Source organism: Meles meles, chromosome Y (assembly GCF_922984935.1).
Source record: "Meles meles chromosome Y, mMelMel3.1 paternal haplotype, whole genome shotgun sequence".
Classification (NCBI taxonomy): domain Eukaryota; kingdom Metazoa; phylum Chordata; class Mammalia; order Carnivora; family Mustelidae; genus Meles; species Meles meles.
The window spans coordinates 41586579-41730757 of record NC_060088.1 but is presented as its reverse complement, the minus strand read 5'-3'; positions in this window follow the sequence as shown (position 1 = coordinate 41730757).

Here is a 144179-nt window from a genome sequence, read left to right as displayed (position 1 = left end):
ATTTGCAAATGACATATCAGATAAAGGGCTAGTATCCAAAATCTCTAAGGAACTTAGCAAACTCAACACCCAAAGAACAAACAATCCAATCAAGAAATGGGCAGAGGACATGAACAGACATTTCTGCAAAGAAGACATCCAGATGGCCAACAGACACATGAAAAAGTGCTCCACGTCACTCGGCATCAGGGAAATACAAATCAAAACCACAATGAGATATCACCTCACACCAGTCAGAATGGCTAAAATGAACAAGTCAGGAAATGACAGATGCTGGCGAGGATGTGGCGAAAGGGGAACCCTCCTCCACTGTTGGTGGGAATGCAAGCTGGTGCAACCACTCTGGAAAACAGCATGGAGGTTCCTCAAAATGTTGAAAATGGAACTACCCTATGACCCAGCAATTGCACTACTGGGTATTTACCCTAAAGATACAAACATAGTGATCCGAAGGGGCACGTGTACCCGAATGTTTATAGCAGCAATGTCTACAATAGCCAGACTATGGAAAAAACCTAGATGTCCATCAACAGATGAATGGATCAAGAAGATGTGGTATATATACACAATGGAATACTATGCAGCCATCAAAAGAAATGAAATCATGCCATTTGCGATGACGTGGATGGAACTAGAGCGTATCATGCTTAGTGAAATAAGTCAATCGGAGAAAGACAACTATCATATGATCTCCCTGATATCAGGACATGGAGAAGCAACATGGGGGGGTAGGGGGATAGGAGAAGAGTAAATGAAACAAGATGGGATTGGGAGGGCTACAAACCATAAATGACTCTTAATCTCACAAAACAAACTGTTGGTTGCTGGGGGGAGGTGGGATTGGGAGAGGGGGAGCGGGCTATGGACATTGGGGAGGGGAGGCGAACCATAAGAGACTATGTACTCTGAAAAACAACCTGAGGGTTTTGAAGGGTCAGGGGTGGGAGGTTGGGGGAACAGGTGGTGGGTAATGGGGAGGGCACGTTTTGCATGGAGCACTGGGTGTTGTGCAAAAAGAATGAATACTGTTACACTGAAAAAATAAATAAAATGAAAAAAAAAAGATCCTAGCTAATAGGATCCAATAGCATATTAAAAAGGTTGTCCGCCATAACCACGTAGGATTCATCCCTAGGTTTCCAGGATGGTTCATCTTTTGCAAATCAATCACTGTGATAGAACAAATCAAGAAGAGTAGAAAGAAGAACCACATGGGCCTCTAAATTGATAAAGAAAAAGCATTTGACAAAATCCAGGATCTGCTCCTGATTAAAATGCTTCAGAGTACAGAGGGAACGTTCCTCAGCTTCATAAAATTTATCTATGAAACATCCACAGTGAATATCATTCTCAGTGGGGAAAAATTGACAGCCTTCCCATTGAGATCAGGAACACGACAAGAATGCCCACTCTCACCACTTTTGTTCAACATAGTATTAGAAATCCTAGCAAGAGCAATCAGACAACAAAGAGAAATAAAAGTTATCCAGATTGGCAATCAAGAAGTCAAACTCTCTCTCTTCGCAGATGACATGGTACTTTATATGGAAACCACAAAAGACTCCACCCCCAAACTACTAGATCTCATACAGCAATTCAGTAACGTGGCAGGATACAAAGTCAATGTATAGAAATCAGTGGCTTTCTTATACACTAACAATGAAAATACAGAAAGGGAAATTAGAGAATCGATTCCATTTACTATAGCACCAAGGACCAGAAGATACCTGGGAATCAACCTCACCAAAGAGGTAAAGGATCTGTACTTGAGGAACTACAGAACACTCATGAAAGAAATTGAAGAAGACACAAAAAGATAGAAGACCATTCCATACTCATGGATCAGGAAAATAAACATTGTTAAAATATCTATACCACCTAGAGAAATCTATACTTTTAATGCCATTCCAATCAAAATTCCATGAGCATTTTTCAAAGAGCTGGATCAAACAATCCTAAAATTTATATGGAGTCAGAAGAGACCCCGAATTGCTAAGGAAATGTTGAAAAAGAAAAAAAAAACAAAATTGGGGGTGTGACATTGCCTGATTTCAAGCTTTACTACAAAGCTGTGATCACCAAGACAGCATGGTACTGGCATACAAGACACATAGACCAGTAGAACAGAGTAGAGAGCCCAGATATGGACCCTCAACTCTATGTTCAAATAATCTTCAACAAAGCAGGAAAAAATATACAGTGGAAAAAAGACAGTCTCTCAATAAATGGTGTTGGTAAAATGGGACTACTATATATAGAAGAATGAAAAACCACCATTCTATTACACCATTCAGAAAGATAAACTTGAAATGGATAAAAGGCCTCAATGTGAGGCAGGAATCCATCAGAACCCTAGAGGAGAACATAGGCAGTAACCTCTTTGACATCAGGCAAAGCAACTTCTTTCAGGATATGTCTCCAAAGGTAAAGGAAACAAAAGTGAAAATGAATTTTTGGGACTTCATCAAGATCTAAAGCTTCTGCACAGCAAAGGAAATGGTCAACAAAACAAAGAGGTAATCCACGGAATAGGAGAAGATATTCACAAATGACAGTGCAGATGAAAAGCTGATACCCAGGATTTATAAAGAACTCTTCATACTCAAAACACACAAAACAGATAATTGTCAAAAAACAGGCAGAAGAAGACATGAACAGACACTTCTTCAATGAAGGCATAAAAATGGCTATCAGAAACATGAAAAAATGTTCATCATCACTAGCCATCAGAGAGATTCAAATTAAAACCACATTGATATGCCACCTCTAACCAGTTAGAATGGCCAAAATTAACAAGACAGGAAACAACGTCTGTTGGAGAGGATGTGGAGAAAGGGAAACTCTCTTACACTCTTGGTGTGAATGCAAGTTGGTGCAGCCAATTTGGGGAACAGTGTGGAGATTCCTTAAGAAATTAAAAATAGAGCTTCCCTATGACCCTGAGATTGCACTACTGGGTATTTACCCCAAAGATACAGACTTAGTTAAAAGAAGGGCCATCTGTACCCCAATGTTCATGGCAGCGATGGCCATGGTCGCCAAATTGTGGAATCAACCAAGATGCCCTTCAATGGACGAATGGATAGTCTATGTACTATGGAGTACTATAGAGTACTATGCCTTCATCAGAAAGGATGAATACCCAACATTTGTATCAACATGGATGGGACGGGAAGAGATTATGCTGAGTGAAATAAGTCAAGCAGAGAAAGTCAATTGCCATACGGTTTCACTTATTTGTGGAGCATAAGAAATAGCACGGAGGACATGGGGAAATGGAAAGGAGAAGGGAGTTGGGGGAAATTGGTGAAGCAGACGAATCACAAGAAACTGTGGCCTCTGAAAAATAATCTGAGGTTTTGGAGGGGCAGGGTTGGGAGGTTGGGTGAGCCTGGTGGTGGGTATTATGGAGGGCACACATTGCATGGAACATTACAATGAATTCTGGCACACTGCAAAGAAATTTAAAAAATAAAGAAAGTAAAAAAGCTAAGAAAAGAAAAGAAATCTGTACTGTCAATGGTAATGCATACTGGTGCAGCCACTGTGGAAAGCCATATGGTCTTTCCCTTAAATACTAAAAATAGAACCACCCTACAATCTGGTAAACACTCTTCTGGGGGTCAAATACAAAATACAGAAACACTAATTCAAAGAGATACATGAATCCTTGTGTTTATTGCAGCATTATATACAAAAGTCAAATTACAGAAGCTGCCCAGTGTCAATCTATTGATGAATGGAGAAAGAAGATATGGTATACATATATAATTAATTATTATTCAACCATAAAAAAGAATGAACTCTTGCCTTTTGCAATGACATGAAAGGGTCTAGAAAGTATAATATAAGTTAAATAAACCAGTTAGAGAAAGACAAAAATTATATGATTTCAGTCATATGTGGAATTTAAGAAACAAAATCAATGAACAAAGAGTTAAAAAGAGATAGAAAGAGGCAAAAGCAAAGAAAGAAACAGACCCTTTACTATAGATAACACACTGATGGTTAGCAGAAGGGAGGTGGGAGTGGGATGGGTGTAATAGGGGATGAGGAGTAAGGAGGGCACTTGTCCTGATGAACACTGAGTAATGTATAGAATTGTTGAGTCGCTATGTTGTACACCTAACACTAATAAAACACTGTATGTTAACTATACTGGATTTAAATTAAAAAAGAACAACTGAATATAAAATAATAAAATAAAAATAAATTAGGAGTATAATTGATTTTAATGTCTCATAGTGTATGGCTCCTCATTTTGTGGGTAATATAAGAATAATTGTTAAGAACATGTGTATGAAAAGATGTATATGTATATATAGTTAAATTAAATATCCAAATGTCTATATTTAATTATAGGTAATCTTTAAATAATTTCCAAAACATTTTGATAAACTAAATTCTTAAAGTTTTGCTAACTTAGATTAAGTAACGATTTAAGGTCAATTCATAAAATATCTAGATGATGTCCAGATGAGATAAAATAATGAACCATCAATTACTAGACATAATTTTTTCTAATTCTGGCTTGTTACAGTGGAACTAAATATAAATATAAGTTGATTGGCAAAATTTTTGGCCTGCTTATTGAAAGATTACTATAAATAGTAATGTTTCTAGAAATTATGAAATATAATTATATAATTGTCAAAAATGGCGATATAACACACAGTTACCTAGAGCTTGCTACTTAAATTTTGGTAAATTTGGTAAAGAAATATGTAAGTAGGGTGGAGATAGACTTTTTTTGTTGTTGGCAAAAGGACGTTGGAGAAAGATTATTAAAAGGAAACTTTGGGGGTCTCCTAGGTGGCTCAGTTCCTTAAGAATCTGACTCAAAAAATGGGCAGAAGATATGAACAGACACTTCTCCAATGAAGACATACAAATGGCTATCAGACACATGAAAAAATGTTCATCATCATTAGCCATCAGGGAGATTCAAATTAAAACAACATTGAGATACCACCTTACACCAGTTAGAATGGCCAAAATTAGCAAGACAGGAAACAACGTGTGTTGGAGAGGATGTGGAGAAAGGGGAACCCTTTTACACTGTTGGTGGGAATGCAAGTTAGTGCAGCCACTTTGGAGAACAGTGTGGAGATTCGTCAAGAAATTAAGAATAGAGCTACCCTATGACCCTGCAATTGCACTGCTGGGTATTTACCCCAAAGATACAGATGTAGTGAAAAGAAGGGCCATCTGTACCCCAATGTTTATTGCAGCAATGGCCACAGTCACCAAACTGTGGGAAGAACCAAGATGCCCTTCAACGGATGAATGGATAAGGAAGATGTGGTCCATATACACAATGGAGTATTATGCCTCCATCAGAAAGGATGAATACCCAACTTTTGTAGCAACATGGATGGGACTGGAAGAGAATATGCTGAGCGAAATAAGTCAAGCAGAGAGAGTCAAGTATCATATGGTCTCACTTATTTGTGGGGCATAACAAAGAACACGGAGGACATGGGGAGATGGAGAGGAGAGGGAGTTGAGGGAAACTGGAAGGGGAGATGAACCATGAGAGACTATGGACCCTGAAAAACAACCAGAGGGTTTTGAAGGGGTGGGAGTGTGGGTGGTTGAGGAACCAGGTGGTGGGTAATAGGGAGGGCACGTAGTGCATGGAGCACTGGGTGTGGTGCAAAAACAATGAACACTGTTATGCTGAAAATAAACAAATAAAAATAAAAAAAAAAGAATCTGACTTAGGCTCATGTCATGATCCCAGTGTCCTGGAATCAAGCCCAGCATCAAGGTCCTTGCTTACCCAGTAGCCTACTTCTCCCTCTCACTCTGCTGCTCCCCCTGCTTGAGTTCTACTCCATCTCTGTATCAAATAAATAAATATAATCTTTAAAAGGAAAAAGGGAAACTTTGGGAAGGGATTTTGTGCATGGTCAGCACTGACACTGGAATAAATAAGTTATTTTTTCTTTACTTTTTTATTGTGTTAGGTTAGTCACCATAAGATACATCATTAGTTTATGAGAAGGTGTTCCAAGATTCATTGTTTATGTATAACACCCAGTTCTAATACAAAAAGTAAGCTGGTTTTGGTTTAGAGGTTTTTTTTCCCCTATCTCTTGAAAGGACAATCTTTTTGTCCTTTTTCTCTTTCCAAAAAGGATATATATATATATATAGATAGATAGATAGATAGATAGATATAGATATAGATATAGATAGATAGATATAGAGATAGAGATAGAGATAGATATATATTATATAGAGATATACCTATATATTATATAGAGATATGTATATATAGTATAGATATATTATATATATATATATCTTTATTGATATCGATATAGATAGATAGATAGATAGATATAGATAGATATAGAGATCTAGATCCTAGATCCTAGATCTCTATATCTATCTATATCTATCTATCTATCTATCTATCTATCTATCTATCTATCTATCAATCATCTATCTATCTATCTACATACTAACCCAAATTGGGGTTTTCCAGGCTCCCATATGCAGAGCCCTGCTCTGGAATCCCTCATTTTGGGGGACCCCTGAGACAGAAAACAGGACTCCATCTTACCCCCAGAGTGACACCAAATTCTTGGGAGCCGGGAAAATCCCCAGAGAGAGAGAATCTTCCATGGTCCCAAGAGGTCATCCCTACATTCTGTGGCCATCCTAGAAACAAAATCCAGAGACAAAATCCTGAGCTACCGCCTCACACTCTCCCTAATTTCAGATCCCGAGAAGCTGCCCTCAGGGGATACAGATCAGGACTGCCATCCCCGGGCTCTAATCCCAAACCAAATTTGTGTTTTCACACTTCTGTCTCTAGAGCCCTTGCCAACACACCCTCCAGGCCTACTGGGCCACATCTCAGGACTGTTCCTACCTTTTGAAGGAAATTGTGCCCTTTATATTTGCCAAAACCATTCAGATTAGGAGAAAACTACAAGACTCCTGAGGCCGCCCCAATTTCGTAGGCCACTCTTTTTTAAAAAAAAAAAAAGATTTTATTTATTTACTTGACAGATAGAGATCACAAGCAGACAGAGAGGCAGGGAGAGAGAGAAGAGGAAGCAGGCTCCCTGCTGAGCAGAGAGCCCGATGCGGGGCTTGATCCCAGGACCCTGGGATCATGACCTGAGCAGAAGGCATAGGCTTTAACCCACTGAGCCACCCAGGCGTCCCAGTCGTAGGCCGCTCTTGATAAAACTGTGTAGTCTGACACACCCTATGCAGAGACCTCCAGTCAGACACCCAGGTAGATGGCCCCAGAGACAGAAGACTGAATATGACATACCCCTAGGCAGTAATCTGCATCCTTTCTTAGTATTTCAGGTATCTGTGCCCAGAGGACTGGTCTCAAATACCAATATATGGGGGGTCCCAGTGGCTCAAAAAGGAACATCTGTCCCCAGAAGTAAATCTTGCTATTCGGAGCTGTGTCAAAACCTCAGGGTAGGTATGCATGTCCCATGAGCCACTGCTACATACCAAGTTGTCCCTAGACACAAACACTGATTGTGACTCCATGTCAAGTCAGCCCCCTGGGTACCTTGCCCGAGAGGCAGCGATCGAAACTGCTTTGTTCCTAAGCACCAATGGGATCATGAGGTGGGGTTTCCAGACATCTATACATAGAGCCTGCTCTCAAATCTTTCAGTATGGGGGAAACTGGGTCCTGGAAACAGGACACCCCAGTTCCCACAGAAGTAAAGCTTGGTGTTTGAAGCACCTCGCAACCCCATGAGTAGGAAAACCTCCATGGCCTCATGAGGCCACCCCTCCATGCGGCTGCCATCATGGACACAAACTTTAGCCTGAGCCAATGTCTGACACTCGGCCTTACTTCATATGCTGGAGATCTCGATTCAGACTTTGCAGATTTGGCCTGCCATGCCCTTGGCCCTAAAAGTAAACCTAGCTCGTGTTTTCAAAATTCCAACCTCACACTCCTGGCCCACAAGCCTTCCAGATTCGGAATTCTGGAGCCACAATGCAGCACTCTGCCTGCACACCAGAAAGAAGAAGTGTCCTATGGGGCTGCCCCAAAACTCCAAATAAGGATCTACCTGCAGGGTCCTCAGCAGCAACCCAGTTTCATAGGCGGCACTGAGCCCAGACTTCCCATCAGCTACCCATACTCTGGGCGCATATCCAGTAGATCATACCTGCCATGTCCCTTGGCCATCATCTCTACTCTACCTTGGTGTTCAGGCATCTGTCCCCAGACCATATCTCAAATCCCTGCATATAGGGGAACATGATGCACAAAACAGAACTCCTTTCCCCATGACAGGACACCTTGCTGTTGGGATGGGTGTCAAACCCTCAGAATATTGAAAACTTGCAGGTCCCATGAGGCCACGCCCACTCTGTAATGCTGCCATGGGCACAAACATGCACCCCAATTTCATAGGCCTCCCTGTGCACTAATGCTCTGTCTGACACAGCCTGAGTCCAGACCTCCCACTAGCCACCCAATTAGCTGAACGTATATCCAGCAGATGGGACCTGCCATGGCCCTAGGCCATCATCCCTCCCCAACCTGGTTATTCAAGAATCTGTCCTCAGACCTTTGCTCAAATCCCTGTATATGGGGTAACATATGCATATGCATATGTTAAAACATATGCATAAAAGAAACTCCTCCTTCCCCATGGCAGGAAACCTTGCTCTTGGGATGGGTGTCAAGCCCTCAGAGTGGGAGAAACCTGCATGGAGCATGTGGCCACGCCCACACATGAGGGCCGCCCTGGCACAAAGATGCATTTTGACCCCTATTCTGAGCCTGTTTTCAAATAAGCCCCTTCGGTAGCTGGAACAAGAGCCCACATATTGGGCCTCCATGACCCTAGGCCCAAATAATAACACACAGTGTGGTTTTCCAGGCTCCTGTACCCAGAGCCCATCTCTGGAATCCCTGTTTTAGGGGTACCCCAGTGACAGAAAAAAACAGGACTCTTCCCTCCCCCCAGAATGACATCAAGTATTGGGAGCCAGGCAGAAACCCCAGAGAAGGAGAATCCTCCATGGACACATGGGGCCACCCCAGCATTCCTCGGCCATCCTAGGCACACAATCCAGAGACAAAAGCATGAGCTACCGCCTCACATCTACCCTAATTCCAGATCCCGAGGAGCTCCCCTCAGGGTCTGCAGATTGGGCCTGTCATAACCTCGGCCTTAAACCTAACCCTAGTTTGTGTTTTCAGACTTTTGTCCCCAACACTCTGGCCACATGCCCTCAAGGATGGGGCTTCTGAAGCCATTATCCAGGACTGTGGCTGCCTGCTTGAGGGATACTGTGCCCATCACAGTTGCCAAAACCATTTAGATTAGGAGAAATCTGCAAGGCCCCTGAAGCCACGCCAAATTTGTTGGCCACTCTGGGAAAAAAATGCACCATCTGACACATGCTGAGCACCTACCTCCAGTCAGAAACCCAGGTAAATGATCCCTAGAGACAGAATATAGAACTTGATATGGCCTTAGGCCCTAATCTTAACCCCAGCATGGGTTTTCAGGTATCATTCTCCAGACTCCTGTTCTCCAATATCAACGTGGGGGAGGGTTCCCGAGTACTGTTCCCAAACAGTACTTCCCTTGTCCCGCAGAGGGAAACATTGCTGTTTGGGACAACTCACAACCCTTAGCGTGGGAAAACCCCCATGGCTTCATGAGGCCATCCCTCCATTTGGTGGACATCATGGACACAAACTCCAGCCTGAGCAAGCGTCTGACACTCGCCTTGACTTCAGATGTTGGAGACCTCGATTCAGCTGCTGCAAATTGGGCCTGTCGTGCCCTAGGCCCTAAACCAAGCAAGAGCTTGTGTCTTCAGACTTCCGTCCTCACACTCCTGGCCCACAAGCCTGCCAGATTGGGAATTCTGGAGCCACAACGCAGCACTCTCCCTGCACACCTGAAGAAATAAGTGCCCTATGGGGCTGCCCCAAATCCCCAAATGAGGATCCACGTACACAGCCCTCAAGTGCACACCAATATCATAGGCCACTCTGTGCACAATGCTCTGCTTGACACAGTCTGAGTCCAGACTTCTCACCAGCCACCCAATTACGTGAACCTATATCCAGCAGATGAGACCTGCCATGGCACTACGCCATCATCTCTACCCTACCTATCTTTTCAGGCATCTGTATTCCGACCTTATCTCAAATCCATGCATATGGGGAAATCTAAAGCACAAAGCAAGCTTCCCTTCTGGGACAGGAGGTATTCTGTTTTGTGCCTCAGGGACCCCGTTATGTTGGTATTCAGACCAGGTCTCTGGGGACAGATGCCTGATAACCAATTATAGGGTTTATATTAGGTACTAGGGGCATGTTAGTTTCAATCTCCTGTCTCTAGGCCATCTACCTGGGTGTCTGACTAGATGTAGGTGCTCAGGATGTGTCAGAGTGCTCATTATTTCCAGGTCACCTTACGAAATTGGCGTGGCCTCGAAGGCCTTGCAGGTTTCTTCTAATCTGTAGGTTTTTGGCAACTGTAAAGGCACAGTTTCCTTTGGGAGGGGAGGTTCAGTCCTGTGGTGTGGCTCCGGAGGCAAAAGCCTGGAGGATGTGTGGGATGTGCCTCTGGGGACAAAAGCCTGAAAACACAAACTAGTTTAGGGTTAGGGCTGAGGTTATGGCATGCCTGATCTGCAGACCCTGAGGGGGGCTCCTCAGAATCCGAAATTAGGGCAAGTGTGAGCTGGTAGCTCCGGCTTTTGTCTCTGGATTTTGTGTCTAGGATGGCCACAGAAAGTAGGTGTGGCCTCATGGGGCCATGGAAGATTCTCCTTCTTTGGTGTCATGCTTTGGGAAGGGAGAAGTCCTGTTTTTTGTCTCAGGGTTCCCCCAAAAAGAGAGATCCAGAGCAGGGGTCTGGGTATAGGCTCCTGGAAAACCTCCCCTTTGGTTAGGATTTGGCCCTAGGGGCATGGCAAGCCTGAATTGCGGACTCCTAGTCCAGCTACTGTTGGGCCTTACATGAAAACATGGCTAAGCCTGAGGATCTCAATGGGTGTTTGTGCCCAAGGCCACCCTCAAGAAGAGGCGTGGCATCATGGGCCGGTCAGGTTTCTCCGACTCTGAGAGATTTACCCTCACTCCAAAGGCAAGGTTTCCTCTCATGGGGAAGGAGGAGTACTGTTTTGTGCATCAGGCTCCCCCATATTCAGGAATTTGAGATAAGATCTGGGGACAGATGCCTGAAAACCCAGTTTGGGTAGAAATGATGGCCGAGGGCCATGGCATGTCTGATCTGCTGGATATGTTTCTAGCTATCTTAGAGGCTGATAGGAGGTCTGGGCTATGGTCCTAGAAAAATCTGTGGCCCCATGAGACCACCCACACATTCGGCGGATCGAATGGACACAATCTCCAGCCTGAGCAACCTCCTGACTGTCACCTTAACCTCAGATCCCCAGGATTTCACCTCAGTATCTGTAGATTGGGCCTGCCATGACCTAGGCACGAACTCTATCTAACCTTGGCATAGTCTTGGCATAGTCTTCTGTCCCAAAGTTCCTGGCCCACAAGCTCTCCAGATAGAGAACTGAGGAACCACACCTTGGGGCTCTGCCTAACCTACAGAAGGAAACTGTTCTCAATGGAGATTCACAAAACCCCAAATTAGGAGAAACATGCATGGCCAACGAGGCCACACCCATTGATGGAACCCGACCCTGGATACCAGTGCACATTGTGTTTCTCAGCCCTAGCAGTGACCTCCAGTCAGTCACCACATAGCTGGCCCCAGAGTCAGCAGATTGGACCTGCCATGCCCCTAATACCTAATGCTAACCCCAGGATGGGTTTTCTGGCATCCATACACAGAGTCCTGCTCTCAAATCCCTCCATATGGGGACATCTGTGCCATATAACAGGACTCCACATCCTCCCCAGAATGAAATCATACTATTTGGAGCTCCACAAATCCCCCAGAACAGGAGAAAACTCCATAGACCCAGGAGGCCACACACACATTCAGCAGCCCTAGTGGACACAAATTCTAGTCTGGTTTGAGCGAATGCCTGACACTCGCCCTAACTTCATATTCTGGGGAGCTTGCCTCAGAATCTGCACATCGGGGATCCATGCCTTACACCCTAACTGTACACTGAACTTAGGTTTCCAGAATTCTATACTTTCAGTCCTGGAAAGCAATCCCTCCAGATTGAGGTCTCTGGAGCCACTCAACAGGACTTTCCCTATAGAAGAAATCATGCCCTATGGAGCCCAACAAAACCCATAGATCAGGGCAAACGTGTATGCCCCATGATGCCACCCAATTTCATTCTCCACCCTGGACACCAATACGCAGTCTGAAACAACCTGAATCCCGTTCTCCAATCAGCCACTGGGAGAGCTGGCCCCAAAGCCAAAAGATTGGACCTGCCATGCCCCTAGGCTTGAATTCTAACCCTGCTTGGGGTTTCAGACATCCATACCCAGAGTTCTCTCCTTGAATACCTCCACAGAGGAGACCCCTCAGCCACACAACAGAAATATTCCTGGTTGCCAGAAGGAAACGTTGCTTTTGCATCTATGTAAACCTTCAATATTGGAAGAAACCTGTGTTGACCTGAGGCCATGGCCATTCTTGCCAGTCACTCTGAATACAATCACCCAGTATGGCCCTTAGCCTGAGACACATTTTCAACAGAGCTGTATGGCTAACTCATCCCAGATCCAGGATATAAGGCTTGCCATGCCTCTTGTTCCTAACCATAAATGTAGGTTGGATTTTCAGACATCAATTCCCAGAGCCCAGCTCTCAAGTCCCTCCATATGGGTAACCACTGATCCATAAAACAGGACAGCACATATCGCCCAGAATACACCAAACTACTTGTAACTGTGCAAATACCCCAGAGCAGTAGCAACTCCATGGCCGCATGAGGCCACCCACACACTCGGTGGATCGCATGGACAAAAACTCCAACCGGAGTGACCCCTGACACTCACCTTAACTTGAGATTCCCCAGACCTTGCCTAGCATCTGAAGATTAGGCCTGCCATGCCCTAAGCCCTAACCCTAACCCTAGCTTCGGTTTTCAGACTTCTGTTCCAAGAGCCCTGGCCCACAAACACTCCAGAGAGAAAAATCCAGAACCACACCATGGGACTCTGCCTACTCTCCAGAAGGAAACCATGCTCATTGGAGCTGCACAACACCCCCAGATTTGGAGAAACTGGCACAAATACTGAGGTTACACCCATTTACGAACATGACACTGGACCCTAATGCACATTCTTTCCCACAGTGTGAGCCCTGTCTCCAATCAGCCACCTACATAGCTTGCCCCAGAGTCAGCAAATCGTTCTGCCATGCCCCTTGTCCCTAGGTTGGGGTTTTAGGCATCCATACCCAGAGCCCTTCTCTCGATCCCTCCTTATGGGGACACCGAGCCATACAGTAGGACTCCAACTCTCACCGAGAATGAAATCAAGCTATTTGGAGCTCTGGAAAACCCCAAGCAGGAGATACCTCCATGGCCCCAGGAGGACACCCACACATTCTGGAGCTCTAGAGGAAACAAATTCTAGTCTGGTCTGAGCGAATGCCTGACATTCACCCTACCCTTAGAAACCGGAGAGCTCGACTCAGGATCTGCAGATAGATGCCCCATGCCCTACACCCTAACCATAAACTGAACTTGGGTTGTCTGAATTCCATCCCTTCAATCCTGGAATGAAAGCCCTCCAGGTTGGGACTCCAGAGCCAGCCCACAGGAGTCTGCCTGCCCTCCAAAAGTAAACCGTGCCCTATGGAGCTGCCAAAATCAGGGCAAACATGCAAGGCCCCCAATGCCACCCACTTTCGTTCTCCACCCTGGACACTAATACCCAGTCTGACACAACCTGAGTACTGTCCTCCAATCAGCCACCAGGAAGGCTGGCGCCAGAGCCAGCAGACCGGAATTGTTATGCCCCTTGGCCCAAATCCTAACCCTAGATTGGGGTTTCAGGCATCCAAACACATAGCCCTCCACTTGAATCCTTCCACAAGGGGGATGTCTGAACCATACAACAGGACCCCAACTCTCACTGAGAGTGAAATCATACTATTTGGAGCTGTGCAAATCCCCAAGCAGGAGATACATCCATGGCCCCAGGAGGACACCCACACATTCTGCAGCCTTAGTGGACACAAATTCTAGTCTGTTTCGTGTGAATGCTTGACACTCATCTTAACTTCAGAAACTGGAGAGCTCGCCTCAGCATCTGCAAACAGGGTATCCAAGCCCTATACCCTAAACTGAGCTTGGGATTACAGAATGCCATCCCTTGAATCCAGGAATGCAAGGATTCCAGATTGTGGACTCCAGAGCCAGCCCACAGGACTCTCCCTGCCCCCCCAGAAGCATATCGTGCCCTATTGAGCTGCACAAAACCCCTTAATTAGGGCAAACGTTCATGGCCCCCAATGCCACCCCACGTTTGTTCTCCACCCTAGACACTAATACGCAGTCTGACAAAACCTAAGTCCTGTCCTCCAATAAGCCACCAGGATCAGGATAGCTGGCCCCAGAGCCAGCAGATCGGACCTGCCATGGCCTAGAGTCTAATCCTAGTTGGTTGGGGTATCAGGTATCCATACCCAGAGCCCTGCTCTAGAATCCCACCACATGGGGGCCCCTGAGAAACAGAAAAGAAATTCTCCTGGCCCCAAGAAGGAATCCTTGATTTTCAGCTATGTATAACCCTCAGAGGTGGAAGAAAGCTGCTTTGTCCCTGAGGCCATGCACAAATTTACAAGCAGCCCAGGACACAAACACCTATTGTGACCCTTAGCCTGAGCCCCATTTTCAACACAGCCCCATGGGTAGCTCTTTGCAGAACCAGGATATAAGGTTTGCCATGCCACTAGGACCTAATCCTAAACATAGTTTGGGTCTTCAGACATCCATATCCGGAAATCTGCTCTCATATCCCTCTATATGGGGGACCCATGAGCCATAAAACTGGACACCACCTATCCCCCAGAATAGGCCAAACTATTTGGAACTGTATAAAAACCACAGAGCGGGAGCAAACTCCATGGCCCCTTGAGGCCATTCCTACACTTCGTGGAATGCATGGGCACAGACTCCAGCCTGAACAACCTCCTGACACTCGCCTTAACTTCAGGTCTCCAGGAGCTTGTCCAGCATCTGTAGATTGGGCCTGCCACGACCTAGGCCCTAACCCTAACCCTAGCTTCGGTTTTCAGTCTTCCATCCTGAGAGCCCTGGCCTACAAGCACTCCAGGTAGAGAACTCTAGAACCACACCATCGACTCTGCATAAACTACAGAAGGAAACTGTGCTCATTGGAGCTACACAAAACCCACAGATTTGGAGAAACCGGCATGACTAACGAGGGCACACCCATTCACGGAACACAACCCTGGATCCTAATACACATTCTGTCCTCAGCCTGAGCCACGACTCCCAGTCAGCCACCCATGTAGCTGACCCCAGAGGCAGCAGATTGGACCTGCTATGCTCCTAGTCCCTAATGCTAATCCTAGGCTGGGTTTTCAGGCATCCATGCCCAGAGACCTGCTCTCTAATCACTCCAAATGGGGACCTCTGTGCCATTTAACAGGACTCCACATCTCCCCCAGAATGAAGTCATACTTTTTTGGGCTGCACAAATCCCCCAGAGCAGGAGAAAATTCCATGGCCCCAGGAGGCCACACACACATTCACACACACACATTCAGCAGCCCTCTGGTCTGAGTGAATGCCTGACACTCACCCTAACTTCAGAATCTGGAGAGCTTGCCTCAGCTTCCATAGATCAGGGATCCATGCCCTACACCCTAACCATAAAGGAAACTTGGATTTTCAGAATTCCATCCCTTGAGATCTGGAATGCAATCTCTCCAGATTAGGGAATCTGGAGCCACACTGAGGACTCTCCCTGCCTTCCAGAAGGAAACCTTGCCCTATGGAGCTGCACAAAACCCCTAGATCAGGGGAAACCTGCATGGCCCCTGATGTCACCCCACTTTTGTACTCTACCCTGGACACTAATATGCAGTCTGACACAACCTGAGTCCCGTCTTCTAATCAGATACTGGGATAGCTGGCTTAGAGTCAGCAGATCATATCTGCCATGCCCCTAGGCCTTAATCCAAACCCTTGGTTTGGGTTTCAGGCATCCATACCCAGAGCCCTCTACTCGAATCACTCCATACGGGGGATTCATGAGCCACAAAACAGAACTGCTCCTGCCCCCCAGAAGGAAACCTTGCCTTTTTGAGCTATGTAAAACCCCCAGAGTTGGAAGAAACTTGAGTAGACCCTGAGGCCACGCCCACTTTTGCAGGCCGCCCTGGACACAAACACCTATTGTGACCCTTAGCCTGAGCCCCATTTTCAACACAGCACTATGAGTAGCTCACCCCAGAGCCAGGATATAAGGATTGCCATGCCACTAGGACCTAACCCTTATAGTAGTTTGAGTTTTCAAGCATCCATACCTGGAACCCTACTCTCAAATCCCTCCATATGCGGGACCCCTGAGCCATAAAACTGGACACCACCTATCCCTCAGACTAGACCAAAGTTTTTGGAACAGCGCAAAAAGTCCAGAGCTAGGCAAAAATTCCATGGCCCCATGAGGCCAACCACACATTAGGTGGATGGCATGGACACAAACTCCAGCATGAGCGACCTCCTGACACTCGCCTTCACCTCAGATTCCCAGGAGCTCGCATCAGCGTCTGTAGATTGGGCCTGCCATGCCCTATGACCTAACCCTAACCCTAGCTTCTGCTGTCAGACTTCCATCCCAAGAGGCCTGGTCCACAGGTCCTCCAGATAGAGTACTCTGGAGCCACACCTTGGGTCTCTGCCTACCCTCCAGAAGGAAACTGTGCTCACTGGAGCTGCACACAAACCACAGATTAGGAGAAACCTGCATGGCAAATGAGGTCTCTACAACTTTCAGAACTCGACCCAGGACACTAATACACATTCTGTCCCTCAGACCGACCTCCAGTCAGCCACCCACATAGCTGGCCACAGTGTTAGCAGATCAGACCTCCCATACCCCTAGTCCCTAATAATATGGTCAAACGGCACTAGGAGCAGGGCACTGATAGTGTCCAACTGCCCCAGGCCTTAGCCTTCCTCCCTTTCCTCTGCTCCCCCCTTCAGCATCCTCCTTTCTAACACCCTGACCTCCTTTGATTTTCCGGGAAGGCCTTAGCCTTCCTCCCTTTCCTCTGCTCCCCCCTTCAGCATCCTCCTTTCTAACACCCTGACCTCCTATGATTTTCCGGGAAAATCATATTCTGCTTCTGATCCTCTGCACCATGGTACCCTTTGCCGAGCTAAATACAGTGGGATTTGTGCAGGGCTGCCTTCTTCTTTTCCTGCCACAGGAATTCTCAATGTCATCTCAGCATAACCTTGTCAGATACCTCCCCTGGTGGAGTTCAGGACCCATTTTAGTCCCTTACAATTGTCTCATGTAGCAAATGCTCCTTTCATTCACCTTTTCAGTTCATGTTTGTGCATCTGCCCCTCTAAACCCTGAGATCCTAGAGGGAGAAATTGTTTGCCTGATAAGGAGTGGCACTGCCTGAGTGCTCAGGGCCCAGTGGCTGAATGAACAGGAGAGAGGATCCAGCTCACCACCGACCAGCTCTATTGTCCAAGCCCAATTGATTTGGGTCATGTGTAAGTCCTGCTGTTTTCTTTTGTTTCCTGCATCAACTCTGTGTTCCATGTGGGGCTCAAACTCATCACCCTGAGATCAAGAACCTCATGCTCTACAGACTGAGGAAGACAGGTGCTTCTTTGGTCATTTTCTCTAGGTTCTAGGCTGACAACTATGGATATTTGCTTGCTGATTTCAAAATATTCTAGTTATAGTCCCTTATGCTGAATTACCAAGTAACTCCCCTAATTATGGTGGCATTTTGCCATGGATTTCCTCACATGACAGTGTAGAGTGGATCTTCAGATTGGAGACTGAGCTCCTTCATGTGGTGTTTCAGGAGCCCAGAGTCGCTCCACCATGGTACTTCTCACTCCATTTATTGTCAAGCACTTATGACGTCATCACTGCAAGGGGAATGTCCCTGAATTAAAGTGTTCAAGTGGTGAAACTTGTAGGAATCAGACAGAAAGAAACAGATTTATGGCACGGACATACTTATCATTTGAATGATGAGAGACAAATAATTGGAACTGGCTAAGTTGTTCAACGATGGGTCTTTGGGTGCTGTCACTGAGAATGCCCAAGAGGACAACAGCAACAGTGTTTGTCCACTGTGAGGACATCAGGTAGAAGAAGATCCCAGCCTGGAAACTCTCACTACCTTCCCGCCACAGCATAACACACACACACACACACACACACACACACACACACACACACACACACACACTCCAGAGGGAAAACAATTGGAATTGGGACAAAATCCATTACAGGCGATCATTTCTTGGAGAAGGAACTTGTCTTCTTTTTGTCATATTTAAGTCATTATTTTACTACATAAACACCTTCTGGCTTAAAACTGAAGAACTATTTACTCTATTATCTGACTTGTTGGTAATAATTGGGAAGATTTAATATGTGATTTTAATATTTTTTATAAATTGCCCTCTAGAATAATTTAAACATGGCCAATGCAGGATAATGAAAGAATTTAAAGGTGTCTCATGGACCCAGAATTCCCCCCCCATTTCGACCATTCAAGATATCGTTATGAAAGGGAACACTACCCCAGATAATGAGAGTAGCTTATTTTGGGGCTTCCCATGATGATAGTTCTTTCAGGAACATTCGTTTGTAATAAAATGTTACTTTTATAAAACAATAAAAAATTTATGTATCTTTCTTATATTCTGTAGCCAGACAGAGAAGGCCATATTGTAGGACTCATGTCACATGAAAATCACAGATGAGGTATAGTACCAGAGACAGAGTGAAGTGTAGTGGTTGCAGGGACTAGGGATCGATAATGAGCAGTGAGTGATAAGCAGCTCAGGTTTCTCTGTGATGGAAATGTTCTACAAGTAATTAGTTGTGCAACACTCTTAAAGTACTTAAAGGCACCTCAATATACCATGGAAAAGGATCAGAGTAAACTTTTAAGTAAACTCTAATAATACTTTATTTAATGCACAAAATCTTTTAAGTCATTTTACAAGTGTATACAAAACACAAAAATTACAAAGAGGGCAAGGAACCCCATCCTTGGGGTTCCAGCCAGAATGAGCTGCTGCTTGGGGGCTGAGTCTGGTTATTCCACTGAGAAAAGTGCTGACTTGAGCCCCTCAGGAACCAAAAAGGAGCATGGGCAGAACCCTGATGTATCTTTGGGTCAATTAAAGGGGCTGATAGTTCTTCTATCTCAGGAGAGTGAATTAGAGCCCTGACTACCACCTGCACTGTCCCCAACAGGGGAGGTGGTGCCACTGCTCTTGCTGAGGGGTGAGCTCCAGCACCTGGGATAGGGTGGGCCAGCTTTGTTGCCGAAGATACAGCGGGTGCCACAGTGGGAACTGGGGCAAATTCCTGAGGTGGTTCTGCTATTTCTCTGGGCATAGTGCTGTAGCTCCTTGAAAAGAAAGTATCATCAGCATGATTGACTTCCCATGTCCCTTCTAAAAAAAGTAAACTTTTTCTGGCACTCAATGTCTTCTGTGTCCAGGAAGCAATTCCTGGGAGGTCTCCCTGACTAAAAATCATGGGGACAGGAATCTGAGACTACTCACTCCTCTCGGCTCAAGTGTACTCTAGGCTTGGTCAGTGTGGCCCACTCAGCCCCCTCCACAGGACCGCATCAGTCCATCCAGCCCTTCTCACTCCCAGACTCTGTCTCCATGGGCTCAATCTATTGCAGGTGTGAGAGCAGAAGCTGGACAAGGTGCTCCAAATCTTAGCCTGGCATATTGAGCCCCATGTTGAATATGCCAGCAGCATATTCAGGCTGGGAAATTCTGGGGGCTGGACAAAATCCTCGGGCTACTGTTATAGCCATATGTTCAAGATGGAGGAGATGGCCCTGGGAAGAGACTGTTAGTCATAAGTCATAAGACAGGGCACCCTCCCAAACCAATATCCCAGGGAACCCCTGTGGGAACCTGGGTACCTGGGCTTCCAGCTTCTGTCCGAGACCAGTCCTAGTCTTTGTCCACCTGTGATCTGGCAGTCCTGCCTGAGACAGGTCTCATCACAGATGACAGGGTGCAAAAAGGCGCTTTGAGTGTGAGTCCTGATAAATCCTGTGAGCATTTCTGTCCTTCGTAGGGGAACTGGACACACTCCTCAGTCTATCTCCTTGTCCACTTGCCACAGAATTCAACCACATGTTCCTAGGGAGGGGTGGTGTCTGGCCTCTTAGTTACCCTTGCTGCACATGCCACTGTGCTGTGAAGATCCAACCAAGGAGGGAGCTAAGGGACTCTGTCTCCAGCTAGGTTTTTCCAGGACCCTCCCAGTACCTCCCAGTACAGCAGCAATACCCTCTGCTCTTGTCCTGCCTCTTTCTCTAGTTTCCACGAGTTGGTCTCCTTCCACTGACACTATTCTCCCACATTGTGGGGAATGTTTGGTCAGTGTCTGGGTTCCAACAGGCTACTATGTGTGATGTTTCCTACACCTTCTATTCTGGGTCCCTGGATTGGTGTTGAGTCAGGACTAGGGGGGGGAGTGCTGGGTGGGGAATGACTCCCTTAGGGGCTAAAGCTGTCCTCTAGCCCCCTCTGCTCTGCAAAGGTGCCCACATCCACAGTTCCTCTGGGCCCCTTCCTTCCTCCAGAAGGAACTCTCAAACCTTCACCCTTAAGGAGGAATCATAGATGTGTGATTCACAGATGTGTGGGATGAGGGTCCAAGAGACCCTGGGGGTGAGAGAAGGCACTCATGCACCAGCCAAAGCTCACTCACATATTCTGCTGCTCCTGGGCTCTGCTGACTTCATCATAGCTGGAGAAAATGCACCCATATCTAGGGGAAGCCAGAGGTCATCACATAAAATGTCGTGTGGATGCTACCTCTCATCATGTCCAGTGTCACTGTTTGTCCCCTACCTAGTCTGGAGCTCCGGCGTGTGGTCTGCTCTGTGCAGGGTTCATAGTCAGCTCCTACAGGATCGCCTGTGATGAGTGGGACTTCCTGAATGCTTCCTGAATGAAAGGATCCCAACCTAGTCCATTACAGATATCTGAGTGGGCCTGGACCACCTGTTCACCCGCGGGGATGTCTGCTCTGGTTTCACCCAGGCACAGTCCTCATATAGAGTCTCATATCTCCTTTAAAAAAATAAAATTAAATTTAAGTGTTCCAGAATTCATTGCATATGCACCACACCCGTCCTCCATGCAATGTGTACTCTTCATAATACCCACAACCCGTCTCACCCAATGCCCCAGCCGTGCCCCTCCAAATCCCTCAGATTGCTTTTCAGAGTCCACAGTCTCTCATGGTTCACCTCCCCCTCCATTTTCCCCCCAACTCTGTTCTCCTTTCCATCTCCCCATGTCCTCCATGTTATTCCTTATGCTCCACAAATAAGTGAAACCATATGACAATTGACTATCTCTGCTTGACTTATTTCACTTAGCATAATCTCTTCCAGTCCCGTTCATGTTGATACAAAATTTGGCTATTCATCCTTTCTGATGGAGACATAATACTCTGTAGTGTATATGGACCATATCTTCCTTTTCAATTCGTCCATTGAAGGGCATTTTGTCTCTTTCCACAGTTTGGACCATATCTTCCTTTTCAATTCGTCCATTGAAGGGAATTTTGTCTCTTTCCACAGCAGTGGCCATTGCTGCTATGAACATGTGGTCTTTCTTTTCACTACATCTGTATCTTTGGAGTAAATACCCAGTACTGCAATTGCAGGGTCATAAGGAAGCTCTATTTGACATTGTTTTAAATTTGACTCATCCCTGAAAATTTTTTGGAACAGTGTCAAATTGCAAAATTAAAAAATATGTTTATCTATATCTATATCCATCTAGATCTAGATCTAGATACAGATATAGATATATAAATAATTAATTTATTTGGCATAGAGAGATTTCCATAGTGGGAATACGAGCAGGGGTGGGAGAGGGAGAAGCAGGCTTCCCACTGAGCAGGGACCCCGATGTGGGGCTTGATTCCAGGACCCTGGAATCATGACCTGAGCCAAAGACAGACATTTACTGACTGAGCCACTCAGTTGTCCTTAAAAATATTTTAAAGTGATATTATACAGGTATGTTTTATGAAGTGAGTCACCTCCCTATGCTCTGAAAGAGGATATTTAATATTTCATTTTGACTAACATCTGATAACCAATTCGAATCACTCTGGGTTCTCAGTGTCTTATCTCCTAGATGCTCTGTGGTAAAAGGGCAATATAGAAAAAAAGCTACAATGGAAAGTCTTCTCACAAATATTCTACTACTGTACGTGTAAATACACTCCTTTTCTGTTGAATGAAATCTGAAGTAACTTTCAGTAGAGTAGAAATCGAGGAAGTTTATTTTTATAAAGGTGATAAATGAGGTAATTTTTATCAATAGAAGAATGTAGGTCATAGATGTCTTGCTTTAAATCTCATAAAGATATAAAATAGCATCATTATTACATTTTAAATAAAATGTATTTTTCACTCTTCATATTTTATTAAGATTCCTATAAGTTAATAAATGATTGGTTTTTAAATTTAATTTATTTTTTCTGAGTTCCAAGTTTAATTATTTATGCACCACACTCAGTGCTCCATGCAATACATACTGTCCTTAATACCAACCACCAGGCAAACCTATCCCCCATCACTGCCCCTCCAAAACCCTCAGTTTGTTTCATGAGAGCCACAGTCTCTCATGCTTCATCTCCTCTTACAATTTCCCCCAATTCACGTTTCCTTTCCTTCTACTAATGTCCTCCATGTAATTTCCTATGCACCACAAGTAAGTGAAACCATATAATAATTGACTCTCTCTGCTTGACTTATTTCCCTCAGCATGATCTCCTCCAGTCCTCCATATTGAAAGAAAAGTTAGGTATTCATCCCTTCTGATGGCTGCATAATATTCCATTGTATATTTATCCATTGTCTGTTGAAGGGTTTCTTGGCTCTTTCCACAGTTTGGTGACTGTGGCCATGCTGCTATGAACATTGGTATACAGAGGGCCCTTCTGTTCACCACATCTGTATCTTTGGGGTAAATACCCAGTCATGCATTTGCAGGGTCATGGGGAAGCTCTGTTTTTAATTTCTTAAGGAATCTCCACACTGTTTTCCAAGGCAGCTACACCAACTTGCATTCCCACCAACAGTGTACAAGGATTCCCCTGTCTTCATATCCTCTCCAACAGACATTGTTTCCTGTCTTGTTATTTTGGCCATTCTAACTGGTGTGAGGTGGTATCTCAATGTAGTTTTGATTTGAATTTCCCTGATGGCTAGTGATGATGAACATTTTTTCATGTATGACTTCATTGGAGAAGTGTCTGTTCATATCTTCTGCCCATTTTTTGGACATGATTATCTGTTTTGTGTGTGTTGAGATTGAGAAGTTCTTTATAGATCCTGGATATCAGCCTTTTGTCTGTACTGTCATTGCAAATATCTTCTCCCATTCCGTGGGTTGCCTCTTTGTTTTCTTGACTGTTTCCTTTCTGTGCAGAAGTTTTGATCCTGATGGAGTCCCAAAAGTTCACTTCCGCTTTTGTTTCCTTTGCGTTTGAGACATATCTTGAAAGAATTTGCTGTGGCTGATGTCAAAGAGGTTACTGCCTCTGTTCTCCTCTAGGATTCTGATGCATTCCTGCCTCACGTTGAGGTCTTTTATCCATTTCGATTTTATCTTTGTGTATGGTGTAAGAGGATGGCCAAGCTTCATTCTTCTGTATATAACTGTCCAATTTTCCCAGCACCATTTATTGAAGAGACTCTCTTTTTTTCCATTGGATAATTTTTCCTGCTTTGTCGAAGATTATTTGATCATAGAGTTTTGGGTCCATATGTGGGCTCTCTCCTCTCTTCCACTTGTCTATGTGCCTGTTTTGGGGCCAGTACCATGCTGTTTGGTGATCACAGTTTTGTAATAAAACTTGAAATCAGGCAACATGACGCCCCTGGTTTTCTTTTTCTTTTTGAAAATTTCCTTAGCAATTTGGGCTGTTTTCTGGTTTCATACAAATTTTATGATTGTTTGTTCCAGCACTTTGAAAATGTTAGTGGAATTTTGACCAGGATGGAATTGAAGTATACATTACTCTGTGCAGTAAAGACTTTTTAACGATGTTTATTCTTCTGACCCATGAGCATGCGATGCTTTTATATCTTTTTGTGCCTTTTTCAATTTCCTTCATGAATGTTCTTAAATCCTTAAGTACAGACCCTGTACCTCTTTTGTTAAGTTTATTCCAAGATATTTTATGATTCTTGGTGCTATAGTAAATGGAATCAATTCTCTAATTTCCCCTTCTATATTTTCATGGATAGTGTATAAGAAAGCAACTGATTTCTGTACATTGATTTTGTATCCTGCCACATTACTGAATTGTTATATGAGATCTAGTAGTTTGGGGGTGGAGTCTTTTGTGTTTTCCATATAAAGTATCATGTCCTCTGTGAATAGAGAGAGTTTGACTTCTTCCTCCCCAAACTGAGTATATTTTATTTCTTTTTATTGTCTGATTGCTGTATCAAGGACTTCTAGTTCTATGTTGGAGAACAGTGCTGATATTGGGCATCCTTCTCGTGTTCCTGATCTCAAAGGGAAGACTGTTAAACTTTGCCCATGGAGAATCATATTCACGGTGGGCTTTTCATTGATAGATAGATGAATTTGAGGAATATTCCCTCTATCCCTTTACTTTGCAGTGTTTTAATCATGAACTGATGCTGTATTTTTATAAATGATTTTTCTGCATCAATTGAGAGGACCATGTGGTTCTCTCTTCTCTTATTGATTTTTTTTAACATTGATTGATTTGTGAATATTGAACCACTCTTGCCTACCAGAGATCAATCCTACTGGGTCATGGAGGATAATCTTTTTAATGTACTGTTGGATCCTACTACCTAGGCTCTTGTTGAGATCTTGGTGTCCATATTCATCAGGGACATTGGTCTGAAATTCTTCTTTTTGATGGGATCTTTGAGGACCAGAGTAATTCTGGCTTCACAGAAAGAGACTGGAAGTTTTCATTTTCTTTCTATTTATCTCGTTCTCTATTTATTTTCCTTATGTTTTCTATTTATCTAAAGAACCACTTAAGCAATGGCAAGGGGTCATCACTGTGAAAGCTCCTACAAATGATAGTATGACAAATTTTTAACTCGGGATGACTGTACCTTCCCAAAGGCCAGTCCTACAGGTAATGCCCAGAGGTCAAGATAAGTATTATTAGTAATGAGATTCCACTTGGACCTTGTGCCTTCTCCTGAGGGAAGCCTGGTGCTGCTTGGGCCTCAGGAGTTTATTGTACACTAAGTGGTACCTCAATAAACCTGGGGAGAAATGTCATCACCACTGAAAAACATGTTCACAGGGTTGTAAATGAACAAAAACCATACTTCAGAATCTCTGTTATGAGTCAGTGATGACTTCATCTAACAATAAACCTCACCTCTGAGCAAGCATTAGATTTCTCTCATGGCATTTGATCAAGCATAAGGAAAGAAAAGGTACCATCATGGTCTTTGTGTGCTATGTGAGGGAACAGAGACTTGAAGACTACATAGGCACATGGCCAGCATATGAGAAATGGGGCACTGAAATTTTGGTGCCTTGCTTCCTAAGTCCCCGCACCTTCTCTCAAATCTCTCACATCTCCACCCTATACACCTTCATTGTAGAAGAGAGAAGACTTGGCTTCATTGTAATACATAAGAGGAGAATTGTTGCATGATATGGTTATTCTATATCCATTCTTTTAAGTACTCTTTACCCCCAATGTGGGGCTCAACCTCATGAACCTGAGATCAAGAGTCACTCACTCTTCTGTTTCTGCCACCCGGGTGCCCTTATGATGAATTTTTTGAGAATACATGACACTGTTTTCCATAGTAGATGCACCCATTTACAGTCCTATCAACAGAGTCCGTTTACGGTCCCACTAGACCCCAATAGAGCATAGTTCCCTTTCCTCCACACTTTGGCCAAAATTCTTGTTTGGTCTTCTGGATACTAGTCATTCTGACAGGTGACAGGTGACATCATTTTGGGCTCTGATTTGCATTTCTCTGGTGATAAGTGGTGGTGAAAATCTCTTCGTATATTTGTTGACCCTCTCTGTGTTTTTTTTTTTTTTTTTGAAAAAATATCTAGCCTGAACTCTGCTGATCTTGTAACTGCTATCTGTTTTTGTGTTATTGAGTTGTATGAGTTCTTCAGTACTTTGCATATGAGATATTTATCAGTTAAGTAGTTTGAAAATATTTTCTCCTCTTCAGTATGTTGTCTGTTAAATATGTTTATGACTGGAGATTTCCTTTGCTGTACAGAAGGCTTTTAGTTTGATGCCGTTCCAGTTGTTTCTCATTGTAGCTTTTGCTTCTGAGGTCAAATCCAAAAATCAGTGTGACGAAGGAACTCACGAAACATTCCTCTAAAAAAATTGTGTTAAGGGGATGAATGAATAGATCTCTTCTGACAACTCTGCATAGTTTTTTTTTAAGATTCTATTTTATTTATTTGACAGTGAGAGAGAGAGATCACAAGTAGGCAGAGAGGCAGGCAGAGAGAGAGGACGAAGCAGGCTCCCTGCAGAGCAGAGAGCCCGATGTGGGGCTCGATCCCAGGACCCTGAGATCATGACCTGAGCCGAAGGCAGCGGCTTAATCCACTGAGCCACCCAGGCGCCCCAACTCTGCATAGTTTTAATAGGTTCTTGATGGCTCAGTCAGCACAGCATCTGACTCTAGATCTCAGAATCTGAAGTTCAAATTTTGGTCATGGAGCTTATTATAAAAAGGCAGGGTGTTAATAACATTCGTCCCAATTTCCAGCTAGGCATTTTATGGGTGAGCTCTTTTGTTGAAGTCCTTGCACATTGTGACTTCGGTGTTATGGATTGGGTGGGATAGACATTCAGTTGCACTGCTTTACTTAAAGTTGCCCCGTGATTCCACTGCAATTATTCTGGAGACTGTTGCTTCCCTATTTTATATTCTTGGAGTTTTTGTTGGAAATCAATTGACTACATATGTGTGGGTTTTTTACTCTGTCCCATTGATCTGTGTGTCTCTCTGCATGTCTATACCAAGGGCTTTCATTTCTACAACTTTGTAATCACTTTGAATTCAGAAAGCATAACACCTCCAGGTTTTGTTTTTTTTTTTCTCCAGATGGTTTTGGCTATTCAGGGCCTTTTGTGGTAGTATTCACTCTGTAGGATTATTGGTTTTATTTCTAAAAATGCCATTGGATGTTAACGGGTGTTGCACTGAATATTTAGATTGTTTATGCAGTGTGGACCTTTGGATTACATATATTCTAGGGATCCATTAGCATGGGATGTTTCCAGACTTAACTCTGTCTTTTCAAAATTCTTTCATTAATGATTTAAGTTTTCAGTATGCAGGTCTTTCACCTCCAGGTGAAAATAATTCCTATGTATTTTATTCTTTTTGAGTGATTATCAATTACAAATAATTTTCTTAATTTCTGTACTTGATGGAATGTTATTCGTGTATAGATATGAAACTCATTTTTGTATATAGAATCTGACTCCTTAAGTTTAGGACTTAATCCATCTGTTAGTTCTACAAGGTTATTTGTAGAGTCATGAAGAGTTCACTATATGACACCATCTTCTCCTAATAAGTAAAAAATAAGCTAGGAATATAAGTTTATGTCTTCTATTTGGGAAAAGAGGATACAGATAGGCTGAGTGATAGTTTTCAAATTGTCTAAAATGTTTTATGGTTATTGTAAGCAAAGGAATCCATAAATATGGCTTGTTTTCTTTTACTGCTTTCTTTCAACCAGATATAAAGAGCTGTGGTGTGGACAAGTTATTTCTCACACTATCCCACCATACACCCTGTGCCTCTTGGGACGCATCCACCATTCTCCTACTTTCTATCCTAGAATCCAGGGTCTGACTCAACTATCAGAAAATATTTCTCGAAATAGTGCATTTGGGAAAAAGCCCATTTTCCACAGATTTCCTAGAAGACACATTCCAAAACGTTGAATTCTATGGAACTGTTTTGATCTCTCTGTGATTCCTTGAAGATGCCCAACCTCCACTGGCTTGTTTTGCAGACAGTTCAGGGAACTCCTGCAATGTCACCTGTGGCCACCAGAGGGGGGTGTGTACTCTTAACAAGGACACTGCTCCACCCCTGCCGAAGATATAAGTTAACTTCCCTTTGGACTTCCTTCATAATCTCAGCGAATTTCTTCAAGTACAGAATAAATATTATTCTACAGATACTTGCGGATCTATTGACAACTCCCTACAAGTGACAATCTAAGGTACTACAGTGACTATAAGTGCATCCCTCCCTGAGCATTCCAATACATAAAATTACAAATGACTGAATGAAGGCTCATGAACCCTCTTCTCAGAGAAGACAAAAAATGAACCCCGAATGGGTCACAGACCCAATTCAAGAGCTAAAACTATAAGCCTCAGAGAAGAAAGCCTACAAAAAATTCTCCCTGACCTTAGCTTTGGCATCTGTTTCTTAAAGACGACAACAGAACCAACAAGTGGAAGACCAGATACATGGCTAAATTGGTCACTGACACGATTGTCTTTCCTCTGGACTCTACACACGGTCCCAGGCACCAGGCAGGAACTGTAGGAGTCATTTCTTTCTACATACCACTTAGCAGTACCCACTACATTCAACAATTTAGGGACAGGGTCTGTAGCTTCAGAGTCCTGGTTGGGGTCACCCAGCTACAAAGTGGCTGAGCAGGGGCTAGAATTGCTCTCTCTCTGCCATTGGCTTCTGTGTTCCATCCACACAGCTCACTCCTGGAACTCAGAGGTGCACAAAGCACCACATCAAACCCCGAGGCCTGGAGATCTCACTGAACTCAAGGGGCAGTGGTGTCAACTCTCACTTGGGCTTGTCCTGGGTCTGTTTTCTGATGATGCTGTGCCTTGGCACTGAGGACTCTCCCAGTACCAGCCAGCCTTTGTTTGGGTAGGAGGAGGTTTCTCCCTGGGTACAAAGGCTCTCAGAGTTGAGAAGTCTCTTCTGAAGCAACTGGATGCAACCTTCTTGTGAGGTTGGACTCACAATGCTGGCAAGACCTGGGTTCAAATCCTGCATGTGACTCAATGTGGATCATGGAAATGTGCAGTTTCTTAAAGTCTTGGTTTCCTTCTTCATCAAACAGAGGCAGCATTTCTACCTTCCACATGGAATTGTTAGGGGGATTGATTGACTTGATTCATGCTCTAAAAGGATACTCAGTACTCCTTAGCTTTACCTGCTAAAATTAGCTCACAGGGATCACATTCTTGTCATGGGCTCTGGGACTCTGCCTTACTGTGTCCCTTCAGCCTGCCAATCCAGGCTCCCCTGACTCAGTTGTCCTTCCAGAAAGCCTTCATCCCCTCCAGTATGGGATCCCACAACACTGAGCTCATCCATCAGACCCAGGCCAGCCCTGGGGCAGGATGTCAGCCAGAGCTTGTGTCCTGGACATGGACAATCCTCAGTGTGGAGACTGGCAGGTTGGAGCCCCTGGAACTGTCACCTGTTTTTGGAACAAATATTGAGGTGCTTGTGATGGGGCTCTTTCTCCCCAAAGCAGGGAAATTAGCTTCCCACAGTTCCATTAGCCTGTCCCCCTTTTCCCCCACCGTGTAATCATTGGTACAAATAATCTTTGGCCTCCTTGGCTGCCTGGGTCCCACTACCTTTCCGCAGTTGGAGTTGAAAGTATTTTATGCATGTTATTTTGGTTTTTCATGGACCTATTGGTAGGAGGAAGCCTGGCCACTCCCTAGAAGCCCACACAAATCCTGTGCCACTGACCAATATGGCAGTACCTGGCCCATGGCAACCCTTCCCTTCATGCTTAGAGCTCTCCTTTCTCACTGAGTCCCACTCACTGTTTTTTCTCTCTCTCCCTGAAGGGAGACCCCCAAATGTCTTCCCTTTGAGGATATCTTCTGTGCCTGGTTATCTCCATGATACAGCGTAGAAGACAGGAATTAATGATGATGGCCTCTAATAGAATGTCATATCAAGTAGACTCCCCCTTATCTGACTTGGAGGAGGAGAGAGGACTCAGCAGAAAGCACAGTCTCTTCTCTCAGACAAGCTTAACTTGAGGGATACCAAGGTTGGTGTTGGCAGAGTCAGGGGGTCACAGGTAGAGCATCCGGAGGGGTGTGGATGACTGGATGAGCTACGTCCAATGTCAAAGCCCCTAGTTGAGGTCTGTCCATCCTGCCGCTTCCATAAGCCTCCAATGTGCTTTGTAAAGGCCTATCTTGCTCACACAAGTTCAAGGGGTTCTTGCTGTTGCCACTAAACTACATCTGGATTAACACTTGTCTATAACACATTGACCTGCACTATCTTTAGAGATTCCTTCCTGAGAGGATGGGGTTCAGCCAGGAAGAACAAGGAGCCAGCTGAGAGGAGTGACCTGGACTGCACCCCTCTGCTGGCATCGAGCATGGTCTGGTTGCTCTAGTTAGCATCTGAGTTAAGGAGCATGAGCGGCTGGAGTGGTGGGAGAGTGTCAGGAGACAGGGCATGGTTGAGGTTTGTTCCAGAACACAAGGCAGGGAAGCTTGTGAGAGAGGACATATGAGAGGGGGTTGTGGGCAGGCTCTTCCATTCTCTATGGTCACTCCCAATACCCCAATGGAATCACTGGTGGCTTGTTCTCCTCATGATTTCAGGTCTCATCTATAGAATCCGGGATCCCTCCTTTCCAAAGCAATGCTTCACCTTAATAAATAGAGCATAGAGGAGCCAGCAGCCAGTCCCCCAAAAATGTGGTTAACATGTGTTCTAGTATTTGCGTTTATGGGAATCATTCCTAAAGAAACAGAGATTTATGGCACCAACATGCTTATCACTTACATTATGAGAGTCAAATAATTGGAAATGGCTTAGCTGTTCAACAGATGGGGCTGCTCAGTGCTGTCATTGTGAATGCCCAAGGGGACAGCAGCGACAGTGCCTGTCCACTGTGGGGTCATCAGGTAGAACAAGACTGCAGCCCTGGACCTTTCCTGCCCCACTCTGACACACACATGCATGTGCACATGCGTACACACACACCACACCCACACACACACACACAATACACTTAGAGGGAAAGACAGGGAAGGTGGACACCGTGTGTTATGGGTGATTATTTCTTGGTAGATGGAACGTGTCTTCTTTTTTCATATTTAAACCATTATTTACTAAATAAATATAGTCTGGATAAAACCTAAAGAACTATTTACTTCATTACCTAACTTGTTAGCATAAATGATACTATTTAGTAATATTTAAGATGTGATTTTAATATGCCCATTAGAATAGTTTAAACATAGCCTATCCAGGAAAATGAAAGAATTGAAAGGTGGCTCATGGACCCAAACATTTCTCTTGTGGTTTCTGATTTTCAAGGCATCCTTATGAAAGGGAACCCTATCACAGACATGAAAATTGTTCATTTTCGAGCTTCCCATGATCTTTGTTCTTTCAGAAACATTCCTATGTAATAAATGTTATTTGCATAATTAAAAATGTGATTCACACTTATGTTCTGCAGACAGACAGAGAAGGACATATTGTAGGATTCCAGGCACATGAAAATCCAAGAAGTAAAGTAGGTACCAGAGATAGAGAGAAGAGCAGTGGTTTCAGAGACTGGGGTGAGGGAATGAGCAGTGAGTGATTAGTAGCACAGTGTCTCTGTGATGGAAATGCCGTAAAAGTAAATGGTTGTGCCAAACTCTGAATGTACCTAATGAGACGTTGATATAACATTGAAAAGGATCTGAGTAAAATTTTATGTAAACTCAAATTCTACTTTATTTAATGAACAACATCTATTAAGTCATTATACAGGTGTATACAAAACACAAATATTACAAAGAAGGCAATGACAGGGTAGGGGAAGGCATTGTTTGGGGCTACGGCCTGCAACAGCTGCTGCTCAGGGATTGAGCCTTGTTGCTCCACTGAGGCATGTGGTGGTTCAGGCCGTTCAGGAACTCCAGGAGCAGGGGCAGGAACCTGCTGGACCTCAAGGTCAGGCAAAGGGGCCGCTGGCTCTTCCAAATCTGGAGCATGAATTAGAGCTCTGACTACCACGCACACTAGCCCCACCAGGGCAGGTGATGTCACTACTCTTCATGACTGGTGAACCACAGCAGCAGGGATGGGGTGGGCAAGCTCAGCCTCCAAAGGTGCAGAAGGTGCCAAAGTGGGAGTTGGTATGGGTTCCTGAGATGGATCAGGATATTGCCTTAGGGCTGGTGCTGTACCTCCAAGAAGAGAAAGTATCATCAGCACAACTGAACTCCCTTTTGCCTCATACATAAAAGAAACATTTCCCCCCACTCAATGTGGTCTGCAATCAAGACCCAGTCCTTGGAATGGGCGGTGCCTGGCCTCTTATTTACCCTCACTGCACACACCACTGCTCTGTAAAGATACAACCAAGGAGGGAACAAAGGTACTCTTTCTATATCCAGGCCTTCCCAGGACCCCCCAATACCTCAAACGTTACCTCCTGTGCCCATGTGCTACCTCATTTACTAGATGCCATGAGTGGATTTTCTTCCACTGACACTAATCTCCCACAGGATGTGGATTGTGTGGTCCCTGACTTCTCACTGGGTCTCCTGTGCACCCTCTGATCACCAAGTGTCCAGGTTCTAACAGACTGTTGTGTGATGGTTCCTAAATCCTCAGTTCTGGGTCCTGGATTTGGGGTAGAGATTGGGCTGGGATGGGGCAGGAATGAAGAATGACCCTCTTAGGGTTTGAAGCTGCCCTCCATCTCACTATGCTTTTCCACAGTGGTCACATACCAACTACATTGCCCAGGACACCTTCCCATTTTCCAGAAAAAGCTCTCAGACATTTATCCTAAAGCAGGAATAAGAGATGTGTGGGTAAATGTCCAGGAGGCCCTCTAATTCAAAGTTCCTCGCTACCTTGGTGGAGAGCGAAAGCCCTTCTTTATCAGCTGAAGTTACTCACATGTTCCACTTCTCCTGGGCTCTGCTTACCTCATTATAGATGGAGAAAATGCACACATATCTAGAGGAGACCAGGGGCATCACATGAAATGTCCTGTGGATGCTCTCTCTCATCGTCTGAGCCCCAACTAGTCTGCAGCCCTGAGGTGCTGCCTCTTCTGTGTAGGGATCATATACAGCTCCTATATAAATGCCTTTACTGAGTGGGGATTCCTGAACACTTGATGAATGAAAGGACCCCAACGAGCCCATCACAGATATCTGAGTGGGCCTGGCCCCCTGCTCACACCCAGGGATGCCTGCTCTGGATTCACCCAGACACAGACCCCAGATGGAGTCTCAGATCTCCCTTTTAAAGGCAAAACTGTGGAGCTCAAGACCATAGTGATAGTGAAGGAGGAGGCAGAGGCTTCATCATGAGGAGCAAGAGAATGCTCAAATAGCGTGACCATAGGCCCTCTAGCAGACTATTCCACAGGAGCAGGCACCCAGGTGTACTTTCTGCACAAGTCCCCACTGAGTCCCTATAACTCTGCCCCAGTTAGGAGCAAACTGAGGCTTGGGGAATTTTGGAGACATGCTAAAGTCTCACAACCAGGCATTGGCTAAATCACGCTTGGCAGTTAGGGGCAGGGTGCTCACCTTTCAAATAGGAGGTCCAGCACCTCTTGGGTGGTGGAAAAGCCTCAGTGTGTACCTAGGAACGTGTAGACAGAGTTTAGATCTCTTCTTAGGAAGGCAGGTGCCAGGTGTTCTATTTCTGTCTACAGCGTGTTGGCCTGGTTGGTAAATGCACGGAGGTCTCATTTCTTTTTCTGATTGAGCCATTTTTACCACAAGGTGAATCCTCTGATTCAGTGCTATAGCCACCAGGAGAATTGGGTGTTGGAGGGCAAACTGACCCCCAGATCTCAGTGACTTATGGCAAAAGGTGGGACAAGACAGCCCACAGTCCTAAAAAGAATAAGGTGGGTGCCTGGGTGGCTCAGTGGGTTAGGCCGCTGCCTTTGGCTCAGGTCATGATCTCAGGGTCATGGGATGGAGTCCCGCATCGGGCTCTCTGCTCAGCAGGGAGCCTGCTTCCCTCTCTCTCTTTGCCTGCCTCTCTGTCTACTTGTGATCTCTCTCTCTCTCTGTCAAATAAATAAATTAATTAATTAAAAAAATTAAAAAGAATAAGGTGACTCAGTGTTTCCTTGGGTTAATCATAAGGCTCTTGGTTTTGGTTCTGGTCATATTCTCAATGACCTGGAACTATGCTCCTCGAAGGGCTGTGCCCATAGGGCAATGACTGCTTGAGGATTCTGTCTCTCTCTCTGCTTCTCCCCACTCTCTCCCTGCCTCTCTCTCAAATCCGTCAATCTACCAATCAATTAAGAAACCTTTAAGGAAAAAGAAAAAAATCATTCTTGGCAGCCATATAAAGAATTGAAGTAAATGGTGTCTGAACTGATAGTATCTCAGGTCACTTTGTGATCTGAGTACTGATAGCACCACCCTGCATGATGGCATGAATTCTGTGATTTCTAATAACACATACCATTCTTGAGACGAGATCACAGAGATGTTTTAGGTGAGAGGTCTTAGGATATTAGGGCGCAAATGATGTATTTGGCAACAGAAGAAGATCACATCAAATTCCTGCTTCAGTAAAGGGCTCAATGGCTGTGATAAATGACTGGCCTTCTGGAATGCTGTGCAGCACAGTGGAACCACTGATCCTGATCCTGGAGGGACAACAAGATGTGTTACATCAAAGCAAAGGGCAGAGCATGAGAAATTGTACCATGGCTGAAAGTCCCTTTGGATAAAAGTCTCCCAATTCATAATGATCATTTGCAAGACTTGCAGAACTTGGGGAAGAGCTGTTGGGTCAATGGGGACACCTGGAAGCACGACTTAGGAAAATGCATAGCACAGTGCAAAATAACTCTAGATAAATGAGATGAGACATGTTTTAAATTCTCTTTAATTATATTCTTATAAATAAGTGGACAATGACTCTGTGTCTGTCCAAGGCATGGGCAGGACCAGATGGGCAAGTTTGGGTAAGAGATGGGATGGAGATGCATGTGATTACATGACTCTAGGAGCCCAGGGTAGCTTCTAGGATGTGGGTTCCTTTGTTCTGCATTGGCGCCCTTGGAGTGGGATCTCCCCAACACCTGCACCCTTCTCGAGCTAGTCCTGGACTCTGTTGGCAGTGAGGGGCAACTTCTTGCCCTTCAATGAGGTATAGATTGGGATCTCATCATTCAGCTCCTGCCCCATCTCCTTTGTAGAGGTCCATAAAGACAGTGCCCGGCAGCAAGACAGGAGGCCTCAAAGCCCTGTCAGGATGCCTTTGCTGGTCTTCAGACCAAGGGCACTCCATTCCAGACACACCACACCCAGTATTTGCACACCTCCATCAAGGAGAGAAACGTGGCACAGCTTCAGGATCTTTTTTTTTTTAAGATTTATTTATTTATTTATTTGACAGAGAGAGAGAGAGAGATCACAAGTAGGCAGAGAGGCAGGCAGAGAGAGAGAGGAGGAAGCAGGCTCCCTGCGGAGCAGAGAGCCCGATGCGGGGCTCGATCCCAGGACCCCGAGATCATGACCTGAGCCGAAGGCAGCGGCTTAATCCACTGAGCCACCCAGGCGCCCCCAGCTTCAGGATCTTTGATGGGCTCTGGCAGAGGTAAGAGGCACCTCAGGAATCCTCTTTCTACCCTGCCCACCATGACATTGGTGTGAAAAAGAAGGGATCACCAGGGTATCCACTGTGCTCAACCTACTACAGCCCTTGTTCGGGAACCCTCACATATTCCACTTTCCTTAAAACTCAAGAGGAAGGGAGGGGCTGCCCTTGGATGCTTCATAGGGGTGGGCATCGCCTAGTCTGCTCAATATTAAGTACCTTATGGCACCTCCTGCCAAATGCCCTGAGGTATTTGGGGAGAGGTTTTGGGCCAATGTCTGTAGCATGTGAAAAAGCCATTCCCTTGGGGTTTCTGGAAGCCACAGCCCCGGAAAGTAGGCAAGCAGCAAGAGAACATATTTCCATATCAGATGTCTCTAGACAAGTAACACTGATACTGGACTACACTAGAATGTAGGTGCCTGGTTGCAGGGCTTCCAAGTTCTGTTGGGGTTTGTGGTCAAGGAAGTGACATCACTGCCTGGGATCCCCTACTGGAGTCCACTCCTGGTTTGACACCTAAGCAAACAGTGCTCTGGTTTGCTATCTCCTCATCCATTTTCTGCATGCAAGGCCACATTTGTACACAGTGACACCAACACACCCCTTTCCACAGGGCCCCATGGAGGATCTGGGTGCATCCAGGGTCCCAAGCTTGGAAACACATCTGGTTTCAAACACAATTCTCTATTCTTACCTGTTTTTGACCCTAGATATGCCATTGTGCATGACAGGGATGGTCTTCTCTGTAAAATACGGATGATTCTAGCATGTCATTCTACCAGATATCCACAACCATAGGTTGGAAAATATCTATGATGTTAGAGGATTAGTGTCACATGTAGGAAATACCTCCAACCAAATTTCCTTCCTCCTATCAACTCCTTTGAATCTGCTACTAGTCAGATGCCACCCCACAGTCTCTACCGGTTTGTGTGTTTTTGTGTGCACATGCACTCTCGCTCCTGTGTGCGCACATGTGTTCATCAGTGCTCACATTCTGGAGTCCCAGAAGATGACAGCACCACCTACAACACGTGGGTAATAGCTTTACAAGATCTTAGGCTTCTAATCAAAGCAAACCCTAAAGAGGGGATAGGTGTCTTGGCCCTTTTTGGTCAGAATGCGCCCTTACACCTAGAGAGTGCCTGTTCTGGAATGCAAGCCATTACTTCCTTTACAATGGGTGTAATATAGATAGGGGTCCATTCACTGGGTTGCCATAACCTGGGGTACTCCTCAGACAACAACATGGGGAGATGTCTCCTTTCCAGGATATCAATGATCACCCTCAGACCCATACCATTTCCATGTCTATAGCCACTTCCTTCTAGACAACCTTTTCCAGAGCACCCAGTGAATGTCTAGGTGCACCAGCACCCCACTTTTGAAGATACTCAAAGAGCTGGATTCATGCCTGGTAAGCCTTCTTACCAGTCTGATTCTGGGCAAGGCACTGACCCCGCAGGGATCATCACCTTTTCCCCTCAGGAGTACCGTTGGTTCCCCAAATCCTCTGCATATATCCTTGTGTAACCTCCTCCCCTGAGTAGTGGTCTGGATTTAGTGATTCACTTACATTCCACAGAAAATGACAACATGACCCAAAGTCCCTGCTGAGATTTAGTTATAAAAACTCATTGCCCCGCCCCTTGTTGACTCTGACCCATGTTCTCTATCAGATCCTTATACTGGAGTACAAGCCCTTAGGTTGAATCATGACACAGACATATGCATGTGGCCTAGCACTGTGGGTCAACATCAGACATAAGAACTCAGATTTTTGAGATGGGCTGTATCTGGCCAATGCCCCTAAGTGAGCACAGGTTCTCAGAGAAGCAGGGTTTCCCTTGGTGTTGTCAACATCCTCAACCTAATGAGAGACTCTGGAAGGAGCCACAACTAAGCACTGCTGGATTCCTGATCCTCTAAGACCAGGAGAGAGTGTTTTTGTGTTCAGCCACTGAGTGTGTGGAAATGTGGTCACACAGCACTGGGAGAAGTGCATCGATTCTGTCGAACTGCCCCGGGCCCTGGCCCTCCTACCCTCCCTCTCTGCTCTCTTCCTCAGCTTCCAATGGCCATCCTGGCCTCCTTTCTAACCTCCACTCTGGGTACATCAAATTCTGCCCCCAGTGCTCTGCTCCAAGGTGTCCTTTGCCAGGTTAAGTACACTCAGATTTGTGCAAGGCTGTCTCCTTCTTTTCCTGACACAGGAATTCTCAATGACATCTCAGCATAGCCTTGTCATACCCCCCACTTGGTGGAACTCGGGACTTGGTTGTAGTCTCTTGCTCTTTTCCTATGGTCCAATTGCTCTTTTCATTCTTAATTTTGTTTCTTGTTTATCCACCTTCTCCTCTAGACCCTGAGTTCTAAGACAGAGAACCTAGTTGGTTGTCAAGCACTGGCACCACCTGACTGTGCAGTGCCCAGTGGCTGAATGAATGGGAGACAGGATCCATCCCAATTCTGACCAGCTCCATCATTTAAGGCTCATTGATTTTGCTCATGTGTAAGTCCTTTTTTTTTTTTCTTCTTTTTTTTTTTTCTAAGTAAACTATGCCTGATGTGGGACTCAAAATCATAACCCAGAGATCAAGTATACTACTGACTGAGGAAGCCAGCTACCTCTTTGGTCATTTTTAAAGGTTTTTGGCTGATAACTCTTGAAGTTAATTTGGTGACTTCAACATGTTGTCGGTATATTACATTATGCTAAATTACCAAGTAACTCCCCAAATTTTGATAGCATGTCACCACAGATTTCCCCCCATGACTCTGCTGGGAGCTCTTCAGATTAGGAGACTGAAATCCTTTTTGTGGTCTTCCAGGAATGCAGAGTCCTTCCACCATGGGCCTTCTCACTCCCTGGGTTGTCATGCACCTCAGATTCCATCAGCACAAGAGGAAAGTTGACAAAGAAATACACAAAGGAGAGTGTTTTCAGTCAGGTCTTGAAGGCCTAAGTGTACACTTTCATGCTCAATCTTTTATTTATTGTTTTCAGGATTTTATTTCTTTATTAGAGGGTAAGGAGCACAAGCAGGAGGGGATGGGCAGAGGGAGGGAGATGCTGAGGTAAGCAGGACAGGATATGGTGGATATAGACCAGTGGACAGAACAGCTTAGGGCACACAGAGCAAGTCTCCATCAACTGGTAGTCCAGGAGTAATGGATATTCCCATATCCCTTTGGCCATGACTGACCATCAGGGGAGACATTCCAGGGATTCTTCATGGACTGAGAGAAAATTGAGTGGTGGGAAATTTTTTCATTATTTAGGAGGGACATGAAAAGTCGATCATGGTGATGATACTTTCTCTTCTTGGACCAACAGCACGAGCCACAGAAGAAGATCGTGAACCAACTCAAGAGCAACCTCTAGCTCTCACTGTGGTGCCTGCAGCAGCTTCAGTGGCATGGTTGAGAATAAGTTGTGGGGGTGATACGACTGTGGATACAGCAGAGGGGATGTACCTACCTGAAGGAGCCTACCACAAAGTTTTTAGTGACAGTGAAGTGCTTGATTGAAACACTTAGGTGTCAACTACTATGGGGGGAATTTATGGCTTAAAAGTGTTCAACTGGGGGGGGAGCAAGATGGCGGGGAAGTAGGAGGAGGCACCATTTCAACCTGTACCCTAAAGTGAGCTGATTACCTACCAAAGAACTCCGACCACCCATGAAATCAGCCTGAGATCAGAATTATACACGTCTGGATCTCTACTGGAGCAGAAGACGCCAGTGGCAGGTAAAGCAGACTGGGAGCATCGGACTGATATCGGAAGATAAACAAAAGGGGGAGGGAGCCACCAGAGGTGACCGATTGGAAAGTAACACCCCAACACGAGAGTGCTCTGCCTCTGGGGACCAGCATTAACTTGGAGTCTGGTTGAAAGCACTCAAAAAACAAACAGCAAAGGATCACGGTGGGGGGGGGGTAATAGTGGGAACCTGGGCGGTTAGGGTCAGGGACCTAAGTCCCCGGACCCAGGACAGCCTCCCCTGGCGCGGAGCCAGAGAGAGTGCGGCGGAGAAATCAGGTCTCCGTCCCTGAGCCGCGAGTGCACCTGAACGCCAGCGCGCCTGAGAACGAGTGGGGTCTGTCTCCCATGAGGGGCTGGGAGCCTGGCCTGACGGCAATCCTGAAATGCCCGCGTCCCACACCCTCCCTTGGGATAGGTGCTCATAGGCGCTAGCCTGGAGCTCTGGCAGCAGGAAAAACCAGACATTCCCAGCCCGGGACAGCGGGAAAATTTCAGTGCGCGATCTCTGCTCGGAACCTCTCTGGCGGTCTGGAGTTGCCTAGACAGCCACAGCTGCCCTGGTTTTGGACACAACAAGGAGCTCCTGCATCCCCAGGGACAGTGACCCAGAACCAACTCTGCCAGCAGCTTTTGCAAAACAGTCTGAGGCTTCTCTCTGAGAGGGAGGTTGGGGTGCTGTTTGCTCTCCTCTAAACCTCCAAAAACCATCAAAAGCTGTCAAGGCGAGAGAAAGCAGATGAAAGAACATAAAAACCCCCAGAGAACAAAAGGCTGAAAAAAAAAAAAAAAAACAGTTTCCTGAAAAAAAAAGAGCTCACCCCCTTGAGGGGAGTGGGAGGACCTAACTCAGGGAACATCATTGTCTGAAAACCCACGTGGCAGGCCCCTCCCCCAGAAAACCAACCAGGAAGGAAGGAAAAAAAAAAAGACTACAAGAGAACAACCACCACTACTTCATAAATACAACTTTTATTTTTAACTCTTTACCAATATTCTGGTTCTTTTTTTTTATACATACAGATAATTTTTTAACCTATTTACCATCACACTGAGATGTCCAGTACAGCAAATTCTTTAATAACCTTCTAACCTGAAATTTTTGATACATACACCCGTGTTTTTCTTTTGCTTCTCTATTTTTTTAATTTTAACTTAGTTTAGTCTAGTTTATTCTTTTTTTAATTTTTATTTTCTACTATACATATAGAGTTAAACTTCAAGGTAACCCCCTTTCCCCAATCAATGCTACCCCTATAGGCAAACCAGTTTCTAATCCCCCTGTAACTTAGGAAAGTTGAGTCCCTTAACAAACACATCAAGATACCTTCAGGAAGAATCAAAATAACCTTCCTCACCCACACTGAGAATCTATAACCATTCTCCCAATTTTACCTTCTGTCAGTGTTTCTGTGAATTTGTGTCTGTCCTGACAATATATAAATCTTATACTTGGGGTTCTTTCTGAGGAGGTTTTTCCCTTTTTTTTGCTTATATATACATATTTTTTTCTCGTGTCATATACTTTTATCACTCTTTGTCTGTCTGTTTTTGTTTGTATACTCCACAAATCTTACCTTGTGGCCCATTTGGGCTGAGCCTTCTCTTTTATCTTCCCTTTTTTTCCTATCTCTCTCTCTCTCTTTTTTTTTCTTCCTTTTTTCTTTCCCCTTTTTCTTTCTTTCTTCTTCTCTATTTCTTTTTCTTTTCTTTTTTCTCTCATTTGGGTGGGGAATCCTGATTGCACAGAAGCGTTCCAGGGTGCACATTGACTGCACCACAATCGATAAGTCCAGCTGCATCTGTTTAGTCATCTCTTACCAAAATGACTAGGAGGAGGAATACCCAACAGAAGAAAAATACAGAGGATGGGCCTTCTGCAACAGAACTAATGGCTATTGACATAGACAATATGTCAGAAAAGGAATTCAGACTAACAATTATCCAGGCAATAGCTAGGTTGGAGAAAGCCATGGATGACCAAACAGAATTGATTAGGGCAGAACTGAAAGCCACCAGGGATGATGTTCAAAATGCTCTCAATGAGTTCCAGTCCAATCTAAATTCTCTAAAAGCTAGGATAACTGAGACAGAAGATAGAATTAGTGATCTGGAGGACAAACAGATAGAGAGAAAGGATCAGGAGGAAGCCTGGAACAAACAGCTCAGAAGCCACAAAAACAGAATCAGGGAAATAAACGATGCCATGAAACGTTTCAATATCAGAATTATTGGAATCCCTGAAGGGGAAGAAAAAGAAAGAAGTCTAGAAGATATAGTGGAAGAAGTTGTCTATGAAAATTTTCCCAATCTCACGAATGGAAACAACGTTCATGTACTAGAGGCAGAAAGATCTCCTCCCAAGATTTTAGATTCTCGAAAGTCCTCACGGCACCTTATAGTTAAAATGGGGAATTATGTTTCAAGAGAGACCCTCTTAAAAGCAGCTAGAACAAAGAAGCTTCTTACATACAGAGGAAAGCCCATTAGAATAACATCAGACCTTTCCACAGAGACCTGGAAAGGGGGGAAGGGCTGGCAAAATATATTCAGAGTACTAAATGAGAAGAACATGCAACCAAGAATACTCTATCCAGCAAGACTGGCATTTAAAATGGATGGGGAGATAAAGAGTTTCCAAGACCGGCAAGGCTTAAAAGACTATGCAACCACCAAGCCGACACTGCAGGAAATATTAAGGGGGGTCCTATAAAAGAGAAAAAATCCTAAGAATATCATTGAACAGAAATATAGAAACAATCTATAGACAGAAAGACTTCAAAGGCAACACGATGTCAATAAAAACCTATCTCTCAATAATCACTCTCAATGTGAATGGCCTCAATGCGCCCATAAAACGACACAGGGTTGCAGATTGGATAAAACGACAGGACCCATCCATATGTTGTCTACAAGAGACCCATTTTGAACCTAAGGATACACCCAGACTGAAAGTGAAGGGATGGAGAAGCATCTTTCATGACAATGGGCCTCAAAAGAAGGCCGGAGTAGCAATTCTCATATCAGATAAATTAGATTTTAAACTAAAGACTGTAGTCAGAGATACAGAAGGACACTACATAATTCTTAAAGGGACTATCCGCCAAGACGATCTAACAATTGTGAATATCTATGCCCCCAATATGGGAGCACCCAATTACGTAAGAAAACTACTAATCAAGATAAAGAGCCATATTGATATGAATACAATAATAGTAGGAGATCTTAACATGCCTCTCTCAGAAATAGACAGATCATTGAAGCAGAAAATCAATAAAGACATAAGAGCATTGAATGAAACATTGGACCAGATGGACCTCATAGACATATACAGAACATTCCTCAGTAAAACAACAGAATACTCATTCTTCTCAAGTGCACATGGAACCTTCTCCAGAATAGACCACATACTGGGTCACAAAGCAGGACTCAACCGATACCAAAAGACTGACATTATTCCCTGCATATTCTCCGATCACAATGCTTTGAAACTGGAGCTCAATCACAAGGAAAAGTTCAGAAGGAACTCAAACACCTGGAAGCTAAAGACCACCTTGCTTAAGAATGCTTGGATCAACCAGGAGATCAAAGATGAACTTAAACAATTCATGGAAACCAATGAGAATGAAGACACCTCGGTCCAAAACCTATGGGATACAGCAAAGGCGGTTCTAAGGGGGAAATACATAGCCATCCAAGCCTCCCTCAAAAACACTGAAAAATCCAGAATACACCAGCTGTCTCTACACCTTAAAGAACTGGAGAATCAACAACAAATCAAACCAACTCCACATGCAAGAAGGGAAATAATCAAGATTAGAGCAGAGATCAATGAGGTAGAAACGAGAGATACAGTAGAACGTATCAATGGAACTAGAAGCTAGTTTTTTGAAAGAATTAATAAGATCGATAAACCATTGGCCACACTAATCCAAAAGAAAAGAGAGAAAGCCCAAAGTAATAAAATTATGAATGAAAAGGGAGAGATCACAACTAACACCAAGGAAATAGAAACAATCATCAGAAATTATTACCAACAGTTATATGCCAATAAGCTAAGCAACCTAGATGAAATGAATGCATTCCTGGAAAGCTACAAACTCCCAAAATTGAACCAGGAAGAAATTGACAACCTGAATAGACCGATATCTAGTAATGAGATTGAAGCAGTGATCAAAAACCTCCCAAAAAACAAGAGCCCAGGACCTGACGGATTCCCTGGAGAATTCTACCAAACTTTCAATGAAGAAATAACACCAATTCTCCTGAAGCTGTTCCAAAAAATTGAAGCAGAAGGAAAACTTCCAGACTCTTTTTATGAAGCCAGCATTACCCTGATCCCCAAACCAGGCAAAGACCCTACCAAAAAGGAGAATTTCAGACCAATATCACTGATGAATATGGATGCAAAGATTCTCAACAAGATCCTAGAAAACAGGATCCAGCAGCACATTCAAAAGATTATCCACCATGACCAGGTGGGATTCATCCCTGGGTTGCAAGGTTGGTTCAACATTCGCAAATCAATCAGTGTGATAGAACACATCAATAAGAGAAGAGAGAAGAACCACATGGTCCTCTCAATTGATGCAGAAAAAGCATTTGACAAAATCCAGCATCCGTTCCTGATGAATACGCTTCAAAATATAGGGATAGAGGGAACATTCCTGAACTTCATAAAATCTATCTATGAAAGACCCACAGCAAATATCATCCTCAATGGGAAAAATCTTGCAGCCTTCCCGTTGAGATCAGGAACACGACAAGGATGCCCACTCTCACCCCTCTTGTTCGACATAGTAGTAGAAGTTCTAGCAACGGCAATCAGACAACAAAGAGAAATAAAAGGTATCCAAATTGGCAAGGAAGAAGTCAAACTCTCTCTCTTCACAGATGACATGATTCTTTATATGGAAAACCCCAAAGACTCCACCCCCAAACTACTAGAACTCATACAGCAATTCAGTAACGTGGCAGGATACAAAGTCAATGTACAGAAATCAGTGGCTTTCTTATACACTAACAATGAAAATACAGAAAGGGAAATTAGAGAATCGATTCCATTTACTATAGCACCAAAAACCATAAGATACCTGGGCATAAACCTAACCAAAGAAGTAAAGGATCTGTACTCGAGGAACTACAGAACACTCATGAAAGAAATTGAAGAAGACACAAAAAGATGGAAGACTGTTCCATGCTCTTGGATTGGAAGAATAAACATTGTTAAAATGTCTATACTGCCTAGAGCAATCTATACTTTTAATGCCATTCCGATCAAAATTCCACCGATATTTTTCAAAGAGCTGGAGCAAATAATCCTAAAATTTGTATGGAGTCAGAAGAGACCCTGAATTTCTAAGGAAATGTTGAAAAACAAAAAGAAAACTGGCGGCATCACGTTACCCGATTTCAAGCTTTACTACAAAGCTGTGATCACCAAGACAGCGTGGTACTGGCATAAAAACAGACACATAGACCAGTGGAACAGAGTGGAGAGCCCAGATATGGACCCTCAACTCTATGTTAAAATAATCTTCGACAAAACAGGAAAAAATATTCAATGGAAAAAAGACAGTCCCTTCAATAAATGGTGCTGGGAAAACTGGACAGCGATATGTAGAAGAATGAAACTCGACCATTCTCTTACACCGTTCACAAAGATAAACTCGAAATGGATAAGAGACCTCAACGTGAGACAGGAATCTATCAGAATCCTAGAGGAGAACATAGGCAGTAACCTCTTCGATATCAGCCACAGCAACTTCTTTCAAGATAAGTCTCCAAAGGCCAAGGAAACAAAAGCAAAAATGAACTTTTGGGACTTCATCAAGATCAAAAGCTTCTGCACAGCAAAGGAAACAGTCAACAAAACAAAGAGGCAACCCACAGAATGGGAGAAGATATTTGTAAATGACAGTACAGACAAAAGGTTGATATCCAGGATCTACAAAGAACTTCTCAAACTCAACACACAAAAAACAGATAATCATATGAAAAAATGGGCAGAAGATTTGAACAGACACATCTCCAACGAAGACATACAAATGGCTATCAGACACATGAAAAAATGTTCATCATCACTAGCCATCAGGGAGACTGAAATTAAAACAACATTGAGATACCACCTGACACCAGTTAGAATGTCCAAAATTAGCAAGACAGGAAACAACGTGTGCTGGAGAGGATGTGGAGAAAGGGGAACCCTCTTACACTGTTGGTGGGAATGCAAGTTAGTGCAGCCACTTTGGAGAACAGTGTGGAGATTCCTGAAGAAATTAAAAATAGAGCTTCCCTATGACCCTGCAATTGCACTGCTGGGTATTTACCCCAAAGATACAGATGTAGTGAAAAGAAGGGCCATGTGTACCCCAATGTTTATTGCAGCAATGGCTACGGTCGCCAAACTGTGGAAAGAACCAAGATGCCCTTCAACGGATGAATGGATAAGGAAGATGTGGTCCATATACACAATGGAGTATTATGCCTCCATCAGAAAGGACGAATACCCAACTTTTGTAGCAACATGGACAGGACTGGAAGAAATTATGCTGAGCGAAATAAGTCAAGCAGAGAGAGTCAAGTATCATATGGTCTCACTTATTTGTGGAGCATAACAAATAACATGGAGGACATGGGGAGATGGAGAGGAGAGGGAGTTGAGGGGAACTGGAAGGGGAGATGAACCATGAGAGACTATGGACTCTGAAAAACAACCAGAGGGTTATGAAGGGGCGGCGGCAGGGGGTGGGGTGGGGTGGGAGGTTGAGGAACCAGGTGGTGGGTAATAGGGAGGGCACGTACTGCATGGAGCACTGGGTGTGATGCCAAAACAATGAACACTGTTATGCTGTAAATAAGCAAATAAAAATAAATAAATTAATTAAAAAAAAAAGTGTTCAACTGGTGAAGTGGGGTGGAATCCCAGGTGTGTCAGCATGATCTGAGAATCCTGAGGGTCACAAGAAGAACAGGTGGGGCCAGGATGTTTCAGAGTTCCCAGACATCATTTAGGGAAAAATGGCCAAAACCCACAAAGCTAGGTCCTGGTTTTCTGCTCTGTGTAGCCCTATAATCCGAATCACAGCATTTTTAGGCATTCACTTTCCTGAGACGGGTCCAGAAAAAAAAAAAAAAAAAAAAAAAAAAAAAAAAAAAAAAAGCATGGCAAGACCTCAAACACCCAGCAGGTTTGTATGGTTCTTTGTCACAGTAATCCATAGAAATTGGAATTGGGGCCACCTGGGTGGCTCAGTTGTTTAAGTAACTGCCTTCATCTCAGGTCATTACCCCATAGTGTCTGGATCCAGTCCCATATCAGGTTCCCAGCTCCATGGGGAGTCTGCTTCTCTCTCTGACCATTTCCCACCTCATTCTCTCTCTTACTATCACTTTCTCAAATAAATAAAATCTTTAAAAACAAAAATATTGGATTTAGAACTCAATCATGTTCCTGAGATAAAAATGCCTTGTCACTAGCAGCGTGAACACAGAATTCTGACAGAAACTGGGGAGTTAACGGGTGGATTGGTTGTTTCTTTTTTTCCCCCTGTGAGGGCTCTCTGAAGAGCTGGGGTGCAGATTTTCAGCTCCTGCGTAGAGAGCAGGATGCAGCGATATTCATCTTACCCATTGGTGCTGCAAGACTTCAGGGAGTAAAACTGCGCCACATACTGGACTACAGAGCTCCTTACCAGGAGGCCTGTCTCTTCTGCTTAGGAGAGTTGCATTGCACCAGTTGGAGTCCATTTGAGCATCAGGGCAAGAGAACCTTCCCTAGAAGACCATCACAAACAACTCACTCCACTCACATTTACTGATAATAGACGGCTGCAAAGCTTCAGAGCTTAGGGAAAACACTAAATAGCATTCTTTTTATCTTAAGTTTGTAACTTTTATTTATTTTTTCAGGTTTTTTCTTACTTTGCATCACTTTTTAAATAATTTTTATTAGAGAGAGAATGTGTGGGGAGCTGCTGGGCAGAGGCAGAGAATCCTCAAGCCAGACTCCCTACTGAGCATACAGTCCAACTCTGGGCAGGATCCCAGGGTCCAAAAGAATAATACCTGAGCTGAAACTCAAAAAAACTGAGACACCTAGGCTCCCCTCCAAGAGAAGCTTCAAATGAGAAGTTAAAATTATATCAATCCTAAATATGTAAGAATAAAAAGGAAGAGTAGGAGAAGGAAGAGAAAGAAGAAAGACAAGAGCAAAGGAAGAGTAGTCAAGGAGTAATATGAATTTTACTAAAGTGTGACATGAGACAAAACTATAAAGAAAGAAATAACTGTATTAGTAATATCTTTGCAGTATGACCAAATGTGTTTTGTTTTTATTCTACAGACTTGAAAAAATATCTTCCTATTTTTAAGGCATGCATGAATTATTTCAATTTTATCTTTAATATTTAAAGAAAAGATATTATATAATTTACATTCTCAAATGTCTTTGGACTTCTGGCAGGAATTCTCCTCAACCACACTGCATCGCCAAAGGTCTTGGAGGTAATCCTCGACTGTGTTCTCGAACATGAACCAATAATAGTAGCTATTCCTGCATCATGTTTGTTTCTTTAGTTGTCCTTACCACTATGATAAGTACTTACTAATTTAGTTATGTACATATTAAGTGTTTTTTTTCTCTCCCACTTATCAATGCCAAAAGGGCTGTCACCTATTCTATTTTGTTCACCAGTGTATAGTCAATTGCCTAGCACAATGACACATTAGGTAGGAATTCAATAAATACCTTGGAAAGAATAAATATGTAAACCAAGAAAGTGAAATTGTAACTTTGAAATTTATAAATTTCAATTTTGAAATTATAACTGAAATTTTGAAATTTCAGTTTGAAATTATAACTGAAATTATAACTGAAATTTGAAATTTGAAATTTCAAATTATTTGAAATTATAACTGAAAATCTATAAATATGGAACAAAAAATTATTCATTGGAGCAAATGTTTGCAAATTTGTCATCACAAAATGGGCCATTAGTGTCCAGATTTTTTTTTACTACTCTTTCATTATTATTTTTCACAAAGATCTTTTCTTCCCAAAATTGAAAAATAGCAATAGAAAAGAATAACTAATTGTTTTTGACGTAGTGTAAACACCAGAACCATCACTAAGGTGAGGCAATTGATGCATCCAAAGGAAAAGATGTCAATAGACATTCACGCCTAGGTTTGCACAAGCCTCACCCATGAACCTGCATTATCCTGTAAGTGAGTGACTCCTTAAATTTTGTACCCTAGGGACCTCTTTGTCTCATTCTGGTATCTCTGTTAATTTATCTATTATTTATTCTTTCTATAAACTTATCCTTGAAAGAAAAATGAGTGCATCTCCAGGCTATCTTAGCTTGCCAACAATAGGTTCATGAATGTTCTCTTCATACACAGATTTCTTTCCATCTCTTGACTTCCTGTTACATCCACGTAATAAAACTTCCAGGTTGGTGACCACTATCTACTTCTTTCCTCCAATCCCATACTGTTAATTGTGACCAAGCTGACTGGCTGCACTAAACATTTTTTTTCAGCCTTAGCTAGTCTATAATGAGACTTGTTATTCTTTTCTTCTTATCACTTTGTGCAGGCCAGAGATTACAGAAGAGGTGTTGGGTCTCAGTGCATAGACACCTTTCTTTGCCTTCAACATACTTAATGTTAACTACTTCATTTAACTGTTTACTTCATTTCTCTAAAGTCTAGTTTCCTGTTTTCAAAATAGAGTTCACATTTGTGCTTATTTCCTGACAGTGAGATTTATAAACAATAATATTGGGAAATATTCAATTCAGTACTCTGCGTATAGTAATCACTTAACAAATGTGAAATAGTATAAAGGACAATAATGAATCATTACATCTTTATCGAATAAAATGATGTAATATATAATTTTATGTGTTTCCTCAATGCAAGACTTTACTACTTGATCTATTATTCCTACGGGAGACTTTTATTTTGTAGTACATTCTGTGATTTTCTTTCTTTTACCAGATTGCTCTAGGTCATCACCAGCCCACTCGATGGGAATATACTATTTTATTAAATCAAAACTAAGCAAGAGTTTTAACCCTCCTTCTGAAAAAGAATCTCCTCTTGCTTGGCAAAGACCTTTCCCATGTTTTAGGGGCATTGCCACCAGGATACTTCCTATGTAACACCATTAAACTTTCCCAAGGAAACCAACCATAAGTCAGGGAGTTATTGGTTCATCCCTTCATGCTCCTTGTCTGGGCTGCATGGGCTTCTGTACACAGTAAACAAACTGTCTTCGGCTTGGTATTTAGCCTTGTGTAGTATGGGCTATCGCTACTTAATCAGATTTGCCAAAGACTAGTTATGTACCATATATTGTAAGACTGGGAAATGGAATGTTGGCTCTTCATGCCAATGGCAACACTTGAGACTATTGTGTGACTCAAGTATTTTCAATCCCTCCTGCTCTTTTGCTTTGAAATCCACCAGGCCATGTGTGATCAGAGAACAAATATAATCACTCAAAGGAATTAGTGGCTGGTAAATATAGAACTAACCCATCATACCTGATTCACACAGAGATTGCTTTTCACCTTTCTCTGCATGACACAGAGCTCATATAAATGAGAAGTACAAATGTTTTCTAAGGCAACTCCTATCACAGCTCAAAACTGTAAAATAATGACACAAACAAATCCTTTGGTGTATTATCTATTCCACCCACCTGACTTTTCATTGCACTCAACATACCTTAAAGATGTGATTGAATGTTTAATGATTTTTTAAATTAATTGGCCAGGGTCGCATCTTTTAGAGAAAGATTTTTGAATATTCATCACAGATAAATGATAAGCATGTGGAATTAGAAAGGATATATTAATCAGAATTAATGGAAAATCTACCATATGAAAATTATTGTGATAGGTTTTATGGGAATATAAGAAAAATGTCTTAGTCAGCTTGGGCTGCTATAACAAAATACCATAAACTGAGTAGCTCCTCAACAATAGAAATGAGTATCATCCTGGAGGTTTTAGGTCAGATATCAGAGTGCCAGCACAGTCAGGTTCTGGTGAGAGCCCTCTTCCACATTGCAGATTACTAACTGCTCATTGTATCCTCATGTGGTGTAAAGAGAGCTAGCTAGCCCTCTGACCTCTCCCTATAAGGATACCAATGCCATACATGAGGGCTCACCCTTGTGTCCTAATTATCTCCAAAGGCCACAACTCCAAATACCATCTTACTGGAATTGGGATTTTAACATATGAATTTTTGAGAGGCACAAATATTCAGTCCATAACAGATGACTTAAAATAGTTGTTATCTCAAGAACTTCACTTTAGAGTTATAGAACATTAAGGCATAACTCTGGAACCATAAGCTTCGAGTTGTTTGAGGAAAATCCTGCTATATACGCCTGAGCCTGCAGTACTCAGTGTGTCTAGGAAATTTGCAATATTGAGTAGAAGATAATCCCTTTTTGCAAATGGTCTTAACATAAAGTAGAGAAAAGGAGAGGAGGAAAAAAATCAGGATTCAATCATGGAATGGTGTGTGTAAACTGAAAGTTTAGCTAAATGTTTTCTTCACTTACAGTTACAGAGGGGCAGAGATTCACTCAACCCAGCTTTCCTTAGAACTGTTAGAACACTTGTGTCCCTATTACTTTGCTAATATTCTCGCTGAGGTTCAATTCTTGCCTCTCTGGGACCCATTACTGCCTCCATCCCCTTCATACATTCTTAGCTAAATGCCATACTTTCCTGAGTGCTGCCGTTACATGACATTTTAATCTTATCTATCACATACTTTTATTATCTTGCCTCAGTCTCTTTTTCTGCGTTATTAATGTTTTTTTTTCTTTTCTTTTCCCTTTGCAGCCCTAGTGTGAAATGTAAATTTCAATACCACATGAAACTTTAGAGAACACCTTTCTAGAACAATTACTCATTACATGACAGTTGGCTTTTAGGCATGGATCGTATGCAGAGACTAAAATACATAGGAAGAAATCAATAAGCTTCAATTTATACAAAATAAATGAAATAGAACAATATTTGAAAGAAATATCCACAGTATCACAAGAATGTGCCTGGTGCCTGGTATCATTTGCAAATGATTGATTCTGATAGTAACTAGAAGTGCCATAAATTTAGACAAGAAAGACATGTCTCTGGATTAATCGAGAATAGTCTCATGAATTATCAATAACCATTGTTATATTATGAAGATAGATAGAATTTAGAAAGTGAAAATGATTGGGAAGGTTGTTCTAGAGGAAAGCAATCTGTGTTTTATGATGGGTGCATAAATGTATTATAAGTGGAGCTCTAATAAAATTAGTAGTGCATATGTAGCTGAGGTCTAATTCCACCTAAATCTGGATCTAGATCTCATTACTCCCCTCCATTCATTTCTAATGACTGGCTTGGCAGTGTATAGGAAATATGTACATGTGTATGTGTGTGTGTGTGTGTGTGTGTGTGTGTGTGTGTGTGTGTGTGTGTATGTGTGTATCTATACACTAACAAGTTTCTCAACATATATAGTGAGATACTATCATTGTGTGCCTCTGTCTTGACTACAGAGACTGGATTCAAGTGCAAAGTAATAAAAGTATAGAGAATGGAATAATACTATATTAAAGGATATGCTTTCAAATATACTCCAAATAATACTGATAGGGGTTTAGAGGAAATCTCATTTCATTTGCTAAATTTTCTAATGCAGATCAGGGGTATGACCTGTCTCCTGAGAAGAAAACAATATGCTGAATAAGACTGAGTGAAAATAGCCAACACTAGGGAGGAAATAATTGCACTTCTCCTCACTTTTTGTGTTAACAATGATGTAAGTGTTTGGCCTAAGTAAGGTGTTAATTGAAGTCATTGCCATGGCAATATAAACATGAAATGGTATGCTTGCCTACATCGTCATTTCTAGTTATATTTGTGGAGATATATATAGAGAGATAGATATAGATATCTATATCTCTTTCTAATATATATATGTATTGAATATATATTATGTATATAGTCATATATATGTGTATATACACATATATATGTGTATACACACACACACACACACACATATATATATAATATATATGACAATGAGGAGTGCTGGTGCCATTATTTTTCATGGGACTTTCAGTACTTTGCATTGATCTATCTAATTTACAACTTTTATGTGTACAGATTTCCATTCTTCCTCATACCTAGGGTTCCAGCTACATTTCTAGGATAACTTTATTTCCCACTTGCTTTATCCCTATTCCATTCTATAGTCTCATTTATGCATTGGCTTTTTCATTATTCATTCAATGAGGAAACTGAGAGAAGACTTTATTTAGAGACAAAAGAGAATATATCCAGGAGAAAGAAGGAGGAAAAGAAAGATAAATATTCCTCTAAACCCTATCTTCCCGGCTCCCGAAATTTTCATAGCCTCATGCTTTCTGCAGAAGACTTGCAGAAAAGAAATTGGTGAAAGAAGAAACTACCAATCATAACCCATGAAAAATGTCATTATTATACTTTTACATAAATACACAAAAAGTCTGTAGAGGTCAAATGTCAAAGATGGCAAGAGAAGCAGAATCAATATAATCATGGATGATAAGCCCTTTTCAAGAGGACCTTCCTCTCTCACGAAGGGTTGCAATCTTCCTGTCTTTATTGCTACTAGTGTAGTGCTATAGGGAATACAGATTTCCATATCTGGAACTTCTTCTTTTTGCATGAAGAACTGAAAGCCCACATCATTTTTTCATCTTGTTTTCAATGATCCTTGAGATAATGAGTGGAAATTATAGTTTTCTGCAATTACCATAATGTGAGTTCCTCTTTGCCTCTGGCCTAGTGGAAGCCCATGTCATGAAATAAATACTAACCTAGGAGCCATAACAGCCTAGGTTCAAGTCTTATGCTCTTTCAGAAGTCTATGACCCTGGAGAGCCACTCATTATCTTTAACTTTAGTTTCCATCTCTGAGAAAGAGAACAATAATACTTATGTTCTAGAATGATGAGAATCTTAAGTGAAATTGATGTGTATGGACACACTTTTTAAAAGTTTAAGTGTTGTTATTATAAGATCAATACGTTAATCATATTTTAAAAAATTAAAGTTGATATATTTCAAAACTTTTAGAATTGGTGACTCCTTAAAAAATCCTTTTGAATAATGAAAGCTGTAATTGCAGATCATTTCCACCATTTTAAAAAGTTTAAGCATGGGGCGCCTGGGTGGCTCAGTGGGTTAAGCCGCTGCCTTCGGCTCAGGTCATGATCTCAGGGTCCTGGGATCGAGTCCCACATCGGGCTCTCTGCTCGGCGGGGAGCCTGCTTCCCTCTCTCTCTCTCTGCCTGCCTCTCTGCCTACTTGTGATCTCCTGTCTCTCGCTGTCAAATAAATAAATTAAAAAAAAATCTTTAAAAAAAAAATAAAAATAAAAAAATAAAAAGTTTAAGCATGTAGCCCAAAACGCAGTAAAGTGATTGTAATTATCAGTCAATGATATGAGCAAAAACACATGATAAAATAATTACATGGATAATTCTGCCTCTCAGATAAACTATGCCTGTGGCCTCAGAGCACTCTATTACAGGAAGTGATGCAATTGTAGCAAGGCTTTTTTTGAGATATAAATAGACACATTGAATTTCATACTTGAAATGTAATCTCATTACCACAGTAATGACAACTAATAATTCTAATAAGTCTACCAGACTGAGTTGTGAAGTTACAAAGATAGCATGTCACTGTGAAAACAGCAGGGATCTTAGAACCAGACATCCGTGGTTTCCATATGTGAGTTATTTAACATCGGGCATCTTATTGACATTTCTGTAGGGAGGGGAATGCCATTTTCCACTCCAGGCTTCCAAGAGGAGGTTATCTTCCCTTTGCATATTCTGCCCTTCCTCTACTTCTTCATTCATTCCACCCTAGTAAAAGTGAAGTTTACATAGCTAATGGATTACTTGGGGAAGAATAACTACATACTTGAACTAATTTCACTCTTTTCTCTTTTGCTACTAATCTTGTCTTTAAAAAGCACACGTTATCCTCCAGTCCTCTGTATTGCCCATAATTGGGAGGGTAAATCTGCTTAGGTCTGAATTTCAGGATTAGCAGGAACATTTGACTCACCTATTGTGAGCCATTCTTGTCAACCAGGTATCTATTATTATTTTAACCCCTATTTTGAGGACTTGACTATTTTTTTTCCTCAGCTTCTTCAGATTACTCCAGGGTAAGGGAGGGACAATAGTCATTTTGTGATGGCTTTGTTAAAACCCCAACATCAAATGTATCAGCCAGAAATACTGAAAAATAAAACCAAAGAATGGAATTTGGGAGACCAATGTATGCATATGGAAAGCCTTGGTGGTTTAAGGATAAGTAATTTGGGCCTTGGTGCTCTGACTGTGGTGATTTGTAGAGGTAGCATTAGGTTCATATGTGTTTTTAAATTCTATGATTGACTAAATTGAAATATTTTAGCCCAGCCACGTGGTATCTTGGTTGTGGTAGATGTTTGAAGCTTGCCGGGTTTTTTTTTTTGTTGTTGTTGTTTGTTTGTTTGTTGTTGTTGTTCTTTGTTTGCTTTCTTTGTCTGTAATTAAACGGCTTTATTTTCCTGCATACAGAAATTTAGACGAAGGTCCCTGGGCCTCAGGAAAGATATTCAAGAAGGGATATGAATGAGAAGGGTCCATGAGAGATGAAATCAGAGATAGACAATGGGCATCTCAGCAAACTGGGATGGGGCCTCACAGTTCTCAACAGAGGTGCAGAGTCTGGAAAACACTCAAAGCTCCAGGGCTTAGAAAGGACAGACTTCCATAATCAGGAAGCTGCAGCCTCCTCCTCTTTTTTTCTTTTTCTGGCTGAAGCAAATGTTCCACTGCAAGGAAGAGTACAGGTCTTTTAGGTATTAGTGGGAAATACAGTGTTTGCTGCTTCTAAATTGCCAGGTAGTGAAGTTCTGCATGTGTCTCAAAGCACTACTGGGTTTTTAGCTTAACCCACTGAGCTACCTAGGTGCCCTGTATACATCTATTCTGACACCTCTGGGCTCCATAGTGTTTTAATTTATATTATTTTGTTTTATTTTTATGTTTTTTAAATTTTATTTATCTTTTTCTTTTCAGTGTTCCATAATTCATTGTTTATGCACCACACCCCGTGCTCTATGTAATACATGCCCTCCATAATACCCACCACCAGCCTCACCCAACCTCCCACACCCTCCCCTCCAAAACCCTCAGATTGTTTTCTCAGAGTCCTCAGTCTCTCATGGTTCATCTCCCCTTTGAATTTCCCTCAACTCCCTTCTACTCTCCATCTCCCCATGTCCTCCATTTTATTCCTTATGCTCCAAAAATAAGTGAAATCATATGACAATTGATTATCTCTGCTTGACTTATTTCACTCAGCATAATCTCTTCCAGTCCCATCCATGTTGCTACAAAAATTGTGTATTCATCCTTTCTGATGGAGGCATAATACTCCATAGTATATATGGACCCCATCTTCCTTATCCATTTGTCTACTGAAGGACATTTTGGTTCTTTCCACAGTTTGGCAGCTGTGGACATTGCTGCTTTGAACACTAGGGTACAGATAGCCTTCTTTTCACTGCATCTGTATCTTTCAGGTAAATATACCGTAGTGCAATTGCAGGGTCATAGGGTAGCTCTATTTTTAATTTCTTACGGAATCTCCACACTGTTTTCCAAAGTGGCTGCACCAACTTGCATTCCCACCAACAGTGTAAGAGGGTTCCCCTTTCTCCATATCCTCTCCAACACACGTTGATTCCCGTCTTGGTAATTTTGGTCATTCTAACTGGTGTAAGGTGGTATCTCAATGTGGTTTTCATTTAAATCTCACTGATGGCTAGTGATGATGAACATTTTTTCATGTGTCTGATAGCCATTTGTATGTCTTCGTTGGAGAAGTGTCTGTTCATATCTTCTGCCCATTTATTGACATGATTATCTGTTTTGTGTGTCTTGAGTTTGAGGGGTTTTTTATAGATTCTGGATATCAGCCCTTTGTATTGTCATTTACGAATATCTTCTCCCATTCAGTGGGTTGCCTCATAGTTTTGTTGACTGTTTCCTTTGCTGTCAAGAAGGTTTTGATCTTGATGAAGGCCACACAATTCATTTTAGCTTTTGTTTCCTTTGCCTTTGGAGACATACCTTGAAAGAAGTTGCTGTGGCCAATGTCAAAGAGGTTATTCCTCTTTGTTCCCCTCCAAGATTCTGATGGATTCCTGCCTCACGTTGAGGTATTTTATCCATTTAGAGTTTATCTTCATATATGGTGTGAGAAAATGGTTGACTCTCATTTTTCTACACATAGCTGTCCAATTTTCCCAGCACCATTTATTGAAGAGACTGTCTTTTTTCCACTGGATATTTTTTCCAGATTTGTTGAAGACTTTTTGACCATAGAGTTGGGGGTCCATATCTGGGCTCTCTACTCTGTTCCACTGGTTTATGTGTCTGTTTTTATGCCAGTACCATGCTGTCTTGGTGATCACAGCTTTGTAGTAAAGCTTGAAATCAGGCAGCATGATGCCCCCTGTTTTGTTTTTCAACATTTCCTTAGCAATTCGTGGTTTGTTCTGATTCCATACAAATTTTAGGATTATTTGCTCCAACTCTTTGAAAAATATCGGTGGAATTTTGATCAGAATGTCATTAAAATTATAGATTTTTTTTTAGGCAGTATAGACATTTTAACAATGTTTATTTTTCAGATCCATGAGCATGGAGTTGTCTTCCATCTTTCCATGTCTTCTTCAATGTCTTTCATGAGTGTTCTGTAATTCCTCAAGTACAGATCATTAGCCTCTTCAGTTCGGTTTATTCCCAGGTAGCTAATGGTTCTTGGTGCTATAGTGAATGGAATCGATTCTCTAATTTCCCTTTCTGTATTTTCATTGTTAGTGTATAAGAAAGCAACTGTTTTCTGTACATTGACATTGTATCCGGCCACATAACTGAATTGCTGAATGAGTTCTAATAGTTAGGGGGTTGGGTCTTTTGGGTTTTCCATATAAAGTAGCATGCTGTATGTGAAGAGAGAGAGTTTGACTTCTTTTTTTTATGAGTTTGACTTCTTCATTGCAATGTGTGCTCATAGTTTTAAATGGTTCTTGACTGGGTCAGTTAGCACAGTATCTGTGTCTTGATCTCAGAATCTTGAGTTCAAATTTTTGTCATGGAGGTTGTTAAAAAAAAGGTGGAGGTGTTAATAAAATTCTGTCCAATTTTTGTCTAGGTATTTTATAGGTGTAGCTGTTTTGCTGGAGTCTTTGTCACGTGTTGACTCTGTTTTTGTGGATGGGTTTGGGTATACATTCAGTTGCATTGCTTTACTTGAGGTTGCCCAGTGTTTCCAGAACCACTTAATGTGGAGACTGTTGCTTCCCTATTTTTTATTCTTGGAGCTTTGGTTGGAAATGAATTGACTACATATGTGTCAGTTTCTTCCTGGTCTTTGTACTATGTTCCATTCATCTGTGTGTCTGTCTGTATATCAATACTATACCATTTTGATTTCTACAACTTTGTAATACACTTTGAATTCAGAAAGCATTACATCTCCAGTTTTGTTCTTTCTCCAGATGGCTTTGGCTATTCAAGGCCTTCCATGGTATCATTCACTTTGTATGATTGCTGTTCTTATTTCTGGAAATGCTATTAAATGTTTGAACTGAATGTTTAGATTGTTTTTTGCAGTGTGTACTTTTGGATTACATGTATTTTTGGGATCCATTAGTATGGGATGTCTAAAGACTTCATTCTGTCTTCTCAAAATTCTCTCATTAATGATTTATGGTTTTCGGGCGCCTGGGTGGCTCAGTGGTTTAAGCCGCTGCCTTCGGCTCAGGTCATGATCTCAGGGTCCTGGGATCGAGTCCCGCATAAGGCTCTCTGCTCGGCGGGGAGCCTGCTTCCCTCTCACTCTCTCTGCCTGCCTCTCTGCCTACTTGTGATCTCTCTCTGTCAAATAAATAAATAAAATCTTAAAAAAAATGATTTATGGTTTTCAGTACAGGTTTTTCCCTTCTTGATGAAAATAATTCGTAAGTATTTTTTCTTTTTGAGTGATTATGAATTAAAAATTATTTTCTTAATTTCTCTCCGTGATATCTTGTTATTCATGTATAGAGATAAAACTCATTTTTGTATATTGAATCTGTGTCCTTAAGCTTGACTTAATCCATCTGTTGGTTCTGTGAGGATTTTTGTCGAATCATTTTGGGTTCCATATATCTTATCATGTTCTCCTAATAAGTAAAAAATTAACTGGGAATATAGGTTGATGTTATCTAACTGGGAAAAAAAGGATACAGGTATGCTGAGAGTTTCTTTGTAAATTGTCTAAAATGTTTTGTGGTTAATGTAAGCAAAGGAATCCATAAATGGGGCTTGTTTCCATTTACTGTTTTCTTTCAACTGAATATACAGAGCTGTGGCTTAGACCAGTTATTCCCCCACACTTTCCCACCCTACGAGCTGTGCCTCTTGGGAGGCTTCCACCATTCTCTCTGCTTTCTATTCTTTGACCCAGGGCTTGACTCAGCTGCTCAGAAAATAATTCTCAAAATATTGCAGTTGGGAAGAAGCCTATTTTTTCATAGATTTCCTAGAAGACACCCTCCAAAACATTGAATTTTACAGAATTGTTTTTGATCTTTCTGGGATCCTCGAAGATGTCCAAGGTTGAATGTGGTTTGTTTTGTAGACAGGTCAGGGAGTCCGGCAATATTCCTGCAATGTCTCCTGTGGCCACCAGAGGGGTGTGTGCTCTTATCAAAGAACATCTCCACCTCTGCAGAAGGTAGAAGCTAACCTCCTTTAGCACTTCTGTCACAGTCTTTGACAACTGCTTCAAGGATTAGTTACTGTAAAGATTCTTTGGGATCTATTGACAGTTCCCTACAAGTGACAACCTAAGGTTCTACAGTGACTAACCGTGTTCCTTCTTGCACATGGAGATACATAAAGTTATAAATGACTGAATGAAGGTGGACCCTCCCCTCACATGAGACACAAAATGAACCCCAAATGGATCACAGACCTAAATATAAGAGCTAATCTGAACACTAGCTTTGGTTTCCAGGTGTCTCTCCTCAGAGGTCTGGTGATGAATCACAGCATATGGGGGTTTCCTGAGGCTCTAAACAGAACACCTCTTGTCTCCACATGGGAAGTTTTCTTTTTGGAGCTATGTCCAACCCTCTGGGTAGGTGAATCCTGCAGGGCCCCTGAGCCACAGCAACATTCCAAGGTCTCCATGGACACAAACCCACATGATGGCCCATCCTCATGAGAGTCCATTTCAACTCAGCCCCCTGGGTAGCTCGCCCCAGAGCCAGGAGATCGAACCTGCCTTGTCGCTAGGAGACAATGGGAATGCGAATTGTGGTGTCCAGGCATCCATCCTTAGAACCCTGGTCTTGAGTTGTCCCTTCTGGGGTGCCCTGGAGCCATCCAACAGGACTCGACTGTCCCGTAGAAGGAAACCTTGCGGTTTGGAGCCGCTCACAAGCCCCAGCGTGGGAAAACCTCCATGGCCTCATGAGGCCCCCCTTTCATGAAGGGTCTCATGGACACAAACTCCAGCCTGTGCCGACATTTGATACTCGCCCTGACTTCAGATGCAGGAGAGCTCGATTCAACCTCTGCAGAATGGGCCTGCCTTGCCCTCGGCACCAAACCTAACACTGGATTGTGTTTTCAGACTTTTGTCCTCACACTCCTGGCCCACAAGCCCTCCAGTTTTGGAATTCCGGAGACACAATGCAGCACTCTTCCTGCCCACCAGAAGAAAAACGTTGCCTGTGGGGCTGCACAGAAACCACAAATGAGGATCAACCTGCACGGGTCTCAACCACACCCCAGTTTCGAAGGCTGCCCTGGGCACTAATGCTCTGTCTGACACAGCCTGAATTCAGACCTCCTGACAGACACCCAGACGGCTGGTCAAACACCCAGGACATTGGACCCTCCATGGCCTTACCGTCATCTCTCCCCAACCTGGCTTTTCAAGCCTCTGAACCTAGACCTTATCTCCAATCCCTGCACAGGGGTTAACCTGATGCAGAAATCAGAACTCCACCTTCAGCCTGGCAAGAAACCTTGCAGTTAGCATGGTGTCAAACCTTCATGGTAGGAGAAAAATGCATGGCTCATGAGACCAAACCCATGCTTCAGGGCCACCTTGGGCAAATACACACATTGCGAAGCTCAGCGTGAGCCCCGTGTTCAAATGAGGGCTCTCAGTGACTGGACCAAGACCCCGCATATGGGGCTTGTCATACCCCTAGTGTAACAATCATAAATAGACGTCGAGTTTCCCAGTCGCCCGACCCCAGGGCTCTGCTCTGGAATGCCTCTTTTGGAAGGACACCTGACACAGAAAACAGGACTCCTACCTTCCCACAGAATGACCCCAAACTCTTGGGACCCTGGCCAAATCTCCAGAGAGGAAGACTCTTCAATGGCCCATGAGACAACCGCTCCATTCCAAAGCCATTCTTGACACAAAATCCAGAGACAAAAGCTGGAGTGACAGCCCCCCACTCGCCCTTCTTTCCAATCCTGAGGAGCCCCGATCACGGTCTGTAGATCGGGCCTGCCATACCCTCGGCCCCAAACCTAAGCCGAGTTTCTGTTTTCAGATTTCTGTCCACACAGCCCTGGCCCACACACACTCCAGGCTGCAGCCCTCTGGAGTCACAATGCAGGACAGTGACTTCACTCTCCAAGGAAACTGAGCCCATTCCATTGGCCACAAACCTACAGATTAGGAGAGACCTCCATGGACCCCCAGGCCATCCCAATAGTGTAGAACGCCCTGGACAAGCAGGGGCAATCTGACACAAGCTGAGAAAATATCTCCACTCAGACAAGCAGACAGATGTCCCCAGAGACAGAATATGGTACCAGACAGGCCCCTAGGCCCTAATCTGAGCCCTTGCTTTGGTTTCAAAGCATCACTCCACAGAGGCCTGCTTTCCAATACCAGCATAAGGGTATTTCCTGAGGCACCAATCAGAACACCTATCGTCTCCACAAGGGAAACTTGCTCTTTGAAACAGTGTAAACCCTCTAGTTAGGAGAATCTGCCAGGGCCCATGAGACACTGCCTCATTCCAAGGTCTCCATGGACACAAACCCACATTATGACCCATCCTCAGGAAATTCCATTTCAACTCAGCCCCCGGGTAGCTCCCCCAGAGCCAGCAGATCGCACTTGCCTTGTTGCTAGGAGACAATGGGAATGCGAGGTGGGGTGCACAGGCATCCATATCCTCGGCCCCAAACACTACACCCGAGACTTCCTGTATGGGGCGTCCTAGAGCCACTAAAAAGGACTCGACTGTCCAACAGAAGGAATCCCTGCAGTTTGGAGCATCTCACAACTCCCAGTGTGGGAAAACCTCCATGGCCTCATGAGGCACCCCCCTTCATGAAAGAGGCCATCATGTACACAAACTACAACCTGAGCCTACATCTGATCCTCGCTCTTACTTAGAGGCCGGAAATCTCGATTCAACCTCTGCAGAGTGGGCCTGCCATGCCCTCGTCCCAAAACCTAACCTTAGCTTGTGTTCTTAGACTTCTGTCCTCACCCTCAAGGCCCAAAAGCCCTCCAGATTGGGAATTCTGTAGCCACAATGCAGTACTCTGCCTGCCCACCAGAAGAAAAACGTTGCCGTATGGAGCTGCCCAGAAACCTTAAATGAGGATCAAACTGAATGCCACTTGACTGTACCCCAATTATATAGGCTTCCCTGGGCACTAATGCTCGGTCTAACACTGTCTGAGCCCAGACCTCCCAACCGACCCCCAGAGAGCTGGCTGAAAACCCAGCTCATCAGACCCGTCATAGACTTAGGCCTCATTTCTTCCCAACCTGGGTTTTCAGGCTTCAGAACCTAGACCTTTCTACAATCACTGCACAGTGGTGAACCTGATTCAGAAATCAGAACTCCTCCATCCCCATGGCAAGAAACCTTGCTGTTGGCATGGTGTCCAACCTTCAGGGTAGGAGAAACAAGCATGACCCATGAGGCAACACTCATGCTTGTGGGCCACCTTGGGAACAAACACACACTGTGACCTTCAGCGTGAGCCCCGTGCTCAAGTAAGGCTTCTAAGTGGCTGGTCCAAGAGCCCGCATATGAGGCTTGCCATGCCCCAAGAAACCCAATCCTAACCAGATGTTTTCAAGTCGCCTGTACCCAGGGCTCTGATCTGGAATCCCTCTTCTGGAGCGACACATGAGGCAGAAAACAGGCCTCATCCTTCCCAGAGAATGAGCCCAAATTCTTGGGAGCCAGGCCAAATCCCCGGAGAGGGAGACCCGTCCATGGCCCATGAAGCCACCCCGACATTCCATGGCCATCCTTGACACAAAATCTAGAGACAAAATCCTGAGTAACTGCCTCACACTCGCCCTTCGTTAATATCCTGAGGCACCGTCAGTAAATTGGGCTGCCCATACCCTTGGCGCCAAACCTAAGCCGAGTTTGTGTTTTCAGCTTTCTGTCCACACAGCCCTGGGCCACACACCCTCCAGGTTGGGGACTCTGGAGCCACAACGCAGGACTGTGCCTGCCCTCTCCAAGGAAACTGAGTCCATTTCATTGGCCACAACCCTACAGATTAGGAGAAACCACCAAGGATCCCGAGGCCATCCCAATCGTGTAGGCCGCCCTGGACAAACACAGGCTATCTGACAAGCTGAGCAACTACCTCCACTCAGACGAGTAGACTCTGGATGTCCCCAGAGACAGAGGATTGAACCGGACAGAACCCTAGGTCCTCATCTGAACCCTTGCTTTGGTGTGCAGGCGCCTGTCCTCAGAGGCCTGGTTTCCAATACCAGCATATGGGGGTTTCCTGAGGCACCAATCAGAACCTCTCGTCTCCACATGGGAAACTTGCTCTTGGAAGTGTCTCAAACCCTTTGTTTAGGAGAATCCTTCAAGTCCCCTGAGCCACCACCACATTCCAAGGTCTCCATGGACACAAACCCACATTATGACCCATCCTCAGGAGAGTCCATTTCAACTCAACCCCTGGGTAGAGCCTCCAGAGCCAGCAGATCAGACCTGCCTTGTCACTAGGAGACAATGGGAATGCAAGGTGGGGTGCCCAGGCATCCATCTGGAGAACTCTGCTCTCGAATCTTTCCATATGGGGCGTCCTGGAGCCATCCAACAGGCCTCGACTGTCCCGCAGAAGGAATCCTTGTGGTTTGGAGCAGCTCACAACTCCCAGCGTGGGTAAACCTCCATGGCCTCATGAGGCCCCCCACCTTCATAAAGGGGTCATCATGGACACAAACTCCAACCTGAGCCAACGTCTGATCCTCGTCTTGACTTCAGATGCAGGAGATCTCGATTCAGCCTCTGCACAGTGGGCCTGCTGTTTCCTTGCACTGAAACCTAACCCTACCTTGTGTTCTCAGTCTTCCGTCCTCACACTCCTGGACCAAAAGCCCTCCAGATTGGGAATTCTGGAGACAAATGCAGCACTCTGCCTGCCTACAGGAAGAGAAACGTTGCACTATGGGGGTTCCCAGAAACCCCAAATGAGGATCAAGCTGCATGCCACTCGACTGCACCACAAATATATAGGCTGCCCTATGCACTATTGCTCTTTCTGACATAGTATGAGCCCCAACCTCCCGACCGACACCCAGACAACTGGCGGCACACCCAGCACTTCGGACCCACCCTGGCGTTAGGCCTTCATCTGTTCCCAACCTCACTTTTCAGGCTTCAGAACCTAGAGGTGATCTCCAATCACTGAACAGGGGTGAACCTGATGCAGAAATCAGAAGTCCTCCATCCCCATGGCAAGAAATTTGCTGTTGGCATGGTGTCCAACCTTCAGAGTAGGAGAAACCAGCATGGACCATGAGGCCACGCCCATGCTTGAGGGTCGCCTTGGGCACAAACACACATTGTGACCCTCAGCCTGAGCCCAGTGCTCAAGTAAGGCCTCTCAGGGGCTGGACCAAGAGCCCGCCTATGGGGCTTGCCATGCCCCTGGGCCGCCAATCTTAACCATAGGTCGGGTTTTCCAGTCACCCATACCCAGGGCTCTGCTCTGGAATCCCACATTTGAAGGGACACCTGAGGCAGAAAAAAGGACTCCTCCCTTCCCACAGAATGACCCCAAACTCTTGGGAGCCAGGCCAAATGCCCAGAGAGGGAGACTCATCAATGGCCCATGAGGCCACACTGACATTTCACCACCATCTTTGACACAAAATCCAGATACAAGAGCCTGAGCAACCTCCTCACACTCGTCCTTCGTTCATATCATAAGGAGCTCCCTCACGGTCTCTAGATCGAGACTGCCATACCCCCGGGCCCAAACCTAAACTGAGTTTGTGTTTTCAGAATTCTTTCCCCTCAGCCCTGGCCCACACACCCTCCATCCTGGAGCCCCTGGAACCACACCACAGGACTGTGCCTGCCCTCTGCAATGAAACTTGGCCTATTCCATTTGCCACAACCCTACAGATTAGGAGAAACATCCAAGGTCCCCGAGTCCATCACAATCGTGTGTGCCGCCCTGGACAAAGAGTGGGGATCTGACACAAGCTGAGCAACTACCTCCACTCAGATAAGCAGAAGGATGTCTCCAGAGATGGAAGATAGAAAAGGACAGGCCCCTAGGCCTGTACCCTTGCTTTGGTTTCCAGGCGTCTCTCCTCAGAGGCCTAGTTTCAAATACCAGCATATGGGAGTTTCCTGGAGCAACAATCAGAACACCTCTCGACTCCACATGGGAGACTTGCTCTTTGGAGCTGTGTCAAACCCTCCAGTTAGGAGAATACTTCAGGGAACCCGAGCCACCACAACATTCCAAGGTCTTCAGGGAAACAAACCCACATTATGACCCATCCTCAGGAGAGTCCATTTCAACTCAGCCCCTTGGGTAGCTCCCTCAGAGCCAGCAGATCGAACATGCCTTGTTGCTAGGAGACAATGGGAATGCGAGGTGGGGTGACCAGGCATTCATCCTAGAACCCTGCTCTCGAATCTTTCCATATTGGGCGTCCTGGAGCCATCCAAGAGGACTCAATTTTCCTGCAGAAGGAATCCTTGTGGTTTGGAGCAGCTCACAACTCCCAGCATGCGAAATCCTCCATGGCCTCATGAGGTTCCCCCACCATGATGGAGGGGCAATCATCAAACTCCAACCTAAGCCAACATCTGATCCTCACACTGAATTCAGACGCAGGATATCTCGATTCAGATTCTGCAGAATGGGCCTGCCGTGCCCTCTGCCACAACCATAACCCTAGCTTGTGTTCTCAGATTTCCATCCTCACACTCCTGGCACAAAAGCCCTCCAGAATGAGAATTCTGTAGCCACAACCCAGCATTTTGCCTGCCCACCAGAAGAAAAATGTTGCCCTATGGGGCTGCCTAGAAACCCCAAATGAGGATCAACCTGCAAGCCACTCGACTGCCCCCCCAAATATGTAGGCTGCCCTGGGCACTAATGCTCTGTCGGACACAACCAGAGGCCAGACCTCCTTACCGACATGCAGACAGCTGGCTGCACACCCAGCACATGCAACCGGCCATGGCCTTAGGACGTTATCTCTTCCCAACCTGGGCTTTCAGGCTTCAGAACCTAGACATTATCTCCAATGACTGTAGAGGAGTGAACCTGATGCAGAAACCAGAACGCCTCCATCCCCATGGCAAGAAACCTTGCTGTTGTCATGGTGTCCAACCTTCAGAGTAGGAGAAACCAGCATGGCCCATGAGGCCACGCCCATGCTTGAGGGCATCTTTGGGCACAAACACAGCATTGTGACCCTCAAGGCCAGACCCAAGCTCAAGTAAGGCTTCTCAGTGGCTGGACCAAGAGCCAGCATATGGGGCTTGCCTTGCCAATAGGCCCCCATTCTTAACCAGAGGTAAGGTTTTCCAGTCTCCCATACCCAGGCTCTGTTCTGGAATCCCTGTTCTGGAGGGACACATGAGGCAGAAAACAGGACACCTCCCTTCCCAGAGAATCACCCCAAACTCTTGGGAGCCAGGCCAAATCCCCAGAAAGGGAGACTCGTCCATGGCCCTTGAGAGCACCCCAACATTCCATGGCCATCCTTGACACAAAATCTAGAGAAAAAATCCTGAGTAACCACCTCTCACTTGCCCTTCGTTCATATCCCAAGGAGCTCCCCTCATGGTCAGTATATCGGACCTGCCATACCCTCGGCGCCAACCTACGCTGAGTTTGTGATTTCAGATTTCTGTCCACACAGTCCTGTGCCACACACCCTCCAGGCTGGGGATCCTGTAGCCACACCACAGGACTGTGCCTTCCCTCTCCATGGAAACTGAGCCCATTCCATTGGCCACAACCCTACAGATTAGGAGCAACCTCCAAGGACCCCGAAGCATTCCTAATCGTGTAGGCCACCCTGGACAAACACAGGCTATCTGACAAGCTGAGCAAGTACCTCCACTCAGACAAGGAGACAGATGTCCCCAGAGACAGAAGATTGAACCGGACAGTCCCCTAGACCCTAATATGAACCCTTGCTTTGTTGTCCACGTGCCTCTCCTCAGAGGCCTGGTTTCCAATAACAGCATATGAGAGGTTCCTGAGGCACCAATCAGAACCTCTCGTCTCCACATGGGAAACTTGCTCTTGGGAGCTGTGTCAAAACCTTTGGTTAGGAGAATTCTTCAGTTCCCCTGAGCCACCACCACATTCCAAGGTCTCCATGGACACAAACCCACATTATGACCCATCCTCAGGAGAGTCCATTTCGACTCAACCCCTGGGTAGCGACCCTAGAGCCAGCAGATCGGACTCGTCTTGTCGCTAGGAGACAAGGGGAAAGCGAGGTGGGGTGCCTAGGCATCCATCCGGATAATCCTGCTCTCAAATCTTTCCATATGGGGCGTCCTGGAGCCATCCAATAGGCCTCGACTGTCCTGCAGAAGGAATCCTTGGGGTTTGGAGCAGCTCAAAACTCCCAGCGTGGGTAAACCTCTATGGTCTCATGAATTCCCCACCTTCATGAAGGGGCCATCATGGACACAAGCTCCAACCTGAGGCAACATCTGATTCTTGGCCTGACTTCAGATATAGGAGGTCTCAATTCAGCCTCTGCACAGTGGGCCGGCCGTGACATCGCCACTAAACCTAGCCCTAGCTTGAGTTCTGAGACTTCTGTCCTCACACCCTTGGACCAAAAGCCCTCCAGATTAGGAATTCCAGAGCCGCAATGCATCACTTGGCCTACCCACCAGAAGAAAAACGTTGCCCTATGAGGCTGCCCAGAAACCCCAAATGAGGATCAACCTGCAAGCCACTCGACTGCACCCCAAATGTGTAGGCTTCCCTGGGCACTAATGATCTGTCTGACACAGCCTGAGCCCAGACCTCCTGACTGACTCCCAGACAGATGGCTGCACACCCAGCACTTCGCCCCCACCATAGCCTTAGACCGTCATCTCTACCCAACCTAGCTTTTCAGGATTCAGACCCTAGACCTTATCTCCAATCACTGCACAGGGGTTAACCTGATGCAGAAATTAGAACTCTTCCATCTCCATGGCAAGAAACTTTTCTTTTGGCATGGTGTCCAACCTTCAGTGTAGGAGAAACCAGCAGGACCCATTAGGCCACACCCATCCATGCTTGAGGGCCTCCCTGGGCACAGGGCACAAACATGCATTGTGACCCTCAGTGCCATCCCATGCTTAAGTAAGGCCTCTCAGTGGCTAGACCAAGAGCCCGCATATGGGGCTTGACATGCCCCTAGGCCCCGAATCCTAACCAGAGGTCGGGTTTTCCAGTCGCCTGTACCCAGGGCTCTGCTCTCGAATCCCTCTTTTGGAGGGACACATGAGTCAAAAAACAGGACTCCTCCCTTCCCACAAAATGACCCCAAACTCTTGGGAACTGGGCCAAATCCCCAGAGAGGGAGACTCGTCCATGGCCCATGAGGCCACCCTGACATTCCACGGACATCCTTGACACATAATCCAGAGACAAAAGCCTGACCAACTGCCTCACACTCGCCCTTCATTCATATGCTGAGGAGTTCCCATCAGGGTCTCTAGATCAGGCCTGCCATACCCTCAGCCCCAAACATAAGCCGAGTTTGTGTTTTCAGACTTCTTTCCCCACAGCCCTGGGCCACACACCCTCCAGGCTGGGGATCCTGGAGCCACACCACAGGACTGTGCCTGCCCTCTCCAAGGAAACTCTCTCCATTCCATTGGCCACAACCCTACAGATCAGGAGAAACCGCCAAGGTCGCCGAGGCCATCCCAATCATGTAGGTCTCCCTGGACAAACAGGGGCGATATGACACAAGCTGAGCAGATACCTCCACTCAGACAAGGAGACGGATGTCCACAGAGTTAGAAAATTGTACCGGACAGGCCCCTAGGTGCTAATCTGAACTCTTGCTTTGGTTTCAAAGCATCACTCCACAGAGGCCTGCTTTCCAATACCAGCATAAGGGTATTTCCTGAGGCACCAATCAGAACACCTCTCCTATCCACATGGGAAATTGGCTCTTTGGAGCTCTGTCAAACCATCCAGTTAGGAAAATCCTACAGGGATCCCGAGCCACTGCCCCATTCCAAGGTCTCCATGGATACAAACCCACATTATGACCCATCCTCAGGAGAGTCCATTTCAACTCAGCCCCCTGGGTAGCTCCTTCAGATCCAGCAGATCGAACCTGCCTTGTCGCAGGAGACAATGGGAATGCGAGGTGGGGTGCCCAGGCATCCATCCTTAAAACCCTGCTCTCGAATCTTTCCATATGGGGCTTCCTTGAGCCATCCAACAGGACTCAACTGTCTCACAGAAGGAATCCTTGCGGTTTGGAGCAGCTCACAAATCTCAGCGTGGGAAAATCTCCAAGGCTTCATGAGGCCCCCCACCTTCATGAAAGGGTCATCATGGACACAAATTCCCACCTGAGCCAACATCTGATCCTCGTCCTGACTTCAGATGCAGGAGATCTCAATTCAGCCTCTTCAGAGTGGGCCTGCCAAGCCCTTGCTTCAAAACCAAGTCCTAGCTTGTGTTCTCAGACTTCCATCCTCACACTCCTGGCCCATAAGCCCTCCATATTGGGAATTCCAGAGCTACAATGCAGCACTCTGGCTTCCCACCAGAAGAAAAACGTTGACCTATGGGGCTGCCCCGAAACCCCAAATGAGGATCAACATGCATGACACTCGACTGCACCCCAAATATATAGGCTGCCCTGGGCACTAATGCTCTCTCTGATGCAGCCTGAGACCAAACCTCCCGAATGACTCCCAGACAGCTAGCCGCACACACAGCACATCACCCCCTTCATGGCCTTAGGATGTCATCTCTACCCAACATAGCTTTTCAGGATTCAGATCCTAGACCTTATCTCCAATCACTGCACAGGGGTTAACCTGATGCAGAAATCAGAACTCTTCCATCCCCATGGCAAGAAACCTTGCTGTTGGCATGGTGTCCAACCTTCAGAGTAGGAAAAACCAGCATGGCCCATGAGGCCACGGCCATACTTGAGGGCATCCTTGGGCACAAACACGCATTGAGACCCTCAGCGTGAGCCCCGTGCTCAAGTAAGGCCTCTCAGTGGCTGGACCAAGAGCCCGCATATGGGACTTGCCATGCCCATAGAGCCCCAACCTTAACCAGAGGTCAGGTGTTCCAGTCGCCTGTACCCAGGGATCTGCTCTGGAATCCCTCTTTTAGAGGGACATCTGAAGCAGAAACAGGACTCTTTCCTTCCCACAGAATGACCCCAAACTCTTGGAAGCCAGGCCAATTACCCAGAGAAGGAGACTCGTCCATGGCCCATGAGGCAACCCCTATATTCCACGGCCATCCTTGACAAAATCCAAAGACAAAAGCCTGAGCAACCGCCTCACAATCGCCCTTCTTTCTTATCCCAAGGCTCCCCTCACAGTCTCTAGGTAGGCCTGCCTTGTCTCCATTCAGACAAGCAGACGTATGTCCCCAGAGACAGAAGATTGAACCGGACAGGACCCTAGGTTCAGATTAGGAACCTAGGCTTAGTTTAGGAATCTTAGTTCAGATTAGGAATTAGGCTTGGTTTCCAATACCAGCATATGGGTGTTTTCTGAGGCACCAATCAGAATACCACTAATCTTCACTTGGGAAACTTGCTCTTTGGAGCTGTATCAAACCCTCCGGTTAGGAGAATATTTCAGGGCCCCCCAGCCACCACCCCATTCCAAGGTCTTCATGGACACAAACCCACATTATGACCCCTCCTCAGGAGAGTCCATTTCAAATCAGCCCCCTGGGGAGCTACCCCAGAGCCATCACATCGAACCTGCCTTGTCACTAGGAGACAATGGGAATGCAAGGTGGGTTGACCAGGCAGGCATCCATCCTTAGAACCCTGCTCTTGAATCTTTCCGTATGGGGCGTCCTGGAGCCATTCAACAGGACTCGACTGTCCCGCAGAAGGAATCCTTGCTGTTTGGAGCAGCTCACAACTCCCAGCGTGGGAAAACCTCCATTTCCTCATGAGGCCCCCCACCATCATGAAGGGGCCTTCATGGACACAAACTCCAACCTGAGCCAACATCTGATCCTCGCCCTGACTTCAGATGCAGGAGATCTCGATTCAGCCTCTGCAGAGTGGGACTGCCTTGCCATCAGCCCCTTAACTAACCCTAGCTTGTGTTTTGAAACTGCTGTCCTCACACTCCTGGCCCACAAGCCCTCCAGATTGGTAATTCCAGAGCCACAGTGCAGCACTTTCCCTTCCCACCAATAGAAAAACGTTGCCCTATGGGGCTGCCCAGAAACCCCAAATGAGAATCAACCTGCATGGCCCTTGAATGCACCCCAATTTCCTAGGCTTCCCTGGGCTCTAATGTCCTGTCTGACACAGCCTGAGCCCAACAGACACCCAGACAGCTGGCCGCACTCCCAGCACATCGGACCCTCCATGGCATTAGGCCATCATCTCCTCCCAACCTGAGTTTTCAGACATTTGAATCTAGACATAATCTCCAATCCCTGTACAGGGGGAATCCAGATGAACACATCAGAACTCCTCCTTGCCCAGGGCAGGAAAACTTGCTGTTGGCATGGTGTCCAACCTTCAGAGTAGGAGAAACCAGTATGGACCATGAGGCCATGCCCAGGCTTGAGGGCCGCCTTGGGCACAAACACGCATTGTGACCTTCAGAGTGAGCCCTCAACAAAGGCCATCTGTGCCTGGACCAGGAGCCCACTTACGGGGCTTGCTGTGCTCTAAGCTCTAGGTCCCCAATCCTAAGCAGAGGTTGGGTTGTGCAGTCGCTCGTACCCAGGACTCTGCTCAGGAATCCTTCATTACGAGGGAAACCTAAGGCAGAAAACAGGACTCTTCCCTTCCCACAGAATGACCAAAACTCTTGGGAGTCAGGCCAAATCCGCAAAGAGGGAGAATCTACCATGGCTCATGAGTCCACCGCGACAATCCACAGCCACAAAATCCAGATACAAATGCATGAGGGACTGACTAACACTCGCCCTTCTTTCCTATCCTGAGGTGCTCCCACGATTCTCGCCCTGACTTTAGATGTTGGACATCTAGACTGAGGCTCTGCAGAGTGGGCCTGCCTTGCCCTCGCCCCCAAACCTAACCGTAGCTTTTGTTCTCAGTCTTCCTTCCTCACACTCCTGGCCCACAAGCCCTCCAGATTGGGAATTCCGGAGCCACAAAGCAGCACTCTGCTGGCCCACCAGAAGAAAGACGTTGCCCTATGGGGCTGCCCTGAAACCTCAAATGAGGATCAACTGGCACACCCCTCAACTGCACTCCAATTATATAGGCTGCCCTGGGCACTAATGCTCTCTCTGACACAGCTTCGGCCCAGACCTTCTGACCGACACCCAGACAGCTAGCCGCACACCCAGCACATTGGACCCTCCATGGCCTCAGGACGTCATCTCTTCCCAACCTAGCTTTTCAGGTTTCAGAACCTAGACCTTATCTACAATCACTACACAGGAGTGAACCTGATGCAGAAATCAGAAATATTCCTTCCCCATGACAGGAAACCTTGCTGTTGGCCTAGTGTCCAATCTTCAGGGTAGGAGAAACCAGCATGGCCCATGAGGCCACGCCCATGCTTAAGGGCATCCTTGGGCACAAACACGCATTGAGATCCTCAGCGTGAGGCTCTTGCTCAAGTAAGGCGTCTCAGTGACTGGACCAAGAACCCGCATATGGGGCTTGACATGCCCATAGGCCCCCAATCTAACCAGAGTTTGGGTTTTCCAGTCACCAGTACCCATAGCTCTGCTCTGGAATCCCTCTTTTGGAGGGACACATGAGGCAGAATACAGGACTCCTCCCTTCCCACCGAATGACCCCAAATCCTTGGGAGCCAGGCCAAATCCCCAGAGAGGGAGACTCGTCCATGGCCCATGAAGCCACCCCTACATTCCACGGCCATTATTGACACAAAATCCAGACACATAAGCCTGCCAACTGCCTCACACTCACCCTTTGTTCATATCCTGAGGAGCTCTCCTCACGGTCTGTAGATCGGGCCTGCTATACCCTCGGCCCCAAATCTAAGATGAGTTTGTGTTTTCAGATCTGTCCCCACAGCCTAATCCCACACACCGTCCATGGGAGACCACTGTAGCCACACCGCAGGACTGCATGCCCTCTCCAAGGAAACTGTGCCCATTCCATTGGCCACAACCCTACATATTAGGAGAAACATCCAAGGTCCCCGAGGCCATCCCAATAGCGTAGACAACCCTGGACAAACGGGTGATCTGACACAAGCTGAGCAACTACCTCCACTCAGACAAGCAGACGGATGTCTCCAGAGACAGAAGATTGAACTGGACAGGACCCTAGGCCCTATTCTGAACTCTTGTTTTGGTTTCCAGGCATCTCTCCTCAGACGCCATTTCCCAGACCTGCATATGGGAGTTTCCTGAGGCACCAATCAGAACTCTGATCATCTCCACATGGGAAACTTGCTCTTGGGAGCTGTGTCAAACCCTCCGGTTAGGAGAATCCTCCAGGGTGCTCGATGCTCTGCCATATTCCAAGGTCTCCAGGGACACAAACCCACATTATGACCTATCCTCAGGAGAGTCCATTTCAACTCAGTCCCCTGGGTAGCTCCCGCAGAGCCAGAAGATCGAATGTGCTTTGTTCCTAGGAGAAAATGGGAATGAAAGGAGGGGTTCCAAGGCATTCACCCTTAGAAGCCTGAATTTAATTCTTTCTGTATGGGGTGTCCTGGAGCCATCCACCAGGAATCGACTGTGCCATAGAAGGAATCCTTGCAGTTTGGAACATCTCACAATTCCCAGCGTAGGAAGACCTCCAAGGCCTGATGAGGACCCCCCTTCATGAAGGGGCCATCATGGACACAAACTCCATACTGAGCCAACATCTAATCCTTGGCCTGACTTCAGATGCAGGAGATCTCGATTCAGCCTCTGCAGAGTGGGCCTGCCATGACTTCGTACTGAAACCTAACCCTAGCTTGTGTTCTCAGTCTTCCCTCCTCACACTCCTGTACCACATGCCCCCAGATTGGGAATTCCAGAGCCATGACACAGCAGTCTACCCACCCTCCAGAGGAAAAACGTTGCCCAATGGGGCTGTCCAGAATCCTCAAATGAGGTTCAACCTGCACACAACTCGACTGCACTCCAATTATATAGGCTGCCCTGGGTTCTAAAGCTCTGTCTGACACAGCCTGTGCCCAGACCTCCTGACCGGCAGGAACCCAGACAGCTGGTTTCACACCCAGCACATCTGAAGTGCCATGGCCTTAGGCTGTCATCTCTACACAACCTGGGTTTTCTGGCTTCAGAACCTAGAAATTATCTCCAATCACTGCACAGGGGTGAACCTGGTGCAGAAATCAGTACTCCTTCATCCCCATGTCAAAAAAAAAAAAATGCAGTTGGCATGATATCCAACATTCAGGGTAGGAGAACAAGCAGTTCCATGAGGCCACACCCATGCTTGAGGGCCGCCTTGGGCACAAACATGCATTGTGTCCCCAGCGTGAGCCCCATGTTCAAGGAAGGCCTCTCTGTGGTTGGACACCAAGCCCGCATATGGGGCTTGCCCTGCCCCCAGACACCCAATCCTAAGCAGACGTTGGGTTGTACAGTCATCCATACCCAGGACTCTGCTCTGGAATCCCTCTTTTGTAGGGACACTTGAGGCAGAAAACAGGACTCCTCCCTTCCCACAGAGTGACCTCAAACTCTTGGGAGATGGGTCATATCCACAGAGAGGGAGACTCGACCATGGCCCACGAAGCCCACCCCAATATTCCACGGCCATCCTTGACACAAAATCCACAGACAATAGCCTGAGCGACCACCTCCAACTTGCCTTTTTTTATATCCAGAGGAGCTACCCTAATGGTCTGTAGATCAGGCCTGCCATACCCTCGGCCGCAAACCTAAGCACAGTTTGTGTTTTCAGACTTCTGTCCCCACAACCCTGGCCCACACACCCTCCAGGCTGGGGCCTCTGGAGCCACACCGCACGACCGTGCCTGCCCTCTGCAAGGAAACTGTGCCCATTCCACTGCTCACAACCCTACAGATTAGTAGAAACCTCCAACACTCCTGAGCCATCCCAATAGGGGAGGACACCCTGAACAAACAGGGGCATTCTGACACAAGCTGAGAAACTACCTCCACTCAGACACGCAGACAGATTTTCCCAGAGACAGGAGATTGAACAGGACGGGCCCTAGGCTCTAATCTGAACCCTAGCTTTGGTTTCCACACATCCCTCATAGGAGGCTTGGTTTCAAATACCTGCATATGGGGGTTTCCCGAGACACCAAATGGAACACCTCTCATATCCACATAGGAAGCTTGCTCTTTGGAACTATGTCAAACCCTCTGGTTAGGAGAATCCTGCAGAGCCCCTGAGCAATTGCCACTTTCCAAGGTCTCCATGGACACAAACCCACATGATGACCCATCCTCATGAGAGTCCATTTCAACTCAGCCCCCTGGGTAGCTCCCCCAGAGCCAGCAGATCGAACCTGCCTTGTCACTAGGAGCCAATGGGAATGTGAAGGGGGTGTCCTGGCATCCATCCTTAGAAGTCTGCTCTCGAGTCTTTCCATATGGAGCATCCTGGAACCATCCACCAGGACTCGACTGTCCCACAGAAGGAAACCTTGCCCTTTGGAGCAGCTCACAACCCCCAGCGTGGGAAAACCTCCATGGCCCCATGAGGCCCCCCTTTCATGGAGGGTCCATCATGGACAGAAATTCCAGCCTGAGCCAGCGTCTGATATTCGCCCTTACTTCGGATTCAGGAGATCTCGATTCAGCCTCTGCAGAGTGGGCTTGCTGTACCCTTGGCCCCCAAACTAACCCTAGCTTGTCTTTTCAGACTTCAGTCCTCACACTCGTGGCCAACAAGAGCTCCGGATTGGGAATTCCGGAGCCACAATGCAGCACTCTGCCTGCCCATCAGAAGAAAAATGTTGCCCTATTGGGCTGCCCAGAAACCCCAAATGAGGATCAACGTGGACAGCCCTCGAACGCACCCCAATTTCCTAGGCTGACCTTTGCACTAATGCCCTGTCTGACACAGCCTGATCCCAGACCTCCCAACAGACACCCAGAAAGCTGGCAGCACACCCAGCACATCGGACCCAATATGGCTTTCGGCCGTCATCTCCTCCCAACTTGGGTTTTCAGTCATCTGAACATAGATCTTTTCTCCAATCCCTGCACAGGGGGAACCTGATGCAAACATCAGAACTCCTCCTTCTCCATGGCAGAAAACCTTGCTGTTGGCATTATGTCAATCCTTAAGTGTAGGAGAAACATGCATAGTCAATTAGGACACACCCATGCTTGAGCACCGCCTTGGGCACAAACATGCATTGTGACCCTGTGCTTGAGCTCCGTGTTCAAGTAAGGTCTCTCTGTGGCTGCGGTCAGAGATCGCATATGGGGCTTGATGTGGCCCTAGGCCCCCAATCCTAACCAGAGGTCGAGTTGTGCAGTCGGCCTTACTCAGGACTCTGTTCTGGTATCCCTCTTTTGGAGGAACACTTGGGGCAGAAAACAGGACTACTTCCTCCCATAGAATGACCCCAAGCTCTAGGGAGGGGGGCCAACTCCGCAGAGAGGGAGACTCTACCATGGCCCATGAGGCCACCCAGACATTCCATGGCCATCCTTGACAGAAAATCAAGAGACAAAAGCCTGAGTGATCGCCTCCCACTCGCCCTTCTTTCCTATCCCGAGGAGCTCCGTTCACGGTCTGTAGATCGGTCCTGCCACACCCTCAGCCCCAAATGTAAGCCGAGTTTGTGTTTCCAGACTTCTGTCCACACAGCCCTGGCCCAGACACCCTCCAGGCTAGGGCCTCTGGAGCCACACCTCATGACAGTGCCTTCCCTCTCCATGGAAACTGTGCCCATTCCATTGGCCACAACCCTGCAGAATAGGAGAAACCTCCAAGACCCCTGAGGCCATCCCAATAGTGGAGGATGCCCTGGCCAAACAGGGCATTCTGACGCAAGTTGAGCAACTACCTCTGCCCAGACATGCAGAAAGTTGTTCCCAGAGACAGGAGATTGAACCAGACAGGCACCTAGGCCCTAATCTGAACCCTAGCTTTGGTTTCCAGTTGTCTCTCCTCAGAGGCCTGCTTTTGAATAACAGCATATGGGGATTTCCTGAGGCACCAACTGGAACACCTCTCATCTCCACATGGGAAAATTGCTCTTTGGAGCTGTGGCAAACCCTCTGGTCAGGAGAATCCTGCAGAGCCCCTGGGACACCGCCACATTCTTATGTCTCCATGGACACAAACCACATGGTGACCCATCCTCATGTGAGTCCATTTCAACTCAGCCCCCTGGGTAGCTCCCCCAGAGACAGCAGATCGAAACTGCCTTGTCACTAGGAGCCAATGGGAATGCAAGGTTGGGTGTCCAGGCATCCATCCTTAGAAGCCTGCTCTCGAGTCTCTCCTTATGGGCGTCCTGGAGCCATCCAGCAGGATTAGACTGTCCAATAGAAGAAAACCTTGTGGTTTATAGCAGCTTACTACCCCCGGCATGGGAAAACGTCCATGTGCTCATGAGGCTCCCCATTCATGAATGGGCCATCATGGATGCAAACTCCAGTCTGAGCCAACGTCTGATCCTCGCTGTGACATCAGACGCAGGTGATCTCGATTCAGACTCTGCAGAGGGGGCCTTCCGTGCCCTCGGCAACAAACCTAACCCTAGCTTGTGTTTTCAGACTTCTGTCCTCACACTCCTTGGCCACAAGCCCTCCAGGTTGGGAATTAAGGAGCCACAATGCAGCCTCCTCCTTTCCACCAGTAGAAAAACGTTGCCCTATGGGGCTGCCCAGAAAGCCCAAATGAGGATCAACTTGCATGGCCCTCGAACACACCCCAACTTCCTAGGCTGTCCTGGGCACTAATGCACTGTCTGACACAGCTTGATCCCAGACTTCCCGACAGACACCCAGACAGCTGGCCACACACCCAGCATGTCAGACCCACCATGGCTTTAGGCCGTCATCTCTTCCCAACCTGGGTTTTCATTCATCTGAACCTAGATCTTACCTCCAATCCCTGCTCAGGGGGGATCCTGATGCACACATCAGAACTCCGTCCTTCCCCACAGTAGGAAACCTTGCTGTTGGCATGGTGTCAAGCCTTCAGGGTAGGAGAAACCTGCATGGCCCATGAGGCTACGCCCATGCTTGAGTGCCACCTTGGGCACAAACACGCATTGGGACAATCAGCGTGAGCCACGTGATCAAGGAAGGCTCTCAGGGGCTGGACCAAGAGCCCGCATGTGGGGCTTGCCTTGCTCCTAGGCCCCCATTCCTAACCAGAGGTCAGGATGTGCAGTCACCCGTATCCAGGACTCTGCTCTGTAATCCCTCTTTTTGAAGAACACCTGAGGCAGAAAACAGGTCTCCTCCCTTCCCACAGAATGACCCCAAACTCTTAGGAGCCGGGCCAAATCCCCAGAGAAAGAGACTCGACCATGGCCCGTGAGGCCACTCCGACATTCCACGGCCATTCTTGACAGAAAATCCAGAGACAAAATCCTGAGTGGCTGCCTCCCACTCACCCTTCTTTCCTATCCTGAGGAGCTCCCCACACGGTCTGTAGATTGGGTCTGCCATAGTCTCGGCCCCAAACCTAAGCCGAGTTTATGTTTTCAGACTTCTGTCCCACAGCCCTGGCCCACACTCCCTCCAGACTGGGGCATCTGGACCAACACCACACGATGAAGCCTGCCCTCTCCATGGAAACTGTGCCCATTCCATTATCACAACCCTACAGATTAGAAGAAACCACCAAGGCCACTGAGGCCATCCCAATAGTGGAAAACACCCTGGACATACAGGGGAATTCGGACACTAGCTGAGCAACTTTCTCCACTCAGACACACAAACAGATGTCCCCAGAGACAGGAGATTGAACTGGACAGGTCCCTAGGTCTTAATCTGAACCCTAGCTTTGGTTTCCAGTCGTCTCTCCTCAGAGGCCTGTTTTGGAATACCAGCATATTGGGGTTTCCTGAGGCACCAAACGGAACACCTCTCATTTCCACAACCACATGGGAAGCTTGCTCTTTGGAGCTGTGGCAAACCCTCTGGGTAGGAGAATACTGCAGGGCCCCTGAGCCACCGCCACATTCCAAGGTCTTCATGGACATCAAACCACATGATGACCCATTTCAACTCAGCACCCTGGGCAGCTCGCCCTTGAGCTAGGAGATCAAACTGGCCTTGTAGCTAGGAACCAATGGGAATGCGATGTGGGGTGTCCAGGCATCCATCCCTAGAAGCCTTCTCTTGAGTTTTTCCATATGGGGTGTCCTGGAGCCATCTCGGAGGACTTGACTGTCCTGCAGAAGGAAAACTTGCAGATGGAGCAGCTCACAATCACCAGAGTGGGAAAGCCTCCATGGCTTCATGAGGCCTCCCTTCATGAAGGGGCCATCATGGATGCAAACTCCAGCCTGAACCACCGCCTGATACTCGCGTGACTTCAGATGCAAGAGATCTCGATTCACCCAGTGCAGAGTGGGCCTGTCATTCCCTCAGACCCAAACCTAACCCTAGCTTGAGGTTTTGGACTTCCGTCCTCACACCTGTGGCCCGCAGCCCTCCATATTGGGAATTCTGGAGCCACAATGCAGCCTTCTGCCTTCCCACCAGAAAGAAGAAGTGTCCTATGAGGCTGCCCAGAAACCAAAATGAGGATCAATGTGCACGGCCCTCAAACGCACCCCAATATCATAGGCCGCCCTGTGCACTAATGCTCTGTCTGACACAGCATGAGACTCGACCTCCTGTCAGCCACCCACATAGTGTGCCCCGTATCCTGCAGGCGGGACTTGCCATGGCCTGAGGCCATCTTTTCTACCGAACCTGGGTCTTCACAAATCTGACCCCAGACCTTAGCTCAAATTCCCTCCCTATGGGAGAAACTGAAGCACAATTCCCCATGGCTGGAAACCTGGCTGTAGGGATGGGTGTCCACCCTCAGAGTGAGAGCCAGCTACACGGCCCATGAGACCATGCCCACTCAAGAGGGCCACCCTGGGAACAAACAGGCATTGTGACCCTCAGCCTGAGACTGCTTTAAAACAAGCACCCTCGGGAGCTGGAACAGGAGCCTGCAGAGCGGCCTGCTATGCCTCTAGGCCAAAATCCTAATCCTCAGTGGGGTTCTCCTGGGGCCTGGACCCAGAAACCGTCTCTGGAATCCCTGTTTTGGGCAGGACTGTAGGGGCCTGATTAGGCAGAGGAACTGTAAATCCCGGATATAGGGGCGGGCCAGGCCAGATAGCCGTATTCAGTCAGAGGGGTGTGCATATATTAACTGTGATAGGTTGAAATCCGATTGGCTACCTGTGTGTGGGCGGGGCTCAGCCACCTCTATAAAAGATGGTCTGTGAGGCTGGATGGAGGAGGGTTTTTTTTTTTTTTTTTTTTTTTAGCAAGAGCCCTGCACCACCACGAGCTGTAACATGAGCGGCGCCGCCCCGTGCACTGCCCAGAGCAGCAGCGGCAGCGACGCCACAGCGAGCGGCATCACCCCGTGCACCGCCCAGTGCAGCAGCGGCGGCGGGGCCACCTCCAGCGGCATCGCCCCCTGCACCGCACTGCCCAGAGCAGCAGCGGCAGCAGCGCCAACTCCAGCGGCGCCGCCCCGTGCACCACCGCGAGCAGCAGCAGCAGCGGCGCCACAGCCAGCGGCATCGCCCCGTGCACCGCCCAGAGCAGCTGCAGCGGTGGCGCCAACTCGAGCGGCATCGCCCCCTGCACCGCACCGCCCAGAGCAGCAGCGGCAGCAGCGCCAACTCCAGCGGCGCCGCCCCATGCACCGCAGCGAGCAGCAGCGGCAACGGCGCCACTGCGATGCCACGAGCGACACCACCCTGAGCCAGAGTATCAGCAGCAGCGCCGCCACAAGCAGCCACGCCGCCTCGGGCAACGCCGCCATCAGGAGCAGCCTCTCAAGAGCCAACAGTGCAGCCATGCCGGGCGTGGGTCTGTGGTACAGTGAGGGTGAGGTAGGGAGCCTCCAGGGGGGACCCCAGCGACTGGGAGGCGGTGGTCCCCAGCAAGACTCGGGCACCTACCAGTCGGTTTGGTTTCTAATGCAGTTTGGTTTCTAATGTAGTTTGGTTTCTAATGCAGTTTGGTTTCTAATGTAGTTTGGTTTCTGATGCATGGCGCAAAATAAAACTTTGCTTGATTTTCGCTTTGTGTCAGTCTCGTTCCTTTGATCACGGACCCTAACAAGGACCATGGAGATGGAAAACAGTACTCTTACTTCTCCTGGAAAGACACCAAACTCTCGGGAGCCAGGCAGAATCCCAAGAGAGGAAGAATCTTCCATGGCCCCATGAGGCCACCCCTATATTCCCTCTCCATCCTAGACACATAATTCAGACAGAAAAGCCTGTGCTACTGCCTCCCTGGGGCCTCCAAATCCAAATCCCGAGGAGCTGCCCTCAGTTTGTGCAGATAGGGCCTCCCATCATTTCGCCCCCAAGCCTCACCCAAGTTTTTGTCTGTAGACTTCTGTCCCCATAGGCCTGGCCCACATGCCCTCCAGGATGGGGCCTCCAGAGCCACAGAGCAGGACTGGGCCTGCCTTCCCAAAGGAAATTATGCCTGTCACAGATGCCCAAACCTTCCAAACTAGGAGAAACCTGCAATGCCCTTGAGCCCACCCCAATTTCGTAGGCCTCTCTGGATGAAAATGCGCAGTCTGACACAGTCTAGTTACCCACCTCCGGGCAGATATGCAGGTCAATGGCCCTGAGTCAGAATATTGAACATTACCTGGGCCTAGGACCTCATCAGAACCCTAGCTAAGGTTTTCAGGCACCTGTCCCCAGAAGCCCGTCCTGGAATACCAACATAGAGTCCAAAACGTTGTCCCTCAGCCACAACACAGAACCCCAGCAGTCCCCAGAAAGAAAACTTACTCTTGGGAGCTGCGTCCAACCCTTGGGGTAGGAGAATCCTCCATGGCCCCTGAGCCACCGCCACATTCTAAGGTTTCCCTGACCACAAACCAGCATTGTGCCCCAACAGCCTGAAAACCCCTGTCAACTCAGTCCACTTGGAACATCGCCCCAGAGACAGCAGATCGAAACTGCCCTATTCCTCGGATGCAATGGGAACGCGAGGTGGGCTTTCCAGGCATCCATGTGGAGAGCTCTACTCTCCAATCTTTCCATATGGGGGATGCTGGAGACATTCAAGTGGATTTCCCCCTGTCCAGAAGAAGGACACCTTGCTGTTTAGAGCAGCTTACAAACCCCAGCCTGGGAAAACCTGCATGGCCTCTTGAGGCCATCCCTTCATTCAAGGCCATCATGGACCCAGACTGCAGCATGAGTGGACATCAGACACTCGCCCTTACTCTGCTGCTGGAGTTCTTGAATCAGCTGCTGAATATTGGAATTGCTATGTGCTCGGCACTGAGCTGAACGGTAGATGTGTTTTCAGATTTACGTCCTCACACTCCTGGCACACAAGCCCTCCAGTTTGGGAATTGTGGAGTCACAACGCAGCATTCATTTTGCCCACCAGAGACAAAGAGTGCCTTATGGGTCTCAGATACCCCACATGAGGATCCACCTGCACCGCCCTCGACAGCAACCCAATATCATAGGCTGCCCTGTGCACTAATGCTCTGTCTGACACAGCATGAGCCTCGACATCCCATCAGCCACCCAGATAGAGGGCCCAGTATCCTCCAGGTGGAAACTGGCTGGCCTGAGACTGTCATCTCTACCCAACCTGGTATTCAGGCATCTCTCCCTAGACCTTACTTCAAATCCCTGCCTATGGGGGAACCTGAAGCACCAAAGAGTACTCCTCCTTCCCCATGGCAGGAAACCTGGCTGTTGGGATGGGTGCCCATCCCTCAGAGTGGGAGCCAGCTGCATGGCCCATGATACAACACCCACTCAGAAGGGCCACCCTGGGCATAAACAGGCATTGTGACACTCAGCCTGAGCCCGTTTTCAAACAAGCCCACTCTCAAGCTGGACCTGGAGCATTCAGAGCGGGCCTGCCATGCCCCTAGGCCCAAACACTACACCTCGGCAGGGTTCTCCAGGCGCCCAGAAACCTCCGGATTCCCTGTTTGGGCACGACCTCTGAGACGGAAAACAGCTGTCTTCCCTTCCCCCAGAAAGACACCAAACTCTTGGGAACTGGGCATAATCCCCAGAGATTAAGAATCTCTCATGGTCCAATGAGGCCACCCCTACATTCCTTGGCCATCCTGGACATAAAATTCAGGCAAAAAGCCAGCGTGGCCACCTCTGAGCCGACCGAAATTCAAATCGTGGAGCTACCCTCAGGATGTCCATATAGGTCCTGCCATGCCCTCACCCCTAACCCTAACCCAAGTGTGTTTCCGCAGATTTCTGTCCCCAAAACCCTGGCCCCCATGCTTTCCTGGATGCGGTCTCCAGAACCACAGTGCAGGACTGGGCCTACACTCCTGAAGGAAACTGCCCATCACACTTGCCCAAACCCTCCAGATTAGGAGAAACCTACCAACCCCTGAGCCCGCCCCAATTTCATAGGTCTCTCTGGACAAAAATGCGCAGTCTGACACAGCATAGTTACCCACCTCCAGGCAGACATGCTGGTCAATGGCCCTGAGTCGGAAGATTGAACCTTACCTGAGCCTAGGACCTCATCGGAACCCTAGCTAAGGTTTTCAGGCATCTGTCCCCAGAAGCCCATTCTGGAATCCCAACATACGTTCCAACATGTGGTCCCTGAACCACACCACAGAATCCCAACAGTCCCCAGAAAGAAACCTTGCTCTTGGGAGCTGGGTCCAACCCTCGGGGTAGGAGAATCCTCCATGGCCCCTGAGCCACTGCCTCATTCTAAGGTCTGCCTGGACACCAACCAGCATTGTGACCCATCAGCCTGAGACCCCTGTCAACTCAGCCCCCTTGGAACTTCGCCCCAGAGTGAGAAGATCGAACCTCCCCTGTTCCTCGCCTGCATTGGGAAAGGGAGTTGGGCTTTCCAGGCATCCATGCGGAGAGCTCTGCTATCTAATCTTTCCATATGGGGGACCCTGGAGCCATTCAACAGGGCTCCCCCTGTCCCGCAAAGGACACCTTGCTGTTTGGAGCAGCTCACAATCGCCAGAGTGGGAAAATCGCCATGGCCTCTTGAGGCCATGCCTCAATTCATTGGCCATCATGGACACAGACTCCAGCGTGAGTGGACATCTGAAACTCATGCTTACTCCTTTGCTGGAGATCTCGAATCAACCACTGCACAATGGAACTGCCCTGCGCTCAGCACTGAACTGAAGCGTAGCTTGTGTTTTCAGACTTCTGGCCTCATACTCCTGGCCCACAAGCCCTCCAGATTGAGAATTCTGGAGCCACAATGCAGCCTTCCGCCTGCCCACCTGAAAGAAGTACCCTATGGATCTGCCCAGAAACCCCACGTGAGGATCCACCTTTGTGGCCCTTGACGGCATCCCAATATCATAGGCCACCCTGTGCACTAATGATCTGTCTGACACAGCCTGAGCTCTGACCTCCTGTCAGCCTCCCAGATAGCAGGCCCTGTGTCTTGCAGGTAGAACTTGCTATGGCCCAAGACCGTCATCTCAACCCAACTTGAGTATTCAGACATCCTTCCCCAGACCTTACTTCAAATCCCTGCCTGTGGGGGAAACTGAAGCACAAAAGAGTGCTCCTCCTTCCCCATGGCAGGAAACCTGGCTGCTGGGATGGGTGACTAACCCTCAGCGTGAAAGCCAGCTACTTTGCCCATGAGACCACGCGAACTCAGGAGGGTAGCCCTGGGAACAAACAGGCATTGTGACACTCATTCTGAGCCTGCTTTCAAACAAGCCACCTACCAGGCTGGAACAGGTGCCCGCAGACCGGGACTGCCATGCCCCTAGGCCCAAACTCTAACCCTCAGTGGGGATCTCCAGGTGTCTGGACCCAGAAACCGTCTCTGGAAACCCTGTTTTGGCGGAACCCCTGAGAGACAAAACAGAACTCTTCCCTTCCCCCAGAAATACACCAAACTCTTGGGAGTTGGGCAGAATCATCAGAGAGGAAGAATCTCCCATGGCCCCATGAGGCCAACCCTACATTCCGTGGCCATCCTTGACACACAATTCAGAAAGAAAAGCCTGCGCACCGCGTGCCAGCTACCCGAACTTCAAATCACGAGGAGCTGCCCTCAGGCTGTCCAGATAGGGCCAGCCATCCCCTCGCCCCTAACCCGAAACTGTTGGTGTCTGCAGACTTCTGTCCACAAAGCCCTGGCCCACATGCCCTCTAGGATGGGGCCTCCGAAGCCAAACCACAGGACTGGGCCTGCCCTCCCAAAGAAAACTCTGCCCGTCACAGTTGCCCAAACCCTCCAGATTAGGAGAAACCTGCAAGGCCCCTGAGCCCATCCAATTTTGTAGGCCTCTCTGGATGAAAATGCGGTCTGACACAGCCTAGACACCCACCTCCAGGCAGACACGCAGATCAATGACCCTGAGTCAGAAGATTGACTCTGATTTGGCCCTAGGACCTCATTGGAACCCTAGCTTATGTTTTCAGGCATATGTCCCCAGCAGCCTGTTCTGGAATACCAACGTATGTTCCAACATGTGGTCCATGAGCCACACCACAGAACGTCTCCTATCCCCTGAATGAATCCTTGCTCTTGGGAGCTAGGTCCAACCCTCGGGGTAGGAGAATCCTCCATGGCCCCTGAGACACTCACACATATTAAGGTCTCCCTGGACACCAACCAGTATTGTGACCCATCAGCCTGAGAACCCCTGTCAACTCAGCCCCTTTAGACCTTCACTCCAGAGCCAGCAGTTTGAACCTACCCTCTTCCTCAGCTGCAATGGGAACAGGAGGTGGGCTTTCCAGGCATCCATGCGGAGAGATCTGCTATCCAATCTTTCCATATAGGGGACGCTGGACCCATTCAACCGTATTCCCCCTGTCCCAAAGAAGGACACGTTGCTGTTTGGAGATGTTTCCAAGCCCCAGGGTGGGAAAACCTCCATGGCTTCTTGAGGCCACCCCACCATTCGTCAGCCATCATGAACACAGACTGCAGCGTGAGTGGACTTCTGACACTCGCCCTTATTCCGCTGTTGGAGATTTCTTATCAGCAGCTGCATGTAGGATTTTCCATGTGCTAAGCACTGAACTGAAGCATAGCTTGGTTTTCAGAATTCTGTCCTCACATTCCTGGCCTGCATGCCAGCTGGATTGTGAATTCGGGAGCCACAACACAGCCTCCCGCCAGCCCACCAGAAATAAGTGCCCTCTGGGTCTGCTCAGATACCCCATATGAGGATCCACCTGCATGGCCCTCGACAGCACCCAATATCTTAGGCTGCCCTGTGCACTAATGCTCAGTCAGACACAGCCTGAGCTCTGACCTCCTGTCAGCCACCCAGATAGAGGGCCCTGTATCCTGCAGGTGGGACCTGCTGTGGCCGTGGCCATCATCTCTACCCAACATGGGTATTCAGCCATCTGTCCCCAGACCTTACCTCAAATCACTTCCTATGGGGGAACCTGAAGCATAATAGAGTATCCCTCTTTCCACATGGCTGGAAACCTGGCTGTTGGGATGGGTGCCCAACCCTCAGAGTGGGAGCCAGCTGCATGGCCCATGAGACCACGCCCACTCAGAAGGGCCGCCCTGGGCAGAAACAGGCATTGTGACCCTCAGCCTGAGATGGCTTTCAAACATTCCCCCTCGCGAGCTGGACCAGGATCCCGCAGAGAGGGCCTGCCATGCCCTGAGGCCCAAACTATAACCATTGATGGGGTTCTCCAGGAGCCCCGACACAGAAACCGTCTCTGGAATCCCTGTTTGGGCGGAATCCCTGAGACAGAAAACAGCACGCTTCCCTTCATCCTGAAAGACACAAAACTCTTGGACCCGGGCAGAATCCCCAGAGAGGTAGAATCTCCCATGGCACCATGAGGGCACCTCTACATTCCGTGATCATCTTAGACACACAATTCAGCAAGAAAAGCCTGTGCTACTTCCTCCCAGGCACCCAAACTTCAAATCCCAAGGAGCTGCCCTCATGCTGTCCAGATAGGGCCTGCCATCCCCTCGCTCCTAACCCTAACCCTAGTTTTTTCTGCAGACTTCTTTCCACAAAGCCCTGGCTCACATGCCCTCCAGGATGGGGCCTCCAGAGCCACAGCACAGGACTGGGCCTGCCCTCCCGAAGGAAACTTTGCCCATCACAGTTGCCCAAACCCTCCAGATTAGGAGAAACCTGCAAGGCCCCTGAGCCCATCCCAATTTTGTAGGCCACTCTGGACGAAAATGCTCAGTCTGACACAGCCTAGGCACCCACCTCCAGGGAGACACACAGGTCAATGGCCCTTAGTCAGAAGATTGACTCTGACCTGGCCCTAGGACCTCATCGAAACCCTGGCTTAGGTTTTCAGGCATCTATCCCCAGAAGCCCGTTCTGGAATTCCACCACACAGTCCAACATGTGGTCCATGAACCACACCACAGAACCCCTCCTGTCCTCAGAAGGAAATCTTTCTCTTGGCTCCTGTGTCCAACCCTCCGGGTAGGAGAATCCTCCATGGCCCCTGAGCCTCCGCCACCTACTAAGGACCCCTGGCCACCAACCAGCATTGTGACCCGTAAGCCTGAGAACCCCTGTCAACTCAGCCCCCTTTGACCTTCACCCCAGAGCCAGCAAATCGAACATTCCCTGTTCCTCTGCTGCAATTGGAATGCGATTGCCAGGGAATGGGATTTCCAGGCATCCATGCCGAGAGCTCTGCTATCCAAACATTCCTTATGGGGGACCCTGGAGCCATTCAACCGGACTCCCCCTGTCCTGAAGGACACCTTGTTGTTTGGAGCAGCTGACATCCCTTAGCGTGGGAAAAAATCCATGGCCTCTTAAGGCCACTCCTCCATTAGTGGGCCATCATGGACACAGAATCCAGCATGAGCGGACATGTGACACTCGCCCTTACTCCAGGGCTGGAGATCTCGAATCAGCCGCTGCACATTGGATCTGCTATGTGCTCGGCACTGACTGAATCGTAGCTTGTGTTTTCAGACTTCCATCCTCACCATCCTGGCCCCAAAACCCTCCAGATTGGGAATTCTGAAAACACAATGCAGCCTTCTGCCTGTGTGGGTTGTGTGGGCCAGGCCTGTGGAGCCAGAAGTCTGAAAAGACAAACTCAGCTTAGGTTTGGGGCCGAGGGTATGGCAGGCCCGATCTACATACCGTGCTGGGAGCTCCTTGGGATATGAAAGAAGGGCGAGTGGGAGGCGGTCACTCTGGCTTTTGTTTCTGGATTTTGTGTCAAGGATGGCAGTGGAATGGAGTGGTGGCCTCATGGGCCATCGACATGTCTTCCTCTCTGAGGATATGGCCCAGGTCCCAAAAGGTTGGGGTCATTCTGTGGGAAAGGAAGAGTCCTGTTTCTGCCTCATGTGTCCCTATAAAAGAGGCATTCCAGAGCAGAGCCCTGGGTATGGCTGGAATCCTGACCTCTGTTTAGGATTGGGGGCCTAGGGGTATAGCAAGCCCCATATGCGAGCTAATGGTACAGCCACTGAGAGGACTTACATGAACATGGGGCTCAAGCTGAGGGTCACACTGTGTGTTTCTGCCCAAGGCGGCCCTCAATCGTGGGCGTGGTTCATGGGCCATGCAGCGTTCTCCTACCCTGAAGATTGGACACCATGCCAACATCAAGGTTTCCTGCCATGTGGAAGGTGGAGCTCTGATTTGTGCATCAGGTTCCTCCCTGTGCAGGGATTGGATATAAGGTCTAGGTTCAGATGCCTGAAAACCCAGGTTGGCAAGAGATGACAGACTAAGGCCATGGCAGGTCTGATGTGCTGGGTGTGCGGCCAAATGTCTGGCTGTCTGTCAGGAGGTCTGGGCTCAGGCTGTGTCAGACCGAGCATTTGTGCCCAGGAAAGCCTATGAAATTGGGGTGTGGTCGAGGGTCATGCAGTTTGATACTCATCTGGGTTTCTGGGCAGCCCCATAGGGCAAAGTTTGCATTCAGGTGGGCAGGCAAATTCTTGCATTTTTGGCTCTGGAGTTCCCAATCTGGAGGGACTGTGGGCCAAGAGTGTGAGGATGTAAGTCTGAAAACACAAGCTAGGGTTAGGTTTGGCCCGAGGGCAAAGCAGGCCCCCTCTGCAGAGGCTGATTCGAGATCTCCTGCATCTGAAGTCAGGGGGAGTATCAGCCATTGGCTCAGGCTGGAGTTTGTGTCCACGATGACCACTTTTGAAGGGGTGGCCTTATGAGGCCATGGAGGTTTTCCCCCGCTGTGTCTTGTGAACTTCTCCAAACAGCAAGGTTTCCTTCTGTGGGACAGTCGAGTCCTTTTGGATGGCCCCAGAATACCCCATGCGGAAATTTTCGAGAGCAGGGTTCTAAGCATGGGTGCCTGGACCCCCACCTCGCATTCTCATTGGCTCCTAGCGACAAGGCAGGTTCGATCTGCTGGCTCTGGGGTGAGCTCCCCAGGGGCCTGAGTTGAGTTGTACTCTCTGAGGATGGGGCATAATGCTTGTTTGTGTCCATGGAGAACCTGTAATGTGGCGGTGGCTCAGGGGCCCTGCAGGATTCTCCTACCTAGAGTGTTCAACACAGCTCCAAAGAGCAAGCTTCCCATGTGGAGATGAGAGGTGTTCTGTTTGGTGCCTCAGGATAGCCCCATATGATGGTATTGGAAACAAGGCCTCAGAGGAGAGATGCCCATAAACCAAAGCTGGTGTTCTGATGAATGCCTAGGGGCCTATCCTGTTCAATCTTCTGTCTCTGGGGGCATCGGTGTTCAGGTTTGAGTGGAGGTTGTAGATCAGCTTGTGTCAGAATGTCCCTGTTGGTCCTGGGCAGCCTCTATGATTGGTATGGCCTTGGGGCCTTGGAGGTTTCTCCTAATCTGTAGGGTTGTGGCCAATGGAATGGGTACATTTTCCTTGGGGAGGGCAGGCACAATCCTGCAGTATGGCTCCAAGGGCCCCAGCCTTGGAGCTTCTGGCCTTGAGGCCAGAAGTCTGAAAAGACAATCTCAGCTTAGGTTTGGGGCCGAGGGTATGGCAGGACAGATCTATAAACCGTGACGGGAGCTCCTCGGGATATGAAAGAAGGGCGAGTGAGAGGCGGTTCCTCAGGCTTTTGTCTCTGGATTTTGAGCAAGGATGGCAGTGGAATGGATGGGTGGCCTCATGGGCCATGGATGAGTCTCCCTCTCTGGGGATTTGGCCCGGCTCCGAAAATGTTGGGCTTATTCTGTGAGAAGAGGGAGTTCTGTTTTCTGCCTCTGCTCTCCCTGCAAAAGAGGGATTCCAGAGCAGAGCCCTGGGTATGGGCGGCCAGAAAACCCTCACATCTGGTTAGGATTGGGGATCTAGGGACATGGCATCAGCATATGCGGGCTCTTGGTCCAGCCACTGAGAGGCCTTACTTGATCACAGGCTCATGCTGAGGGTCACACTGTGTGTTTCTGCCCAAGGGGGCCTTCAGTAATGGGTCATGCAGGTTTCTACTACCCTGAAGGTTGGACACCATGCCAACATCAAGGTTCCTTGCCCTGTGGAAGGAGGAGTTCTGATTTGTGCATCAGATTCCCCCCGTGCATGGATTGGAGATAAGGTCTAGGTTCTGATTCCTGAAAACCCAGTTTTGGAAGAGATGATGGACTAAGGCCATGGCCGATCTGATGTGCTGGGTGTGTGGCCAGCTGTCTGGGTGTCTGTCAGGAGGTCAGGGCTCAGGCTGTGTCAGACAGAGCATTAGTGCCCAGGGCAGCCTATGAAATTGGGGTGCAGTTGAGGGCCAAGAAGGTTGATCCTCATTTAGGTTTATGGGCAGCCCTATAGGGCAACGTTTGCCTTCAGGTGGGCAGGCAGAGTCTTGTTCCCAATCTGGAGGGCTTCTGGGCCAGGTGTGTGAGGACAGAAGTCTGAAAACACAAGGTAGAGATTGGCTTGGGGCTGAGGGCAAGGAAGGCCCTCTATGCAGAGGCTGAATCGAGATCTCCTGCATCTGGGTCAGGGCCAGGGTGAGTATCAGATGTTAGCTCAGGCTGGAGTTTGTGTCCATGATGGCCCCTTCATGAAGGGGTGGCATCCAAACTACAAGGGGTGGCTGCTCCAAACCACAAGGTTTCCTCCTGCAGAATAGCCGAGTCTTTTTGGATGGCCCCAGGACACACCATATAGAAAGTCTGGAGAGCAGGTTTCTAATGGTGGATGCCTGGACCTTCCTCCTCACATTCCCATTGGCTCCTAGCGACAAGGCAGGTTCAATCTGCTGGTTCTGGGGAGAGCTCCCCAGGGGGCTGTGTTGAGTTGGACTCTACTGAGGATGGGTAATAATGTGGTTTTCTGTCCATGGAGACTTTGGATTTTGGCGGTTGCTCAAGGGCACTTCAGCATTCTCCTACCCAGAGGGTTGGACACAGCCCCAAAGAGCAAGCTTCCCATGTGGAGACGAGAGGTGATCTGTTTGGGTACTGAGGAAACCCCCATATGCCGGTATTCAAAACCAGGTCTCTGAGGAGAGACTCCTGGAAACCAAAGCTAGGGTTCCGAAGAGTGTCCAAGGGCCTGTCCAGTACAATCTTCTGTCTCTGGGGACATCGGTGTGTGTTTCTGAGTGGAGGTGGTAGGTCAGCTTCTGTCAGAATGCTCCTGTAGGTCCCGGAGGCCTACACAACTTGTATGGACTCGGGGCCTTGGAGGTTTCTCTTAATCTGTAGGGTTGTGGCCAATGGAATGGGCACAGTTTCCTTGGAGGGGCAGGCACAGTCCTGTGGTGTGGCTCCAAGGACCCCAGCATGAAGGGTGTGTGGGCCAGGCTTGTGGGGCCAGAAGTCTGAAAAGACAAACTCGGCTTAGGTGAGTCTTGCAGTGTGGCTCTGGAGGCCCCATCCTGCAGGGTAAATGGGCCAGGGCTTTGGGGACAAAGTCTGCAGACACAAACTCAGGTTAGGGTGAGGGGCGAGGTGACGGGAGGCCCTATCTGCACAACCTGTGGGCAGCTCCTTGGGATTTGAATTTCAGGCGGCTGGGAGGCGGAAGCACAGGCTTTTCTGTCTGAATTGTGTGTCTAAGATGGCCACAGAATGTAGGGGTGGGCTCATGGGGCCATGGGAGTTCTTCCTCTCTGGGGATTCTTCCTGGCTACCAAGAGTTTGGTGTCTTTCTGGGGGAAGGGAAGAATGCTGTTTTCCATCTCAGGGGTCCAGCCCAAATAGGGATTCCAGATATGGGTTTTAGGTACGGGCACCTGGAGAACCCAACTGAGGGTTAGGATTTGGGCCCAGAGGCATGTCAGGCTCGCTCCACGAGCTCCTGGTCCAGCTCCCAAGGCGACTTGTTTGAAAGCGTTCTCAGGCTTAGGGTCACAATGCCTGTTTGTGCTCTGGGCGGCCCTCCTGAGTGGGTATGGTCTCATGGGCCATGAAGCTGGTTCCCTCTATGAGGGTTGGGCACCCATACCAAAAGTCAGGTTTCCTGCCATGAGGAAGGAGGAGGACTCTTTTGTGCTTCAGATTCCCCCGTAGGCAGGGATTTGAGCTAAGTTCTGGTGTCAGATGCCTGAAGACCCAGGTTGAGTAGAGATGATGGCATTGGGCCATGGAAAGTCCCGCCTCTAGGATACCAGGTGTGCTATCTGGTTAGCTGACAGGAGGTTGGGGCCCAGGCTGTGTCAGACAGAGCATTAGTGCATAGGGCTTATGCTATTGGGGTGGCGTCAAGGGCCGTGTAGGTGGATCCTCGTGTGGGGTTTCTGGGCAGACCCATAGGGCACTTCTTCTTTCTTGTGGGCAAGCAGAAGGCTGCGTTAAGGCTGCAGAATTCCCAGTCTGGAGAGCTTGCGGGCCTGGAGTGTGAGGACGGAAGTCTTAAAACACAAGCTATAGTTCAGTTCAGTGCTGAGCGCTTGGCAGTTCCAATGTGCAGTGGCTGATTCAGGATCTCAGCGCCCAAGGAAGGGCGAGTGTCAGATGTCCTCTCACGCTGGAGTTTTTGTCCATGATGGCTGACAAATTGAGGGGTGGCCTCAAGAGGTCATGGAGGTTTTCCCACGCTTGGCCATGTGAGCTGCTCCAAACAGCAAAGTGTACTTCTGCGGGACATGGGGAGTGAGGTTGATGTCTCCAACTTCCCCCATATGGAAAGATTAGATAGCATAGCTCACCGCATGGATGCCTGGAATGCCCACCTCGCTTTCCCATTGAAGCCGAGGATTAGGGCATTTTCATTATGCACACTCTGGGGGAAGTTCCAAGGGGGTTGAGTTGACAGGGGTTTTCAGGTTGACGGGTCTCAAGTGATTGGTGTCCAAGGAGACCTTAGAATGTGGCAGTTGCTCAATGGCCATGCAGGATTCTCTTACCCTGAAATTTGGACCCATCTCCAAGAGCAAAGATTTTCTGGGACAGCAGGGGTTCTGGTGTGTGGCTCAGGTACCACATGTATGTTGGCCCATATGTTGGTATTTCAGAAGAAGCTTCTGGGGACAGATGCCTGAAAACCTAAGCTAGCATTCTGATGAGATCCTAGGGCTAGTTCAGGTTCAATCTTCTGACTCAGGGTCATTGACCTGCGTGTCTGCCTGGAGGTGGGTGCCTAGGGTGCGTCAGACTGCATATTTTTGTACAGAGCGGCCTACGAAACTGGTGTTGGCTCAGGGGCCTTAGAGGCTTCTCCGAAGCTGGAGGTTTTGAGCAACTCTGATGGGCAGAATTTCCTTTGGGAGGGCAGGCCCATATCTGTGGTGTGGCTCCAGATGCCCCATCCTGGAGGGCATGTGGGCGAGGGCTTTGGGGAAAGAAGTCTGCAGACACAAACTCAGGTTAAGGTTAAGGGAGACGTGATGGGAAGCCCTATCTGCCCACTGAGGGCAGCGACTCGGGATTTGAAATTCGGGTCGCTGGGAGGCGGTAGCACAGGCATTTCTGTCTGAATTGTGTGTCTAGGATGGCCACGAAATGTAGGGGTAGCCTCATGTGGCCTTGGGAGATTCCTCCTCTCTGGGGATTCTGCCCTGCCTCCCATCTTTTGGTGCCTTTCTGGGAGAAGGGAAGAGTGCTGTTTTCCGTCTCAGGGGTCTCGCCCAAAACAGGGATTCCAGAGACAGCTTCTGAGACCAGGCGACTGGAGAAACCGACTGAGGGTGAGGATTTGGGCCTAGGGGCATGGCAGGCCAGCTCTATAGGCTCCTGGTCCAGCTCCTGAGTGGTCTAGTTTGAATCTGGTCTCAAGCTGAGGGTCACATTGCCTATTTGTGCCCAGTGCGGAACTCTTGAGTGGGCGTGGTCTCATTGCTCATGCACTTGGCTCCCACGCTGACGGTTGGATACTCATCCCAACAGCCAATTTTCCTGCCATGGAGAAGGAGGAGTACTCTTTTGTGCTTCAGGTTCCCTCATAGGCAGGGATTTGAGCGAAGGTCTGGGGACAAATGCCTGAAGACCCAGGTTGGGGCGAGATAACAGAAACGAACCACGCCAGGTCCCACCTTCAGAAGACGGTGCACACTATCTGGGTGTTTCACAGGAGGTAGAAGCTCAGGCTGTGTCAGAGCATTAGTGCAGAGGGCTGTCTATGCTATAAGGGTGCCGTCACAGGTCGTGCAGGTGGATCCTCATGGGGGGCTTCTGGGCAGGCCCATAAGGAACTTCTTATTCCTGGTGGGCAGCGGGAAGGCTGTGTTGTGGCTCCAGAATTCCCAATCTGGAAAGCTTGCAGGCCAGGTGTGTGATGACGGAAATCTGAAAACACAAGCTACGCTTCAGCTCAGTGCAGAGCGCATTGCGGTTCCAAAGTCCAGCAGCTGATTCGAATCTGCAGCACCTGAGGAAGGGCGAGTGTCTGATGTCCGCTCACGCTGCAGTTTGTGTCCATAATGGCCAACAAATGGAGGGATGGCCTCAAGAGGCCTTGGAGGTTTTCCCACGCTGGGCCATGTGAGCTGCTCCAAATAGCAAGGTGTCCTTCTGCGGGACAGGGGGAGTTCGGAGAATGGCTCCATCTTCTCCCATATGGAAAGATTGGATAGCAGAGCTCTCTGCATGGATGCCTGGAAAGCCCAACTCACGTTCCCATTGCAGCCAAGGAACAGAGCAGGTTCGATCTGCTGGCTCTGGGGCGAAGTTCCAAGGGGGCCGAGTTGACAGGGGTTTTCAAGATGACGGGTCACAATGCTGCTTGATGTTCAGGGAGACCTTAGAATGGGGCAGTGCCTCAGGGGCCATGCAGCATTCTCCTAGCCTGAGCATTGGCCTGAGCTCCCAAGAATAAGGTTTCCTTCTGGGGACAGCAGGGGTTCTGTTGTGTGGCTCGTGAATCACATTTTGGACCATATGTTGGTATTCCAGAATAGGCTTCTAGAGACAGGTGCCTGAAAACCTAAGCTAGGGTTCAGATGAGGTCCTATGGCCAGGTCAGGTTCAATCTTCAGACTCAGGGTCATTGACCAGCATGTCTGCCTGGAAGTGGGTGACTAGGGTGTATCAGACTGCGCATTTTGATCAAGAGCTGCCTATGAAATTGGGGTGGGCTCAGGGGCCTTACAGGTTTCTCCTAATCTGGAGGATTTGGGTAACTGTGAAGGGCAGACTTTCAGTCAGGAGGGTAGACCCACTCTGCCAATGTGCTTCCGGAGGCCCCATCCTGGAGAGTGTGTGGGCCAGGGATTTGGGGATAGAAGTCTACTGATACAAACTCGGGTTAGGATTAGGGGCGAAGTGATAGCAGACCCGATCTGCAGATGGTGAGAGCAGCAACACGGGATTTAAAATTAGGGCAATGGGGAGGCGGGAGCACAGGCTTTCCTGTCTGGGTTGTGTTTCTTGGATGGCCACTGTTAGGGTCCGTGATCAAAGGAATGAGACTGACACAAAGCGAAAACCAAGCAAAGCTTTATTTCATGCCAAGCATCAAAAATCAAACCGACTGGTTGGTGCCATCTCTTACGAAGAGGCAACAACAACGAGGATGCCACTCCTGGCAACAAACAGGCGATGATGATGAGGACGACAACCCCAACAACACAGACTCTGCTCCCCATGACGCCACTCCGACAAGGTGGTTCCCCAGACGAGGCCACTCTGGACAAGGCCACATGCTGGACGAAGGCTGCTCCCGATGATGAAGAGGCCGTTCTGGACCAGGCTGCTCACCGATGAGGCCGCACGCTGAAGAGGCTGCTCCCCGGAATGACGCGCTCTGGCTAGGCCGCTCGGGGGAGGCCGCGGCTCGGGGCAGCGAGGTCGGTCGCGGCGGGGCCGTGGCGAGGTGGGTCGTGGGCGCTGAGGCCGCTCACTGTGGCGCTGCTGCTCGGGGTGGTGCGGTTCCCAGCAATGCCGCTCCCGATGCTCCCAATGATCCTGAAGCTCCGATGCTCCCGACGACCCCGACGCTATCACTCCTATGACTACCCTAATGGCTCCTCTAACGGCTCCCAAAGGCTACTTTAACAGCTACCCTAATGGCTATTCTAATGGCTATTCTAACTGCTATTCTAAGTGCTATTCTAACTCTTCCTGCTTCTCTAACAGCTATTCTAACTCCTCCTACTTCTCCAATGGCTATTCTAACTCCTCCTACTTCTCCAATGGCTATTCTAACTCCTCCCACTACTCCAATAGCTATTCTAACTCCTCCCACTACTCCCCAGCTTCAAAGACTAACCTATACAGAGGTGGTTGAACCTGGCCCACACACAGGTGGTCAATAAGATTTCAACTCACCACAGTTAATATATGTGCACTCCACTGATTTGATATGGCTATCTGGCCTGGCCCATCTCTATATCTGGGGTTTACAGTTCCTCTGGCTAATACGGCCCCTACAGCCACGAAATGTGTGGTTGGCCACATCAGTCCATGGGAGATTGTGTGTCTGTGTGGATTCTGCCCGGCTCCAAAGGATTTCGGGTCTTTCGGGGGGAAGGGAAGTGCTGTTTTCCGTCTCAGGGGTCCAGCCATAGCAGGAATTCCAGAGTCGGATTCTGGGTCCGGGTACCTGGAAACCCAACAGAGGGTGAGAATTTGCGCCTAGGGGTATGGACGGCCCTATATACACGCTCCTGGTCCAGCTAGCCAAGGGAATGTTTGAAAGTGGGCTCAGGCTGAGGGTCTCAATGCCTGGTTGTGGCCAGGGCGGACCTCCTGGGTGGGCGTGGTCTCATGGGCCATTCACTTGTTAACCCTTTGATGGTTTGACGCCCATCCCCACAGCAAGCTTTTCCTGCTGTGGGGAAGGAGGAGTGCTCTTTTGTGCTTGAAGTTCCCCCATAGGCCAATTTGAGCTAAGGTTTGGGCATAGATGCCTGAATAACTAGGCTGTGTCAAACAGAGCATTAGTGCACTGGGCGGCCTAGGATACTGGGGTGCCGTCGAAGGCCGTGTAAGTTGATCATCATGTGGGGCTTCTGAGCGACCCACAGGCCCTTCTTCTTTCTCGAGGGCAGGCAGAAGGCAGTGTCGTGGCTCCAGATTTCCCAATCCAGAGGGCTTGCGGGACAGGAGGGAGAGGACGGAAGTCTGAAAGCACAAGCGCTGGTTCAGTTCAGTGCCGAGTGCATGGCAGTTCCAATGTGCAGCATCTGACTCAAGATCTCAAGCACCTGTGTCAGGGCAAGTGTCATATGGTCGCTCACGCTGGAGTTTGTGTCCACAGTGGCCGAAGAATGGAGGGGTGGTCTCATGAGGCCATGGAGGTTTATCCAGGCTGGGGCTTGTGAGCTGCTCCGAACAGCAAGCATTCCTTCTGAGGGACAGTGGGAGCCCGTTTTGATGGCTCCAGGGTCCCCCATATGGAAAGACTTGGAGATGGTCACTCACGCTTGAGTTTGTGTCCATGATGGCCAACAAATGGAGGAGTGGCATCAAAGGCCATGAGGTTTTCCCCAGGATGGGGCTTCTGAGCTGCTCTGAACAGCAAGCTTTACTTCTACGGGACAGGGGTAGTCTGTTTGGGTGGCTCCAGAGTGCCCCATATGGAAAGATTGTTAGCAGAGCTCACCACATGGATGCCTGGAAAGCCCTGCTAAGGGTTAGGGGTGAGTTGATGGCTGGCCTAATCTGCAGACAGTGAGGGCTGTCCCTCGGGATCATTAGGGTGACGGGGAGACGGATTCTGCCCGGCTTCCAAGGGCTTGGTATATTTCGGAGGGAAGGGAAGAGTGCTGTTTTCCGTCTCAGCGGTCCCGCAACAGCTGGGATTCCAGTCAGCTTCTGGATCCAGGCACGTGGAGAACCCATCCAAGGGTGAGGATTTGGGCCTAGGGGCATGGCAGGCCCAATATGCGGGCTCCTGGTCCAGCTAGCGAGGGGGCTTGTCTGAAAGTGGGCTCAGGCTGAGAGTCACAATACCTCTTTGTGGCCAGGGTGGCCCTGTTGGGTGGGCGTGGTCTCATGGGCCATGCAGCTGCCTCCCACTCTGAGGGTTTGACCCCGATCCCAAGAGCAAGCTTTTCCGCCCATGGGGAAGGAAGAATGCTCTTTGGGGCTTGAGGTTCCCCCATAGGCTGGGATTGGACCTATGTTCTAGGCACAGATACCTGAACACCCAGGTTGGGTAGAGATGACAGCCTCGGGCCATGGCTGGTCCCACCTGCACTTTGGGACCCACTACTTAGGGGGACGACGGGAGGTCGGGGCTCAGGCTGTGTCAGGCAGAGCATTAGTGCACAGGGCTGCCCAGGATATTGGGCACCGTCAAGGGCCATGCAGGTTGATCCTCTCGTGGGGAATCTGGGAAGACACATAGGGCCCTTCTTCTTTCTGGGGGGCAGGAAGAAAACTGTGTTGTGGCTCCAGAGTTCCCAATCTGGGGGCTTGCGGCCCAGGAAGGTGAGGATGGAAGTCTGAACCCACAAGCGCAAGTTCAGTTCAGTGCCGAGCACATGGCACTTCCAATGTGCAGCATCTGACTTGAGATCTCCAGCACCTTAGTCAGTGCGAGTGTCAGATGATCACTCACGCTGGAGTTTGTGTCCGTGATGCCGTAAATGTAGGGGTGGCCTCATGAGGCCATGGAGGTTTTCCCAGGCTGGGGTTTGGGAGCTGCTCCGAACAGCAAGCTTTCCTTCTGTGGGACAGGGGGAGTCCGTTTTGATGGCTCCAGGGTCCCCCATATGGAAAGACATTGTAGCAGAGTTCACCGCATAGATGTCTGGAAAGCCCAGCTCAGCTTATCCTTTCAGCCCAGGAACAAGGCAGTTTCAATCTGGTGGCTCTGGGGCAAGTGCCCAGGGGGCTGAGTTGACAGGGAGCCTCATGTGGATGGGTCACAATGCTGGCCTGTATCCAGGGAGACTTTAGAATGTGGCGGGGGCTCAGGCGCCATGCAGGATTCTCCTTCCCTGAGGGTTGGTTGCAACTATCAAGAGCCAGGTTGCCTTTGGGGGACAGGAGGTGTTCTGTTTTGTGGCTCAAGGACCAAGCATTGGATCATATGTAGGTATTCCAGAACCTGCATCTGTGGACAGATGCTTGCAAACCTCAGCTAGGGTTCCATTGAGATCCTAGGGCAATGTAGGTTTCCATCCTCGGACTCAAGGCCATTGACCTGGGCGTCTGCCTGGAGGTAGGTTGCTGGCCTGTGTCAGACTGCGCGTTTCTGTCCAGAGCGGCCAACGAAATTGGGTGGGCTCAGGGGCCTTGCAGGTATCTCCCAATCTCGTCTGGCAACCGAGAGGGGCAGAATTCCTTCACGGGGGGGCGGGGCAGGAAGAGTCCTGCACTGTGGCTCCAGAGGCCCCATCCTGGAGCGCCCGTGGGCCAGGGTTTTGGGGACAAGAGTCTGCAAACACAAACTCGGGTTAGGATGAGGGGCGAGGTGATGGCAGGCTGATCTGCAGAACGTGAGGGCAGTGCCTCGGGATCTGAAATTAGGGCGAAGGGGAGGCAGGATCGCAGGCTTTTCTATGTGGGTTGTGTGTCTTGGTTGGCCATGGAATGGAGGCTGTCCCCATGGGTCCATGGGAGAGTCTGCCTCTGTGGGGATTTTGCATGGCTCCCAAGGTTTTGGTGTTTTTCTGGATGAAGGGAAGAGAGCTGTTTTCTGTCTCAGGGTTCCCACCATAGCAGGGATTCCAGAGTCGACTTCTCTTTCCGGGTGCCTGGAGAAACTGACCGAGGGTGAGGATTCGAGCCTAGGCGCAAGGCAGGCCCGATATGCGGGCTCCTGGTCCAGCTAGCAAGGGGGCTTGTTTGAGAGCAGGCTCAGGCTGATGGTCACAATGCCTGTTTGTGCCCAGGGAGGACCTCCTCGGTGGGCATAGTCTCATGGGTCATACAGCTTGCTCCCACTCTTGAGGGTTTGACTCCCATCCCCACAGCAAGCTTTGCCAGCTGTGGGGAAGGAGGAGTGCTCTCTTGTGCTTGAGGTTCCCCCATAGGCCGGGATTTGATCTATGGTCTGGGCACAGATGCCTGAACAACCAGGTTGGGTAGAGATGACAGCCTCTGGCCATGGCCAGTCCCACCTGCAGGAGATAGTGCCCGCTACCTGGGGGGCTGACTGGAGGTGGGGACTGAGGTTGTGTCAGACAGAGCATTAGTGCACAGTGCGACTTGGACATTGTGGTTCTGCCTAAGGCCGTGCAGGTTGATCATCACATGGGGATTCTGGGCAGACCCAGAGGGCCCTTCTTTCTGGAGGGCAGGCAGAACGTTGCATTCTGTCTCCAGGATTCCCATTCCGGAGGGTTGCATGTCAGACGGGTGAGGATGGAAGTCTGAACGCACAACAGCCGGTTCAATTCATTGCCGTGCATATGGACGTTCCAATGTGCAGCAACTGACTCGAGATCTCCAGCACCTGAGTCAAGGCGAGTGTCTTATGGTCACTCACGCTGGAGTTTGTGTCCATGATGCCCGATGAATGGAGGGGTGGCCTCATGAGGCCATGGAGGTGTTCCCAGGCTGGTGGTTATGAGTTGCTCCGAACAGCAAGCTTTCCTTCTGTGTGACAGGTGGAGTCCGCTTTGATGGCTCCAGGGTCCCCCATATGGAAAGACATGGTAGCAGAGCTCACCGCATAGATGTCTGGAAAGCCCAGCTCAGCTTATCCTTTCAGCCCAGGAACAAGGCACTTTCGATCTGGTGGCTCTGGGGCAAGTGCCCAGGGGGCTGAATTGACAGGGAGCCTCATGTGGATGGGTCATAATGCTGGCTTGTGTCCAGGGAGGCCTTAGAATGTGGAGAGGACTAAGGATCCATGAAGTATTCTCCTCCCTTGAGTGTTGGACGCAGCCCCCAAGAGCCAGGTTGCCTTCTGGGGAGAGGAGGTGTTCTGTTTTGTGGCTCAGAGACCAAGCCTTGGAACATATGTAGGTATTCCAAAACCTGCCTCTGGGGACAGATGCCTGCAAATCTCAGCTATGTTCCGTTGAGTTCCTAGGGACATGTGAGTTTCCATCTTCGGACTCAGGGCAATTGACTTGGGTGTCTGCCTGGAGGTAGGTGTCTGCATGTGTCAGACTGTGCATTTCTGTCCAGAGCTGTCAACGAAATTGGGTGGGTTCAGGGTCCTTGCAGGTGTCTCCCAATCTGGAGGGTTTGTTCAACTGTGATGGGCAGAGTTTCCTGTGGGAGGGCAGGAAGAGTCCTGCCCTGTGTCTCCAGAGGACCCATCCTGGAGGGCCTGTCGACCACGGCTTTGGAGACAAAATTCAGCAAACACCAACTCGGGTTAGGGTGAGGGGAGAGGTGATGGCTGGCCCGATCTGCAGACCATGACAGCAATGCCTCAGGATCTGTAATTTCGGCAACAAGTAGGCGGGAGCACAGAATTTTCGGTTTGGGTTTTGTGTCTCAGTTGGCCACGGATTGGAGGGGTGGCCTCATGGGTCCATGGGAGATTCTGCCTCTGTGGGGATTTTGCATGGCTCCCAAGGTTTTGGTGTCTTTCTGCATGAGGGGAAGAGAGCTGTTTTCCATTTCAGTGGTCTCGCCATAGCAGGGATTCCAGAGTTGGCTTCTGGGTCCAGACGCATGGGGAACCCGACCGAGGGTGATGATTTGGGCCTAGGGACATGGCAGGCCTGATATGCTGGCTCCTGGTCCAGCTTGCGAGGGAGCTTGTTTGAAAGCAGGCTCAGGCTGATGGCCACAATGCCTGTTTGTGCCCAGGGCGGCCAACCTGGGTGGGCGTGGTCTCAAGGTCCATGCAGCAGGCTCCCACTCTGAGGGTTTGACCCCCATCCCCACAGGAAGCTTTTCCTGCCATGGGGATGGGGAAGTGCTATTTTGTGCTTGATGATCCCCCATAGACCGTGATTGGAACTATGGTCTGGACACAGATGCCTGAACACCCAGGTTGGTTAGAGATGACAGCCTCGGGCCATAGCTTGTCCCACCTGCAAGAGATGGCGCCCGCTACCTGGGGGTTCACTGGAGGTCGGGGTTCAGGCTGTGTCAGACCGAGCATGAGTGCACAGTGAGGCCTGGATATTGGGGTTCTTTCTAGGGATGTTCAGGTTCACCCTCACATGGGCAGACCCAGGACCCTTCTTCTTTCAGGAGGGCAGGCAGAAGTCTGCGTTGTGGCCCCAGATTTCCCAATCTGGAGGGCTTGCAGGCCAGGAGGGCGAGGACGGAATTCTGAACGCACAAGCGCCGGTTCAGCTCAGTGCCGAGCACATGGAATTTCCAATGTACAGCATCTGACACGAGATCTCCAGCACCTGAATCAGGGCTGGTGTCATATGGTCGCTCATGCTGGAGTTTGTGTCCATGATGCCCGATGAATGGAGGGGTGGCCTCATGAGTACATGGAGTATTTCCCAGGCTGGGGCTTGTGAGCTGCTCTGAACAGCAAGCTTTCTTTCTGTGGGACAGGTGGAGTCCGTTTTGCTGGCTCCATGGTCCCCCATATAGAAAGTCATGGTAGCAGAGCTCACCGCATAGATGTCTGGAAAGCCGAGCTCAGCTTATCCTTTCAGCCCAGGAACAAGGCAGTTTCGATCTGGTGGTTCTGGAGCAAGTGCCCAGGGGATTGAGTTGACAGGGAGCGTCATGCTGATGGGTCACAATGCTGGCTGGTGCCCAGGGAGACCTTAGAATGTGGCAGGGGCTCAGGCGCCATGCAGGATTCTCCTCCCCTGAGGGTTGGACGCAGCTCGCAAGAGTTAGGTTGCCTTCAGGGGACAGGAGGTGTTCTGTTTTGTGGCTCAGGGACCAAGCGTTGGACCATATATAGGTATTCCAGAACCTGCCATTGGGGACAGATGCCTGCAAACGTCAACTAGGGTTCCATTGAGGTCCTAGGGGCATGTCTGTTACCATCTTCAGACTCAGGGCCATTGACCTGGGTGTCTGCCTGGAGGTAGGTGTCTGGCATGTGTCAGACTGCGCGTTTCTGTCCAGAGCAGCCAACGAAATTGGGTGGGCTCAGAATCCTTGCTTGCGTCTCCCAATCCAGAGGGTTTGTGCAACTGTGAAAGGCAGAGTTTCCTGCTGGATGGCAGGCAGAGTCCTGCCCTGTGGCTCCAGAGGCCCCATCCTGGAGCGCCTGTCAGTCAGGACACTGGGGACAAAAGTCTGGAAAAACAAACTTGGATTAGGGTGAGGGGCGAGGTGATGGCAGGCCCGATCTGCAGACCATGAGGGCAGTGCCTCAGGATCAGAAATTAGTGCGATGGGGGAGGTGGGAGCACATGCTTTTCTTTTTGGTTGTGTGTCTCGGTTGGCCATGGAATGGAGGGGTGGCCTCATGGGTCCATGGGAGATTCTACCTCTGTGGGGATTTTTCATGTCTCCCAAGGTTTTGGTGTATTTCTGGATGAAGGGAAGAGAGCTGTTTTCTATATCAGGGGTCCCGCCATAGCAGGGACTCCAGAGTCGACTTCTGGGTCCGGGCACTTGGAGAAACCGACTGAGGGTGAGGATTTGGGCCTAGGGGCATGGCAGGCCTGATATGAGGGTTCTGGTCCAGCTAGGGAGAGGCCTTGTTTGAAAGCAGGCACAGGCTGATAGTCAAAATGCCTGTTTGTGCCCAGGGCGAACATGCTGGATGGGTGTGGTCTCATGGGCCATGTAGCTGGCTCCCACTCTGAGGGTTTGACCCCCAACCCCACAGCAAGCTTTTCCAACTGAGGGGAAGGAGGAGTGCTCTTTTGGGCTTGAGGTTCCCCCATAGTCCGGGATTTGAGTATGGTCTGTGCACAGATGCCTGTACTGCCAGGTTGGGTAGAGATGACAGCCTCTGGCCATGGCCGGTCCCAGCTACAGGAGATGGGGCCCGCTACCTGTGGGGCTGACTGGAGGTTGGGCTCAGGCTGTGTCAGACAGAGCATTAGTGCACACTGTGGCCTGGATATTGGGGTTACATCTAGGGCCATGCAGGGTGATCCTTTCAGCTGCCTCCCTCAGCTGCTAATTCTGGGCAGACCCAGGGACGCTTCTTCTTTTTTGAGGGGAGGCAGAAGGCTGCATGTGGCACCAGAATTCCCAAGCTGCAGGGCAACGGGACAGATGGGTGAGGACGGAAGTCTTAACACACAAGCGCCGAATAGGTACAGTGCCAAACACATGGCAGTTCCAATATGCAGTGTCTAACTCGACATCTCCAGCACCTGAGTCAGGGCGAGTGTCAGATGGTCACTCACGCTGGAGTTTGTGTCCATGTTTCCCGATGAATGGAGAGGTGGCCTCATGAGTACATGGAGTATTTTCCAGGCTGGGGCTTGTGAGCTGCTCCGAACAGCAAGCTTTCCTTCTGTGGTACAGGGGAGTCAATTTTGCTGGCTCCACGGTCCCCCATATAGAAAGTCATGGTAGCAGAGCTCACCACATAGATGTCTAGAAAGCCCAGCTCAGCTTATCCTTTCGGCCCAGGAACAAGGCATTTTGGATCTGGTGGCTCTGGAGCAAGTGCCCAGGGTGCTGAGTTGACAGGGAGCCTCATGCTGATGGGTCCCAATGCTGGCTTGTGTCCAGGGTGGCCTTAGAATGTGGCGAGGGCTCCAGTGCCATGCAGGATTCTCCTCCCCTGAGGGTTGGACGCAGCTCCCAAGAGCCAGGTTGCCTTCTAGGGACAGGAGGTGTTCTGTTTTGTGGCTCAGGGACCAAGCGTTGGACCATATGTAGGTATTCCAGAACCTGCCTCAGGGGACAGATGCCTGCAAACCTAAGCTATGGTTCCATTGAGGTCCTAGGGGCATGTCAGTTTCCATCTTCGGACTCAGCGCCATTGACCTAGGTATCTGCCTGGAGGTAGGTGTCTGGCATGTGACAGACTGCGCGTTTCTGTCCAGAGTGGCCAACGAAATTGGGTGGGCTCAGGGGCTTTGCCGATGTCTCCCAATCTGAAGGGTTTGTGCAACTGTGACAGGCAGATTTTCCTTCAGGAGGGCAGGGATAGTCCTGCACTGCAGTTCCACAGGCCCCATCCTGGAAGGCCTGTTGGCCAGGGTTTTGGGGACAAGAGTCGACAAACAGAAACTTGAGTTAGGGTGATGGGCGAGGTCATAGCAGGGCCGATCTGCAGACCATGAGGGCAGTGCCTGGGGATCTGAAATTAGGGCAATGGGGGGGAGGGAGCGCAGGCTTTTCTGTCTGGGTTGTGTGTCTCAGTTGGCCAAGGAATGGATGGGTGACCTCTTGGATCTATGGGAGATTCTGCCTCTGTGGGGATTTCTCATGGCTCCCAAGGTATCTGGATGAAGGGAAGAGAGCTGTTTTCCGTCTCAGGGCTCCCACCATAGCAGGGATTATAGAGTCGGCCTGTCAGCCAGGGTTTTGGGGACAAGAGTCGGCAAACACAAACTCGGGTTAGGGTGAGGGGCGAGGTGATGGCAGGCCTGATCTGCAGACCGTGAGGGCAGTGCCTCGGGATCTGAAATTAGGGCAACAGGGAGGCGGGAGTGTTAGGGTCCATGATCAAAGGAACGAGACTGACACAAAGCAAAAATCAAGCAAAGCTTTACTTCACGCCATTCATCAGAAAACAAACTGACCCGCCTCCTTGCCCTGGGGTCCCTCCTGGAGGCTCCCTGCCTCACCCTCACTGTTCCACAGTCCACTCCCCCAGACGAGGCTGATCCTGATGAGGCCGCTCCTGATGAGGCCGCTCATGTCGAGGCCGCTCACGATGAGGCTGCTGCCAACAAGGCCGCTCACCGGAAGAGGCCGCTCCTGATGAGGCTGCTGCCAATGAGGCCGCTCCCCAGGTGAGGCCGCTCCCCAGATGAGGCCACTCCCCAGTCTCGTGACAGCTCCGCCTCTCAGGGAAGTGAGGCCTCCTCCAGGACTCATGACAGCACAAGTGGCGGTGCCACTGCCAACGAGCTCGTTCCAGATGAGGCTCCTCCCCGGATCGTGACAGTGCCACTGCTGGGGTGGCGAGGCCGCTCGGGGCGGCACCGCTGCTAACGAGGCTGCTGCAGATGGGACCGCTCCCCAGGACTAGGCCGCTCCCCCGACAAGGCTGCTCCTGAAGAGGCTGCTCCCCTGCTTGGGTCAGTGAGGCCGCACACAGTGGCGCTGCTGCTCGGGGCGGCGAGTCTCCCAGAAATGCTGCTCCTGATGCTCCCGATGATGAAGAGGGCGCTGTCACTCTCCACAATCCTAATACATCACTCCTACCACTACCCTAATGGCTCCCAATGGCTACTCTAATGCCTACTCTAAAGGCTCCTGCTACCGGCTACTCTAACTCCTCCTGCTACCCACCCCCTGCAGCCTTACAGACCAGCCTGTATAAAGGTGGTTGAGCCCCGCCCACACACAGGTGGACAATGGGATTGCAACTCACCTCAGTAAATATATGCATGCCCCACTGATTGGCCGTCTCCATCTAGCGGGCCTTGCCCGCCCCTACATTCCCCCCTTTTCTTTGGAAATTAGTCAATCCTTGACTTTTCATCCAATTTTATGTTCTCCTGTTGTAAGGGGGTTATATTGAGCATGTAATATCGGGGCCAAAAAGTAACAGTAGTGCACAGTCGGCTGATGAGTTAGCCATTCAACACTTTGTATAACCTTTCCATTTTTTTCCTAATTCTGTTCATCTAATTTCCCACCTATACTTTTCATAAACAGGTAACAATAGGAGCAACAATAAATTCACAGTTTTTTTAGTCCATGGTCAGTGGGGTTTGTCGGCTGCAGCTTTCATCTCAGGGGGGCATCCTCGTCCTCGGCTCATGTGATGTGACCCGCATGAATCCAAGCCCTAATGCCTTCTACTTTTACTGCCGTGGGGGTGGTGAAGATAACAGTAAATGGTCCCTACCAGCAAGGCTCCAAGTTTCCCACTTGATAACGACGTATCCAAACCAAGTCCCTGGGTTGGTAAGGATGTTTTTCCACCTCTATCTCCGTCCCAGTGTGGGCAATCCGGATAACTGAGTGGCCTTTTTTTTAAGACAGACTGTAATGCCTGCAGTGACTGGAGTACAGATTGATCAGTCATTTCTGCCAGGGCAACCTCTTGTAGTCGAGGACAGGTAGGGGTCTCCCAGACATTATTTCAAAATGGGTAACCTTGCTTAAATAGGGTGTACATAGTGCCCTGAGGAGAGTGAAAGGAAGGGGATCCACCCATCCGCCGCTAGTCTCCAGAATTAGTTTTGTCAAGGTCTCTTTAAGAGTCCGGTTCATTCTCTCTACTTGCCCGGAACTCCGGGGCCGGTAGGCACAATGTAGTTTCCAATTAGTGCCCACGGCCTTGGCCAATGCCTGTGAGACTGAACTCACAAATGCAGGGCCATTGTCTGACCCAATTGCGAGAGGCAGCCCAAACCTAGGAATTATTTCTTCTAGTAGCTTTTTGGCTACCACTCCTGCTGTCTCATGTTTGGCCGGAAAAGCCTCTACCCAACCTGAAAATGTATCTACAAAAACTAACATGTACCTGTGCCCATATTTTCCAGGTTTCATTTCTGTAAAATCTATTTCCCAATAAATTCCTGGTTCCTTACCTCTTTCTCTTTTCCCTCTTCCCATTTTAGTTCTTCCCACATGAACTGCCTGGCATTGAGCACATCTATCAACTATATCCTGAAACATACGCCCTAATTTAGAAACCTGGAACTGCTTGCCTATGAGCTCCTTGAGTTTGCGTATCCCCAAATGAGTACCCTGATGTATCTGGTCTAGTAACTTTTTGCCTAGCCTTTGAGGAAGAATTATTTTTTCTGCTTCAGTCTTAGCCCAGTCCCCTTCATAGTCCAATTTAACCCATTTCTAAATACTTTAAATCTTCTGAATACTTCGGTTTTTCTGGTAGGGCTGGAGCCGGGAGTGTAACCAGTTCTTGCACTGTTTCTCGGACTGCTGGCTTTGCAGCTTGATCTGCTAATTGCTTTCCTTTTGAAATCAGATCACTCCCCTTTTGGTGTCCTGGGCAATGCATAACAGCCACCTCTTTTGGGTCTCAAATAGCCTGGAAGAGAGCCAATATTTCTCCTCTGTTTTTAATTCCTTTTCCTTCTGCTGTTAATAGGCCCCATCCTTTATAAATAGCCCCATGTATATGGAGAGTAGCAAAGGCGTACCTGCTGTCTGTATAGATGTTGGAGGTTTTATCTTTGGCCATCTGCAGTGCCTTAGCGAGTGCAATCAGTTCCACTTTTCGTGCCGAAGTTCCATGTGGCAGGGCTGCTGTCCAGAGTTTCTGCTCAGGAGAAACAACTGCAGCCCCCGCATACCTCTTTCCATTGACCGTGTAGCTACTCCCATATGTGAACATATTCATCTCAGCATCCGGGTAGGGAATGTCTATGAGTTCCGGCCTTATTCCTGCAACTTGGGTTAGGACCTCCCCGCAGTCATGTGGGTGGGCAGCCAGCTCTTCTGGCAGCAGCGTGGCTGGATGTAGCACCGCCGGGGCTGGAAGGTCACTCTTGGTTCATTGAGGAGGAGGGCCTGATGTCCTGTCACTTGGGCATTTGTCATCCATCGTCCTGGTGGAGTCCGGAGAAGGCCCTCAATAGCGTGTGTGGTGGTTATGATGAGATTTTGACCCAAAGTCAATTTACTTGCATCCTTGACTAGGAGGACCATGGCAGCAATTATGCGGAGGCAAGGGGGGAACCCAGCTGCTACTGGATCTAGTTTCTTGCTAAGATAGCCTACTGGCCTTTGCCAAGGCCCCAGGATCTGAGTTAAAACTCCTTTGGCCACCCCTGTTTTTCCATCCACATATAAGTGGAAGGGCTTGATAACATCTGGGATGGCCAATGCTGGAGCACGCAGTAAGGCTGCTTGTAATTCCCGAAATGCTCCTTCGGCCTCAGCTGTCCACTCTATCATATTGAGTCCCCCTTTTGCCAGTTCGTAGAGAGGTAGGGCAATCTCTGCAAAGCCCGGTATCCAGGTCTACCATAGCCCAATGTCCCAAGAAACTCCCTCACTTGTCAGGACGTGGTGGGGCGGGGGTATCGGGTGATCACCTGTTTCCTGGTCTCAGACAGTGAACACACTCCCTCGTGAAGATCAATGCCTATGTAAGTGGCATGGCTCTAACAGAGCCGTGCTTTCTTTGCTGACACCCAATACCCTTTTTCCTGCAGAGTCTGTAAGAGAGCTCTTGCCCCCCCCCCACGCATGACTTATAGTCCTCAGCGGCTATCAGCAAGTCATTAACATATTGTAACAGAGTGACTCCTGGGTTGGAGGTTCTTCACTCACGCAAATCCTCGTGTAGGGCCTCGTCAAAAATGGTGGGTGAATTCTTGAATCCTTGGGGAAGTATTGCCCAGGTGAGTTGGCCTTGAAACCCTTTCTGTGGATCAGACCACTCAAAAGCAAAAAGGGACTGAGATTCCCTTGCTAAGGATGTGCAGAAAAATGCGTCCTTGAGATTTAAGACTGTATACACAGTTCTTGTGAGGCCAAGGAGGGAAAGTAGGGTATAGGGGTTAGACACTGTTGGGTGGATATCTTCAACCCGTTTATTAACTTCCCGCAAGTCCTGAACAGGTCGTATCCCCAGTCTCGGCCTTTTTGATGGGCAGCAAAGGTGTGTTCCATGGAGATTTGCAAGGAACTAGGATCCCATCTCCTCGGAGGTGGAAATGTGTTTTCTGATCGCTTCCTTTGCTTCCCGGGGAAGGAGGTACTGCCGAATGTGAATAGCCATAGCCATCACCTTTAATTTTACCACCACTAGAGTTTGTTCCTTGGCAAAGCCAGGGGGCTTGCCTCTGCCCAGACCTCAGGAAACTCGACTTGTAGGATTTGGAGAAGGCTCCCCTCTGTCTCCTCTGGATTTGAGACTGGCTCGTAAAGGAGGTATTCATCTACTGCTGCCATAAGCACCTGTACAGTGGGTTGTCTCAAGGTTACAGTCATGTCTCCTTCCGAGAACTGAATGCCAACTCTTAACTTATGGAGGAGATCTCTTCCTATCAAGTTATATGGGGCATTAGGGAGGACCAAAAATCGATGTTTCACTACTCCCAAGGCCAAATTTAAAGTCCTTTCTGTTGTCCATTTATGTCTCTCTGTGCCATTTGCTCCTTGTACCCAGACTTCTTTCCAAATAGTGTTCCCATAGGTTTTAGTAATGATGAAAATTGGGCTCCCGTGTCCACCAAAAAATCAACTGATTTCCCCTCCACTTCAATTTTTACCGGAGTTTCGGGGAGGGGCTCTGAACCATGGCCCCTTCAGTCTCTGGTGGCAAGCATTGCTGTCTTCCTTTTGGGGCAATCCCTGGCCCAATGTCCTTTTCCCTTACAGTAAGCACACTGATCTGAATCTAAGTCTTCCTGCCTGCCTTCTCTGTGCTTAGGCCTTTCCTTCCATTTACTATCCCCAACCTGTTTCGTCCCCACCTCATGTAATGCCAAAACCGTAACCAGTTTTTTTTTTTGGTCTGTTTTTCATTCTCTTGTTCATCCCTGTTGTTAAACACCTTTTCTGCTATTCCCACTAACTCAGTCAGATTCTTCCCTTCAAATCCTTCGATTTTCTGAAGTTTCCTCCTTATATCTGGGGCTGACTTACTAACAAACGCAAGATTCATTTCCCTCTGATTTTTGGGTGCCTCATGGTCGATTGGGCTATACATTTTATAGGCTTCAATTAGCCTTTCTAGGAAAACTCCTGGAGACTCATTCTTAACTTGAGTCACCATACTAATTTTGGATAAATTTATGGGTCTCCTTGCAGCTGCACGGAGGCCTCCCAGTAGAGACTGGTGGTAGAAACGTAAGCTCTCCTTACCTTCATTGGAATTTGGATCCCAGTCAGGGGGTTCCCTTGGACAGTAGTCTTCCATTCGCCAGGGATCGAGGTCCCTGACAAGTCTCTCGCTTATCACCTTATGGGTTTCTCGCATGATGCGATGCCTCTCTTCCACGTTAAAGAGAGCCATAAGGAGCTGTTGAATATCCACCCAGGTAGATTGGTCGGTAAGAAAAACAGTCTCCACGAGACTAAATCCTGAGGGTAGACAGAAAAAGATTTGTGTTGGGTCTTTCAGTTATAGGTGTCGGAAGAGGAGAAAGGGATATAGCTTAGGTGGGGGCGCCCTCTCCCATCTGGTAGAGCAACTTCACAGAGAGGCAGCATTGGTGCAGACAGTACTGGTGAGGTAAAGGGAGGATGAGGAGGATAGAGGAACGGGGAAGGATCAGGGCAGTCTCTCTGCTTGGTGGTCCCATAGGTAGACCCCAACCACGTATGAGATGGACTGGTAAAGGCGTCTTGGGACCAAGAGTCAGATTTAGGGGACACATAAAGGGGGGGGATTCCACATCCTTCACATCTGATGGAGGTAGGACGGCCTCCTTTCCTGGCTCTCCCTCATCTGTCTGTTCTGGTTTTGGTGCTCTGACCTGCCTTAGAGGGAGAGAGATGGTTTCATTAGCAGGGGGAAAGTGGGACTTGAGCCATGACGGTGGCTCTTCTATCAGATATTGCCAGGCCACAATGTACGGTATTTGGTCTCGATGTAGATCAAAGACCTCACTCAGGGTAGAATAGATCTGAGCCAAGGCAAATGTTTCTTTCAGCTTCCACTCTGTGGAGAAGTGGGCCACTCTAATTGACAGAGTGTTTTTAGTTTTCCTGGGTAAGCCTTGTCACCTGACTGAGTGGCTTTACCTTGGAAATCCTTAAAAGGTTCGAGAACAGGACCTAGGGGTGTCACAGGTCCCTTACTTCCTGCTTGTACCATTTCTCCAAATACAACAAATAACACAACAGGCAATAAAAAAGCAAGGTAGAGACAACCACAGGCCCAGTGATCCCCATCCAGAGCTTGCTGCTGGTGGGGACTTTCTTGGTACCCTGCAAACACAACAAACCACACAACAAACAACAAAATAACCAGGCAAAGACAACTGCAGGCCCAAAGCTTCTTACCCAGAACCTGCAACTGGTGGGGGATTTCTTTATCCCCTGACCGTCTAGGGGGACACGAACCCCCTATAGGTCTAGGGGGACTTGAACCCCCCAACCGCCCAGGGGGACTTGAACCCCGTTTTGATCTACCAGCAGAGGGATGGGGCCTCCCTGCATCCACTCCAGCCCTGGGGAGGATGGCCGCGTCCAGCTTCTCCCCGGTGGGCTATACCCTGGAGCTCTGCAACCAGACAGACAGACAAGATCTCAATAGAGGCTTTTTTTTCCCAGAAAATCTGATGCTGGCTCAGTTCTCATTGTTTGATCCCAGACGAGTCCCCAACGTTAGGTCTGTGATCAAAGGAACGAGATTGACACAAAGTGAAAATCAAGCAAAGCTTTATTTCTCGCCATGCATCAGAAATCAAACTGACCGGTAGGTGCCCCAGCCTTGCTTGGGGCCACTGTCTCCTTGCCCTGGGGTCCCTCTTGGAGGCTCCCTGCCTTACCCTCACTCTACCACAGGCCGCTCACTGGGACAAGGCTGCTCCTGATGAGGCCACTCACGACGAGGCTGCTGCCAACAAGGCCACTCCCTGGGCGGGGCCACTGCTGATGAGGCCGCTCCCCAGCTCGGGACAACACTGCTGCTCAGGGCAGCAAGGCCGTCCCCCCAGACTCGTGACAGCGCTGCTGCTGGTGCGGCGAGGCCGCTACTGGTGGCACCGCTACTAGGGGTGGCGAGGCCGATCACGGCGGTGCTGCTGATAATGAGCCTTCTCCAGACGGGGCTGCTCCCTGGGACGAGGCTGCTCCAGATGAGGCCACTCCTCGGGAGGAGGCTGCTCCCCAGATTCGTGACAGTGCCGCTGCTCGGGGCGGCGAGGCTCCCACCAAAGCCGCTCCCGATGCTCCCGATGATGAAGAGGGTACTGTCACTCTCCATACCCTGATACTATCACACCTACCACTACCATAACGGCTCCCAACGGCTACTCTAATGCCTACTCTAAAGGCTCCTGCTACCGGCTACTCTAATTACTCCTGCTAACCCACCCTGCAGACTCACAGACCAGCCTTTATAGATGTGATTGAGCCCGGCCCACACACAGGAGGCCAATGGGATTGCAACTCACCTCAGTAAATATATGCATGCCCCACTTCTTGGCCAACTCCATCTAGCAGGCCTGGCCCGCCCCTACATGGAGTGCAAGCTTTTCTGTCTGGGTTGTGTGTCTCGGTTGGCCACCGAATGGAGGGGTAGCCTCATGGGTGCATGGGAGATTCTGCCTCTGTGGGGATTTTGCTCAGCTCCCAAGGTTTTGGTGTCTTTCTGAATGAAGGGAAGAGAGCTGTATTCCATCTTAGGAGTCCTGAGATAGCAGGGATTCCGGAGTGGGATTCTGGGTCTGGTCGCCTGGAGAACTCGACTGATGGTGAGGATTTGGGCCTATGGGCATGGCAGGCCCGATATGTGGGATCTTGGTCCAGTTAGCAAAGGGGCCTGTTTGAAAACAGGCTCAAGCTGATGGTCACCATGCCTGTTTGTGCCAAGGGTGGACCTCCTGTGTGGGTGTGGTCTCATGGGCCATGCAGCTGGCTCCCACTCTGAGGGTTTGACCCCCATCCCCACAGCAAGCTTTTCCCACTGTGGCTAAGGAGGAGCGCTCTTCTGGACTTGAGGTTCCCCCATATGCCGGGATTTGAGCTATGGTCTGGGCACACATGCTTGAACACCCAGGTTGGGTAGAGATGACAGCCTCAGGCCATGGCCAGTCCCACCTGCAGGAGATGGCGCCCGCTATCTGGGAGCTGACTAAAGGTCAGGCCTCAGGCTGTGTCAGACAGAGCATTAGTGCACAGTGTGGCCTGGATATTGGGGTTCTGTCTTCAGCCGTGCAGATTGATCCTCACATGGGCATTCTGCACAGACACATAGTGCCCTTCTTCTTTCTGGAGGGCAGGCAGAAGGCTGCGTTGTGGCTCCAGAGTTCCCAATCTGGAGGGCTTGTGGGCCAGATGCATAGGAAGGAATTCTGAACTCACAAGCGCCAGTTCAGTTCAGTGCCGAGCACATGGCAGTTCCAATGTGCAGCATCTGACACGAGATCTTCAGCACCTGAGTCAGGGTGAGTGTCAGATGGTCGCTCATGCTGGAGTTTGTGTCCATGATGCCCGATGAATGGAGGGCTGGCCTCATGGGGCAATGGAGGTTTACCCATGCTGGGGCTTGTTAACTCTTCCAAACAGCAAGCTGTCCAGCAGGACAGGGGGAGTCCGTTTTGATGGCTCCAGGGTCCACCATATTGAGAGACATGGTAGCAGAGCTCACCACAAAGATGTCTGGAAAGCCCAGCTCAGCTTATTCTTTCAGCCCAGGAACAAGACATTTTCGATCTTGTGACTCTGGGGCAAGTGCCCAGAGGGCTTGGTTGACGGGGAGCCTCAAGCTGATGGGTCACAATTCAGGCTTTTGTCCAAGGAGACCTTAGAATTTGACGGGGGCTCTCACGCAATGCAGGATTCTCCTCCCCTGAGGGTTGGACGCAGCTCCCAAAAGCCAGGTTGTCTTCTGGGGACAGGAGGTGTTCTGTTTTGTGGCTCAGGGACCAGGCGTTGGACCATATGTAGGTTTTCCAGAACCTGCCTCTGGGGACAGATGCCTGCAAACCTAAGCTAGGTTTCCATTGTGATCCTAAGGGCATGTGAGTTTCCATCTTCTGACTCAGGGAGATTGACCTGGGTGTCTGCCTGGAGGTAGGTTCTGGCATGTGTCAGACTGCGCATTTCTATCCAGAGCGGCCAACGAAATTGAGTGGGCTCAGGGGCCTTGCAGGTGTCTCCCAATCTGGAGGGTTTGTGCAACTGTGACGGGCAGAGTTTCCTGTGGGAGGGCAGGCAGAGTCCTGTGCTGTGGCTCCAGAGGCTCCATCTTGGAGGGCCTGTCGGCCAGGGTTTTGGGGACAAGATTCTGCAAACACAAACTCCGCTAAGTGTGAGGGGTGAGGTGATGGAAGGCCCCACCTGCAGACTGTGAGGGCAGTGCCACGGGATCTGAAATTAGGGTGACGGGGAGGTGGGAGTTCAGGCTTTTCAGTCTGGGTTGTGTATCTCGGTTGGCCACGGAATGGGGGGTGGCCTCGTGGATCCATGGGAGATTCTGTCTCTGTGGGGATTTTGCACGGCTCCCAAGATTTCTGGATGAAGGGACGAGAGCTTTTTTCCGTCTCAGGATTCCTGCCATAGCAGGGATTATAGAGTCAGCCTGTCCGCAAGGGTTTTGGGGACAAGAGTCGGCAAACACAAACTCGGGTGAGGGTGTTGGGCGAGGTGATGGCAGGCCCGATCTGCAGACCATGCGGGCAGTGCCTCGGGATCTGAAATTAGGGTGATGGGAGGTGGGAGCACAGGCTTTTCTGTCTGGGTTGTGTGTCTCAATTGGCCACGGAAGAGAGGGGTGACCTGCTGGATCCATGGGATATTCTGCCTCTGTGGTGATTTTGCACAGTTCCCATGGTTTCTGGATGGAGGGAAGAGAGCTGTTTTCCATCTCAGGGGTCCTGTCATAGCAGGGATTACAGAGTCGGCTTCTCGGTCCGGGCACCTAGACAACCCGACTGAAGGTGAGCATTAGGCCCTAGAGGCATGGCAGGCCTGATATGTGGGCTTCTGGTCCAGCTCGCGAGTAGGCTTGTTTGAAAGCAGGCTCAGGTTGATGGTCACAATGCCTGTTTGTGCCCAGGGAGGACCTCCTTGGTGGGTGTGGTCTCATGGGCCATGCAGCTGGCTCCCACTCTGAGGTTTGACCCCATCCCCACAGCAAGCTTTTCTGGCCGTGGGGAAGAAGGAGGGCTCTTTTGACTTCAGGTTCCCCCATAGGCCGTGATTTGAGCTATGGTCTGGGCACAGATGCCTGAACACCCAGGTTGGGTAGAGATGACAGCCTCAGGCCATGGCCGGTCCCACCTATAAGAGATGACATCCTCCACCTGGGGGCCGACTGGAGGTCGGGGCTCAGGCTGTGTCAGACAGAGCAAGAGTGCACACTGCGGCCTGGATATTGAATTTCCGTCTCGGTCCGTGAGGTTGAACCTCTCAGGGGGATTCTGAGCAGACCCATAGGGCCCTTCTTCTTTCTGGAGGGCAAGCAGAAGGCTGCATTGTGGCTCCAGAATTCCCAATCTGGACGGCTTGCAGGCTAGATGGGTGAGGATGGAAGACTGAACGCACAAGTGCCGATTCAGTTCAGTGTCGAGCACATGGCAGTTCAAATGTGCAGCTTCTGACACGAGATCTCCAGCACCTGAGTCAGGGTGAGTGTCAGATGGTTGTTCACGCTGGAGTGTGTCTCCATAATTTCCGATGAATGGAGGGGTGGCCTCATGAGGCCATGGAGGTTTTCCTAGGCTAGGGCTTGTGAGCTGCTCCGAACAGCAAATTTTTATTCTGCGGGACGGGGGTGTCCATTTTGATGGACTCCAGGGTCCCCCATATGGAAAGACATGGTAGAAGAGCTCACCGCATAGATGTCTGGAAAGCCCAGCTCAGCTTATCCTTTCAGCCCAGGAACAAGGCAGTTTCGATCTCATGGCTCTGGGGCAAGTGCCCATTGGGCTGAGTTGACAGGGAACATCATGTGGTTGGGTCACAATGCTGGCTTGTGTCCAGGGAGACCTTAGAATGTGGCGGGGGCTCAGGCGCCATGCAGGATTCTCCTCCCCTGAGGGTTGGATGAAGCTCCCAAGAGCCAGGTTGCCTTCTGGGGATAGGAGGTGTTTGTGGCTCTAGGACCAAGCGTTGGACCATAGGTCAGAATTCCAGAACCTGCCTCTGGGGACAGATGCCTGCAAACCTAAGCTAGGATTCCATTGAGGTCCTCGGGCCATGTCACTTTCCATCTTCGGACTCAGGGCCATTGACCTGGGTGTATACATGTGTCAGATGGCTCATTTTTGTCCAGAGTGGCCAACGAAATTGGGTGGGCTCAGGGGCCTTGCAGGTGTCTCCCAATCTGAAGGGTTTGTGCAACTATGATGGGCAGAGTTTCCTTCAGCCAGGCAAGCAGAGTCTTGCACTGTGGCTCTAGAGGCCCCATCCTGGAGGGCCTGTCGACCTGGGTTTTGGGGAAAAGAGTCTGCAAACAGAAACTCGGGTAAGGGTGAGGGGCGAGGTGATGGCAGGCCCGATCTGCAGAACGTGAGGTCAGTGCCTCGGGATCTGATATTAGGGCGATGGGGAGGCGGGAGTGCAGGCTTTTCTTTCTTGGTTGTGTGTCTCTGTTGGCTACAGAATGGAGGGGTGGCCTCATGGGTATATGGGAGATTCTGCCTCTGTGGGGATTTTGCATGGCTCCCAAGGTTTCTGGATGAAGGCAGGAGAGCTGTTTTCCGACAAAGGGGTCCCGCTGTAGCAGGATACCAGAGTTGGCTTCTTGGTCCGGGCGCCTAGACAACCCGACTGAGGGTGAGGATTTGGGTCTACGCGCATGGCAGGCCTGATATGCGGGCTCCTGGTCCAGCTAGTGAGGGGGCTTGTTTGAAAGCAGGCTCAGGCTGATGATCATAATGCCTGTTTGTGCCCAGGGCGGACCTCCTGGGTGGGCGTGGTCTCATGGCCATGCAGCTGGCTCCCACTCTGAGGGTTTGACCCCCAACCCCACAGCAAGCTTTTCTGACTGAAGGGAAGGAGGAGTGCTCTTTTGGGCTTGAGATTTCCCATAGGCCATGATTTGAGCTATGGTGTGGGCACAGATGCCTGAACACCCATTTTAGGTAGAGATGACAGCCTCAGGCCATGGCCAGTCCCACCTGCAAGATATGGCGCCCGCTAACTGGTGTGCTGACTGGAAGTTGGGGCTCAGACTGTGTCAGACAGAGCATGAGTTCACAGTACTGCCTGGATATTGGTGTTCCATATAGGGCCATGCAGGTTGATCCTCACATGGGGATTCTGGACAGACCCATAGGGACCTTCTTTTTTGGAGGGCAGGCAAAAGACTGCCTTGTGGCTCCAGAGTTCCCAGTCTGGAGGGCTTGTTGGCCAGGAGGGTGAGGACAGTAGTCTGAATGCACAAGCTCCGGGTCACTTCAGTGCTGAGCACACGGGAGTTCCAATGTGGAGCGTCTGACTCGAGATCTCCAGCACCTGAGTCAGGGCGATTGACGGATGTTCGCTCACGCTGGAGTGTGTGTCCATGATGCCCGATGAATGGTGGGGTGGCCTCATGAGGCCGTGGAGGTTTTCCCAGGCTGGGGCTTGTAAACTGCTCTGAAAAGCAAGCTTTCCTTCTGCGGGACATTGGGAGTCCGTTTTGATGGCTCCAGGGTCCCCCATATGGAAAGACATGGTAGCAGAGCTCACCACATATGTGTGTGGAAAGCCCAGCTCCGCTTATCCTTTCAGCCCAGGAACAAGGCAGTTTTGATCTGGTGGCTCTGGGTACAAGTGCCCAGGGGCTGGGTTGACAGGGAGCCTCTCATGCTGATGGGTCACAATGCTGGCTTGTGTCCAGGGAGAACTAGAATGTGGCAGGGCCTCCGGTGTCATGCAGGATTCTCCTCCCCTGAGGGTTGGACGCAGCTCCCAAGAGCCATGTTGCCTTCTGGCGACAGGAGGTGTTCCGTTTTGTGGCTCAGGGACCAAGTGTTGGACCATATGTAGGTATTCCAGAACCTGCCTCTGGGGACAGATGCCTGCAAACCTAAACTAGGGTTCCGTTGAGGTCCTCGGGCCATGTCAGGTTCCATATTCGGACTCAGGGCCATTGGCCTGGGTGTCTGCCTGGAGGAAGGTGTCTGGCATGTGTCAAACAGTGCATTTCTGTCCAGAGCGGCCAAGAAATTGGGTGTGCTCAGGGGCCTACAGGTGTCTCTCAATATGAAGGGTTTGAGCAACTGTGACGGGCAGAGTCCCATCTAGAGGGCAGGCAGAATCCTGCGCTGTGGTTCCAGAGGCCCCATCCTGGAGGGTCTGTCGGCCAGGGCTTTGGGTACAAAAGTCTGTAATCACAAACTCGGGTTAGGGTCAGGGGCGAGGCAAGTTCAGGCCCAATCTGCAGACCCTGAGGGCGGTGCCTTGGGATCTGAAATTAGAGCGACAGGGAAGTGGGAGTGCAGGCTTTTCTATCTGGGTTGTGTGTCTCGGTTCTCCCAGGATTGTAGGGTTGGCCTCATGGGGTTAGAGGAGTTTTGGCGTCTGTGGGGTTTCTGCCTGGCTCCCAAGGGTTTGCTGTTTTTTGGGGAAGGTAATAGTGCTGTTTTCATCTCAGGGGTCCCGCTGTATGATGGATTCCATAGTGGGCTTCTGGGTCCGGGCGCTTGGAGAACAAGACGTAGGGTGAGGATTTCGGCTTATGGGCATGGCAGGACTGATATGCGGGCCCCTGGTCCAGCTAATGAGGGCGCTTGTTTGTAAATAGGCTCAGGCTGAGGGTCACAATGCATGTTTGAGGCCTGTGCGGCCCTCCTGCGTGGGCATGGTCTCATGGGCCATGCAGCTTCCTCCCACTCTGAGGGTTTGACCCTCATCCCCACAGCAAACTTTTCCTGCCTTAGGGAAGGAGGAGTGCTCTTTTGAGCTTGAAGTTCCCCCATTGGCCAAGATTTGACCTAAGGTCTGTGCACAGATACCTGAATTTCCAGGTTGGATAGAGATGACAGCCTCGATCCATGGCTGGTCCCACTTGCAGGAGATGGCACCGCTACCTGGGGGTCTGAAGGCCGGTCGGGGCTCAGGCTATGTCAGGCGGAGCATGAGTGCACAGGGCGGCCTAGGTTATTGGGGTTCCATCTAGGGCGGTGCAGGTTGATCCTCACGTGGGGAATTTGTGCAGACCTAGAGGGCCCTTCTTCTTTCTGGAGGGCAGGCAGAAGGCTGCATTGTGGCTCCAGAGTTCCCGATCAGAAGGGCTTGCGGGAGGGTGAGGACGGAAGTCTAAGCGCACAAGCACCGGTTCAGTTCAGTGCCGAGCACATGGCACTTCCAATGTGCAGCATCTGACTCGAGATCTCCAGCACCTTAGTCAGTGTGAGTGTCGGATGATTGCTCACGCTGGAGTTTGTGTCCGTGATGCCGGAAAATGGAGGGGTGGCCTCATGAGGCCATGGAGGTTTTCCCAGGCTGGGGCTTGTAAACTGCTCTGAAAAGCAAGCTTTCCTTCTGCAGGACAGTGGGAGTCCGTTTTGATGGCTCCAGGGTCCCCCATATGGAAAGACATGGTAGCAGAGTTCACCGCATAGATGTCTGGAAAACCCAGCTCCGCTTATTCTTTCAGCCCAAGAACAAGGCAGTTTCGGTCTGGTGGCTCTGGAGCAAGTGCCCAGGGGGCTGAGTTTACAGGGAGCCTCATGTGGAAGGGTCACAATGCTGGCTTGTGTCCAGGGAGACCTTAAAATATGGCACAGTCTCAGGCGCCATTCCGGATTCTCCTCCACTGAGGGTTGGACGCAGCTCCCAAGAGCCAGGTTGCCTTCTGAGGAGAGGAGGTGGTTTGTTTTGTGGCTCAGGGACCAAGCGTTGGACCATATGTAGGTATTCCAGAACCTGCCTCGGGGACAGATGCCTGCAAACCTCAGCTAGGGTTGTGTTCATGTTCTAGGCGCCTGTCAGTTTCCATCTTCGGACTCAGGACCATTGACCTGGGTGTCTGCCTGGAGGTTGGTGTCTGGCATGTGTCAGACTGCGCATTTCTGTCCAGAGCGGCCAACGAAATTCGGTGCGCTCAGGGGCCTTGCAGGTGTCTCCCAAACTGGAGGGTTTGTACAACTGTGACGGGCAGAGTTTCTTTTGGGAGGGCAGGCAGATTCCTGCGCTGTGGCTCCAGAGGCCCCATCCTGGCGGGCACGTCAGCCAGGGCTTTGTGGACAAAATTCTGCAAACACAAACTCGGGTTAGGGTGAGGGACGAGGAGATGGCAGGCCCCATTTTCAGACAGTGAGGGCAGTGCCTCGGGATCTGAAATTAGGGCGACTGGTAGGCGGGAGCACATGCTTTTCTGTCTGGGTTCCATGTCTTGTTTGGCTGTGAGTGGAGGGGTGGCCTCATGGGTCCATGGGAGATTCTGCCTCTGGGGGTTTTGCATGGCTCCCAAGGTTTTGGTGTCTTTTTGAATGAAGGGAAGAGAGCTTATTTCCATCTCCGGGGTCCTGCCATAGCCGGGATTCCATAGACGGTTTCTGTATCAGGCGCCTGGAGAACATGACCTGTTAGGGTCCATGATCAAAGGAACAAGACTGACACAAAGCAAAAATCAAGCAAAGCTTTATTTCGTGCCATGCATCAGAAATGAAACTGACCGGTAGGTGCCAAGCCCTGTGCATTAGAAACCAAACTGACTGGTAGGTGCCCGAGCCCCATGCATTAGAAACCAAAATGACTGGTAGGTGCCTGAGACTTGCTGGGGGCCACAGCCTCCGTAGCCTGGGGTCCCTCCTGGAAGCCCCCTGCCCCACCCTCACTGTACCACAGGCCGCTCCCAGCGAGGCGGATCCCTGGAGGAGGCCGCAGCCAACGAGGCTCTCAGCAATGCCAAGCATCGAAAATCAAATCAACCAGTCGGGGCCGTCTTTACAAAGAGGCGACGACCAGGACACCGACCCCAATTACTTCCCTTACCCAACAAATCCCGCTACCCGACGACTCCCGCTTCCTGATGATGACACTCCAGCAGTGTTGCTCCCTGGCGAGGTCGCTGCCTGGCGATGCTCATGACGCTCAGGCAGCGCTGCTCCCAGCGAGGCCACTCCTGATGACGAGGTTGCACCAGTGGCTCCTGAGAGGCTGTTCCCGGTGGCGGCACTGCTCGGGGCGGCGCTGCCGCTGCTGGTGCTGCTGCTCGGGGCATCGAGGCTGATGAGGCTGCTCCCAATGGCTCTGCTACCAGCTACTCTGACTCCTCCTGCTATATGCCCCTGCAGCCTCACAGACCAGCTTTTATAGAGGTGGTTGAGCCCGGCCCACACACAGGTGGCCAATGGGATTTCAATACACAGAGAAAACTGCACAGTCATGCTAGATCTGCCACACACAGAAAAAAAACTGGTAGGTAACACAGAGGTGGCCAATTGAATTTCAATTTACCCTAGTAGATATATGTGATGCCCACTTATTGGATGTCTTCACCTGGCCTGACCACCCTTGTATCTAGGCTTTGCAAGTAAGTTCCTCTGGGAGGGGTGGGGTCAATCTAAGTTCACTACATAAACACAGAATGACTCCCTCTGGTGAAACAGGTCCTTACAGACCGATGGTGAGGATTTGTGCCGAGGAGCTTGGCAGGCCCGATATGCGGGCTCCTGGTACAGCTAGCAAGGGGGCTTGTTTAAAGCAGGCTAAGGCTGATGGTCACAATGCCTGTTTGTGCCCAGGGCGGACCTCCTGCGTGGGCGTGGTCTCATGGGTCATGCAGCTGGCTCTCATTCTGAGGGTTTGACCCCCATACCCACAGAAAGCTTTTCCTGGCTTCAGGAAGGAGGAGTGCTCTTTTGTGCTCGAGGTTCCCCCATAGGCCGGTATTTGAGCTTTGGTCTGGGCACAGATGCCTGAACACCCAGGTTGGATAGAGATGACAGCCTCGGGCCATGGCAGGAGATGGCCACCTGCTACTGCAGGAGATGGCGCCCGCTCCCTGGGGGGCTAACTGGAGATAGCTGCCCAGGCTGTGTCAGACAGAGCATTAGTGCACAGTGCGACCTGGATATTGGGGTTCTGTCTAGAGCCGTGCAGGTTGATCCTCACATGTGGATTCTCATCATACCCATAGGGCCCTTCTTCTTTCTAGAGGGCAGGCAGAAGGCTGCATTGTGGCTCTGGAGTTCCCAATTGGGAGGGCTTGCTGGCCAGGAAGTTTGAGGATGGAAGTCTGAACGCACAAGCGTTGGGTCACTTCAGTGATGAGCACATGGCAGTTCCAATGTGTAGCGTCTGACTACAGGTCCCCAGCAAGTGAATCAGAGCGAGTGTCGGAAGGTTGCTCACACTGGAGTTTGTGTCCATGATCTCCGATGAATGGAGGCGTGGCCTCTTAACGCCATGGAGGTTTTCCCAAGCTGGGGCTTGTGAGCTTCTCTGAACAGCGAGCTTTCCTTCTGTGGGACAGAGGGAGTCCTTTTTGATGGCTCCAGGGTCCCCCATATGGAAAGACATGGTAGCAGAGCTCACCGCATAGATGCCTGGAAAGCCCAGCTCAGCTTATCTTTTCAGCACAGGAACAAGGCTAATTCAATTTGGTGGCTCTGGGGCAAGTGCCCAGGGGGCTGAGTTGACAGGGAGTCTCATGCTGATGGGTCACAATGCTGGCTTATGTCCATGGAGACCTTAGAATGTGGTGGGGGCTCAGGTGACCTTCAGGATTCTCCACCCCTGAGGTTTGGATGCAGCTCCCATGAACCAGGTTGCCTTCAGGAGACAGGAAGTGTTCTGTTTTGTGGCTCAGGGACCAAGCCTTGGACCATATGTAGGTATTCCAGAACTTCCCTCTGGGGACAGTTGCCTGCAAACCTAAGCTAGGATTCTGTTGAGGTCCTAGGTGCATATCAGTTTCCATCTTCGGACTCAGGTCCATTGACCTGGGTGTCTGCCTGAGCAGGTGTCTGGCATGTGCCAGACTGCACATTTCTGTCCAGAGTGGCCAATGAAATTGGGTGGGCTCAGGGGCCTTGCAGGGGTCTCCCAATCTGGAGGGTTTGTGCAACTGAGAAAGGTAGAGTTTCCTTCAGAAGGGCAGACAGAGTCCTGCGCTGTGGCTTCAGAGGCCCCATCCTGGAGGACTGTGGGCCGGGGTTTTGGGGACAAGAGTCTGCAAACACAAACTCGGGTTAGGGTGAGGGGTATGAGATGGCAGGCCCCATTTTCAGACAGTGAGGGCAGTGCCTCGGGATCTGAATTTAGGGCGACAGGGAGACGGGAGCACAGGCTTTTCTGTCTGGGTTGCATGTTTCATTCGGCCACGGAATGGAGGGGTGGCCTCATGGGTCCATGGGAGATTCTGCCTCTGGGGGGATTTTGCACAACTCCCAAGTTTTGCTGTTTTTCTGGATGAAGTGAAGAGAGCTGTTTTCTGCCTCAGGTTTCCCGCCATAGCAGGATTCCAGAGTCAGATTCTGTGTCTGGGCACCTGGAGAACATGACCGAGAATGTAGATTTGGCCTAGGGCCATGGCAGGCCAGATATGCAGGCTCCTGGTCCAGCTAGCAGGCGCTTGTTTGAAAGCAGGCTCCAACTGATGGTCACAATGCCTCTTTGTGCCCAGGGCGGACCTCCTGGATGGGTGTGGTCTCATGAGCCATGCAGCTGGCTCCCACTCTGAGGATTTGACCCCCAGCCCAAAGCAAGCTTATCCCCTGTGGGGAAAAAGGAGGGCATTTTGGGCTTGAGGTTCCCTGTAGGCTGGTATATGAGCTATGGTCTGGGCACAGATGCCTGAACACCAAGGCTGGGTAGAGATGACAGCCTCGGGCCATGCCCGTTCTCACCTGGAGGAGATGGCGCCCACTACCTGGGGGACTGACTGGAGCTCGGGGCTCAGTCTGTGTCAGACAGAGCATTAGTGCACAGTGCAACCTGGATATTGGGCTTCTGTCTAGGGCAGTGCAGGTTGATCCTCACATGGGGATTTTTGGCAGACCAATAGGGCCCTTCATCTTTCTGGACAGCAGGCAGAAGGCTGTGTTGTGGCTCCAGAGTTCCCAATCTGGACGGCTTGTCCTAGGAGGGTGAGGACAGAAGACTGAACGCACAAGCGCCGGGTCACTTCAGTGTTGAGCACATGGCAGTTCCAATGTGCAGTGTATGACTCGAGATCTTCAGCACCTGAGTCAGGGCCAGTGTTGGAAGGTCGCTCACACTGGAGTTTGTGTCTATGATGCCCGATGAATGCAGGCATGGCCTCATGGGGCCATGGAGGTTTTTCCAGGGCTTCTGAGCTGCTCGGAACAGCAAGCTATCCTTCTGTGGGACAGGAGGAGTCTGTTTTGATGGCTCCAGCGTCCCCCATATGGAAAGACATGGTAGCAGAGCTCACCACATAGATGTCTGGTAAGCCCAGCTCAGCTTATCTTTTCAGCCCAGGAACAAGGAGGTTTCGATCTGATGGCTCTGGGGTAAGTGCCCAGGGGACTTAGTTGACAGGGAATCTCATGCTGATAGGTCACAATGCTGGCTTGTGTGCAGGGAGACCTTAGAATATGGTGGGGGCTCAGGCGCTATGCTGGATTCTCCTCCTCCGAGGGTTGGACGCAGCTCCAAAGAGCCAGGTTGCCTTCTGGGGACAGGAGGTATTCTGTTTTGTGGCTAAGGTCCAAGCATTGGATCACATGTAGGTATTCCAGAACATGCCTCAGGGCACAGATGCCTGCAAACCTACGCTAGGGCTCTGTTGAGGTCCTAGGGGCATGTCAGATTCCATCTTCAGACTCGGGGCCACTGGCCTGGGTGTCTGCCTGGAGGTAGGTGTCTGGCATATGTCTGACTGTGCATTTCTGTCCAGAGCAGCCAACGAAATTATGTGGGCTCAGGGTTTTGCAGGTGACTCCCAATCTGGAGGGTTTGTGCAACTGTGACGGGCAGAGTTTCCTTCGGGAGGGCAGGGAGAGTCCTGCGCTGTGGGTCCAGAGGCCCCATCCTGGAGGGCCCGTCAAGCAGGGCTTTGGGGACAAAAGTCTGCAAGCACAAAGTCAGATTAGGGTGAGAGTCGAGGCGATGGCAGGCCCGATCTGCAGACCGTGAGGGCAATGCCTCGGGATGTGAAATTAAGACAATGGGGAGGCGGGAGTGCAGCGTTTTCTGTCTGGGTTGTGTGTCTCAGTTGGCCACTCAGTTGGGTGGCCTCATGGATCCATGGGAGATTCTGTCTCTGTGAGGTTTTTGCATGGCTCCCAAGGTTTTGGTGTCTTTCTGGATGAAGGGAAGAGAGCTATTTTCCGTCTCAGGGGTCCCGCCATAGCAGGGATTCCAGTTTTGGCTTCTCGGTCCGGGCGCCTAGAGAACCCGACTGAGGCTGAGGATTTGGGCATAGGGCAATGGCAGGCCCTATATGTGGGCTCCTGGTCCAGCTAGAAAGGGGCCTTGTTTTAAAGCAGGCTCAGGCTCATGGTCACAATACCTGTTTGTGCCCAGGGCGGGCCTCCTGGATGGGCATTGTCTCATGGGCCATGCAGCTGGCTCCCACTCTGAGGGTTTGACCCCCATCGCCACAGCAAGCTTTTCTGGCCGTGGCAAAGGATGAGTGCTCTTTTGGGCTTTAGATTCCTGATAGGCCGGGATATGAGCTATCATCTGGGCAAAGATGCCTGAACACCCAGGCTGGGTAGAGATGACAGCATCGGGCCATGGCCGGTCCCATCTGCAGGAGGTGGTGCCCACTACCTGTGGGTTCACTGGAGTTGGGGATCAGACAGTGCATTACTGCACAGTGCGGCCTGGATATTGGGGTTCCATCTAGGGCCATGCAGGTTGATACTCACATGGGGATTCTGGGCAGACCCATAGGGCCTTTCTTCTTTATGGAGGGCAGGCAGAGGCGGCATTGTGGCTCCAGAACTCCAATCTGGACAGCTTGCGGGCGAGGAGGGTGAGGACGGAAGTCTGAACGCACAAGCGCGGGTTCAGTTCAGTGCCGAGCACATGGCAGTTCCAATGTGCAACGTCTGACTCGAGATCTCCAGCACCTGATTCAGGGTGAGTGTCAGATGGTCGCTCATGCTGGAGTTTGTGTCCATGTTGCCCAATGAATGAAGGGGTCGCCTCATGAGGCCATGGATGTTTTCCCAGTCTGGGGTTTATGAGCTGCACCGAAAAGCAAGCTTTCCTTCTGCAGAACAGGGGAATCCGTTTTGATGGCTCCAGGGTCCCCCATATGGAAAGACATGGTAGCAGAACTCACCGCATAGATGTCTGGAAAGCCCAGCTCAACTTACCCTTGCAGCCCACGAACAAGGCAGTCTCTGCCTGGTGGCTCTGGGGGGACGTGCCCAGGGGGCTGAGTTGACAGGAAGCCTCATGCGGATGGGTCACAATGCTGGCTTGTGTCCAGGGAGACCTTAAAATATGGCAGTGGCTCAGACGCCATGCAGAATTCTCCTCCCCTGATGGTTGGATGCAGCTCCCAAGAGCCAGGTTGCCTTCTGGGGACAGGAGGTGTTCTGTTTTGTGCTTCAGGGACCAAGTGTTGGACCATATGTAGGTATTCTATCACTTGCATCTGGGGACAGATGCCTGCAAACCAAGCTAGGGTTCTGTTGTGGTCCTAGGGGCATGACAGGTTCCATCTTCTGACTCAGGGCCATTGACCTGGGTGTCACCCTTGAGGTAGGTGCCTGGCATGTGTCAGACTGCGCATTTTTGTCCAGAGCAGCCAACAAAATTGCATGGGCTCAGGGGCCTTGCAGGTGTCTCCCAACTTGGAGGTTTTGTGCAATTGTGACTGGCAGAGTTTCCTTCAGGAGGGCAGACAGAGTCCTTCGTTGTGGCTCCAGAGGCCCCACCCTGGAGGGCCTGTCGGCTAGGGCTTTGGGGACAAAAGTCTGCAAACAAACATGGGTTAGGGTGATGAGCGAGGTGATGGCAGGCCCGATCTGCGGACCATGAGGGCAGTGCATTGGTATCTGAAATTAGGGCGATGGCAAGGCACGAGCACAGGCTTTTCTGTCTGGGTTGTGTGTCTCGGTTGACCTCGGAATGTATGGGTGGCCTCATGAGGCCATGTGAGATTCTGCCTCTGGGGATTCTGCCCAGCTCCCAAGGGTTTGGTGTCTTTCGGGGGAGAGGGAAGATTTCTGAGTTTCGTCTCAGGGGTCCAGCCATAGCAGGGTTTCCAGAGTCGGCTTCTGGGTCAGGGCACCCTTAGAACCCTACAAAGGGTGAGGATTTCGGCCTAAGGGCATGGCAGGCCTGATATGGAGGCTCCTGGTCGAGCTATTTAGGGGTCTTGTTTGAAAGCATGCTCACGCTGAGGCTCACAATGCCTGTTTGTGGCCAGGGCGACCCTACTGGGTAGGCATGGTCTCATGGGCCATGCAGGTGGCTCCAACTCTGAGGGTTTGAGCCCCATCCCCACAGCAAGCTTTTCCTGCTGTGGGGAAGGAGGAGTGCTCTTTTGTGCTTGAGTTCTTCCATAGACCAGGATTTGAGCTACGGTCTGGGCACAGATGCCTGAATATCCAGATTGGGTAGAGATGACAGCCTTGGGCCATGGCCGGTCCCACTTGCAGGATATGTGGCCCGCTAACTGGGGGGCTGAAGGGAGGTCGGGGCTCAGGCTGTGTCAGACAGAGCATTAGTGCACAGGGCGTCCTAGGATATTGGGTGCCATTGAGGGCCTTGCAGATTGATCGTCTTGGGTATTCTAGGCAGACAGCTATAGCCCTTCTTCTTTCTGGATGGCAGGCAGAAGGCTGCACTGTGGCTCCAGAGTTCCCAGTCTGGAGGGCTTGTGGGCCAGGACGATGAGGATGGAAATCTGAACGCTCAAGCGCAGGTTCAGTTCAGTGCCAAGTGCATGGCAGTTCCCGCATCACGAGTCCCCCAATCATCCCAGCACAAAAGGTGCCTTTCAGAGCTGCGTCCCAGTCTTCAAGCGAGAGATACATACTTTCCCCCACAGAGGCCAACCCCATCCCTTGGTGTCCCAGTCGCCGAAAAGTCAGAGGCGGACACTCGGCAACATCCCCTCCATCAACACTGCTTTGGAAAATCTGCCATGGGCTGGTTCCACCAGCTGGGTCATGTCGCCTCGGTGCTCTTGCAGGGGGCTGCAAAATGCCCCAAGCGAGAAAGGGACTTGGGCCACAGGGAACAGGGCGGTCCCCAGTGCTGCCCAACGCCAGCCAATTCTAATGAGCTTTCTGTTCAAATCGATCCCAATTTGGGCAGAACGCTTGTGAGAATTGGCTTGAAAACCCCCAGCGAACTCGCTTCGGGCGCCACATGTCTGCATGTCTGCCCCGTGGGCCTGGCGCGGGATTCTGATCTGAGTGTTCATGTCCCATCAACGCCAGAGAGACCTCCGTGAGTCAGGCTCTGGCTATGCTGATGCCTCCTGCGCCTAAGCATCTGGGCGTCCCCTCTGTAGTGCTGACAGATGGGGCCAGGCCTTCCCCAAAAGCCGGGCCCAGGCCCTTGCCTGCTTGCTCAGCCTTCCATTTCCAGGGTCCTGTCCCTAGGTCCTCCAACTGGGGAACTCTGAATCCCGCGCCATGAGTACCCCAACTATCCTAGCACAAACAGTGCCTTTCAGAACTGCATCCCAGCCTTTGAGCGAGAGATTAATTCGTTCCCCCACATAGGCCAGCCCCATCCATGGGTACCCGAGCCACCCGAAAAGTCAGAGGCGCACCCCCGGCCACAGACCTTCCATCAACATTACTTTGGGAAAGCTTCCCTCCGCCAGGGCCCCCGGCTGGACCACTTTTTCTTGGCGTGTTTTTCTGGGTGGACTCGACATGCCCCAAGCGAGAAAGGGCCCTGGGCCATGGGGAACAGGGCGGTCCCAAGGGTCACCCAACAACGGCCAATTCTCACAATCCTTCTGCCCAAATCAATCCCGATTTCGGCAGAACGCTCGTGAGAATTTATTGGAAAACACCTGGTGAACTTGCTTCAGGTGCTACATGTCAGCATGTCCACCCCCTTGGCATGGCCCAGGATCCTGAGTGGTCATGTGCCAGGACCATCAGAGAGACCTCCGTGAGTCAGGCGCTGGTGAGGCCGACACCTCCTGCTCCTCAGCCTCTGGGGGTCCACTCTGGGGCGCTGGCAGATGGGGCTCGGCCTTCCACGAAAGCCGGGCCCGCGCCTTGACCTGCTTTCCCAGCCTTCTGTTTCTAGGGTCTTTCCCTGGGGCCTCCAACTTGGGAACACTGAGTCCCACGCCATAAGTCCCCCGACCATCCTGCCGCAAATGGTGCCTTTTGGAGCTGGGTCCCAGCCTTCGTGCGAGAGATACATTCGTTCCCCACAGAGTCCAGTCCCATCCCTCGGTGCCCCAGCCGCCCGAAATGTCGGAGGTGAACGCCCAGCCACAACCCCATGATCAAGTCTGCTTCGGGAAACCACCCCTGCGCCGGGGCACCCAGGTGGGCCATGTCTTCTCAGTGCTTTTTCCGTGTGCCGTGACATTCCCTGAACGAGAAAGGGACCTGGGTCACGGGGAAGAGGGCGGTCCCTGGGCTGCCTAATGCCGGCCAATTCTCACGAGCCTTCTGCCCAAATTGATCCTGATTTGGGCAGAAGGCTCGTGAGATTTTGCCAGAAAGCGCCCAGCGAACTCGCTTTGGGCACCACACATCCTCATGTCCTCCTCCTGGGCCTGGCCCAGTCCCAAGTGGTCACGTCAAACACCTGCAGAGAGACCTCCGTGAGTCAGGTGACAGTGTCTTGTCGTCTCGGCGTGTTTTGCAGGGGGCCGCAACATGCCTAGAGTGAGAAAATGTCCTGGGCCACGGGGAACAGGGCAGTCCCTAGGGCCATCCAACACTGGCCAATTCTCATGAGCATTCTGCCCAAACAGATCCCGATTTGGGCAGAACACTCATGAGAACTGGCCTGAAAATGCACAGCGAAATTGCTTCGGACCCCGCACATCTTCATGTCCGGCCCCTGGGCCCGGCCCGCTATCCCGAGTGGTTGCGTTCCAACACCGCCAGAAATACCTCCGTGAGTCAGGCAAGGCAAGGCTGATGCCTACTGCTCCTCAGCCACACGGAGTCCACTCCCTGGCGCTGGCAAATGGGGCCGGGCCTTCCACGAATGTCGGGCCCAGGCCTTGGCCTGCTTGCCCAGTCTTCCGTTTCCAGGGTCTGTCCCTGGGGGCCTCCAACTTGGGAACACTGAGTCCCGCACCACGAGTTCCTCAACCATCCCGGCGCAAAAACTGCCTTTTGGAGCTGCGTCCCAGCCTTCAAGCGAGAGATACATTCGTTCTACCACAGAGGCCAGCTCCATCCCCGGGTGCCCCAGCTCTCCATAAAGTCGGAGGTGGACGCCCAGCCACAACCCCTCCATCAACTCTGCTTTGGGGAAGCTGCTCTGCACCAGGGCCTGCTGCTCAGTCACGTTGTCTCTGCGCATTTTCCAGGTGGCCACGACATACCTCAATCGAGAAAGGGCCCTGGGACACGAGGAACAGAGCGGTCCAAAGGGCTGCCCAATGTCGGCCGATTCTCATGAGCTTTCTGCCCAAATCGATCCCGATTTGGGCAGAAGGCTTGTGAAAATTGACCGGAAAAAGCCCGGCGAACTCGCTTCAGGCGCCGCATGTCTACAGGTCCGCCCCCTGGGCCCGGCCTGGGATCCCGAGTGGTCACGTCCCAGCACCGCCAGAGAGACCTCTGTGAGTCAGGTGCCAGCAAGGCTGACAGGGGTCCCCTCCCTAGCGCTGGCTAATGGGGCTAGGCCTGCCTCAAAAGCCAGGATCGGGCCCTGGCCTAATTACTCAGCCTTCCATTTACAGGGTCCTGTTCCTGGGGGCCTCCAACTGGGGAACCCTGAGTCCCACGCCACTAGTCCCCCGACCATCCCAGAGCAAACGGTGCCTTTCAGAGCTGGGTCCCAGCCTTTGAGCGAGAGATACATTCGTTCCCCACAGAGGCCAGCCACAACCCTGGTGTCCCAGCAACCCGAAATGTCGGAAGTGAACGCCTAGCCACAACCCCTCGACCAATTCTGCTTCAGGAAACCTCCCCTACGCCAGGGCCCCTGGCTGGGCCACAACTACTCAGCGCTTTTTCCGTGTGGCCGCAACATGCCCTGAGCGAGAAAGGGAACTGGGCCACGGGGAACAGGGCGGTCCCCAGGGTTGCCCAACGCTGGCCAATTCTCAGGAGCCCTCTGCCCAAATCAATGAGAATTGGCCAGAAACCACCTGGCGAACTCATGTCGGGCACTGCATGTCTGAAGGTGCGCCCCCTGGGCCTGGCCCGGGATCCCAAGTGGTCCCGTCCCAGCACCACCAGAGAGACCTCCGTGAGTCAGGTGCCAGCGAGGCCGACGCCTCTTGCTCCTCAGCCTCCAGGGTTCCCCTGTCTTTCGATGGCAGATGGGGCCGGGCCTTTCCCAAAAGCCGGGCCCGGGCCTTGGCCTGCTTGCTCAGCTATCCGTTTCCAGGTCATGTACTTGGGGATCTCCACCTGGGGAACACTGAATCCCGCGCCATGAGTCTCCTGACCATCCCACCAAAAATGGTGCCTTTTGGACCTGGGTCCCAGCCTTCGTGCGAGAGATACATTCGTTCCCCACAGAGTCCAGTCCCATCCCTCGGTGCCCCAGCCACCCGAAATGTCGGAGGTGAATGCCCAGCCACAACCCCATGATCAAGTCTGCTTCGGGAAAGCACCCCTGCACCAGGGCCCCCAGGTGGGCCATGTCTTCTCGGTGCTTTTTCCATGTGGCCGCGACAAGGGACCTAGGCCACAGGGAACAGGGCGGTCCCCAGGGCTCCCCAACACCAGCCAATTCTCACAAGCCTTCAGCCCAAATCGATCCTGATTTGAGCAGAAAGCTCATGAGATTTTGCAGGAAAACACCCAGCGAACTCGCTTCGGGTGCCACATGTATCCATGTCCCCCTTCTGGGCCTGGCCCAGAATCCCGAATGGTTGCATACCACACGTGCAGAGAGTCCTCCGTGATTCAGGTGACAGCGTCTCATCATCTTGGCGCATTTTGCAGGCGGCTGCGGCTTGCCCAGAGCAAGAAAAGGCCCTGGGCCAAGGGGAATAGGGTGGTCCCCAGGGCTGCCCAACACCGGCCAATTCTCATGAGCCCTCTGCAAAAATCGATTCCGATTTGGGCAGATCACTTTTGACTATTGGCCGGAAACCACCTGGCGAACTCATGTCGGGCGCTGCATGTCTGAAGGTGCGCCACCTAGGCCTGGCCCGGGATCCTGAGTGGTCCTGTCCCAGCACCACCAGAGAGACGTCCGTGAGTTGGGTGCCGACGAAGCAGACACCTCCTGCTCCTCAGCCACCAGGGTTCCCCTCCCTGGTGCTGGCAGAAGGGGTCGGGCCTTCCCTGAAAGCCTGGGTCCCGGGCCTTGGCCTGCTAGCTCAGCCTTCCGTGTTCAGGTCATGTACCTGGGGGCCTCCAACTGGGGAACCCTGAGTCCCGCGACACGAGTCCCCCGACGATCCTGGCGTAAACGGTGCCTTTCTGAGCTGCGACCCAGCCTTCGAGCGAGAGATACACTCATTCCCCCACAGAGGCCAGCCCCATCCCTGGGTAGCCCAGCCGCCCAAAGGGTCGGAGCTGGATGACGGGCCACAACCCCGCCATAAAATCTGCTTTGGGAACACTCCTGCGCCTGGGCCCCAACTGGGCCCCGTCGTCTCGTCTCGTTTTCTGGGGGGCCGCGACATGCCCAGAGTGAGAAAGGGCCCTCAGCCATGGGGACCAGTGCAGTCCTCAGGGCTGCCCATTGCTGTGCAATTCTCACAAGCGTTCTCTTCATGTTGATCCCGATTTTGGAGTCAAAGTAACCTTGTCTCCTTTGTAAACCACCCCCACCATCATTGTTCTTCCTGGCCAGAATCCCAGATTCTGCCACACTGCGGGACACATTTCCTCAACACAACCCCAAGGGGAGCTCACTCGGCGCTGGCAGATCGGAGCAGCCTTTCCTAAGGCCATACACCTAACCCTAAGTTGCGTTTCCATGCTTCCTTTTATAGGGGCCTGTCCCACAAACTCTCTGGCTTGGGAACCCTGAAGTCACACTGTAGGAGTCCGCCTCCCACCTAGCAGGTAACCAATCTCTTTGGGGCTTCACAAGGCCGTCAGAGCCAGTGAAAAATTGTGTGTCCCCATGAGTACTCCCCCATGTTCTGCTGCCCCCCGGATCATGATGCGCTGCCTGACCACCATCCTCAACTCAGCTCCTCGGGGAACCATTCTCCAGACCTGCAGTTCGGGCATGCCACACTCGTACCTCAGCTCTCCTCAGGGACCCCTGTCAGCTCTAGGAAGAACTGGACCTCCCGTGCCTGCCTAAAAGCTCTGGGAGCCCCTCTCCTTCTTCTCGACGGACATCGGCCCAAGGCTTTCTTGACAATTTGGGAAGGCTACCTCCTGACTGCTTCACACCTCCTTTCCTCTTCTGCCTTATTTCTCTCCAATTACCTTTGTACCTGGGCAGACTGGAGCAACATATCCATGAAACATGGACATGCTCTGACATCCGAATCTTCCTGGAAGTTTTCTGAGGGCTCCTTAGGCAAAAGAAACTAGTGTATTATACCATGGTGTGTTTGCAAATGATCATCAAGAGAACAAGAGAGTGACCATCACTCCATTTTTACCTTACTCATCATGAAGTAGACATGGTCTTCTTTCCTTCCTTGACCTCCATTCCAATTTGTTTCCATGTAGTGTTCATTCCTTTGCTTCAGGGGTAGGATTTCGTGATTCCTTGCCTGCACAGAATACCCAGAGCTCATTGCAACGAGTGCCCTCCCTAGTAGCCGTCTCCCATTGAACCCTTCCCCTCCACACCCATGCTCTCTAGCCAGCCTCGGTTGGTGCTCTAAGTTGGAGTCTCTTTCCTCATTGACCTATCTTCCCTCACTACGTTCATGTTTTCTTTCTGAAATTCCATAGAAGTCAAATTATAGGCTCTTGGTCATTTCTTACTGATTTTGCTTAGCTAAATCCACTCTAGATCCATCCACATGCCCCTAGGTCCTAACGCTAATCCTATGTTGACTTTTCTGGCTTCCATACCCAGAGAACTGGCCCCCAAGTCCTGCAGGTTGGGGACACCTGAGCCACACCCCAGGACTCTGGCTGCCACCCAGGAGGAAACTGTGCCCATCAGAGCTGCGCAAAACCCTCAGAGCATGAGAAATCTGCATGCCCCCCTAAAGCCACCCCAACCATCAGCAGCCCCCAGCCATAAAGCCGGATTCTGCCACAGTGCTGGAGAATTGCCCTCAACTTGTCCCTGAGGGGAGCCACCCTCAGCGCTGGCAGATTGGGTCTGTAATGCCCCTAGGCCCTAACCCTTACCCTAGGTCAGTTGTACAGGCTTTCGTGCCCAGAGTGCAGGCTCCCAAGCCCACCAGATTGGGGATGCCTGAGACTCACACAGGCACTCCACGGCCAACCTAGGGAGAAATGGTGCCATTTGCAGCTGCACAGAAAGCTCAGAGCGAGAGAAACATGCATACCCCTGGAGGGCAATCCCAGCATCTGTGCCCCACGGACACAAACACCCAAGACTCTGACCTGCTGCCTGATGCCAGCCCTCAACTCAGCCCTTCGGGGAACCCTCAACAGCTCTGAGAGATCAGGCCTGCCATGCCCTAGGCCCTAACCCTCACCCTACCTTGAGTTTTCAGACTTCCATCATCAGAGTCCTGGCTGACAATCCTTCGACACTGGGGACTCTGTAGCGACACCACAGGACTTCTGCCTGCCCTCTAGAAGAAAAAGAAGTCCTAAGAAGCTGCACAAAACCCACAGATAATGAGAAACCTGCAGAAACCCTGAGAACACCCTCATCTATAGAGGACATCCCTGGATAGTAATACACATTTCTACACTCAGCTTGAGATCTGACCTCGAGTCAGCCACCCAGGTAGCTGACCCCAGAGCCAGCAGATCAGACCTGCCATGCCCCTATGCCCTAATCCTAACCCTACTTTTGGTTATCAGGCATCTGTCCCTAGAGGCATGGTCTCAAATCCCTCCATATGGGGGACCCATGGGCCACAAAATAGAACTCTCCTGCCCCCACAGAGGGAAACCTTGCTATTTGGAGCCATGTAAAACCCTCAGAGTAGAGGAAACCTGCATGGCCCCCGAGGCAACCCTCCCATTCAGAGGCCGCCCTGGACACATACCTGCATTGTTACCCTCAGCCTGAGCCCTGTTTTCAACTCAGGCCCTTGGTTATCTCACTACAGAGCCAACATATCAGGCCTGCCATGACCCTAAGCCCTAATCCTAACCCTAGGTTGGATTTTCCAGCATCCATATCCAGAGCCCTGCTCTCAAATCCCTCCATATGTGGAATCTATGAGCCATAAAAGAGGACTTCTCCTGTCCCCCAGAGTGAAACCTTGCTATTTGGAGCTGTGCAATATCCATAGAGCAGGAGTAACCTCCATGGCCCAATGAGGCCACCCTCATATTCAACAGTCCTCAGAGACACAAACTACAAACTAAGCAACTGCATGACACTCGCCCTAACTGCACATCCCAGGGAGCTCGAGTCAGCATCTTCAGATCATACCTGCCATGCCCTAGGCCCTAACCCTAACCCTAGCCTGGGTTTTCAGACTTCCTTCCCCAGCGTCTGGGCCCAAAAGCCCTCTAGATTGGGGACTCTGGAGCTACAACACAGGATTCTGCCTGCCCTCCAGAATGAAACCATGCCCTATAGATCTGCACTAAATGCCCAGATTAGGAGAAACCTGCATGGCCCCTGAGGCCACCCCACTTTCATAGGACGCCATGGACACAACCCCTCATTATGAACCTCAGTCTGAGCCATTTTTCAACCTAGCACCTTGATTAGCTCGCCCCAGAGCCAGAAGTTCAGGCCTGCCATGCCCCTAGGCCCTAATCCTAACCCTATGCTGGGTTTTTTGGCATCCATACCCAGAGCCCTGCTCTAGAATTCCTCCATATGGGAGACCCCTGAGACATAAAACAGGACTATTCCTCTCCCCTGAAAGAAACCTTGCTATTTGGAACTGCACAAAACCCCCAGAGGGGGAAAAACATCCATGGCCTTATGAGGCCACCCTCACATTCTGTGGCCCTGTGGACACATACTCAAGCCTGAGCGACGTCCTGACACTAGTCCTAACTGAAGATCCCAGGGGACTCACCCCAGCATCTGCAGATTGGGCCTGCTGTGCCTAGGCCCTAAAACTCACCCTAGGTTGGGTTTCAGACTTCTGTCCCCAGAGCCCTGGCCCACCAGTCCTCCAGACTGGGGACTCTTGAGCCTCATCACAGAACTTGGCCAACCCTCCAGAAGGAAACTGTGCCCTATAGAGCTGCCCCAAACACCCAGATTAAGAGAAACCTGGACAGCTCCCAAAGGACACCCCCATTTACTGAGGCCATCCCTGGACAGTGATACACATTCTGACACTCAGCTTGAGCCCTCACCTCCACTCAGCCTCCCAGGTAGCTGGCCCCAGAGCCAGCAGATCAGACCTGCCATACCCCTAGGCCCTAATCCTACCCCTAGTATTGGTTTTCAGACATCTATCAGCTTGAGCCCTGATCTCCAGTCACCCACCCAGGTAACTGGCCCCAGAGCCAGCAGGTTGGACCTGCCATGCCACTAGGCCCTAAACCTAACCCAAATTTGGGATATCAGGCATCTGTCCCTAGACGCCTTGTCTCGAATCCCTCCATATTGGGGACACTGACCACAAAACAGAACTCTTCCTGCCCCCCAGAAGGAAACCATGCTATTTTGAGCTGTGTAAAAACCTCAGAGTAGGAGAAACCTGAATGGCCCCTGAGGCCACCCCCACTTCCATAGACCACCCTGGACACGACCCCACATTTTAATAGTCAGCCTGAGCCCCGCTTTCAACTCAGCCCCCTGGGTAGTTCGTCCCAGAGCCAGGAGATCGGACCTGCCATGCCCCTAGGCCCTAAGCCTAACCCTCAGTTGGGTTTTCAGACATCCATATCCAGAGCCCTGCTCTCAAATTCCTCCAGATATGGGACCCCTGAGCCATAAAACAGGACTCCTCCTGTGCCCCAGAAGGAGCACTTGCTATTTGCAGCAGTGTAAAACCCTGAGTGGGAGAAAGCCTCCATGGCCCAATGAGGCCACCCTCACATTCAGCAGTCCTCATAGAAACAAATTTCAGCCTGAGTGACTGCTTGACACTTGCCCTATTTGAGATCCCGGGACCTCACCTCAGCTTCTGCAGATCGGGCCTGCAATGTCCTAGGCCCTAATTATAACCCTAGCTTGGGTTTCAGCCTTCCGTCCCCAGAGTCCTGACCCACAAACTCTCTAGATTGGGATCTCCAGAGCCACACCACAGGACTCTGCCTGCCCTCCAGAAGGAAACTGTGCCGTATGGAACTGCACAAAATCCCCAGTAAGGAGAAACTTGCATGGCTCCAAGGCCACCCCCATTTAAGGAGGTAATCCCTGGACAGTGATATACATTCTGACACTCACCTTGAGCCCCAACCTCCAGTCAGCAACCCAGGTAGATGGCCGCAGAGCCAGCATATCAGACCTGCCATGCCCCTACACCGTAATCCTAACCCTAGCTTGTGTTTTCAGGCATCTGTCTCCAAGGCCTGGTCTCGAATCCGTCCATATGGGTGATCTCTGAACCACACAAAGAACTAATCCACCCCCCCCAGAAGTAACCATTGCTATTTGGAGCTGTCTCAAACCCTCAAAGTAGAAGAAACCTGCATGGTCCCAAAGGCCACCCACACTTTCAGAGGCTGCCTTGGACACAAACCCTCATTGTGACGCTCAGCATAAAATCCATTTTCAACTCATTCCCCAGGGTCGCTCGCCCCAGAGACAGAAAACCCCAGAGCAGGAGAAACCTCCATGACCCTAGGCCCTAATCTTAGCCCTAGGTTGCGTTTTCCAGCATGCATACATAGACACCTCCTCTCAAATCCCTCTATATGGGGGATCCCAGAGCCATAAAACAGGACTCCTCCTGTCCCCCAAAAGGAAAGCTTGCTATTTGGAGCTGAGCAAAACCACCAGAGCAGGAGAAACATCCATGGCCACATGAGGCCAGCAACACATTCAGCGGCCCTCATGGACACAAACTCCAGCCTGAGTGACCACCTGACACTTGCCATAACTGCAGATCTCGTGGGGGCTCGCTCAGCATCTGCAGATCAGGTTTGCCATCTCCAAGACCATAACCCTAACCCTCGCTTGAGTGTTCAGACTTTCATCCCCAGAGTCCTAGGCTACAAGTCCTGCAGGTTGGGACTCCATTGCCACACCACAGGACTCTGCCTGCCCTCCAGACAGAAACTGTGCCCTACAGAGTTGAATAAACCCCCAGTTTAGGAGAAACTGCACTATCCTCAATGCCACACTGCTTTCGTAGGTTGCCCTTAACTTAATGCACAGTCTGTCACACAGCCTGAGCCCTGACCTCCAGTCAGCCACCCATGTAGCTGGCCCCAGAGCCAGCAGATATGGCCTGCAATGCCCCTAGGCCTTAATCCTAAACCTAGGTTGGGTATGCAGGCATCCATACCCAGAGCCCTCCTCTTGAATCCCTCCATATGGGGGACACCTGGACCATAAAACAAGGCTCCTCCTGTACGCCAGAAGGAATTATTGCTTTTTGCAGCTGAGCATAAACCCCAGAGCAGGAGAAACCTCCATGGCCCCATGAGGCCACCCACATTTGACAGACCTCATCGACACAAACTCCAGCCTGAGCGACCGCCGGAAACTCTCCCCTATATCAGATTCCAGGGAGCTCGCCTCAGCATCTGAAGATCAGGCTGGCCATGCCCTAGGCCCTAACTGAAACCCTAGCTTGTGTTTTCAGACTTCCTTCTCCAAAGTCCTGGCCCATAAGCCCTTAAGAATGGGGACTCTGAAGCCTCACCACCAGACTCTGCCTGCCCTCCAGAAGGAAACTGTGGCCTTTGGAGCTGCACAAAACTCCCAGATTAGGAGAAACCTGCATGGTCCCTGAGATTGTCCCCAAGTTAGGAGGCCATAATGGACACAAACCCATATTGTGACCCTGAGCCTGAGCCCCATTTTCAACTCAGCCCCCTGGATAGCTTGCCACAGAGCCAGCATATCGGGTCTGCCATGCCCCTAGGCCCTAATCCTAACCCTAAGTTGGCTTTCAGGCATCCATACCCATAGACCTGGTCTCCAATACTTCCATATGGGGAACCGCTAAGCCATACAACGGGACTCCTCCCATCCCCCAGGAGGGGGACCTTGCTATTTGCCCCTGCACAAAACCCCCAGAGCGGGAAAAACAACCATAGCCCCATGAGGCCAGCCCCACATTTGGCAGCCCTCATGGATATAAATTCCAGCCTGATCGACTTCCTGACACGCACTCTATCTTCTGATCCCAGAGAGCTCACCTCAGAGTATGCCATGCCCTAGGCCCTAACCCTAACCCTAGCTTGCATTTTCCAACTTCCGTCCCCAGAGTCCTGGCCCACAAGCCCTCCAGATTGGGGACCCTGGAGCCACACTACAGGACTCTGCCTGCCCTCCAGAGGAAACCGTGCCCTATGGAGCTGCACAGGTGCACAGATTAGGAGAAACCTGCAAGGCTTCTGAGGCCACCCCCGTTTATGGAAGCCGGCATTGGACCTAATATTCATTCTGGCACACAGTCTGAGCCCCAAGAATAGTCATCTACCCAGGCAGCTGGCCCCAGAGCCAGCAGATCAGACCTGGCATGTCCCTTGGTCCTAAACTTAATCCTAGCTTGGGTTTTCAGACATCTGTCCCCAGAGGCCTGGTCTAGAATCCCTCCATGTGGGGGACCTCTGAGCCACAAAACAGAACTCATCCTGCCCACCCACCCCCCCCCGAAGGAAACCTTGCTACTTGGAGCTGTGTAAAACCCTCAGAGTAGGAGAAACCTGTATGGCCCCTGAGGCGACCCCCACTTCAGAGTCTGACCTGGACACAAACCCGTATTGCGACCCTCAGCCTGAGCCCCATTTTCAACTCAGTATCCTGGGGAGCTCACCCCAGAGCTTGCAGATCAGGTTTGCATGCCCCTAGGTCCTAATCTTTTTTTTTTTTTTTTGAGATTTTATTTATTTATTTGACAGACAGAGATCACAAGTAGGGAGAGAGGCAGGCAGAGAGAGAGGAGGAAGCAGGCTCCCTGCTGAGCAGAGAGCCCAATGTGGGGCTCAATTCCAGGACCCTGGGATCATGACCTGAGCCGAAGGCAGAGGCTTTAGCCCACTGAGCCACCAAGGCACCCCCCTAGGCCCTAATCTTAACCCAAGTTTCGGTTTTCAGGCATCCGTACCCAGAGCCCTGCTCTTGAATCCCTCCATATGGGGGACCCCTGAGCCATAAAATAGAAGTCCTCCTGACCCCCAGAATGAAACCTTGCTATTTCGACCTGTGCAAAAACCTTACAGTGGGAAAAAACTCCATGGTCCCATGAGGCTACCCCCACATTAGTGGCCCCATGGACATAAACTACAGCCTGAGTGACCACATGACACTCCCCCTAACTTTAGGTACTGGGGAGATCATCTCAAAGTCTATAGATCAGGCCTGCCATACCCTAGGCCCTAACCTAGCTTGGGTTTTCAGACTTTCATCCCCAGTGTCCTGTCCCACAAGCCCTCCAGACTGGGGACTCCACTGCCACACCACAAGATCTGCCTGCCCTCTAAAAGAAAGCCGTGCCCTAAGGATCTGTACAGAAACCACAGATTAGGAGAAAACTGCACAGCCTCTGAGGCCACCCTCACTTACATGGACCTGCTCTGGAAACTAATACATATTCTGAAACTCAGCCTGAACTGCGACCTCAATCAGCCACCCATGTAGGAGCCCCAGAGCCAGAAGTTCAAGCCTGCCATGCCCCTAGGCCCTAATCCTAACCCTACCTTGGGTTTTCAGGCATCTGTCCCCAGAGGCCTAGTCTTGAATTCCTTCATATATGGGAGCCCTAAGTCATAAAACAGAGAATTCCTCTTTCCCCCTGTAAGGGCCTGGTTGGCCAGAGGGAGTCATTTTGTGTTTATGTAGTGAAATTAGATTGACCCCACCCATCCCAGAGGAACTTACTTGCAAAGCCTAGGTACAAGGGCGGGTCAAGCCAGGTGAAGACATCCAATCAGTGGGGAGCACATATATCTACTAGGGCAAATTGAAATTCAATTGGCCACTTCTGTGTTACCTAGCATTTTTTTCTGTGTGTGGCTGACCTAGCATGAGTGTGCAGTTTTCTCTGTGTATTGCAATCCCATTGGCCACCTGTGTGTGGGCGGGGCTCAACCACCTCTATAAAAGCTAGTCTGTGAGGCTGCAGCGGGATATAGTGGGAGGAGTCAGCAGTGCGGCAGGAGCAGGAGCAGAAGCAGCAGCACCAGCAGCGCTGCTGGGAGCAGCACCAGCAGCAGCAGCGCCGCCACGAGCGACCTCGCCGCCTCGAGCTGTAACACCAGCAGCGCCGCGAGTGGCTTTGACAGGAGTGGCATTTGCAGCAGCCTTGCTGGGAGCGACTTTGACAGGAGCAGCCTGTGGTAGAGTGAGGGGGGGGCAGGGTGCCTCCTGGAGGGACCCCAGGGCAGGGAGGCCGTAACCCCCAGCAAGGCTCAGGCACCTACCGGTCAGTTTGGTTTCTAATGCACGGGGCTCGGGCACCTACCGGTCAGTTTGGTTTCTAGTGCACGGGGCTCGGGCACCTACCAGTCACTTTGGTTTCTAATGCACAGAGCTCGGGCACCTACCAGACAGTTTGGTTTCTAATGCACGGGGCTTGGGTGCCTACCGGTCAGTTTCATTTCTGATGCATGGCACGAAATAAAGCTTTACTTGATTTTTGCTTTGTGTCAGTCTCGTTCCTTTGATCACGGACCCTAACACCCCCCAGTTAGAAACCTTGCTATATGGAGCAATAAAAAACCTTCAGAGTAGGAGAAACATGCATGGACCCTGAGGCCACTCCCATGTTCAGAGTCCACCCTGGACACAAACCCGCATTGTGACTCTCAGTCTGAGCCCTATTTTCAACTCAGCCTACTGGGCAGCTTGCCTCAGGGACACTAGATTGGGCCTGCCATGCCCCTAGGCCCTAATCCTAAACCTAGGATGGGTTTTCAGTCATCCATACCCAGAGCCCTGGTCTCAAATCCTTCCAAAAAAGGAGATCCCTGAGCCATAAAACAGGACTCCTCCTGTCCCCAGAATGAAACCTTGCTATTTGGAGCTGCACAAAGCCCCCAGAGCTAGAGAAACCTTTATGGTCCCATGAGACCACCTGCATATTCGGTGGCCCTAATAGACACAAGCTGCAGTCTGAACAACTGCCTGGCACTTTCCCTAACTTCAGATCCCAGGGAGCTCATCTCAGCATCTGCAGATCAGGCCTATTTGTTCTAGACCCTGACCCTAACCCAACCTTGGGTTTTCCGACTTCTGTCCCCAGTGTCCTGGCCCACAAGCCTAGACTCCGGAATCACACCACTGGACTCTGCCTGCCCTCCACAAGGAAACCGTGCCTTATGGAGCTGCACAAAAACCCCTGATTAGGAGAAACCTGCACAGAACCCCCAGATTAGGAGAAAGGACCCCAGAGTTCTCTCCACAAACATAGGGCTCCCTGGACACTAATGCTCAGGCTATCACTCAAAAGAACACCTTGGGTAGCTGGCCCCAGAGCCAAGAGATCTGACCTACCATGCCCCTAGGCCCTAATGCTAACCTAGTGTGGGTTTTCAGGCATCTGTATCCAGAGCCCTGGTCTCGAATCCATCCATATGGAGGGAGCCCTGAGCCACAAATCAGAACTCCTGTGCCCCAGAAGGAAATCTTGCTATTTGGAGCTGTATAAACCCTCAGAGTAAGAGAAACATGCATGACCCCTGAAGCCACACCCACATTCGGAGGCACGCCCTGGACACAAGCCCACACCGTGACCCTCAGCCTGAGCCCCGTTTTCAACTCAGCCTCCTTGGTAGCT